At 43.3% G+C, this 104906-nt stretch overlaps 3 protein-coding genes across 3 annotated transcripts; all 3 read right to left on the bottom strand.

The window, feature by feature from the left end:
• Window positions 1–9273: 9273 nt before the first annotated feature.
• Window positions 9274–37929, bottom strand: LOC139387570 (Wnt ligand secretion mediator). The gene is made up of 12 exons (XM_071133900.1): window positions 37389–37929; window positions 34122–34394; window positions 28125–28249; window positions 27679–27840; window positions 27313–27449; window positions 22441–22609; window positions 16055–16152; window positions 15867–15930; window positions 14605–14748; window positions 12241–12324; window positions 11872–12025; window positions 9274–10487 (listed from the first exon to the last, which is right to left on the bottom strand). The coding sequence occupies exons 1-12, from the start codon at window positions 37492–37494 to the stop codon at window positions 10390–10392; spliced, it is 1614 nt and encodes a 537-aa protein (XP_070990001.1). The 5' UTR covers window positions 37495–37929; the 3' UTR covers window positions 9274–10389.
• Window positions 37930–39508: 1579 nt separating this feature from the next.
• LOC139387568 (scinderin like b) lies at window positions 39509–59278 on the bottom strand. The gene is made up of 17 exons (XM_071133894.1): window positions 58946–59278; window positions 56603–56790; window positions 54696–54850; window positions 50833–50994; window positions 48655–48804; window positions 48010–48099; window positions 47571–47703; window positions 47178–47266; window positions 46702–46917; window positions 46228–46361; window positions 45792–45882; window positions 44267–44437; window positions 41739–41913; window positions 41265–41380; window positions 40980–41057; window positions 40798–40858; window positions 39509–40296 (listed from the first exon to the last, which is right to left on the bottom strand). Exons 2-17 carry the CDS (start codon window positions 56781–56783, stop codon window positions 40136–40138), a joined length of 2163 nt encoding a protein of 720 aa, XP_070989995.1. The 5' UTR covers window positions 56784–56790; window positions 58946–59278; the 3' UTR covers window positions 39509–40135.
• Window positions 59279–70984: 11706 nt separating this feature from the next.
• On the bottom strand, window positions 70985–100736 carry LOC139387567 (coiled-coil domain containing 18). The gene is made up of 27 exons (XM_071133893.1): window positions 100403–100736; window positions 100002–100203; window positions 99636–99791; window positions 99437–99546; window positions 99165–99293; window positions 98811–98907; window positions 98600–98721; window positions 86117–86405; window positions 85871–85958; window positions 85364–85581; window positions 84929–85039; window positions 84689–84820; window positions 84241–84375; window positions 83949–84026; window positions 83511–83627; window positions 83104–83271; window positions 79566–79708; window positions 77825–77988; window positions 77402–77615; window positions 75574–75673; window positions 75297–75413; window positions 75050–75118; window positions 74521–74661; window positions 74240–74377; window positions 73559–73771; window positions 72594–73322; window positions 70985–71368 (listed from the first exon to the last, which is right to left on the bottom strand). The coding sequence occupies exons 1-26, from the start codon at window positions 100504–100506 to the stop codon at window positions 72621–72623; spliced, it is 4257 nt and encodes a 1418-aa protein (XP_070989994.1). The 5' UTR covers window positions 100507–100736; the 3' UTR covers window positions 70985–71368; window positions 72594–72620.
• Window positions 100737–104906: the final 4170 nt, after the last annotated feature.

Here is a 104906-nt window from a genome sequence, read left to right as displayed (position 1 = left end):
AGTTCATTTGAAATATTAACTGCTATTTAGGTGTGTAAAAAAGTGAGTATGGAAGCTGATCAATGTCTAAATGTGTTGACATGGTAGCTCAGCTGAACAACTTGTTTCCAAGGCTAAGCGGGGTACATAAGAGTTAGGCTACAGGATGGTCAACTTGTTCTCAAGTGCATTACCCCTCATATACACTGCTCAAAAAAATAAAGGGAACACTTAAACAACACAATGTAACTCCAAGTCAATCACACTTCTGTGAAATCAAACTGTCCACTTAGGAAGCAACACTGATTGACAATACATTTCACATGCTGTTGTGGAAATGGAATAGACAACAGGTGGACATTATAGGCAATTAGCAAGACACCCCCAATAAAGGAGTGGTTCTGCAGGTGGTGACCACAGACCACTTCTCAGTTCCTATGCTTCCTGGCTGATGTTTTGGTCACTTTTGAATGCTGGCGGTGCTTTCACTCTAGTGGTAGCATGAGACGGAGTCTACAACCCACACAAATGGCTCAGGTAGTGCAGCTCATCCAGGATGGCACATCAATGCGAGCTGTGGCAAGAAGGTTTGCTGTGTCTGTCAGCGTAGTGTCCAGAGCATGGAGGCGCTACCAGGAGACAGGCCAGTACATCAGGAGACGTGGAGGAGGGCAACAACCCAGCAGCAGGACCGCTACCTCCGCCTTTGTGCAAGGAGGAGCACTGCCATAGCCCTGCAAAATGACCTCTAGCAGGCCACAAATGTGCATGTGTCTGCTCAAACGGTCAGAAACAGACTCCATGAGGGTGGTATGAGGGCCCGGCGTCCACAGGTGGGGGTTGTGCTTACAGCCCAACACCGTGCAGGACATTTGGCATTTGCCAGAGAACACCAAGATTGGCAAATTCGTCACTGGCGCCCTGTGCTCTTCACAGATGAAAGCAGGTTCACACTGTGCACGTGACAGAGTCTGGAGATGCCGTGGAGAACGTTCTGCTGCCTGCAACATCCTCCAGCATGACCGGTTTGGGGGTGGGTCAGTCATGGTGTGGGGTGGCATTTCTTTGGGGGGCCGCACAGCACTCCATGTGCTCGCCAGAGGTAGCCTGACTGCCATTAGGTACCGAGATGAGATCCTCAGACCCCTTGTGAGACCATATGCTGGTGCGGTTGGCCCTGGGTTCCTCCTAATGCAAGACAATGCTAGACCTCATGTGACTGGAGTGTGTCAGCAGTTCCTGCAAGAGGAAGGCATTGATGCTATGGACTGGCCCGCCCGTTCCCCAGACCTGAATCCAATTGAGCACATCTGGGACATCATGTCTCGCTCCATCTACCAACGCCACGTTGCACCACAGACTGTCCAGGAGTTGGCGGATGCTTTAGTCCAGGTCTGGGAGGAGATCCCTCAGGAGACCATCCGCCACCTCATCAGGAGCATGCCCAGGTGTTGTAGGGAGGTCATACAGGCACGTGGAGGCCACACACACTACTGAGCCTCATTTTGACTTGTTTTAAGGACATTAGATCAAAGTTGGATCAGCCTGTAGTGTGGTTTTCCACTTTAATTTTGAGTGTCACTCCAAATCCAGACCTCCGTGGGTTGATAAATTTGATTTCCATTGATAATTTTTGTGTGATTTTGTTGTCAGCACATTCAACTATGTAAATAAAAAAAGTATTTAATAAGAATATTTCATTCATTTAGATCTAGAATGTGTTATTTTAGTGTTCCCTTTATTTTTTTGAGCAGTGTACCAGGAGTCACTGTTCAGGCAGGAATCATTGGACTGTGGCTTTACATTTTATTTCAATATACCTCTATTTAGGTTGACAGCATGACGTTGAATATTCAAACACCATTTTACTATCAACATTAAAACAAGGTCAAATAACATGTCTAATCAAATATGAAATTCAACATACATTTCAACGAATTACAAAATTGCTGAATTTGGAGACGTTTATTTCCCTCACCAACTTTAAACATCAGCTATTTGAGCAGCTAACCGATCGCTGCAGCTGTACATAGTCCATCTGTAAATAGCCCACCCAATCTACCTACCTCATCCCCATACTGTTTTTATTTTATTTACTTTTCTGCTCTTTTGCACACCAGTATCTCTACTTGCACATCATCATCTGCTCATTTATCACTCCAGCGCTAATCTGCTAAATTGTAATTATTCGCTCCTATGGCCTATTTATTGCCAACCTCCTCCTGCCTTTTGCACACACTGTATATACACTTTCTTTTCTACTGTGTCATTGACTTGTTTATTGTGTTATTGGCTTGTTTATTGATTACTACATGTGTAACTCTGTCTGTGTCACACCGCTTTGCTTTATCTTGGTCAGGTCGCAGTTGTTCTCAACTAGCCTGCCTGGTTAAATGAAGGTGAAATAAATAAATAAAACACCCAACTCAACGGACAGTTTATTAGGTACACCCATTTAGAATCAGGTCAGAACCGCCTTTGCCTCCAGAACAACCTGGATTATTCGGGGCATTCCACAACGTGTTGGAAACTTTCCACTGTGATGTTGGTTTGACCGGTGTAGGTTCCCTCTGCGAACGTATTCAGACCCCTTGACTTTTTCCACATTTTGTTTTGTGGAAAAAGTCACATAACAATTCTAAAATTGATTAAATAAATGTTTTTCCCTCATCAATTTACACACAATATCCCGTAATAAAGTGAAAACAGGTTTTTCAAAATCTTTGCAAATTTATTACAAATAGAAAACAGAAATACCTTATTTACATAAGTATTCAGACCCTTTGCTATGAAACTCGAAATTGAGCTCAGGTGCATGCTGCTTCCATTGATCATCCTTGAGATGTTTGTTCAACTTAATTGGAGTCCACCTGTGGTAAATTCAATTGATTGGACATGATTTGGAAAGGCACACACCTGTCTATAAAGGTGCCACAGATGACAGTGAATATCAGAGCAAAAACCAAGCCATGAGGAATTGTCCGTAGAAATCCGAGACAGGATTGTGTTGAGGCACAGATCTGGGGAAGCGTACCAAAAAATATCTGCAGCCTTGAAGGTCCCCAAGAACACAGTGGCTTCCATCATTCTTAAATGGAAGAAGTTTGGAAACACCAAGACTCTTCCTAGAGCTGTCCGCCCGGGAGATAAGCCTTGGTCAGGGAGTGAATCAAAAACATCATCCCTACGGTGAAGCATGGTTTGGCAGCATCATGTTGTGGGGATGTTTTTCAGCGGCAGGGACTGGGAAACTAGTCAAGATCAAGGGCAAGATGAACGGAGCAAAGTCCAAGGAGATCCTTGATGAAGACCTGTTCCAGAGCTCACAGGACCTCAGACTGGGGTGAAGGTTCACCTTCCAACAGGACAATGACCCTAAGCACACAGCCAAGACAATGCAGGAGTGGCTTTGGGACAAGTCTCTGAATGTCCTTGAGTGGCCCAGCGAGAGCCCGGACTTGAACCCGATCAAACATCTATGGAAAGACCTGAAAATAGCTCTGCAGCAACGCTCCCCATCCAACCTGACAGAGCTTGAGAGGATCTGCAGAGAAGAATGGGAGAAAATCCCCAAATACAGGTGTGCCAAGCTTGTAGCTTCATACCCAAGAAGACTAGAGGCTGTAATCGCTGCTAAAGGTGCTTCAACAAGGTAACGAGTAAAGGTTCTGAGTACTTATGTAAATGTGGTATTTCCATTTTTTACTTTGTATAAATTAGCAAACATTTCTAAAAAACATCTTGTAATGGAATTTTTATGTTTGTGCTTTTCTTAAAACTAATGTCTGTGTTCTATTCATGTGCTGTTATATAAACCAATGTATGTGTTCATGCAAGTGTCTGACTGTACAAATCCTCACTATCAGTAGCTGCTATTTGGCAGTACGCCCAGACCTGGTTTTGAGAACGAACGATATCTCAGTTTCAAGGTCTCAGCTTAGAGAGAAGAAGCCTCAAGAGGTGTTGGTCTGTCACATGTTATGAAACAGGATTGGTCAGTCACATGAATGAAACAAGATGGTAATTCTGAATTATGCTAAATCATGCAAATATAACTTGTCTGTGTATAGCTGTATATAAGACAACTGCTGGGTCTGCCCAGGCAGAGCTCCAGATTGACATGTGTACAATGGTGCATTGAGTTGGTTGGAACCTCTCCAGCTCACTGATAATAAACCATGATTAATTTAAGATTGACTTTCAATGTCCCCGTGTAAGAATTTCCACACTGTTTTTGCTTTGGCATTATGGGGTATTGTGTTTAGATTGGTGAGGGGAAAAAACTATTTAAATCCATTTTAGAATAAGACAAACGTAACAAAATGTTGAAAAAGTCAAGGGGTCTGAATACTTTTCGAATGCACTGTTTGACCAAAAGATCAGGGTTGGTGTTGATCTTTTATTCTGATAAAAAAAACTAACACCCATAAATGAAATGTTGTGCTGCCCTTATGCACCAACTCCCCTCTTCCACAATAGATACAGTAGACAGGTCCGCAAATAAGAATAACAATCGTCTACCTAGATGATACAATATAGTGCAATGTACAGTATAACCTACGGGCCTTGGATAGCCAACTTTCATAAACGACAGCCAGGCATTACGTACAATTAGTACATGACGTGCACTTACAAACTAACAGTAAAAGATTGTCAAAATATAATAAACAAAAACCTGACATACCTGATAAAGAAACAAACATCCATAAATGAAATGTTGTGCTGCCCTTGTGAACCAACTCCTTTGTAAAGTACAAATGAACATCAGGGGACTTGAATAGCCATGCTAGCCCAATGACAACCTGTAGCATACAGTAGAAAGTACAGTAGCTAGCTGGCATGTACAGCGTTCACAAATCAACAGATCAAAAGTGAAGGAATACATAAATATCCCAATATACTGGTAGAAGATCATAATATTACAATGTCAGTGACAATATAAACTCAATATGTGTGTATTAACATATAGGATTGAATATGTTTTTGTAACCTACCTCTTCCACATGGATAGTGATGTTTGAGGGGGAATGCAGAAGGAAGTGTGGGTAGTATGAAAATAACTAAAACTTTTCAACACCTAAGTTGATTCCCTTATCAATAACAGGGGACTCTGTCTAATCAATGCCCTTTGGTGTTTACAATTTGTTGTACCATAGTCTTTAATCCACTTCCAGTCTACACATTTCCAAACCTAGAAGTGGGGTGACGTTTCTGTCCCACAGGCAGGGAGAAGAGGGGCTTTGCGATGGAGGAACATCCGGGGATATAGTGCTGGTAGTAAAGGACCATCCCTAGGAAGGATCTCACTCTCTTCTGTGATGGTGTGCAGGCGTCGTCTTTGATCAGATCTTCCTTCTTGAAGCCTGAGATTACCTTGATCTTCTCCTGGTCAACAGACACCAGTGCTGTCGATGGTATGGCCCAGAAACCTCACAGACTTGCACAAAAAGTGACACTTCTTCTGTGATAGCTTTCAATCGACTGAACACAACTTCAAGGCATCGCAAAGACTCTTACTCGGAAGGAGGAAAGACGAGCACATCATCCAGGTAGCGCAGAAGGCTGGAAAAGTTGAGGTCACCAAAAATGCTGAGCATCATCCTCAAGAAGGACGCCGGACTGTTGCACAAATCTTGTGGAAGCCTATTGTACTCATACAAGCCCAGGGGTGTCAGACTCATGGAGAGGGACATTGTAGAACCCTGACCTGAGGTCCATGGTGCTGAAATAGGCATTTCCACCAAGGGCAGCCAGGTGAGGTGGCAAAGGGTGAATGTCCTTGATGGTCCTTGCGTTGCGCAAGCAGAAGTCAGTGCAGATCCCTGTTCCTTTTCCAGACCATGACCAGTGGCGAGGAGTACTCACTGACTCACTTGGTGATGAGTTGTTTCTCATCCATTTTGCTCAACACTTCTCTCAACTTGTGATAGTGTGAAGGAGAGATACGGCAGTAGGAAAGCCTGAAAGGACGGTCGTCGGAGAGGTGAATGCGGTGCACAAAGTCCTTCGTCCCTCCCCACAGTCCAGCTTGTCCTTCGAGAAGACATCTTGGTACTTCACGAGGATCTCGGCCAGCTTTCCACTCAGCAGATACATATGCCTCAATATTCCCGCCGCTCAAACCACAGTGCTTCAGCAGCTGTGTGGGATCAGCCGACTCTTGTGGAGAAGTGGCAAGACCTGGGGTGTCACACTGGCGTTGCAGCCCCTGAGGGACAGGCAGATCCTCAACTGCTAGGCAAGGAGAGACCTCCGCTAGCTTGGCGTTGCGGCACAGTATGACCGGGTCCAGTGATGCGTTCAGGACTTTCATTGGGACCCAGCGACCTCCCCACATGGGTGTTATGACTCTCCATACCAGAATGTTATTTGGGGCTGAGTGGGCGGAGGTGGGCTCGACAATGACAGTGCTCCGAGGTGACACACGAGCACCGCTTGGCAACTTCCCCCATACGAGGTACTCCTGCTGTGGAAGGAGAGTAACAGCTTGCCTTACCGTACCAATCTTGCTTGTCGACTCGGGGCCTGCCCCGTCTGAGGAACTGCTCACACTCGGGGAGGAGATGCCTTCCCAGTACTTCTTATTAGACTTCATCTTCTGAAGGACAGACTTGATCACGATTTTTCCCGAAGATAAACATCTCGTTGGACAGAGAGGGCACAGTGAACTTTGATTAGTAAACTTTTATTTCCAGGTCATGCAGTATTTACATTTGGGCTTCGTTGTCAGACCACCACAACCGACAAAAACCACATTGCTGGGGGCTAGCTGAGAACAGGGAAGAACATCAGCAGCTTTCAGTCTCGACACTGCCTCTTCACTGATTGTGCATGACATAGAGACTGAGTCCAACATTCCATTCAATGTTAACTGGCCACTAACTAGTACTGGGGCATAAAAACGCTCACTATGCCCTTCTAGTCTCCGTGGTCCGACAAAAAATGGCTTTCTGGTCGTCTGACAGCAGCCTACAGCTATTTACATAGATTTTTTAAATTTGACCTTTTTATTTAACTAGGCAAGTCAGTTAAGAACAAATTCTTATTTTCAATGACGGCCAAGGAACAATGGGTTAACTGGTGCATAGACTTGCACACACAGAGGAATGCAGACAGTCCAGTAGCGGAGAGAGGAAGGGGGTCCAGTGGTGATGGAGCAATCCGGCGATCATGCGAGCAGGGATCTTGTAGATCTGAAAGGAAACGGCAACAACTGTGACCGGTGTAGATTGCCTGTGTTGTGTTTTGATCGGCGTACATATGACCAAAGGATCAGGGTTGGTGTTGATCTTTTATTCTGATAGACACAAACAACATCCATAAATTAAATGCTTTGCTGCCCTTTAGTGCCAACGACTCTATTCCACATGGATACAGCTACTTGAGTAAAAGTAAATATACCTTAAAAGAAAATCAATCAAGTAAAAGTGAAAGTCACCCAGTAAAATACTTGTTTTTGGCTGATAGGAGTGGAACCCGGTGTGGTCTTCTGCTGAAATAGCCCATGTGTGAAAAGGACCGAAGAGTGGTGTGTTCCGAGATGCCGTTCTGCACACCACTATTAACTGCACCATTATTTGTCTGTTTTTGTCCCACCTGTTAATAACTTGCAAAATTCTTGCCATTCTCATCAATGAGCTGTTTTCGCCCACAGGACTGCCGCTGACTGGATGTTTTTGCTTTGTCGGATACATTTTTGGTAAAACCCTAGACACTGTCCTGCGTGAAAAGCCCGGGAGGGTGGGCGTTTCTGAGATACTGAATCCTGGGTGTCTGGCACCGACAAACAGTAACTGAATGCCTAGATGCCAGCTTTATATAGCAAGCCACGACCACGTGACTCCGTCTGTAGGAGCAAACTATTTTCATGAACGGGGTGGTGTACCTAATAAACGGGTGTATTTTTATATTGGATCGAGGATAAAAAAATATTTGATGTTTCTACATGTTTATGCAATTTCAACATATACATAGTTCTTATGATTATGTTGAAATTACATTGTTGTAACAACCTGTTAGTCCGGTTAAGTCAATGTATTCACAAGTTGTTGAAACATTGATTCAACCAGTGTGCCCAATGGGGAAGTTCTTTCTCAAACTCTCAGTTCCTTCTACAATCACAACGAAGAAACAGCAACTTCTTTTAGAAAGACAATTGTTTGCCAAAGATTAGTTAGCTTTCAAATATGAACCTCAATTTCATGTCAGGTGAGAATTTCATTTGATCTAGCCCAAATTTATAGAACATTTTTGAGTAGAAATGGGATAACAAAAATATATTTAATCCAGGTATGTTGGCTGTGCTTGTTGTACACCAAGCAATTATACTATAGATTTGTTATCTCATGAATCAATACTTTTCATTGATGATATCTGAAAGGAAAAAGTAATGGATGAGAATATAACTTCTCTTATCCAACTTTTTGTTTGTGTTGCCATGGTTTCTTTCAGACCAGATTTCACCTGAGGTTTTTAACTTGATCTTGATAAGTGGGAATCCATGAGTATGCTTACACTGCCTTCGAAATCTCCCCGTCGGTATCACTTAATGGAAGCTTTACTTCCATAAGCAGCATAGACACTGCAGCATCTAGGACGTCACATGTCTTCTGTCTGGCAGACCAGATCTTTGGCCAGGCCCCTTTAAAGTACTCTAGAGGAGTAAGCCTGTCCAACACAGAGAAAACATCTGGGGTTCCCCCTTTCAACCAGATACCTGCCAGTGAGCTCTGTGGCCCCTCAGGATGGCATGCTTCTGGCTGAGGCCTCACTGCAGCCGCCTACAGTGATGAGGTGCTGACCACTGGTGGGAACATACACTCCTTCAAAGCAGCCATGTAGCAGGGGAGACCAAGGAAGCAGAGAAAGAACTGTCCTCCACCACCACTGCTACAGGTGAGAGGAAAAATACTGGAGGAACTGGCTGCTTCCAGGGACTATGGAGAGCACTGACTGGAGACAGAGGAAAGAAGAAGCCTGTAAGCATGACTAATCGCTCTGTTGTACTTTTACTCCATATTTCTTTTCTCTAATACTGTAGCAACACTACCTGTCAACACAGAATATTGAAATGACAAATTTGTGAAAAACGTTTATTTTTTCCTCCAGGCTCATTGAGTTGCTAAGGTAGAGGATAAACTACTTCAAGAATAATTCCCATGTTCTGTAAACTTTTTTAATTTTTTTGCAAAATCGGGTTTTCTTTCTCCAATTAAATTATAAGTACTGTCTAATACATTAAGAACATTATCAAAAAAATAAAAAAACTGACCAAGAAAATTCAATACAAAAACGTGAGTGAATATACTTTACTTAGCAAATATTAAAAGACATGGCATAAAGTTAGTTAAATTAGCATAAAAAGCACAAAACTACACTCCCATGTGTAATACAATCTTCAAATTTCAAAACTTTATATTTTGCCAACAGACAGTAAGTTATACAGCATGTCAATATTCCATACAGTTGAGAATAAGCACTTTATAAAAAATATATATATCTAGATGGTAACAATGAACTTGGTGTTTCACAAAAAAGACCTTGTGGTTTGTACATTTTCCCTACAATCCAAAAAGGCAATCCCCCACTTGTAAGTGATAGACAAGTGAATCCAGTAGTCTATAACTTTCCATGGACGTGTACAGGTGAGAGTGAGTGCAGACAGAAGTGACAATAAAGCTTGCCGTTATTACTGATATTACTGACAACTTGCGGAGATGTGCTTTCTTTTGACAGATCTTCCGAAAGTGGCCATGTTGGACGTTGTACGATGAGGCATATACACTCTTGTATATCCTACTGATTATTTTAATGTAAAACTGCTGAGGTGAACAGTCAAAAACAGCATACATACAAACATTTGTTCCCTCTAAATAACAAATTAATGTCTTCAGTGAGGCAACCAGTTACGCCTCAGAATGCCCTGGGGTTGAATGCAGTTGCCACTGGACACTGATTTAAGGTCAGATTTGTACTCCCTCCCCCTAATGGATACATTTATGATTTGGGGAGGGTAAACTGATCCTAGAACTGTGCCTGAAGGCAACATTACCTGGAGCACGATTTCCTCCACAACTCCCTCTTATGACCACCAGACGGTGTCCTTCTACTCCGTTTCCATTTCAAAGCAGCTAGTCCACAATCTGGACTTCATAAGAAAGAGCACAACAACATTACAAACACTGATAGTTAACAGACCGTGTCAAATGTCAAAGATGGATATACAATCCGGCCCCATGTCTGCAATGAAATGAATGGACCGTAGGCCTACAGAAAAGTTGCTTTTGAACTTTTGGGACAGTGACTGGAAGGGGGACATTGGGATTTGGTTAAAGAAAGCACAGTCAGGGTTTGAGGGAGGGACTTTTGTAGGGTAGGTATTAGAAGGTGGGAGGTCCAGGGGTGGGGGGGCTACTCTTGGGCCGCTTTGCCCGTCATCTTGTAGATCTCGGTGGGTCCGTCCACGTGGGTGATGGTGGTGGTCAGCTGGATGTCCTCCCCACTGGCTCCTGAACAGAGCACAGTGACCAATAGACAAATCAGTACACAGTACATCTGGGTCATCTGCGTCGGGCTCGTTAGGCACCAAACGGTAGAAAACGGAGCGATACAAGAAACGCTTGTCGTCTTCAGTTGAAAAGTGTTAAGAAAATATCTCTATCCCGAGAGCCCTAATGGTTCTGAACAAACCTTGTGCTGTTGTGCTTCCCATTTCAGTCACAATGTATAAAACTGGACTTATTTTGTCCCCCGATGCAGGCTTTAACGCCGCAATGCATTGTTGTTTTTTTTAAAGACACAGCTTTTGTTAAAACCTTTTCTTCGTCAATTTGCTCTTTATGTCAGGCCCTTTGGTTCACTGCAGACGTCATTTATTACTTTGTCTTTTGAAACAGTGACCTGATTAAATGGACAGAGAGGGAGAAAGAGAAGGCAAGATACCACTCCAGGCTAACGCATTTCAGGGAACCGTTTCCTGAACTCCAACAGGTATTTTCTTATGCCTACTGTGCCAAAGTGATTTAGAGTTGTTAAAACGGGAGTGACGGGTGTGTTGCTATGACGGTAGTATTGTCCAATGTCCGCTTTCAACAACCATGAGAATTGGTTAAAAAAAAAGAAGGTTGTGCATGTCAACATATTAGGCAATAACTAAGAGTAGGCAAAGTGATGGTGTCAGAGGAAAGTTCAACATTTTGCCATTGCAACATTTGATGTAGTCACATTCACAGTGGTTGTCTGAAGCGCGCTAGATTCCACAGCTGGCGATGCCTCGTAGAGACTGTTGCAAATGATGGGGAATAACCATGTCAATGTTGCAGTACCGCACTGTCGTGATTACCGGCAGAGTTTTTTTGAGTTGATTTTACTCCTGGCTCAGAGTTTGCCTGGGCAGTGTCTTAACGTCCTCCTATAACAATGGTAGGCAACTCTGTTCCTGGAGTGCCGCAGGATTTTGTTCCAACTAGGCACCACACCTGACCAATTGAGGTAATTGATTAGTTCAGGCCTAAATTCAACACACCTGGTCTACCAGATTGGTTGAATCAAAAAAGATTTAGTGCCTGTGGCACTCCAGGACCAGGGTTACCTACCCCTGTTTTATAAGCTACTCTGAGCTGGGAGTTTCTTTAGTCTTGAAAACAGGTTTTAACAGGATTCCCAGGATCTTCTCTGAGATTCTTTGTCCATCAGACACACCAGATTCCCTTAACCTCAGACTGAAATGTCCACAAGAAACATACATCTGAAAGTAATGTTACTACCTCAAAAAGGAGTCAATATTTGCTCACCACAGTGAAGTGTATTGGAACTCTTATGATGCCCTTTAAATAACATTTGACATCACTTTTGACCTATTGACCTTTAGAGGCGGGTGTTAGCTGGACTCACCCCTGGACTGCTCGTCTCCGTAGCGTTTGTGTGAGGGAGCATACAGGAACATGATGGCAAACACGTAGAGGTTCCACATTCCGTAGATCCCTGTGAAGAAGGCACTGTTCACCTGCACCGTGTAGTCTCCCCAGTGCCAGTGGCCCTCGTTCACCTAGACACACACACACACAATATGGGTTGTGTTCAGTAGGTACAACATTTAAGAAAACACCACAAAACTATCTGAACTTGTCCAATAAGTTGTTTTCGTTTTCCGATACAAAACATTTTGTAATGGAGTTCCCTAATTAGCATGACCCTGCTTCAATACCTAACCCTCTCCAGAGGATTCTGGGATACCCCTGGAGGCACACAGGCAGAACTCACCTGACTGATGATGAAGAAGATGACAGTCATGGCAGCGCAGGTCAGAGTGACCAACATGAGGAACTTGAACCGGAAGATGAGCCCCTTCGAGAGGAAGATTAGAGTTAATACTACTATCCATGAAAAAAATAAAACACAGACACACCAAATTCATTGAAGATACAAATGTTTAAGTCTGTGGAGGCTGCTGAAGGGAAGACGGCTCATAATTGCTGTAACGGAGCTAATTAAATAGCATCAAACGCATAGAAACCATGTGTCTGAAACCATTCCACTTATTCCACTCCAGCCATTACCACATGCCCGTCCTTCCCAATTAAGCCGTCACCATACTCCTGTGATTTAGGTACATAGGGTACACACATTTAGACAGGGACTTAAAGTGCCTTTGGGAAGTATTCATACCCCTTGACTTATTCCACATCTTGTTACAGTCTGAATTCAAAATGGATTAAATTGTTTCTCTCACCCATCTACACACAATACCCCATAATGACAGTGAAAACATGTTTTTAGAAATGTTAGCAAATGCATTGAAAAGGAGATATATACACATCTCATTTACATAAGCATTCACACCCCTAAGTCAATACTTTGTAGAAGCACCTTTTGCGGCGATTACAGCTTTGAGTCGCCTTGGGTATGTCTATATCAGCTTAGCACATTTTCTGCCATTCTTCCTTGGAGATTTTCTCAAGCTCTGTTAACTTAGATGGGGAGCACGGCCTCCCGAGTGGTGCAGTGGTCTAAGGCACTGCATCGCAGTGCTAGCTGTGCCACAAGAGACTCTGGGTTCGAGCCCAGGCTCTGTCGCAGCCGGCCGCGACCGGGAGGCCCACAATTGGCATAGCGTCATCCGGGTTAGGGAGGGCTTGTCTCATCGCACACTAGCGACTCCTGTGGCGGGCCGGGCGCAGTGCACGCTGACCAGGTCGCTAGGTGTACGGTATTTCCTCCGACACATTGGTGCGGCTGACTTCCAGGTTGGATGCGCGCTGTATTAAGAAGCAGTGCGGCTTGGTTGGGTTGTGTTTCGGAGGATGCGTGCTCTCGACCTTCACCTCTCCTGAGTCTGTACGGGAGTTGCAGCGATGAGACAAGACAGTAACTAACAATTGAATACCACGAAATTGGAGAGACAAAAGGGGGTAAAAAAATACATTCGATGGGGAGCGGTGGCGAACAGCAATCTTCAAGTCTTTCCACAGATTTTCAGATGGGATTCAAGTCTGGGCTTTGGCTGCACTTCAAGGACATTCTTGTTCTGAAGCCATTGCAGTGTTGCTTTGGCTGTACGCTAGGGGTCATTGTCCTGTTGGATCGTAAATCTTTGCCCCCAGTCTAAGGACGTTTGAACTCTGAAGCAGTTTCTCATCAAGGATTTACCTGTATTGTTCCCTTTATCCTTACCAGTCTCCTAGTCCCTGCCCTTTGAAAAGCATACCCATAGCATGATGCTGCCTCCACCATGCGGTAGGCATGGTGTTAGATGGGTGATGAGCCGTGCCTGCTTTGCATTCAGGCCAAAGTGCGGCTTTTGTCTAATCAGACCACAGAATCTTTTGCCTTATATTATTTTTTACCTTAGTCTTTCACATGCCTTTTTGCCAACTCCAGGTGTACGGTCATGTGCCTTTTTCTCAGGAATGGCTTCCGTCTGGCCACTCTCCCATAACGCCCAGAGTGGTGTAGTGCTGTAGAGACTTGGCAGGTTCTCCCATCTCAGCCATGGAACTCTGTTGTTCTGTCAGAGTGGTCATTGGGTTCTCGTTCACTTCCTTGACCAAGGCCCTTCTTGCCCAGTTTGGTCGGACGGCCAGCTCTAGGCAAAGTCTGGGTAGTTCCATATGTTTTGTTTCCCAATGACGGAGACCACTGTGCTCTTGGAAAAGTTCAACACTATAGAAATTGTTTCCTACCTTTCTCCAGATATACACCCACCGGTCAAAGGTTTTAGAACACCTACTCATTCAAGGGTTTTTCTTTATTTTTTACATTGTAGTATAATAGTGAAGACATCAAAACTATGAAATAACACATATGGAACACATGTAGTAAGCAAAAAAGTGATATATATTAAAAAGAAAAAAAATGTTTGAGATTCTTCAAATAGCCCCCCTTTGCCTTGACAGCTTTGCACACTCTTGGCATTGGATGCGCCGGAGCTCAATTTGGAGTGTCATAGCAAAGAGGTGTGAATACTTATGTAAATTATTTTCCAACAAATCTAAAAAAACATTTTCACTTGGGTATCCATACTGAATTCAGGCTGTAACAACAAAATGTGAAATAAGTCAATGGGTATGAATAACTTCTGAAGGCACTGTATGTACTGTTCACACACACATTTATGTACACACAAACCTCATAGTGCAAGCGTCTGGCCTTGGACATGGCGGGCAGGGAGGACCTCTTCCCACTGATGTTGCGGAACACTTGGAATACCATGAAGCACAGGAAGAGGAAGTAGAGACAGGCACAGATCCCCGCCACAATGATGAACGCCATCTGTAAATCAACCTCAGTCAAGGAGCTAACGTGCATGGTGACGCTAATAAAACATTGCGTAATCGAACGATTTATTAAGCTAATTGAAAGATTAGACTCTTACCATTAGACAGTACTGACCATAACTGAAGCCCCATATATAGACCCCAGCTCTAGCCTGAAGTAATCTTAATGCACAGTAGCAGTAAAAGTACATTTTTAGACATTCCGCTTAATTCTAGAAACACTAAATAGAAACCACCATGCTTGATAGAGATGGCCATCGTTTTTATTTTAGTTTGTACTTTTACCCCTTTTTCTCCCTAATTGGTAGTTAGTCTTGTCCCATCGCTGCAATTTCCCGATGGACTCGTGAGAGGCGAAGGTCGAGAGCCAATGCGTCCTACGAAACACGACCCCGCCAAGCCGCACTGCTTCTTGACACACTGCTCGCTTAACCAGGAAGCCAGCCGCATGAACCAGGAAGCCAGCCGGGGACAATGAAACCCCCGGCTGGCCAAACCCTCCCGTAACCCGGACAACGCTGGGCATCGCCTCATGGGTCTCCCTGTCACGACCAACTTCTTTAAAGGGATATTTTTCTCCCACTGGACTGGAGAGTGAGGGAGAGAGAGAGAGGTGAATCAGTGATTTAGCAAAAGCTTCTTGCTGCTACTAGTTTCTGATGGGGGTTGTTCTGGTGAATATTGCATCACCTAGGCCTGTGGGTTACCCCTAAAGTGTTAAATAAAATACACACACAGAGAGTGAGGAGGCTGGGAGAGGGTAAATAAGGAGGAGAGATGGCCCAAGGCAGGAGTAGGCACTGCCAGCACCACTGAATTATTGCTAACTTCAGGACAGAACACAGTGATGAGAGGGACCTGTGACTGTGAAACTAACAGAGGAGACGTGCTCTGATTAATGTTAGTATGTTGATGTCAAATACTGATACACAATCTGGCCCTAAATTGGATAATATAAATAATTCCAGGATACACTTGAAACTTGTACGGGGATATACAGTACAATTGCATGGACACATTCTTTTTCAGACAAGAGATAATTCATCCCTAATTTAGTCTCCTTTGGGCCATCAACTTTTAAGGCACGAAGTCATCAACGTAATCAAAGGATACAGCCAACTCAGTCCCCACGTCGGAAGCCCAAATACTGTAGAAAGGGTTCTTCAACTGGACTCCCCTGGTGGGGAAAACAAATACGTCAGAAATGGTCGCTGAAAATCTGTGGGGATAACCTTTAAATAGCTCGGGGCTTTGTTTTGACAGTGTGGTGAAGTGTGTGTGTGCGCGCTGTTCAGCCTCACCTCTCACACATGTCGAAGATGAAGAGGCAGAAGGAGCCGAAGACAATGGGTCCCACCTGCTTCCAGTAGATTGAGAAACGGTTCCTCTCCATCTGGTCCTGGGGGAGGGGAAATTATTTAAAAAAAAGTGAGACAGAACAGTAAGACAGGGGGATAAAATAATAAAATGCATTTAAAAATAAAAATGTATCCACCTACCATGGATACATTTACATTTTAGTCAACGTTATTATCTTACAAGAGCAATTAGGGTTAAGTGCCTTGCTCAAAAGACACAGACTTTTCACCTGGGTTCAGCGACCTTTTGGTTACCTGTTCAACGCGCTTATCCGCTAGGGTACCTGCTGCCCAAATTAAATGGATACTAATAGTCATACCAAGTTGATGGATACTAAAAGTCATACCAAGTCAATGGATACTCAAGGTAGTTTTAAAATCATTCAAATTCAGTCCAGACTCCCCCAAACCCAACTCATCAGAATGCCCCACTCAATGACCGAACTGGATCAGTCTGATGTGGTCCTGATGTCATGCAAAAAAGGAGCAAGGTATAGGGGACAGTCTTGTACAATATGTATATGAGCCTTGATCGGCCTGAAACGTCAAACATAATATTACCTGAACCCAATGAGCCCTAGAAAAATACATGTTGAGTCCAAGCCAGAAAAAGCAACAATTATTGTGCCGTTAACCAATACATACACTACATGGCCAAAAGTATGTGGACACGTGCTTGTCAAACATCTCATTCCAAAATCATGGGCATTAATATGGAGTTGGTTCCCTCTTTGCAGCCTCCACTCTTCTGGGAAGGCTTTCCACTAGATGTGAGAACTTGCTTCCATTCAGCCACAAGAGCATTAGTGAGGTCGGGCATTGATGTTGAGCGATTAGGACTGGCTCGCAGTCGGCGTTCCAATTCATCCCAAAGGTATTCGATGGGGTGGAGGTCAGGGCTTGTTGGGGTTCGTTCCTTGTCAATTATTGGCTCATTGGTGAAATCAGCATTCAGACAATATCTTTAATTAAATCAAAAACCTTAATTAATGCAATTGCAGACAGAAGTTGACAACAGGAACATAGCGCACATGTTTCCGAGTAAGTTCTGCACCCCAACTAAGGGCACAGCTCATTTTATACATGTGATCACTCCCTAGTGGTATGATCAGCTACGTCAATGTATGTGTGTATCAATAAGCTGAGGTTACCTTATTAGGCAACCTATTCCATTAGCTTCTCTGAATTTATTAGACTTGACCACTCTTTCACAAGTTCAAAATATCAAAACCTGACCGTGGTTACTTCTCTTTACCTAATTTCAGTCTGACTCACACCCAGCCTGCAAGCACACTCTCGCAACAGCCAGGGCTTAACCACAAAGACTAATATAGAGGGCTTGTGCAACGTATAGTGGCAGAGTTTTTAAACACATAGCAACAGTATCTTATTATAAGGCCTGCAGAAAAACATAGGTATCTTAAGCTCCCCATAATCAATAAATGGGGAGGGTCTTTGGGACCCACCCCCTACAGGCTCTGTGCAGGCCAGCCAAGTTCTTCCACACCGATCTCGACAAACCATTTCTTTATGGACCACTCTTTGTGCAAGAGGGCATTGTCATGCTGAAACAGGAAAGGGCCTTATCCAAACTGTTGCCAAAAAGTTGGAAGCACAGAATCGTCTAGAATGTCAATTGTATACTGTAGAGTTAAGATTTCCATTCACTGGAACTAAGGGGCCTGAACTATGAAAAACAGCCCCAGAAATGTATTCCTCCCCCAAACACTACAGATAGAGTTCTTCTGGCATCCACCAAACCCAGATTCATCTGTTGGACTGCCAGATGGTGAAGTGTGATTCAGCACTATAGAAAACGCCTTTCCATTGCTCCAGAGTCCAATGGTGGCAAGCTTTACACCACTCCAGTCAACACATGGCATTGTGCATGGTGATCTTAAGCTTTTGTGCGGCTGCTCGGCCAAGGAACAGTTGTTGTGTTGACGTTGCTTCCAGAGGCAGTTTGGAACTCGGTAGTGAGTGTTGCAACCGAGGACAGACAATTCTTACACGCTACCCACTTCAGCACTCGGCGGTGCCAATCTGTGAGCTTGTGGGGCCTACCATTTCGCAGCTGAGCCACTGTTGCTCCTCGACATTTCCACTTCACAATAACAGCACTTACAGTTGTCCAGGGCAGCTCTAGCAGGGCAGAAATTTTACGAATTGACTTTTTGGAAAGGTGGCATCCTATGATGGTGCCACGTTGAAAGTCACAGCTCTTCAGTAAGGCCATTCTACTGCTCATGTTGGTCTGTGGAGATTGCATGGCTGTGTGCTCGATGTTATACACCTGTCAGCAACGGGTGAGTTTGAAATAGCCGAATCCACTAATTTGAAGGGGTTGCCACATACTTTTGTATATATAGTGTTTGATAGGCTACATTATACAAGACATCAAATCTTAAAACCCCATAGATGTATGCTGTCTTGGGAACATCTAGTCATCTTATTCATTGCATGTGGACTGCATTATATGTACTGGAATTACACACCTCTTTCAAATAATGAAGCTGGGATAAAGCATGCAATGCTGATGGTTCATTGATTTGTGCAGGACATGCAGCCTACAAAGTTAAAATGATAGGTTAGTCAATTTGTTTATAATCACAGGGCCTATTTAACACGTACAGTGCAGTAGGAAAGCATTAAGACCCCTTCAGTTTGTCCAGATTGTTACGTTACAGCCTTATTCTAAAATGGATAAAATATATATTTTTTAAATCCATCTACACAACATATTTTCCCTAATTCATTATGGGTATGTTAGCACATTTATTCAAAATAAAAAACAGAAACACCTTCATTATTCAGACCCTTTGCAATGAGAGTCGAAATGGAGCTCAGGTGCATCCTGTTTCCATGGATCATCCTTGAGATGTTTCTACAACTTGGAGTCCACCTGTAGTAAATGCAATTGATTGGACATGATTTGGAAAGGCACACACACCTGTCTATACAAGGTCCCACAGTTGACAGTGCATGCCAGAGCAAAAACCAAGCCATGATGTCGAAGGAATTGTCCACAGAGGGGGGCTTGGACAGGGAGGTGACCAAGAACCCGATGGTCACTCTGACAGAGCTCCAGAGTTCCTTCATGGAGATGGGAGAACCTCCAGAAGGACGACCAAGCATCTTTGGAGCACTCCACCAAATCAGGCCTTTATGGTAGAGTGGCCAGACGGAAGCCACTCGTCAGAAAAAGGCACATGACAGCCGCTTGGAGTTTGCCAAAAGGCACATAAGACTCCCAGACCCTGAGAAACAAGATTCTCTGGTCTGATGAAACCAGATTGAACTCTTTGGTCTGAATACCAAGCATCACGTCTGGAGGAAACCTGGCACCATCCCTACAGTAAAGCATGGCAGCATCATGCTGTGGGGATGTCTTTTAGCGGCAGAGACTTGGAAACTAGTCAGGATCAAGGGCAAGATGAACGGCGCAAAGTACATCCTTGACAAAAACCTGCTCCAGAGTGCTCATTACCTCAGACTGTGGCGTAGGTTCACCTTCCAACAGGACAACCACCCTAAGCACACAGCCAAGAAAACACAGGAGTGGCTTCGGGACAAGTCTCTGAATGTCCTTGAGTGGCCCAGCCAGAGCCCGGACATGAACCCATTCAAACATCTCTGGAGAGACCTGAAAATAGCTGTACAGCAACGCTCCCCATTCAACCTGACAGAGCTTGAGAGGATCTTCAGAGAAGAATGGGAGAAACTCCCCAACTATAGGTGTACCAAGCTCGTAGTGGCACACCAAAGAAGACTCAAGGCTGTATTCACTGCCAATGGTGCTTTAACAAGTACTGAGTAAAGGGTCTGAATACTTACAGTTGAAGTTGGAAGTTTACATACACTTAGGTTGGAGTCATTAAAACTTGTTTTTCAACCACTCCGCAAATTTTTTGTTAACAAACTACAGTTATGGCAAGTCGGTTAGGACATCTACTTTGTGCATGACAAGTAATTTTTCCAACAATTGATAGACAGATTAGCTTGGAAAATTCCAGAAAATGTCATGGCTTTAGAAGCTTCTGATAGGCTAATTGACATAATTTGAATCAATTGGAGGTGTACCTGTGGATATATTTCAAGGCCTACCTTCAAACTCAGTACCTCCTTGTTTGGCATCATGGGAAAATGAAAAGAAATCAGCCAAGACCTCAGAAAAAAAATTGTAGACCTCCACAAGTCGTTCATCCTTGGGAGCAATTTCCAAAACGCCTGAAGGTACCACGTTCGTCTGTACAAACAATGTTACGCAAGTATAAACACCAGTCGTCATACCGCTCAGGAAGGAGACGCGTTCTGTCTCCTAGAGATGAACGTACTTTGGTGCGAAAAGTGCAAACCCACCATAAAAAAGCCAGACTACGGTTTGCAACTGCATATGGGGACAAAGATTGTACTTTTTGGAGAAATGTCCTCTGGTCTGATGGAAAAAACATAGAACTGTTTGGCCATAATGACCATTGTTATGTTTGGAGGAAAAAGGGGGAGTCTTGCAAGCCGAAGAACACCATCCCAACCGTGAAGCACGGTGGTGGCAGCATCATGGTGCGGGGGTGCTTTGCTGCAGGAGGGACGAATGTGTGGATATATTGAAGCAACATCTCAAGACATCAGTCAGGAAGTTAAAGCTTGGTCGCAAATTGGTCTTCCAAATGGACAATGACCCCAAGCATTCTTCCAAAGTTGTGGCAAAATGGCTTAAGGACAACAAAGTCAAGGTATTGGAGTGGCCATCACAAAGCCCTGACCTTAATCCTATAGAAAATGTGTGGGCAGAACTGAAAAAGCGTGTGCGAGCAAGGAGGCCTACAAACCTGACTCAGTTACATCAGCTCTGTCAGGAGGAATGGGCCAAAATTCACCCAACTTATTGTGGGAAGCTTGTAGAAGGCTACCCAAAACATTTGACCAAAGTTAAACAATTTAAAGGCAATGCTACCAAATACTAATTGAGTATGTAAACTTCTGACCCACTGGGAATGTGATGAAAGAAATAAAAGCTGAAATAAATAATTCTCTCTACTATTATACTGACATTTCATATTCTTAAAATAAAGTGGTGATCCTAACTGACCTAATACAGGGATTTTTTACTAGGATTAAATGTCAGGAATTGTGAAAAACTGAGTTTAAATATATTTGGCAAAGGTGTATGTAAACTTCCGACTTCTATTTTTAATACATTTGCAAAGATTTCTAAAAAATCTGTTTTCATTGCCATTATGGGGCATTGTGTATAGATTGAGCGGGAAAAAACAATTTAATCAATTTTAGAATAAGGCTGTAACATCACAAAATGTGGAAAAAGTCCAGCGGTCTGAATACTTTCCGAATGCACTGTACCTTTCAGAATGTTGCGGGTCCTCCTTCTCTTTATTATTGTAGCGACATGCTTGAATAATATAGGACTAGAATAGGATCCAGCGGCTTTTGTGTCTTCACAAAGACTGAATAGTTAATAAATAACTGCTATATCCATTCAGACTATCACACATTCTCTCCTTTCAACATTTATTTTGGCAGCTGTCTTTTACATTCAGCAAACAAGAGCAAGCTTATTTATTTTTATTTTACAAGGTAAGTTGACTGAGAACCTAATACAGTATGTCGTCAAGCTTGCATCTCTCTTCGAATAAAATGATCCTACTTAGGTTCCAAAAACAAAGAAGAATTGTATTATTGTTTGAAAGGGAGTACAAAACTCTAGTCTCAGCTGTAAACTGCAGCGAATATGTATTTTAAATAAAAACGCTCAAAAGCTCTACGTTTTGAATACACGTTTCATTCCGAATTAACTGCATCTAGCCTAGGCCAAGTTAGGCAACCACTTGGAGAAGTCTACTCTTGACAGTTTACAAGGTACAGAAATGCAATTTGAATGGACTGATTTAAAGCAATGATATTACTATAGGCTATGCTGCAGCAAATTTACCTGTCACAAGACAATACAACAAAAAAAAGTTACCAACTGGTGAGATACATCCATTGTGAACTGCACTCCATATCAAGATGCACCGTGTTCCCCCACGTGGGACCAATGACATTGCTTTGGGAACACCCCCTGTTCTGTAGTGATTGGCTCCTGATTTGCTAGTATCAAACTGACGACCTCATCAGATTTTCCGGGAGAATGTCAGCCAACGCCCTCCAACACACTCACGTCATGCTCCAAATTTGTATTCACGGTACTTAACCCTTCCGAGTTGGCTAAATTTATATTCTTCTTAAGTCACACTGAGCCATATTAACTCAAATGGATAGATACTATGACATCAGAAGAATACTTGGGAGAGGTAAAAAGACCGGCGACAAACCATGAGGTGTTCTCCACAGAAGATGATCCAGAAGGAGAGCAGCATGGCGTAGAAGATGCCCTGCCGGATATCCCCGAACAGCAGCATCCAGGTCCAGTTGAACCCCACAGAGAACCACTCCACCGGGATGTTGATGAACGTCATGCACAAGCCCAGGGCAAAGATCACCCTGGAGGACACAGCAGCATCATAAGCAGCAGCGGTACCACCGCCATTAACAGGTTAAATTAAAATACCAGTATTCACCATAACGCACTGTGTTAACATAATGATCATAATCAATATCATCATCATCATCATTATTATGTCTGTTAGTTTTATATAATGGTGAAAATTGTAAAAAAAAACAATCTCCTTTGTCATTCGAATCAAAATGTTATTTGTCACATGCTTACAGTGAAATGCTTACTTACAGGCCCTTCCCAACAACGCAGAGAAAGAAAAGAGAGACGATAGAAAAGTAATAATAAATACACAACGAGTAACGATAACTTGGCTGTATACACGGGGTAGCAGAACCGAGTCCAGGTAATGGAGGTAGATCTGTACATACAGTGCCTTGCGAAAGTATTCGGCCCCCTTGAACTTTGCGACCTTTTGCCACATTTCAGGCTTCAAACATAAAGATATAAAACTGTATTTTTTTGTGAAGAATCAACAACAAGTGGGACACAGTCATGAAGTGGAACGACATTTATTGGATATTTCAAACTTTTTTAACAAATCAAAAACTGAAAAATTGGGCGTGCAAAATTATTCAGCCCCTTTACTTTCAGTGCAGCAAACTCTCTCCAGAAGTTCAGTGAGGATCTCTGAATGATCCAATGTTGACCTAAATGACTAATGATGATAAATACAATCCACCTGTGTGTAATCAAGTCTACGTATAAATGCACCTGCACTGTGCTAGTCTCAGAGGTCCGTTAAAAGCGCAGAGAGCATCATGAAGAACAAGGAACACACCAGGCAGGTCCGAGATACTGTTGTGAAGAAGTTTAAAGCCGGATTTGGATACAAAAAGATTTCCCAAGCTTTAAACATCCCAAGGAGCACTGTGCAAGCGATAATATTGAAATGGAAGGATTATCAGACCACTGCAAATCTACCAAGACCTGGCCGTCCCTCTAAACTTTCAGCTCATACAAGGAGAAGACTGATCAGAGATGCAGCCAAGAGGCCCATGATCACTCTGGATGAACTGCAGAGATCTACAGCTGAGGTGGGAGACACTGTCCATAGGACAACAATCAGTCGTATATTGCACAAATCTGGCCTTTATGGAAGAGTGGCAAGAAGAAAGCCATTTCTTAAAGATATCCATAAAAAGTGTTGTTTAAAGTTTGCCACAAGCCACCTGGGAGACACACCAAACATGTGGAAGAAGGTGCTCTGGTCAGATGAAACCAAAATTGAAATTTTTGGCAACAATGCAAAACGTTATGTTTGGCGTAAAAGCAACACAGCTCATCACACTGAACACACCATCCCCACTGTCAAACATGGTGGTGGCAGCATCATTGTTTGGGCCTGCTTTTCTTCAGCAGGGACAGGGAAGATGGTTAAAATTGATGGGAAGATGGATGGAGCCAAATACAGGACCATTCTGGAAGAAAACCTGATGTAGTCTGCAAAAGACCTGAGACTGGGACGGAAATTTGTCTTCCAACAAGACAATGATCCAAAACATAAAGCAAAATCTACAATGGAATGGTTCAAAAATAAACATATCCAGGTGTTAGAATGGCCAAGTCAAAGTCCAGACCTGAATCCAATCGAGAATCTGTGGAAAGAACTGAAAACTGCTGTTCACAAATGCTCTCCATCCAAACTCACTGAGCTCGAGCTGTTTTGCAAGGAGGAATGGGAAAAAAATTCAGTCTCTCGATGTGCAAAACTGATAGAGACATACCCCAAGCGACTTACAGCTGTAATCGCAGCAAAAGGTGGCGCTACAAAGTATTAACTTAAGGGGGCTGAATAATTTTGCACGCCCAATTTTTCAGTTTTTGATTTGTTAAAAAAGTTTGAAATATCCAATAAATGTCATTCCACTTCATGATTGTGTCCCACTTGTTGTTGATTCTTCACAAAAAATACAGTTTTATATCTTTATGTTTGAAGCCTGAAATGTGGCAAAAGGTCGCAAAGTTCAAGGGGGCCGAATACTTTCGCAAGGCACTGTAACTAGGAATAAAGTGACTAGGCAAGAGGATAAAGAAACAGTACCAGCAGCGTATGTGATGAGTGAAAAAGGTTTGTGCAAAAAGGATCAACGCAGATAGTTAAATTGTTAACCAAATAGCTACCCGGACTAACTATTTATCTGTCTTATGGCTTGGGGGTAGAAGCTTTTCAGGGACCTGTTAGTTCCAGACTTGGTGCATCGCTACCGCTTGCCGTGTGGTAGCAGAGAGAACAGTCTATGACGGATGGCTGGAGTCTTACACCGCCTGGTATAGAGATCCTGGATGGCAGGGAGCTTGAACCCAGTGATGTACTGGGCCGTACACACTACCCTCTGTGTAGCGCTTTGCGGTCGGACAGTTTCCATACCAAGCGGTGATGCAGCAAGTCAAGATGCTCTCAATGGTGCAGCTGTAGAACTTTTGAGGATCTGAGGGACCATGCCAAATCTCCACCACAGCCCCGTCGATGTGAATGGAAGTTGGCCTGGCCCTCCATTTCCTGTAGTCCACGATCAGCTCGTTTGTTTTGCTGATGTTGGGAGGGAGAGGCTGCCGTCCTGGTACCACATTACCAGTTCTCTCACCTCCTCCCTATAGGCAGGGTCTCATCGTCGTCGGTGATCAGGCCTACCACCGTGCCGTCGTCAGCTAACTGAATAATGGTGTTGGGAGTTGTGCGCGGCCATTCATTCGGTAATAGACGACTTCCGCTGAGAAGGCATTGGCGCCATCAGAAATACTTGGGACACAGAACCCCAGTGTGTAGCAGGAGAACTTATACCTGGACGTTTCTCCGTAGACCCCTCAGGGAGCGATGGGGTAGGACCTCCGGGAGACTCCATACTCCATCTCTCCAGTCACTGGACCACGCTGCTATGATAAATCACACTGGCTAAAATAAATAAATCAAACCAACCTATTACAGACACAGAACAAGGCTTCTCTGTTCAACCGCTGCAAGTCCCCGCATGCCAGGACAAGATGAAAGGATAATCGCATAGAGGGGAGAAAAGGAGGGAGGGGTGCAGTTGAGGGATAGAAAAGGGGGGGGGGGGTATTGCAGGGAGTGGGAAGGGGGGGTGGAACACGGGCTGAGGGTGGGGGAAATGGTGGTGTGTGGATGGGGGAGGGGAGGGTGCAATTGACTCTAAAAACATTAATCACATTCCAGAAGAGCCGGCAGCGAGATACGTTCCATTGGGCTAGTATGAATGGAATGTTCTGCGCCCTGCGAATATACAGATGGGAGAGATAGAGGTGTGTGTGTGTTTGTATAAAGAGCACTTAAACTAAACAAGCTGCAGAGCTAGCTCCATAACTTGTAAGAGAGACATAAGCAGCAAGAGGACTCAACCTACAACCTGGGGAAATAAGAGCACTAACTACCGTATATTAAGGAATAGCTTTGGTGGAAACAGACTTGACATACACTTCGTGTACAAAACATTAGGAACGCCTGCTCTTTCCACGACAGACTGACCAGGTGAAAGCTATACAAGGACTGTACATGTGTGCCATTCAGAAGGTGAATGGGCAAGACAAAAGATTTAAGTGCCTTTGAACGGGGTATGGTGGTGTGTGCCAGGCGCACCGGTTTGCCGGTCACGAAGCGCAACGCTGCTGGGTTTTTCATGCTCAACAGTTTCCTGTGCGTGTCAAGAATGGTCCGCCGCCCAAAATGGGGTGCAACTCAATATTAGGAAGGTGTTCCTAATGTTTTGTACTCTGTGTAGACTCATTTATTATTTCAGTGTGGACTACTGCCATTTCTTCCAGTGCTTTAACAAGGCCAATTACTGATAAATGACCTTCATGTACTTTCCACAAACAGAGTTCGAGTGCCATTTCCTGAGAGCTGCGCGGTCACTTGGGAACGAGGGCTCTGAGCCGTAGAGACGACGGGGAAGACGGAGAGCGGGAGGAGAGGTTGGGGGTAGAAGTGTTAGTGGAGTGCTACAAGATTGTGGAGCGTGTGTCGTGCTTAGACGAACGTTCCTGTGGTGGTGAACGCAGCGACGTACTGATATACTCTCCCAGCGCCGCAAGGGACAAACTCAAACTGAACACATAGCTCTCGGCACAGGGTATCAGTCTACATTACATTGGTACATCATTTCAATCTGGTGTTAGTTATCGTTTGGAATAAAGTTGTCACCACTACAGGTCTTGAAAAAGCTACACCTGGTTCTCATTTTTATTTAACAGTGTATGTAGCTGCACAACTGCTGCTCTAGGATCAGTTTTGTCTTTTTAGATCATTATGAATAAGATTGCATGACAAACAAGTGGGACCTGATCCTAGATCAGCACTCCTGCCCTGAGACACTTTATGAATACGGGGCCCAGGACAGTGCACTGAGAACATCTGACCTAGATGCACAGTCCATCCATAGTTAATCGACCGGCAGGTCTCCTCCTGTACTTGCTAACGTTGCCATAAGCCCAAGGCCTAACTGGTATCCACTGGGGGTTACTGAGTTTTACCCTGGCTGAAGGCCTTACTTGTGTGTATGAAGCTAGGACAAGGATATCCATGCATTTTGGATTGGAGATCAATTCTCAATGCACACCTACACGGTGCACCAGCTCACGAAGCAACCAACGCCAATGGATGACTGAACGCCGAAATACACAACAAAGAACCATCCCGTTCACAGTCCAATAAAAAAATATGGCGGCCTTTTACTTTTCCAACAGCACAGGGGGTCGTGTCATGAGGGTGATGCGTCTCCAGTACCACACCAAGATGATGAGGATGCTGGGCGTGAGGAAGGTCTTCATGGCAAACCACACCTTGGTGAAACCGCCGTTCTGATGGATACCCTGATAGGATAGGAAATGAAAAAACGTCAGCCAGTCTTTCACACAGTTCACCTCAACATCTCGTTTGGCCATTTTGGTAATCAGTTAGGATGTGAAAAACTTTTTTTTAAAGTATCTCCACACGTTTCCAAGACAAAAGTAAAGGATATTCAATGATCGCAGATATTTTATGAGTAGATTTGACTTCATTGAGTCGCTCTTCCAGCACCCACACACACACACTACTAACCACCAGACGGATGTCCTTGATCTCCCCAATGCCCACGTTGATCTTATTGCGTTCGCTGACGGGCAGGCGGATGTTGAGCAGGTAGTACTTGTGGGCCACATTGCCCAGTTCCATGAAGGGCAGCAGGTCACACTCGTAGTAGCGACCCTCGTTCTCATACGTCTACAGGGCACAGCGAGAGATGACTTAGACACGTCTGACGGGACACCAACTATAAGGAATTTCTTTAAAACACAAAATTCAATTTAAATCAGCTGTAACCACAGAACTTTGGGAGACTAATTTAAAATCTGAATGATCATGTGTGGACTAACCAACCAATACTATAATAAAAAACAGAGCAATCAAGTGATTAAAACCAGTAGCACAAAAAACCCTTTAGGACTGGAAGTGTTTAACCCCAGAGGGAAGGGAACGGTTGGAACACTCCAGTGTCCTGTGTTTACCTTGGTGGTGGTGAAGTTGCAGCTAAGCTTCCTTCGCTCTATGGAGTGGGCCATCTCTGTCCATTCACCGAGCATGTCATCCCTGTAGGCCACACCTACATCAATGGTGGCCACTGCTCCATCCTCTGTAGGAGGAAGATGTCAATACATCACACTTTAGATCCTAAAAGTTTTTTTAAAGGTTTACCGACTACCAAATTGTATATAGATGCCAAATAACAGATGGGGAGACTTCATTATAATGGCATATATATCCTGTTTTTGCTCTACGCGTGTCTTAACAAGCAGGTCAGCATTGAAGTGTGGATTTGCAATGAAATCAAATTCTTCGCCTGCAATTCCCTATTGCGTAACTCAATTTATAGCTATGACAACAATACTTTGGTGTAAACCAGCGGTGACTGGGGTGAAATAAGTCTCGGATGACAGACAGACAGTCACGGCCTTTCGGGAAAAGAACAGAGGACGCAACGTCTAGAGCTATGAAAATAATGCATTCAACGCTGTAAATCCACAATCTGGACTGCTACACATAAGATCTGTGCTAAGAGCAACACTGGGTCATTTTCATGCCGTCAAATTAGCAGACACTTCATTTGCTTTCACTTAGCATGAAATGCTATTCATTTCCTAGACAATGCATCCACTATAGACGACGAGTGCAACTTTAAACTATTCCAAAGGCTACAAAATGTGGTACAGGGCTTATTAAAAGGGATAGTTCGGCCCACAAAAAGTTTGTCAGTTAGATTTCAGTTAATATCTTGAAAATGTGTCATCTGGAGTTTGAGACTGTTTGAGATATGAAAACGTTGGAGAAACTGTCAAGGGGTGATCTATCCCTTTAACTTTCAAAGTATGAAGGAAATAATGCATGTCATGAAAAATACTATCAAGACAGAACAGATTAGAGGTCGACCGATTAATCGGAATGGCCGATTAATTAGGGCTGATTTCAAGTTTTCATAACAATCTGTAATTTTGGACACCTTTTTTTTAAATTTTATTTTTACACCTTTATTTAACTAGGCAAGTCAGTTAAGAACACATACTTATTTTCAATGAAGGCCTTGGAACAGTGGGTTAACTGCCTTGTTCAGGGGCAGAACGACAGATTTTTACCTTGTCAGCTCAGGGATTAGTTTTTGCAAGCTTTCAGTTACTAGTCCAACACTAACCACCTGCCTTACATTGCACTCCACGATGAGCCTGCGTGGCAGGCTGACTACCTGTTACGCGAGGGCAGCAATGAGCCAAGTTGCTAGCTAGCATTAAACTTATCTTATAAAAAACAAATCAGTCTTAACATAAATCACTAGCTAACTACACATGGTTGATGATATTACTAGTTTATCCTGCGTGTCCTGCGTTGCATATAATCGATGCGGTGCCTGTTCATTTCTCAATGAATCACAGCCTACTTCAACAAACGGGTGATGATTTAACAAGCACATTTGCGAAAAAAGCACTGTTGCGCCAATGTACCTAACCATAAACATCAACGCTTTTCTTTAAAATCAATGCACAAGTATAGATTTTTAAACCTGAATATTTAGTTACTATTGCCTGCTAACATGAATTTCTTATAACTAGGGAAATTGTCACTTCTCTTGCGTTCCGTGCAAGCAGTCAGTATGCAGCAGTTTGGTTCGCATGGCTCATTGCGAACTGTGTGAAGTCCATTTATTCCTAACAAAGGCCGTAATTAATTTGCCAGAAATGTACATAATTATGACATAACATTCAAGTTTGTGCAATGTAACAGGAATATTAAGATTTATGGATGCCATCCATTAGATAAAATACAGAACGGTTCCGTATTTCACTGAAAGAATAAACGTTTTGATTTAGAAATTATAGTTTCCGGATTTGACCATTTTAATGACCAAAGGCTTGTATTTTTGTGTGTTATTATGTTATAATTAAGTCTATGATTTGATAGAGCAGTCTGACTGAGCGATGGTAGGCACCAGCAGGCTCTTAAGCATTCATTTCAAACAGCACTTTTGTGCGGTTTGTGCGTTTATGACTTCAAGCCTATCAACTCCCGAGATTAGGCTGGTGTAACCAATGTAAAATGGCTAGCTAGTTAGCGGGGTGCGCACTAATAGCGTTTCAAACGTCACTCCCTCTGAGACTTGGAGTAGTTGTCCCCCTTGCTCTGCATGGGTAACGCTGCTTCGAGGGAGGCTGTTGGCAATGTATTCCTGGTTTGAGCGAGGAGAGGAACGGAATCTATACACTGGCAATACTAAAGTGCCTATAAGAACATTCAATAGGCCTCCCGGGTGGCGCAGTGGTTAAGGGCGCTGTACTGCAGCGCCAGCTGTGCCATCAGAGTCCCTGGGTTCGCGCCCAGGCTCTGTCGTAACCGGCCGCGACCGGGAGGTCCGTCGTCCGGGTTAGGGAGGGCTTGGATCTCCTTGTCTCATCGCACACCAGCAACTCCTGTGGCGGGCCGGGCGCAGTGCGCGCTAGCCAAGGTTGCCAGGTGCACCCTGGAAGCCTCCTCCGGCTGGCTTCCGGGTTGGATGCGCGCTGTGTTAAGAAGCAGTACGGCTGGTTGGGTTGTGTATCGGAGGACGCATGACATTCAACCTTCGTCTCTCCCGAGCCCATACGGGAGTTGTAGCAATGAGACAAGATAGTAGCTACTACAACAATTGGATACCACGAAATTGGGGAGAAAAAGGGGTAAAAATTCAAAAAAATAAAAAAGAACATTCAATAGTATAGAGATGGTATAGAGAGAAATAGTCCTATACCTGGTGATTTTGAAGAGTCGTGTTCTCGTGTTCTGAGCAGGGAACTGCTTTCTTACATGGCACATGTAACAAATTGAACACGTTTCATTATTTATTTGAGGTTAAATAGATTTCAAATAAGTGTTCATTCAGTATTGCTGTAATTGTCATTATTACAAATAAATAATCAGTATCGGCGTTGAAAAATCATAAATCGGGCGACCTCTAAAACAGATGCACCAAAATCCCACATCGGCGTGCCATGTTGATCCCAAAATAGTCCAAGGATGATCCGAAACATTTCCCTGTTGAGGGGCTTAAAGATAGTTTACGTACATGTACGTAAGGCCTTCAATTCAGTCTCCTATACAGTTGGTAATGATACAATATTACTGACTTGAAGGTGCAAAACGTTGAGCTGAACCTGGTTTTAAGTGCCTAGAGAAACAAAATGGCCGTCAGAATGCCAACACAGGCTTTAGATCTGTGCTTCACCCTTCCAAAGAGACTCATGTGATTATGAAATAAGTTGGAGAGCCCTGAAAGAAACCCGGTGCCCTGACCGGGAGAGGGGGAAGAGAGGAAAAGGAGGGAGGGGGAGTTATTGGCAGTCCTCTCTCCTCTACTGTCTCCATATACCCCTCTTTCCCACCCCTCAAGTGAACACCGCCAAATATCCTGAATGTCAGCTTACCGCACACAAACATTCCACCCTAGTGCAGTGCCCATCGCCACTAAGCCTTCTCAACAGCTGTGTTATTGCTGGACCCCTGCCAGGGGTGGCTGTTGCCTGGGTGGAGTGGGGTGGGGGAGAAAGAAAAGGGGACAATTCATCTCAGGGACCAACCTTCGGCATGGTAAATGTCTAAAGAAAGTGGTTCTGGTTGAGTTATAGACAGGCCGACGCCATTTTGTCACACGGAGGGTTCTGGTTTTCATTTGCTTACCTCTCAGACAGAGAGATTTGGATGCCGTGAGAAAGTAAATCATGAAGAGCTCAATGTCAATAGCTTGCTGGAACTTCTCTTCTTTGAACAAACTGCAACTCCGCTCCTTGTTAATGTTACAGAGGTAGTTTGCAGAGCGAGCCACAAATGAAGAACATTCCTGCCTGAGACCATCTGACCTCTGTTGAGACCAAAATGAGACCTAAGAGCTCAGCAAGCTAATGTGGTCTTGAGTGGCAAGGACAACCTGGATTACAGCTACACGTTTCAGCACTGAAGCTGAATGCATCGTTTTATATGCAGCCGCATGCTATTTCTGTGCATGGCGACTCTTAAAAAAAATAAAATTAAAAGCACAGGCAATCTGTCCATTTCTCCTCTGTGGCTCGGTCATAGACAGCTGTTGACATCAGGGTGATCCTCAGGGCCCCAAACAGTAAAACCTCTGGCAGGTGATCAGAGGCAGTCTGCCTGGCCCCGGCGGATTAGAGTAGGGTGGACAACCGTCCCATATCTGGGTGGGTGGAATTCTTGGACGGGGTAGTGAATCGATGACTAGTCTGGCAGCACAAGCTGTAAACAAGCCCACGTCCTGCTTGGGACTGGAGGTTTTTTTGTTTTTAATGACTCGACATCTTGAGGAGTAACGTTACATACTGAAACACAGCTATAGTTCAAATTGGAGTATACAGTTTAACCTAGAGTCAAACAAGATCAAACTTTACTTTTAGCTTTTCTATTGTGGTAAAAATGCAGCGCATCACTGCTCTAAACTATACTTTGCAACGTATCTTCGGTAAGAGGAGGATGTTACAGAGTGCCTCGTGCCCTACTGTACATGCCGTGCACCCTGCGCTAGGTTAGCAAGACATCTGTAACAACAGAAGAAGTTGGTCCCCATCTCTGCCCCCGTCACTTTCCCAGGCCGGCACGCCAATCCCCCTTCGTTAGTCCTCCGTTATCCCTCTAATCCCTTCTTTCACAGCCCCAGACCTGGCGCAGCTCCGATCCCGCCCTGTCTGTGGCCTCTCCTTAACAACAACGCACACAGAGATATTCCACTTGCCGTCAAGGAAGTCAAGGAAGGGAGAAGCAAGCTCAAGCTTCCATATTACCCTTAATGCCAGATCAGAAGACGGTTGCCATGTCTGAATGTAATAACTGTGCACACTTCCAAAACAAACCCTCATCCCTACACCTGGGCTCTTCTGGGGGAAAAGGACTGGAATTGGTGTAAGAAAGATGGTGACATTTTCCTATGTCTATTGCCATATTGTAATGGGTGTACAGGAAGTACATTGGGTTCAGATTGAAATTGGGCACAGATCTGAAGGGTACCATGTTCAGATAAGGACCATGGCAAACCCTTCCTGGTCTGAACATAAAGGAATGTTAAGAGATACAGGGGGGGGTTGTAGGTTTTATCAGATCAGGTGACGGTTAATTGAGCAAACATCGGCTGCCGAAAATGACTCAATATTTCAAGGGCTTTTATTTTCTCATTTTACACTGACCTCAAGGATACACTACCCTGCAATGGAAAGTGAGAAACTCCTTCCCAACACTCCAAGTGATGTACCATATACCATGTTACAATTCATCGTAGGGATAAGCAAAGAGAAGGGGTGAAAAATGTGCCCAGAAAAGTGTTATTCCACTCCATATTAAGAAATTGCAAAGCTATCAGTGTCCAATTTGAGACAGCCCACCACAGTTCGAGCAGCCCCCAGCTACCTGTTCTATAGAGACTATAAGCCACTGACATGGAGCCCTGAGGCTTGTATCACTGTGGAGAACCAGCAGCATATCCATCATTGTTAGGCCTTTCTCTCAGTGCGAGAGAAATCCAATCTACTGAGAGGAGAGAAAAGGCACATTCCTCTGGGTGCTCATGCATTCGCCACAATAAACAGGACAAAAGCAGGCAATACCCTGAGGTGACAGAGGGACACTAATATTAACAGCATCTACAAACACACACACATCTGAATACTTTATAAATTGGATCCACAAGGAGCGTAAGGGCAAAGCACCCAAATATTTTAGCGGTAATACAGATGCTTGTACGCGTGAATCGTCATGAATCACTGACACAACAAAGACATACCAGACAGAGAGACAGTCAATTAACATCCTAAAAAAAAAACACAAAACACAGACAACATATTCCCCCCCCACCCCAGACAAAACATAACACAAAAAGAGACAACGATCAAAGATAAGAATGTCTTGACAATAAAATAACACAGTCAAAAAAAGGAAAGAAAATCAACAAAAATCACATTGAGTCTGCAGTTTCCCCTTACCTATCTGGTTGTACATTTTGAAGGCGATGTCAAACTGCAAGATGACCAGCATGAACTGGAACCAGGGGCTCATCTCCTTGTTGGGCAGGGGGATGTGGACGGCAAACACGATGTCGTTGGCCTCGATCTTCTTGGACATAGCCTCATCAAAGTCCTGGATCTTGTCGCACTGGTTAGGGCCCCAGGGCATGAACCACCTGCCACTCTGGTGACCTTTGACCGCGTCCACACATTTGGTAGCCAGGTAGTGGACTGCCGTGGTGGGGCTGGGAGCTACAGGGAGAGGGGAGTTGCTAAGTTAATGCCCGATCACTATGGTAGTTGACCTAGATCCATAAGATGTCCTAGTCATCCGTCCTGAGGTGGAGAAATAAAAATGGTAATTCTCATCTAATACTATGTTTGATGGTATAAGCTATAGAATAACGGAATAAGCGTTTTGGGGGAATTTTTCTTTGCGGCCCACACTGGCAATTTTGTTGAGGTTCTCATTTCAATGCTTGGCTCCCGAGTGGGGCAGCAGTCTAAGGCACTGTATCTCAGTGCTAGAAGCGTCACTACAGATCCTGGTTCAATTCCAGGCTGTATCACAACCGGCCGTGATTGGAAGTCCCATAGGGCAGCGCACAATTGGCCCAGCGGGTATGGCCGTCATTGTAAATAAGAATTTGTTCTTAACTGACTTGCCTAGTTAAATAAAGGTTTAAAAATATATATATGCTGTATGTGTATTGTGTAACTTTTTATTATTGTGCTGAAATATAAAGACCATGTGCAATCATCAGGGGGAAAAAAATGTAAAAGCCTATTATATTCTTCAATTACAGAATGCACTACAAATAATTCATCCACAGTTAGGCTAATGGTGAGGTTTTAAACATGAATACATTTCCAAACTCATAATCAAAGCGTTGTTTCCGGAGTTTAACTTGTGTCAGACGGCTACCAAGCTCAACAAAGTACGCACACGCGAAGAAGTTGAGTTTAAGATCAAACCGAGCCAAATCCTGGTTAAACAAAGTGACAATTCATTCTAACCATGTTGACAGAACACCCTGTAGTAAAGGCCCAATCCCTTTAAAAAAAGGTGGCTCCCGGGAAAGCCCCCAGCACTCAAGTCATAATACTGTATCCGTATAGAGATTCATGAGCCAGATGAGGTTGGCCACTCTCTCATAGGATTTCACTAGTCGTTGGGAAAGGTACTAAACATTAGCATTAGAAAGCTGAGTATATGGTGCCGTGTAGATAGAGAAAGGAGGCTTGAGGGATGAAAGACGGAATAGGTTTGAGGACTAGAAAAGGGTATCGACAGGGTAAGAAAAGGTTTTCGGAGGGGTTATGTGATTAAGCAGTGGTTAAGACTCTCTTGGTCACTAAGGGGACCGTAGGTCCATAAAAAGGACCAGGGTGTATTGATAATAGGTATCAACAAGAGCCAGACCATGCCCTCAGGGCCAGATACAGACATCAGCCATGAACAAAATAACTTCAAAACTCTAGTATGTATACATCAGTGCCACTATAATTCACTTTAAAACCTGCTCAAAGTGAAGGAATATGAGACACCTGCAATGCATCGCCTGACAGGAGTTACTTCAGTTCTAAAATCTCATACACTCTTGATAACTTATCCTGCTAAAACAAGGAAACGCATCTGATTACGATGCCATGGTCTGTGCTGATCGCCCCTACTTAACACTTTGGATAGTCCATTTTTAGTTGCTCTACAGACTGAGTGACATTTCAACTTACCATCTACCAATCCTAACCCATATTCTAAACCTAATGCTAACCCTAAGCGTAACCTTAGCAACAGATAGTTTGCCCTTGTAGAGCATCTACAGATGGACTATCCAAATCAAGTGTGACCGGTCTCGATTACTAGCCGACGTTGAGCCCATTTACTCTCAATAGCGTAACAGACAAAAACATAATACAGCATAAAATAACCCTTGAGGCTAGGCCTTTGGCACCCCCCCATCCCCCCTCAGAAGTAATCCAAGGCCATCTTGAGAAGAGTATCAACTATCTCTCTCTCTGCGAGTGTGTCTTCTTAGCTAGGTGCGCCAATGTCGCCTCACAATGGACTTGGGCCTACTCGTGAACAAGCACAGACATGCCAAATTGAATTAAACCAGCTCCACGGAACCCCCCAGAGTTCAATTATCCTGGCACCCTGAGAATCTGGGAGCACGCAGCTCCTCCAGTCTCCACCCCAGTGTGTCCGCAATAATGGCCGCCTCTCGGCCCAGTGACCTCACGCTGTGTTGGAGTTGTCCAATAACAGGGGAAGACGAACGCCTTTCTACTCAATTACCCTGGCTGGCCCCGGCCACCGGGCAAATACAAAAGGCATCCGGCTTCATTAAAACTATCTTGGGCAGGAGTAGCCCAAACAAGCTCATTTATCAGCAGCCACCCAGCTCTGGGGAAGAGAGGAGACAGACTGACTGACTGGAGTGTTTTGCCAAAACTAACCAGAGATTGGGATCTGTAACAACAGGCTTCATAGGACTCAACTACTGAGGCATTGAGTTTGTGGCAGTTTGTATGAGTATGTATGTGCGTGAGTGTGTGTGTGTCAGTGGGGAGCAGAGTCATGCAAATGGCACCAGCAGAAGTAAAAAATATGCAATGCTGAGAGGGGTTTGTGATTTAGGGAGAGAGGGAGATGCAAGGGGGAAATAAAGAGATGGTGCCTGCCTGGGGCTACGGAGCAGACATACATAATGAGAGGAAGGTGGAGAGAAGTGGGGCAGACAACGTTCTGTGCTGGATCGGAGTGAAGTTATACACACCAATTCATATGGTGTTTTACAGTAAAATATGTCATTCTTCAAGAGAAAACAAAACTATGCAATTTAAAAATGAATTCACTCAATACTTTACAATAACGGTATTATTAAATATAGGAAAGGTGCTTTGTATTAGTAAATGCAAATACAGAGGGAAATATTGAGTTGGAGGCAGACGAATACCACCAGTAAGTTATTTTTCTTGCAACTTATCAAAAGTTGATACGTTTGATACAATGTAACTTCGTTAAAGGCTAAAGGCTACATTGTTAATAGTTACATAGACAACACTTTGACATGACAAATCACAACAGTGATAGACTAAATAATTACATTGTTTTCATTATTTGATAGGCCTACATAGAATATTCAATGTACTCGACAAATAGTGGATATTCAACCGCCGATGTCGAATAACAAAGCCAAAGGTTGCAACAGAAGAGAACACAATTGGGAAAACCATGCTTACCAATCAAGCCACCGACCATAAAAGAAAACGCTTGGAACAAAAGCAGAATCACTCCCACGATCACCAACTTTTTGGTGCTCATGTTTTCAATAATTGCCCCGGCCATCTTAAAAAGTTGTTGAAAACTACGCCGGGTGAGGAAAAATAAGGTGAGTCGGGACGAAAGTCACCGCATCTAGTTAGCACTCCAGATGCCGAGATTGAGGAGGCACCAGCACTGCCTCGCTTGAAAATCAACTTCGAAGGAGGACTGTAGGAAGAAAAAAGGAGAATCACATGACGGAATAGCACGCCTGCCTATCCCTTCTCGAACACTACACTGCAGGAATATCTGTGGAGCGCCGCAGCATAGCAATAGTGGTTCGTAATTGCCAGGTTGCTTTTGTCCGAATAATAACAGCCTCTATTATGCCAGCCAAGGGCTATGCAAAGGAACGTTTTCAGTGAAGCTTGATGTGTTTTGATCTTGACGTGATTTTCCCCTCATTGCCAATGTTAAAAACTCTATCAGTCCATAAATGTCCTAAGTCTGGATATGTGTGATATTTATGGATCAGCCTATACAAAAAAAGTATCATATCACGTTTCTTTATTTAGAGAAATTAATGTGTAAAGATTTCATGCAAATTATTGAATGGAAAGTTATGAACTCCTTATGCAAATATTAAAGCTTATGCACACTTTAGCTTACTGTTTTGTTGTGTGATCACATCTCTGTCTTCGGTGCCCAAGATAGCCTATTATTGAGAGGCTAAAACCACCTTTTTTTTTAGATAGTGTTGGAGGGAGGCGAGCTGCAAGGAGTGGGCGTATTTGTCACGCGCGCAAGCGGTTACAGGACAAATGTCACTTTACTTGGTGACAAGAGAAGGAAGCCTAGTCTAAGAAACAGGTCAAATTATTATATATAGTGACCGCCATGTTCACAGTGACATGGGTGCAAGGATAATCTATGCTTTTCCCACCTCACTTTAGCATGTGGATTTTGGGAGGTCTAAACTTTAATAAGGAGTCCAAGGCCTAGCTACAGAAGCCTACATCTGTGGTAGGAGACAGTATTTTTATTTAACTAGGCAAGCCAGTTAAGAACCAATTCTGATTTTACAATGATAGCCTACTCCGGCCAAACCCTCCCCTAACCCGGACGATGCTGGGCCAATAGTGATACAGCGCAGGATCGAACCGGGGTATGTAGCGACACCTCTTGCATTGAGATGCAGTGCCGTAGACCGCTGCGGGAGCCAGACTACTTCAAATTAGCACTTTTATGCTCAATTTAGCCACTTCATCTGCACACTCGTTCTGGAATGGGAAAGTCCCAATTAATGAACTTGATGTATCCTACTGAAGATTAAAAGCCTAGCTACAATATCAAATACTTAGATGAGGCCTAACCAAAAGCTTTCAACCTATTAAAAGGCACTCAGCATATTTATTTTACCAGAATGCCTTACCTACACAGGCCTGCCTTGTGGGTCACTCACTCATATATATAGGCCTACCCTATAGGCTTATTCCTCTCTTGCAGAAAAACAGAAAGCTTTCAGCTCTTTGTTTCTCTATGAACCTTTCTCAGTTTCTCATGAAGTCCCCGTAGGCCTGTACAGCTGTGAAAGCGAATGTATAAGAAGCTTTCATGTCATTTCTTCGAGCCATGGCAAGCAGCAAACCATTTTCACTTTCCCGAAGAGTGGCGGGAAAGAGCTGTCCGCCCAGGCTCCCGCGAGACTGGCTGATGAGCAGTTCGATCAAGGTCACCCTGTCAATCATGCCAAGCGCTCTGCCACTGTAGCTCTACAAGCGGGAAGAAGGAATTCTGTCAATTCTCCTTGGCCAAATGAAGCGTAAAAGGGTAACATTCTCTTGGCGTCTTCCTTTTTTAAAGTATCCTAGACGGCTACTATGATTGTCTGTTCTCATAAGTTAGAGACGTTTTTTCCCCTACCATTTGACCAACTTCAGAAGACAGTGAAATGTTACATGGAAGAAAGAGGTTGTACTGATATTAAAAGTGTGAAACTGGTCTGCTGTCATTCCTGTCCGTGTGGCCTCCTGTCAACATAGAAAATGTAGGCTACCAACATGTTCTTATTTCTACCACAGTCTACAGAACACAATCCTTTAAAATACTAGGAATTTATTTAAAAGCCATCTGTAATAGCATTTCAGAATAATCAAAAAATAATGTAAAAAAGATATCATGTATTTTTTCAGTTAGATACACTACATATACAAAAGTATGTGGACATCGTTCAAATGAGTGGATTTCAGCCACACCTATTGCTGACGGATATATCAAATCGGATGTATCAAAATGAGCACACAATCTCCATAGACAAACATGGACCAACTCCATATTAATGTCCATGATTTTTGAATGAGATGTTCGATGAGCAGGTCCACATACTTTTGACCATGTAGTTTATCTTGTTAAAATGCAGCATGCATCACATATCAAGACGAAGTGCAAAAAATACCTTTTGGATTCAAAACACTAGGCCTACTGGAGTGAGAAGGCTCCCAAATATATGCTCTAACAGGAAATGTAAAAACATGCTAGGCAGACATTTCATACATATTTAAAAACGACAACATTATGTCATTTTTTTCAAGCTAGAGTAACAGAGCGGTGCAATGCACTGGTACAGAATAGAGGCAGAAACTCCCAAACAGCAGTGCATGGGAGTGGCAAGGGAATGGGTATGGGCAAGTGGCAGATGGGTAAGGGGGTGGGTGGAGTTATGCATTTAGAATGCTGCACGGATTCTCTCCAGAGGGTCTGTTTCCCACATTTTGGGGTCCCAAGCCTGGAACCAGCCAGTGAAGGTTGGGGGTTCTGCCCCCTGTTTGATGGTGGAGATGGGCAGCCCTCTGCGTCCAGAGGGGTCTGAGTCCACATAGTCCTTAGCTAGAGAGGGAGATAGAGAGAGGGATGGGGAGAGAGAGAGAGGGAAGGGGAGAGAGGAGAGGGGTGGGGGGGAGAGAGGGAGTGGAGAGGGAAAGGGGGATAAGGAGGGAGGGAAAGGGGGATAGGGAGGGAGGGAGGGAGCATTAACATTATTCCTGTATATTGACAGTCCAAGTCTCTAGTTAAAGAGAGAAACCAGAAATACAGTACTGTTATGTTATGTCACAAAAGGAACTCATATGCTTTGATCCAGAATTTTTTTTATGAAGGCCACAGAAAGTGAAGCTTTAACCATAGGCTGAAACCAATTTCAAGTTCAACTGTATGCAATGGTGAGGGAGAAAACAACCTTTTACAAATATAAAGGTCATCCTTTGATTATATAGGTAGATACAATGAGCGTCATAAGATAACTCATGTTCTTCTTAATCAGTTGTGACCCCCGTCTGGATCCTAAGTAGGGGCCACTGTAAAAGTTTGTTTCTCTGCGTGTTCTCGTACCTATTTTGGGTGCTCCAGACCTCTCTTCCGCATTCGCATCGTTACCGATCCAGAGGAAGATCTGTTGGGAGGCCACACATGCTGTTAGCTTGTAGACTTTCAGATTCACTCTGCATTGTTTTTTGAGAGCAGAAGATGAACAAGCTTGTGAATTATGATTATGATGGGGGAGCTTCACTCACCTGGTCCCAGGTGTCCAGCAACATGACATCATCAGTGGCCAGGTCAGACTGTTGGAAGTCTCCAGGAACCTCTTCCACCTGGTGATTGGAGGATTAAAATACAGCACTGTGAAACATGGGCACATTGGACTTTTGCATTGTAGTATTCCACATTGTGTTACCTATGCAATGTTCTCTCCTTCTGAGTGACACTGAATTTCTCATTTGGGGTTGAATTGAGTAGTCATCTATCTATCCAAGCGAGACACTACTATAGACACACTCAACAACACTCCCATCACTTACACTGAGGCATCCGGTCTTGTTGGAGCAGCCAAACAGGCGTGGAGGTTTGACCATGTTCTGCAGACCCTTGGAGGTCTGGTACTCCTTCTTTCCTCCAAGGGCAGACCAGAACCCAGCTAGGACAGGTAAGACCAGCATAGATTAATTTCATTGGTTCTTCGGAACTATCATGTTTTGTTGTGATATTAGCATGTGTGATGTTAACTCTTTCCTGTGTTGTTTTAGGGGCACATTTCAATTGTCTAAAGTTGTTTCCTCTCCTTGTAACCTTTCCTTCATCAACACTGATCTGAAAAAAAGTTAGATAGTCAAGCAAATACATGAGAGGAAGCCACCACCAAATAGCCTTTACCTATCCTGTGATTTCAGCCTAGTGTAGATGAAGGAGATAAGACAAGAAGAGGAAGACACGTTGGACTATCAAGATGCACCCCACTAATACAATAAAGATGGAAAACTACATGGAATCCTTACCTGGCTCCTTGCCCTCAGACACATCACTGGCACTGCCACCCAGGATGCCCACCACATGCTTGGCGGCGGCCATTTCCTCCTCGCTGGCGCCCACCCCCCTCCACACAAACATGGCATCGGGAGATTTGAGCACAAACACGTCATTGGCATTCAGGAAGGAAGCGGAGGGCTCTACCTGACAGGAAGAAAAATACAAGAGGTGTTCAGAAGTGGTCTGGTAAAATTAGAATCCTACTTCTTATCCTACACTGTTTCTATACTTCTACTATATTATAGTCTTAGATGTTCTTCTAAGGGCCTGTCAATCCTCCACCCACACCGATGGTCATTATCTCAACTTTTTATTTTGTTTGTAATTTATTCAGAAGGGGGTTACAGCATATTGCTGTGGCGGTCATACAATTTTTTCAGACGGTTATTGTTCTCACTGTAATTGACCGTTAATTCATATAAACACATTCAGTATCACCAGGCCTCCACGCATACAAGCCACTGATGCGAGCCTTTGGAACATCTACATTGACAAAAGTCTAATAAAGCAATTTAATATACGCCATAACAATAAATCCATTCTTTATTTCAGGCAGGTCTAAAGAAACATTATGATATGAAGAAAATGTATTTCCGAAGAACAGAATATGAGTTGGCCTCCTCTTTGTCTGGCTATGCGCCATGCCATAGGCTGTAGGCTTGTTTATTTAGCAGATAAGTTACGCTTATAAGTCCCATGTCATTATTTTATATTATATGATTTTATAGTAAGAAGAATATAATTGAACTTAGCTGAATAAAATAGAGAGGATATTTTTCCCATTCCAGAACGAGTGTGCAGATGAAGTGGCTAAATTGAGCATAAAAGTGCTCATTTGAAACAGGTCCTATAAGCTAGATTTGGAGTTATTTGGCATCTTTAGTTGTGAATGATACAAACTTTGGAACGTCGTAGAAATCAAAACATATATGGGCTGCATGATGCGACTGACTATAGGCTACTGATGATTTGAGAAAGTCGCAAAAAAAGCATGCGCTCTGCTCCTTGCCTCAGGCTGCACATGTTGTTCTCTCATCAAGTGATCATATTTTCACCCATCAGACTATTCTCAATGTAATCTTATCTTTAATAATATGTCAAATTAGTTTAGTTTCAGAATGGACCATTATCAAATGGGCAAGAACAGGGGAAAAACGATGTCATCCATATGCACTCGAATAGCGAATGGAGGCCACTTTCCCGCCTGTTCGTTTTTCAATCATGCCAGGTAGGCTACTCCGGTTATTTCACCTCACGCATCAACCACGCTGGGCTACCGGTTATATTCCGACCAAACTCCATGCAATGGGCTCTCCAACCCTGCTCCTGTAGGTACCAGGTGCTTAATTTGGGAAACCAAGTAAAATATGTTCTGAAACATCAATAGCAACTAAACATATTTCATTAAACTGTTGCCAGCCCCTCATGGAAACGCATGATGATGAGATATTCTGTAGCTAAAGGTAATGTGACAGCCTATTAATTCATTTAAAATATATTTTTTAAATCCCTATTACTAGGCTATTCCAAATCAAATACAAATTCACTATACTTGTAGGCTAACTCTATAAGCCGCACTGCACAATCAATGATCCAACAGCATCGCCTAGGCCTATTCAGTACGTTCTCTCCCAGACTCTCAATATTTTAATTTCGGTATTATTTTGGGCATGGGCTCATATATACATAGGCATATGCGTATGCATAAGCTCTAATATGCGTTTGGATGTTTTGAATTAATCATCACCTTAAGAAGCCATTTGTCCATTTGGTTGTGTGAGGATTTAAAACAACATCCACAATGACCATGTTTTCTTTCTGTTTCTTTCTTCAAATTGATCATCACAGTGAGGTGAGTTTTAAAAGAATGATACTGCGTTGATAAGTGTTTGGGACCTGATGGAGGGACAACAGAGCCCCGAGTACCAGGCCATTAGGACCTGATGAAGGTACAATATAGCCCTGAGTACCAGACCATTAGGACCTGATGGAGGAACAACAGAGCCCTGAGTACCAGGCCATTAGGACCTGATGGAGAGACAATAGAGCCCTGATGAGTACCAGACTATAAGGACCTGATGGAGGAACAACAGAGCCCTGAGTACCAGGCCATTAGGACCTGATGGAGGGGCAATAGAGCCCCGAGTACCAGACTATTGGCGACCTGATGGTCATTAGCGAGATGGGTACTACCAAGCATGTCCAGAGTGCATAAAAGGAGATTACCGTTACTCAGCGGTCCCGTGGAATTTTACTGCGGTCATGACACATGACTGCCAGTGTGGCGGTAAAATGATTAACCCAACAGCCCTAGTTACGGGTACAGGTATAACATTCAAAGTCATATTCATTCAGATATATTCATATATTCAGTTATAATATTTGCATTTCATATTTTCACATATATTTTCTTGTACCGGTAAATAATATACCCCTGTTGAACCCGACCAAACTTATCTGTTCCTCTCCCTCACACATAGACACACTGAGAACTCACCTCTACAGCTCGTGTAGCGCGGGTGGAGGACTGCCGAATGTGGAAGAGTCGTGTGCTGCCAGTGTCCGTCTGTCCTCCTTTACGGGACGTTCCTCCAATGTGGACCATCATTGGCTTGCCCTGGAACAGGCTCATCAGGTGGGGGGGTTCCTGGCCCTGGGTCACACGCACCTGTAGGGGGAAATAGACAAACATGGACACATAATGATGTAGATTAAGAAAAAACATTCTAAAGTGATGGGTCATTCTGTTGATTTAGTGAAAAATGAGGCAAAGGTTGCTTTCCTTAATATACCGAACTGTCACGATGTAACATTATGTGCCAATATGGTGGTACCCATTAAAATGTTAAACACAAAACTGCTTGAAACACCCAACTGGAAGCAAAACCAAGAGTGATTGCCCTCTGCTGGTCAGTATCAAAACCTTTCCACACAATTATTCTGTCTATAAAGACAGGACAAAGTGCATAAGAGACTCAATAATATGACCTTGTTTGCTAGAGACTGGATACCAACGCAGCAGCTGCCTTTGGCAAAAGATCATACATGCACAGGCAAACTGGATACTGTCTATCACAGTGCCATCCGTTTTGTAACCAAAGCCCCATATACCATCCACCACTGCGAACTGTATGCTCTCGTCAGCTGGCCCTCGCTACCCATTCGACGCCAGATCCACTGGCTCCAGGCCATCTATAAGTCTTTGCTAGGTAAAGCTCCGCCTTATCTCAGCTTACTGGTCACCATAACAACACCCACCTGTAGCACGCGCTCCAGCAGGTATATCTCACTGTTCATCCCCAAACACCCAAACACCTCCTTTGGCCACCTTTCCTTACAGTTCTCTGCTGTCAATGACTGGAGCGAATTGCAAAAATCGCTGAAGCTGGAGACTTATATCTCCCTCACTAACTTTAAGCATCAGCTATCTGAGCAGCTCACCGATCGCTGCAGCTGTACACAGCCCATCTGTAAATGGCCCATCCAACTACCTACCTCATCCCCATATTGTTTTTATTTACTTTTTTTGCACTTTTGCAAACCAGTATTTCTACTTCCACATCATCACCTGCACATCTATCACTCCAGTGTTAATTTCCTCAATTGTAATTACTTTGCTACTCTGGCCTATTTATTGCCTTACCTCCTTACTCAATTTGCACACACTGTATATAGATTTTTCAATTGTTATTGACTGTACTTTTGTTATCCCATGTGTAACTCGGTGTTGTTGTTTTTTGTCACACTGTTTTGCTTTATCTTGGCCAGGTCGCAGTTATAAATTAGAACTTGTTCTCAACTGGCCTACCTGGTTAATCATTTTGTATCATTTTTATTTTATCGGCGTTATGAACCACAATAAATGCAATGGCTTGACAACCTTTGAACTATTGACTGAAAGTGCTTTGTCCAGTGCCCTTACGAATAAAAATGCCACACCGTCATAGCTATTGACTGTGCTGTGCTATTGACACGGATTGCGTTGTGGACAGGAAGATGAGCTGGAGAGTAAAGAGACCCACCTGAACAGGGGCTCCTCCCATAGAGTCATCCAGCTTCACTGTCATGAAGGCAGAGGCAGCCAGCTCATCCTGGGTGCACTTCAGCCCCTGCCTGATACACACACACACACAAACCAACAAACATGTTAACCACACCGTATTCGGGCCTTCCAACAGGTATCAAATATGGGATAAAAGTATTGAGTCAGTTTGCCATGCTCATTTCAGATACATTTCAGATACAGGACACGTGGAAGTGTTTCAGAATATTCAAGAACAGGTTCGGGTTAGGTAAAATGCCCCCTTTGTGTAATTGATTTGTTCTACACAAACCTGGCGTCGATGTCATTTGCACTGTCCAGGTGCACAGTAGATGATTAGTCATTTGCACTCACTAGGTGTAAATAAATGATGTCATGTTTACAGCATAGTTGTGGATGATGTCATATGTACTGACCAGGTGTAGATTATGTGCTGCTCCCTGCCTCCCAGTCTGTAGCTGTAGAGGATGAGGTAACAGTCTCCTCCATAGAACTGGCCATAGGAGGAGGGATCCACAGCCACTTTATCACCATCCTCAACACGCCAGATCTGAAACCAAAGCAATAGTTAGGGGTGCTCAATCACAATATCATTTTCAACATTATGTTGCTGCCCTGATTTGTTCTGAAAGTGCCCAGCACCCTGACTGCTGCTTCAAAACCTTGTATTTGCCTGGACTTTCCTAAATTTAAGATAGAAACACAGTAAAGTCCAAAGACTTAGTTCAGGGGTCTGAAACGTTCGGGTGGTGGGCCAGATCCGGCCCACAAGCCGATATAATACGGCCCGTGGTTGTCTATGTAAATATAAACAGACAGACCCTGGGAAAAATTAGTTTGAGACCCTTGACTTAGTTATTTCCATTGTAGTCCAGTATTATGTGTTTTACCTGGACTTTGCCTTTACCATCATCCACCATGCCATGCTGGGCGGCCATGTTTTTGTTGGAGTGGAGGGTGGAGGCGTCGAAGGGCACTTGCTCCACCTTGGCAATGCGGCCTATGCTGTAGGCCTTACTGGGACCTGTGGTCTGGTCCTTGTCCTTCCAGTCACTGAAGAACTGCTTGAAAAGAGTGGTCTCGCCTCCTGCTGGAAGTACCTGGATCTGCAGGGCCGAAGAAGAAACGCACATTTTTTTTGTTTGCCATAAACCACCAATTCATCTCACGTTCGTTCCAATAGCTGAGTGATAAATGAGACTTGGAATTATGGTTATGTGAAACTATCAATCTTTCTTTATATTCATTATCGTTCAAACTTTTTTGTTTGTTGAAAGTGGACATGGCCAACAACATTTGGACCATTTCCTAGTAGTGCCTGACCAAGACCTAGGAATGGTCCAAATGTTTTATTCCATCAGTGTACCTGTGTCTTATCGGAGTAGCCCTTCTCTTTGATGAACTTCTGGGCTGCAGACATGGCTGCTTTACGTTCTGATGTGTTGGCCTTGGGTCCTGTGATGGGGAAACAGATAGGGATGCTGAATTATCAACCCGACTCAACGCGACTCTTGAAAAAAAAAACAGACGATCGCGAAAACAAATACGTAAAGAGAGAACTCTGAAAAGAGTGCTGTAAAATATTACACGTTGAGGTAGCCATTTATGCCCCGGAACTATTTTTTAACCAGACGGAGCCGTTTCCCCAGAAGTGACATATTTTCCGATAATCGACTTGCCTCGTCGAAGTGCGTCACATAATGATCGATATCCTGGCAAATGTTTCAAAAGCAGAGTGGAGAGGAGAAGAGTAGCCTACCTTTCCATACGAAGACGTTCTTGTCCACTCCGTTGTCCAGGATGTAGCACTCCTCAGCGGTCAGCATGGCCTGTTTGAAGGGGCTGGAGGAGGCCACCGACGACGACTTCATAGAGCCAGAGGCATCGGAGATCTACAAAACACAGGGATTAGATATCAACAGACACATACTCATCCTGTACATATGTTGACAGTACTCCCTTGAAAAGCAATGTGTTCTTCTCTACGGATTCCCATGTATAAATAAGGGATCAATATGGAATCAACAAATAGATACAACATCAGAGATCTACAATGTACGTCAATAAGCTTGAGAGATCAACAATACGTGAGAACTGAAATGGATAACACCATAATCATGAGAAGAGAACAATAAGATAAGAACAATGGCAAATCATGATGCTGATGGTAAACAGCAAAGTGCAGTAACATCAGTTACCATGTAGAGGGCACCCTTCTTCCTGTTGGAGGTGTCCACCTTCTCATCATCGGGTGTGCCAGGGGGGATACTGGGTTTGGGCCCCAGAGCCTATGAGGATCCAACATGGAAGATTAGCTTCATACAGAAACACAGAGAATCCTTGTTCCTGGCCCCATACACATGCATGGCCAGTCTCTCTTTTCTCTCTCTTATTCACGTTCTCTATCTCTCTCCCCCTTTTTATTTATCCTTTTCTCTCTCGTTAGTCTTAGAGACAATTGCCATATACTTGTTTGGGGGGGGGGGGCAGTTTAGCAAAAGGCTAAGGCATAGAAGTGGCACAGGGTACAGAAAAAGGCATTTGTACCCATCTGCATTCCCAGGGTGAAGGCGATTTCAATAACCAGGAAACGCCTAAAAAATGTATAGCGCCATTTTATGATATGTTATACAGTAATTACCACGTCCAATGATGACTATTTGAATGTTGTTTGAATGTTACTTGGATACTGTACGTGTATAAGTATGATTGATTTTCTTGTGTGTGTGTGTTGGTACATGCATGCGTGTGTGTGTGTGTGTGTGTGTGTGTGTGTCTGTCTGTCTGTGTGTGTGTCTGTGTGTGTGTGTGTGTGTGTGTGTGTGTGTGTCCCTATCCTTCACCTCAGTAAGTGCCTGTGGCTCAGCCCCATCCTCCACCATGTGGAGTTTGGCCCTGCCGTTCCTCTCGTTGTCCCTGATGTCAATGGCCACCTGGGAGGCCTTCAGACGCTCAAAACGGTTACACTCACTGCCACACCACTGGTAGATATCCTGAGGAAGAGGTAGAGTAGAGAAGATGAGGAACAAAAGGTTTAGCTAGCTTTCCAGTGTCACCTAGTTACATGTCTTTTCGAAGCCTAAGGGATCTATACGTGTATTGAAATTCAGCTATGTGATTTCTGGTTTACATCATTTTTGCTTCTGCATGTTACTTAGCTATAGCCCTTCAGGCTTGAACTCCTATTCTGAGATGCCTAACTTGAAATGTTATACAAATAATCATTGACGTCAATGCATGATTTACACAGAGATGTGAGGTGCTGTAAATATGTGTTCAGGTTAATGGTGATCATTTCACCAATTCTACCGACTACAGAGTCCCTTCAATGGTGTAGCCACATCATTTTGCTCATCATATAACTTAGCTAAAAGCTCCGACTCTAGCTTTCAAATACCAACACCTACATCATCATTCAAAAGGTTTTAGAACACCTACTCATTCAAGGGTTTTTCTTAATTTTTACTATTTTCTACATTCTATAATAATAGTGAAGACATCAAAACTATGAAATAACACATATGGAATCATGTAGTAACCAAAAAAAAGTGTTAAACAAATCAAAATATATTTTATATTTAAGATTCTTCAAATAGCCACCCCTTTGCACACTCTTGGCATTCTCTCAACTAGCTTCATCTGGAATGCTTTTCCAAAAGTCTTGAAGGAGTTCCCAAATATGCTGAGCACTTGTTGGCTGCTTTTCCTTCACTCTGCGGTCCAACTCATTCCAAACTATCTCAATTTGGTTGAGGTCGGGGGATTGAGGAGGCCATGTCATCTGATAAAGCACTCCATCACACTCCTTCTTGGTAAAATATCCCTTACACAGCCTGGAGGTGTGTTGGGTCTTTTGTCCTGATGAATAACAAATGATAGTCCCACTAAGCCCAAACCAGGTGGGATGGCATATCGCTGCAGAATGCTGTGGTAGCCATGCTAGTTAAGTGTGCCTTGAATTCTAAATCAATCACAGACAGTGTCACCAGCAAAGTACCCCCACACCATAACACCTCCTCCTCCATGCTTTATGGTAGGAAATACACATGCAGAGATCATCGTTCACCCACACCGCATCTCACAAAAACACGGCGGTTGGAACCAAAAATCTCCAATTTGGACTCCAGACCAAAGGACTCCCACTGGTCTAATGTCCATTGCTCGTGTTTCTTGGCCTAAGCAAGTCTCTTCTTCTTATTGGTGTCCTTTAGTAGTGGTTTCTTTGCAGCAATTCGACCATGAAGGCCTGATTCTCACAGTCTCCTCTGAAGAGTTGATGTTGAGATGTGTCTGTTACTTGAACTCTGTGAAGCATTTATTTGGGGCTCATTTATATGAGGCTGGTAACTATAGTGAACTTATCCTCTGCAGCAGAGGTAACTCTGGGTCTTCCATTCCTGTGGTCGTCCTCATGAGAGCCAGTTTCATCATAGCGCTTGATGATTTTTGTGACTGCACTTGAAGAAACTTTCAAAGTTCTTGACATTTTCTGTATTGACTGACCTTCATGTCTTAAAGAGATGATGGACTGTCGTTTCTCTTTGCTTATTTGAGCTGTTCTTGACATAATATGGACTTGGTCTTTTACCAAATAGGGTTATCTTCTCTATACCCCCTACCTTGTCACAACACAACTGACTGTTCAAACACATTAAGAAGGAAAGAAATTCCACAAATGAACTTTTAAGAAGGCACACCTGTTAATTGAAATTCATTCCAGGTGACTACCCCATGAAGCTGGTTGAGAGAATGCCGAGAGTGTGCAAAGCTGATATCAAGGCAAAGGGTGGCTATTTAAAGAATCTCAAATATAAAATATATTTTGATTTGTTTAACACTTTTTTGGTACTACATGATTCCATATGTGTTATTTCATATTTTTTATGTCTTTGCTATTATTCTACAATAGTACAAATAAAGAAAAAACTTTTTAATGAGTAGGTGTTCTAAAACTTTTGATCGGTAGTGTATATCCACAGGTCTACATTTCACCAAGGCTGTACTGCGTAGACGAGAGTTACCTTTCCCAGGTCCACGATAAAGCAGTCTCCCTGGTTGAAGCTAGCCCAGGACAGGGCCACCTCTGTGGCTCGGATGGCCCGCCTCCCCTTGATGTGCAACAGGCGCTTCACGCTCATGTCATTGGTCACGACGTGTTGGAAGCCTGAGGCCACACCCCCTTGCTGTGATGGGAGGGGTCAAATTAGGTGAAAGAGTGAAGAGGAGATCAGAGTCTTTTTTTCCTGGTGGGTCTCTCGATAAACTAGGGTACCAGTGAGTGTTTCTTGTAGTGGACAACTGTTTGAGCTGTTAGAAAGTCATTAGTAATCATTTGCCTTTTTTTTCTCATGTGAATACATTAAGATATAAAGAGGTGACATAGATACATTCAATATAATTCACGAGTTGAATCAAAACCTATGTTTAAACACTACCTTTCTTTCCTTACATTTATCATACTGCTGTTTGTCATTATATCATATACTAAGCATTTAACAATTGAATTACACATCGAATGACAAAATCCATGATATTGCTGTTGGACTCCTTGTATGGCGATCTCGGAAGTATATCCCTATGTCACGGTGTGAAAACAGTTTTCATGGGCACACATATCCCAAACAATGTATGCATTGCAAAATCAAATGCCACCAACAGAAAGAATATTGTAACTTTAACCAGATGAATCAAACAAAAATCAATCCTGTCATTAAAGGGGTTCTTTAATTGTTACGCATAACAGTTGTTTGATGCGCATTTGATGTCTAGCTCTTTAGTTATGTGGGGAAATTACCGTGCAACATCAGCCGATTCAGGAAAGGATTTTCTGAATGAGAATCAAGTGATATACAGCTGGTGTCAGTGGAGACCAGTCATTCAGGGCAGGTGGAGCAGAGCCTGTTTTGAGCCACACGTTTTTTTATTGGTCTTGCCTGTTTTGCATCTTCTTTTGGCATTAATACATGTCACATATCAGTTTGCAAACAATGTCACACAAAAAAAACACTACCATTCAAAAGTTTGGGGTCACTTAAAAATGTCCTTGTTTTTGAAAGAAAAGCAAAAAAATTTGTCCATTAAAATAACATCAAATTGATCAGAAATACAGCGTAGATATTGTTAATGTTGTAAATGACTATTGTAGCTGGAATATCTACGTAGGCGTACAGAGGCCCATTATCAGCAACCATCACTCCTGTGTTCAAATGGCACGTTGTGTTAGCTAATCCAAGTTAATCATTTTAAAAGGCTAATTGATCATTAGAAAACCCTCATTCACGGGGACACTATGTCACCTCCAAGTCTAAGGGTGGACTTAGAAAATTCTAGCCCCTTGGGTGATGTCATAGAGTTACATTAGAAGCGCCCATCCAAGAAGGCTCAAGGTCATTGGCCACAGATAAAATGATGTCAAATCGCGTTATATCTACAGTAGCTTTGATTGGACTGTCAACATCATACTTTCCAAATCTTAGCTAGCAGTCATCATTATCATCACGAATCAAGTTGACAATCTACTGGCAAATCCTTTTTAATCCTTGTCATATGAAGAGAAATAATGACGAGATATTATACATAAAACGTATCGGTGCTCATCGGCCATTGGACATAAACATTACACAACAAGTTGGAAATCGCAAATTCAACAATGAGTGGTTTGGAAGGAATCTGTGAGTTCAAGACAACTGGGAACTCGGGAAAACAAGCTACTAATGGGAAAATACGTTTTGAACTTTAATCCAATTCGGGAATTGTAAATGAGGAACTCAGGCCTCTTTCTGGAGCTATGATCTGAAGATCACTGACGTCATCATGATTTGACATTTTTTCCAGAGATCCCAGTTGTCTTGAAAGCACCATAAATCCAGAGAATGCCAGACTTTGATGACAAAGTTTGATGACTAAATTTGCCCACGAAGCACCGCCGCACTACACCAACCGCTACCTTCCTGTGAGCACAGCACAACAAGGTGAGTCCAAAAATGTATTGTATGCTGTTGCATGAATTATGTAATATGCCAGGGAGACATGTCTGTAGCTAAGAAAGTAATACTAAGTGTATGTTGTGTAGTAAGCTGTTAGTAGCCCATTTGCCACACCCTAATAATTTGGTCTATTTTCCCCTCTTAATTTCGCCTACTGTTCTGACTTGGTGGTGCACATGTTTTTGAGAAATGTAATCATTGAATATTGTAAGAGCTTTCATTGTTTGCTTATATGCCCCCTTTATTTATCCTATGATTCGGACTTGGTGTACAGGGAGAACACTGTAAGAACGGCCCATGTTCTGAATTCTATCGCTGTACATTTCAAAAGTGCTGAACAAATAGTTATATTGACTAGCGTCCGTCCTAGTTCGCTCATTAATGTCGATATCAAAATGACGGATTGCCTCTTATCCGCTCAGGGAAAGTTATTTTCATTAAATAAACACACACAGTGATTTATTAGACATGCAGCGATGATAAAAAAAATGTTTTACAAAGACTGCTTGGGGGCTTTAATAGTTGAATCTCAATTGCATTTTCTTCATTAGTCGCATCCGCACTCCTTCTCAAAACCCATTGGATGAGAAGGTCAGAGGTCCTTCCCTTATTTCCCCCATTCCTCACCTACCTCTCAAAGCACATTGGGAGAGAGGAGTGAAGGTTCCTCCCCTCAGGCTGCAATGCACTTTCAAGAGCATTAATTTGTCGTTTTTAGACACAGACTTTGCCAGATATGAATATAAAAACAGATTTCCGTTTGCAAATCATAGATATGACTGTCCAAACTACAATTTAACTCAAATCATTTTAGGTTTCCACCATTGATAATTCTTGTTTTTTCTTTTCCTCTTAAGGGAATTCAAAGCTTGTTGTCATGTGGCTATTAATGAAATTCCCAAAATGAGAAACAGATCCAGTCTGAGGAAGAGAGGTTCTCCTGAGAAAAACAGAGAACTTTCCATGGCATAGATGCAGCAGGAAGGAATGTTTTATGACTGCAGGGTAAGAAAGACCTCAGATATTCAGCCTTAGCTTCTCTCTCTCTCTTATGCTCTCTCTCTCCCTCAAGGACACAGTGTGCAACTCTAAAATAGAAGGAAGTTTCCAGTTTCCAATGGTAAACAAAAATGGTTAAATTACTGTGATCTTTACTGTGGCTTTTGTGGAAACATAAAACAGATGGTGAGAGGAACAACAAGGGGCAAAACTCTCAAACCCCATGGTTGTAGTATTATAACAGAGATGTTACTGTATTACAGGCCACTACGACCAACCCCTCTTGCCCTAACCCTTACCTTTCTAAAAACCACTTCCTTATCATCAACTGACTGCTCTCATTCAAAACGTCTGCTCTCATTCAAAATGTCTGCTCTCATTCAAAATGTCTGCTCTCATTCAAAATGTCTGCTCTCATTCAAAACGTCTGCTCTCATTCAAAATGTCTGCTCTCATTCAAAATGTCTGCTCTCATTCAAAATGTCTGCTCTCATTCAAAATGACTGCTCTCATGCAAAATGACTGCTCTCATGCAAAATGTCTGCTCTCATTCAAAATGTCTGCTCTCGTTCAAAATGACTGTTCTCAATCAAAATGTCTGCTCTCATTCCAAATGTCTGCTCTCATTCCAAATGTCTGCTCTCATTCAAAATGTCTGCTCTCATTCAAAATGACTGCTCTCATTCAAAATGACTGCTCTCATTCCAAATGTCTGCTCTCATTCAAAATGACTAATATCATTCAAATGTCTGCTCTCATTCAAATGACTGCTCTCATTCAAATGACTGCTCTCATTCAAATAACTGCTCTCATTCAAAATGTCATTAGTGGACCATACATTGGAAAATAGTTGCTCTCCCAACTCATATCTGTCTGATTGTTAGTTGAAAGCGACTGACCTTGTACTTGATGCCAGACTTGAAGTAGCCCATGAAGGTGATGGACTCATTGTTCTGGACCTCTCTGAACTGGACCGGCCCTCCACCCAGGAAGTCATCCAGCTGCGTGGCAAAGATGGCCGCCGCTCCGCTCTCATCCTGAGAACACTCATCACCTGGAGAAAAGAAAGAGAAGAGGAGAGAAAGTGAGACATCATTGACAAGAGAAATTGCTAAAATCATGCACAGACCAAAGACTTGCTTCCAAGCATTTATTCAAAGTGTTCTCATTTGAACCGCGGAGTATAGTCTGGTGACGGCCGGTTTTGGTTCTGGACAATTCTTTAGAGATTGCTCCAAGCTAACGGAATGAGACTTCATGCCAAAGTTTACATACAAATAATGAGTACAAGAAAATGCCTATAGTAGAACTGGTTTGATCAGATCCACCAAGGTCCAGTCAATCCTTTATTACGGGTAAATGTTGCTGTGGTTTAACTCCAACATGGGGTTAAACCGTGGTGGGTGGAGATGTTCGCCATTTTGCATTGACCCCTCTCAAATCTCGAACGGGGGGATAGAGGGGATAGAGAATGTCAGATCTGTAATGTCAGCACCACAGTAAAGAAATGAAGCCTTGTTAGTAAGGTACCACATAAACATGTCCAGACCCATCTGTCTATTGTGAGTGGGTAATGACTACCCGGAACTGGTATGCCATGTGCGGCTCGGCACGCACACTGGGTTCACTCTGGTTTGTCTTGTTGTGAAGTCAAACTGACAAACTAGAAGTTTATAGCAGAGGAGAGATGGAGGGAAGGGAAGACAGCAAGAGAGAAAGAGAGACAGAGAGAGAGAGAAGCAAGGAAATGAGAGGAGAGAGAGTTTTCTAATTTGATGTGGGCTTTCTTTGAAGATAAGTGTACTTGTATGTAGCCTACCATGCCCCGAAATATCTTTAGCCAATTGAATTAAGCTAATAGACAAGACAGGAAAGCAGGAGGGCAAATAGATTTACACAAATACATTTCACACATGAGTGTGAGTACAAGGAAGGAGAGTTTCAACATCATTGTTATCGCAACACAACATTGCCAAAGCATCATAGTGATGTGTGTTGCTGGGAATGCTTTCTCATGTGGTCACCTCACTTCAAAACAAGTGTGAGAAAACGGAACATTTTCTGCACAAGAAATACCTGCTATATATAGATTTACCAAAGTGTCTACATGTAAATTGACCACAGCTAAAGGGTGTTACTGTTTACACACATACACACTCTGAAAAAGTCACATTTTCTACGAGTGTAACTCATGATTGGGAAAGAACACGACTTCCGCTCTTATTGAAATTCATACGGGTGTACTTCAGAGGAGGCTGGTAGGAGGAGCTATAGGAGGACGGGCTCACTGTAATGTCTGGAATGGAATCAATGAAATGGTCCCAAACACATCTAGCGCATGGAAACAACGTGCTTGACTCTGTTCCATCGATTCCATTCCAACCATTCCAATGAGTCCGTCCTCCTATAGCTCCCCCCACCAGCCTCCTCTGGTGTATTTGTCTGTGGGAATATCTATAACCCATCCATATGTCCATTCTAGTCTGTCTGTGTCATGTCTGCCGTTGACCCAGATCCAATAACTCCTCTCTTTCTCAAAGTAACCATTGACCTAAGAAGATTGGACGAAAGCAAGTCCTCCACTACATAGCTTTCACTACTACATAGCCTCCACTACATAGCTTTCTCAAGTCCAGTCCATCTCTGATCAGTAGTTACTTTGAGGAATGTGAGTATTATCAAAGCATGTGAGCTGGGGGGGTCAGTGACATTTCTTCAACATCTAAAGAAATGGCTGTTAAGAGCCTAGTAGGTGTAGTGTGTGTGTGTGTGTGTGTGTGTGTGTGTGTGTGTGTGTGTGTCTTACCCATCCACATGTGTATGTAGTGGGAGGGGGCTGCGGTGGTGTAGAGGAGGATGTACGCGTCTCCTGTGAAAAAGTTTCCGTGTAGAGCCTTGGGGACTGGCCTCAGGTCCATGTTCTCAATACGCCACACCTGCAGCCCTGTCTCCTTCCCAGCGGCCACAAATTCCTTGTGGGACACCATGATGGCTCTGAGAGGAAGAGAGAACATGATCGTATCTCAATGTTCCTCAAAAATGGTGACAGTTTCTCATTTCTAACCTTTACCGTCACTGTTTTCATCGATGCATTGTCTGTTGTAATTTGACTGCATATGCCATCTTTTAAATGAAAAAGACAGGCTTTTAAAGAGAAATGGACAGAGAATGAGAGAAAAAGAGAGAGCGAGAGAGCGAGAGAGAGAGAGGAGTGAGAGAGAGGCAGACCTGTCATAAATGTTGTTTAGGGAACCAAAGTTATTGCCTAGCTCAACAGGACCTCAGGTAGGGTTTGTTAGTCTAGGGTTGTAGTAGTCAACTAACAACGGTCATTACTGAGGTTATAAATACCCATGTTATCTTGACCACCTAGTTGATCATTTTTTGAGAAGCGATTATATTTGAAGCCCTAGATACCGAAAGCATTAACACAACTCTATATGTGAAAATGTGCTACTTCCTCTGAAAGTAGTGGTGGCCTACTACAAAGAAATTAGATTGGTATCACAGGCGCACAGGACAAGATTATGGTGACATAAACCTGGCTTCAGTATGCTTTCTTTACATTTAAATGACACAAGGACGATGAGGGAGACTAATTTAAGTTTAAAATTACATGTTTTTATTTGGCTTATGTATGCTACGGGATACACTGGGTATTCACTGTCCAACAAAATGCTTACTTACAGGTTCCTTCTCGACAATGCAACGACAATAAGAATTAATACAATATAAGAATACGAACATAAAGAAAATGGCTCAGATTAAACTGAAAATAGAAGCAAAGATAATTATGAAACCACTACTTTGACTGATGCATTTCACATCAGCGATGTTATTGTATGATAACTGTAAAACCAATCATTACACATCATTACACTGTAAAACTAAGTGTTTAGGATCTGAACACATAATTAAACACTTTTCTGTAACACTGGGAAGGTATTGAAAATTTAAATGAAAGCCTGTAACAGTGTTTAGATTGTAAACACCAGAACATATTTATTTGCTGTGTGACTTTTTAATCACATGAACACAGTACAAGGCATTAGGATTTTAAACACTAAACACTGGGGGTGTTGTTTGAACACTGTATGATGTAAAAACCCTGTATATTTGCATATTTCCCAGCATGCCTTTCTAGTGAACGTGAAAGATCACTTAGGAGATATATATGTTCTCCTGGTTGGAAACTGACTCAAAAAATCTGCATATCATTTTTAATCTTGCATTCTCAACACCTGTGTTAAAGATGAGAACACGTATTGGCAAATATTAATGCGTATTGTTTCAGTTTTAAAGACTGAGATTTAGGTTATAAACATGTAAAACCATGAAACATGTGACACTGTAGAAATAGTGCGCTCCTCTACCAGTAACCTCAGCTATCTGTGCTTGCCTGTGTATGAATGAACTGGCTGTCTGGTTCTGCTCGGACGAGATAGACGAGAAACTATCGTTGCACTCAAATCAACAACACCTTGGGATAATGCAAATGTGTTAGGTGAGATATGATAACTATCTACTGAACATAAATTTGGTTGTCACTGTGCATGACCAAATATTAAAATACATTTCTCTCTCACACAGACACAGACCGAGAATCTGAGACACACGCACACACACCCACACCCACACACAACTCAATGATGACACTTTTCTCTTCCAGGGAATGTGTTGTATAACTGACGCAGCCTATGCCTGGAAATTATATCAAGCCTAGTAACAAGTTGTCCGTGCACGACTCTCTTTCACTATGACTGACCGATTTACACAACTGGTAAAATAAAGGCATTAGTTTGGCTTTTAGACAACTACAAAAAGAAATAAGCAGTTGAAGAGATCATGTTTCAGTCGATTTCGGTTCAAATTTAGTCTACAAGAGAGGAATAGAGCGAATGCACGATCAGTCTCACATATGAATTCATGTGAAACTTTGCGCAAAACTGTTGAAGAATGAAGGCCAAACTTCAACAGGCCTACAACATATATTGCGCACGACAATTTTGACAAAACTCGATATAAATCTATGCGTTATACAGTTTCCATATGGACCTTTGCAGGTTCAAACAAGAGGTCAGGCAACAACGAATAAAAGTCAACCAAATTATAATTAAAAATGCATTAATTAATATAAAAAGTAACTCACCGCTTGACAGATGTATAACGGAGGGTACGAGAATGTGTGTTGAGCGAGCAGATGTGGACGCGTATGCGACTTCTCTTCTAGAGGCAAAGAGCCTTGTTAATTGCTTGTGGGAGGGTTTATCCGTTTATGGGAGCACCCTACTGACCCCCGCCCCCCCCCACACACACACACACACACACACAGACACGCACGCACGCACACACACACACACACACACACACAAGGAAGGAGGCCAATAAATGGTCAAGGTCAGAAACAAGCATGTAATTCTCCTTCTGTAACTTTTCGACTTGAGTGACTTGCAGCTCTTTGGTCAGAGCCAACTGAAACAGTATAGACCAACTAAATCTTATTTTGAGATAAAGGAAATTGACATCATGAGCTGCTTCCTGGACTGGGGTAATATTTAGGCTGTGTTTGAGGGACTTCCCTTCCCACTAGAGGTAGCATACAGATTATGACTTTGGGTAGCCTATAACCCAATAGCCTATAACCCACTACCTATAATCCAACGCCCCCCCCCCCCACCCCCCACCCCACCCCACCCCCCACCCCACACACACACACACACACACACACACACACACAGTAACCAGTTCAGTTAGTCAAACAAACACACAGAAACCATTCCCCCAAATCAAGCCTAAAAGTATGTTACCAGCTCACACCCACTGACCCTCTCTTTCTCTCTCCCTCTGTATAAAGGGCTATACGTGGAACCCAAAAGGATTCTGCCTGGAACCAAAAAGGGTTATTCAAAGGGTTCTATTGGGGACAGCCGAAGAACCCTTAAAGGTTCTAGATAGCTCCTTTTTTTGTGTGTGTGAAGAGATGTTTACACACTAAGATTCCCAACATTCACACTAGAAGTGAGTAATAGGAGAGATATGTGCCTTGCACTGGTTGTGAAGTGCTATATAGCATGTGTTCCTGTGAATGAGGGTATACAACCCACAGGAGGAGCAAACCCACACAAAGGCATGGTAAACTAAAACAGATGCTATGGGAAAGTAGCTGGTCAACGCCAGTAAGAGATTTTCAGTTCCCTGGCTCAACCAAAAGACAATCCTCTCAGAATGGCCTCTGAAGATACCAAAAACTCAAAGAGCTGAAGGCTTCACAGTGAAAGGATGACTCACCAAACTTAGCTCCAAATTCAATTTAACTTTCTGAGAACTGGCTGTTCTTAAAGACTCCCTCATGATCTGCAGTGATTGCAGTCTGTCTGGTAGAAACTCCCTCTGAAGTTTTTTTTTTATTTGATTTTTTTTAAATTGGACCAGTTGATTTAATAATGACTGGAACATTCCGCAAAATAGTCTGCATCAGCTTTTACCATGGTCATTTCAGGACCAGTGAATTGCATTCCTATTCAAGTCTGTGTCCAATTCAACATAACCCACATGCTGGTGATAAGAGATATGCTGTACAGAGGTTTGATAGACTGATAATGGGTACATATGCAAATTCGACCCGTTTCAGTGAAACCACAGGAAGCGAATGTCCCAAAACAACCCAAAACACGTATCTACACAGCAACCAGCAATAGGGGAAACATCTGTGCTACTGTCTTTGTGTTTGATATCCGATTACAAGAGGAAGTACTTTTGTCTCTCACGATAGCCTCACTATGACAGTGATGGCTGCGAAGCTGTCACAGAGAAAGCTCACTGTCTTTGAAGCACGAGGGGAAAGTGATGTCACTGCAGGACTGGGTGGCAGTCGCCTGGCTGACCGGAATGTAGTGTGCCACACATTGATAGGACTTCCGTTCCCAAAAGGCACCCGAGTCCCTACATAGTGCCCATAAGACTCTGGTCAAAATAAGGGACCCAGACAGGGAGTTGATACAGAGTATTACAGACCCTGAGGGACAATGCAACCACCTCACCACCCTGGCTTTAGGGATTTGCCTCGCTAAGCCACCCACTGTCTGCCATAATATGGTCCGATCGAAATACGCTCACACTTAATAAACGTGTCACTACACATCACTTCACAAACAAGTACTGAAGCATGTGCTTGTTTGTAGCGCTGGTTAAGTAGCTGACGCCTCCTGAAATTGATTTCGACTCAAAATGAACGTTGGACTTTATGACGAGTCCAACGAACCCAATGAACTTGAAAACCAGGCGTAAAAATGCTGATTTGTCTGAGGTTTAAGCCTTGGAACCATGGTTAGTAAAATGACACAGTAATGAATATTCTGCATTCTCTTCAGGCCTTGACTGCTCAGACAGCAATGTGGCTTCACCACAAGCACAACCGGATAAGTATCCCCCTCAACCAAAGACCACTCCGTGGAAGTGTCCAAAACGACCATGATAAGGATATTTTAGATAGAGGGTCAACGACAATACAAAAGGAACACAGAGCAGGCGCATTCGCGACTAACACAGTTGGAAAGCCTTCAACCAAAAGTCAAAGAAAAAGCAGAACATGTCCCATCATGCTTCACCCAACACTCACCATTGGGGAAGGCATTTAAGGACGATTATCAGGAAAAATTTACTCACAATTGAAACCCATTTTTAAATGTCCCCCACATATATGGTCTTTTAAAAGACCCCCAAACGTGAGAGACATTGCGGTTTAAATCTGATTACCCTCCAGAGAAAAGGGAAACGTTCTTGGACAAGGTTCCGGAGGGGAATTACAAATGTAGCAAATGTGCTCAATACAAAAAACAATGTATGAGCTGTTTTTAAAGGAAATGTGTTAAAATAAAACTTTTCCAAAAGAAAACAAAATGTGCTCAATGCAGCTTCACGTACAAATGTAACTCATTTACTCACCCCAGCACAGGACAACGATTTAAGATCAAGGGCCTGATTACCTGCATGTCCACCAATGTTATTTACATGTTGAAATGCCGTAGAAGCCTTAAGACACGGATCAGTGAGCACCGCAGCCATATACAGACAGGTGAGACAACAATTCCGGTTGCTGCTCATTTTGTACAAGCTGGACATCCTATTAGTTCTCCTGAGATACATTGGAATATAAATGGTCAAGATGTCACACAGGGGAGGGGACAATGACAGGAAACTTGTTCAAAGGGAATCTTTCTGAATCCTCTTGGCCTTAACGAGGAGTTTGACTTAAAACCGTTTTTATAGTTTAAAAAAATTGTGCTTTTTAAAAAATCCTAAATGAATAATTGTATGTATGTTACTGTAAATATTGATCACATTCCTTGTGTATAATCATACATTTTGAAACATTTAATGTTAATATTGTGAAACTGTTATAAAAAAATGTACCTGCAGTTTCAGGAAGTGATGTCAGCGAGTACTGCCCCTATATATAGGACCTTCCACCCCCACCTGGGATATGGATGCCTGATGAAGACCTAAGGGTCAAAACGTTGTTATAAATAAATATCACCTGGGAGCATGAGAAGCAGTGTGCGGCATTTTCCTTTCTGTTTTCCCAGGGCATAGCCAGGTAGCCAAAATAACGGCCCGCCCAGCATTTTTATACATGACCCTAAGTATTATGGGATGTTCATTTCTTAATTAACTCAGGAACAACACTCGTATAGAAGCACCTGCTGTCAATATACTCTGTATCCCTCATTTACTCAAGTGTTTCCATTATTTTGGCTGTTACCTGTAGCTTGAATAGGTAGGTATTTCGTTGTGTTTTAAACAAGGAAATTGAAGCTGCCTCCTTGGCGTGTAGGTAGAGCATTCCGGAGCGAAGGGGCCACGTGAGAAGGCCCCGTCACCCATGCTGCAAAAGGTTTGTGGCTGGTGTTTCCACGTTGTTTGAGTCTGATGATCAGTGTATCTTCAGAAGTATTGTATTTAGGTGGATCACCCTTGAGGGCCTTAAAGGCAGTGCTGGAAAAAGTGCTCAATTGCGGTACTTGAGTAAAAGTAACAAATAAAACTAAATACTATACATCAAATCCCTTATATTAAGCAAACCAGACGGCACAATTTTTCATTTTTATTTTACGGCCAGGGGTACACGCCAGCACTCAGACATCATTTACAAATGCATTGTTTGTGTTTTGTGAGTCCGCCAGATCAGAGGCAGTAGGGAAGACATAGTGGTGGAAAAAGTACCCAATTGTCATAGTTGAATAAAAGTAAAGATACCTTAATAGAAAATGACTCAAGTAAAAGTCACCCAGTGAAATACAACTTGAGTAAAAGTCTAAAATGATTTAGTTTTAAATATACTTAAGTATCAAAAGTAAAAGTAATTTCAAATTCCTTATATTAAGCAAAGCATACAGGCCACATTTTCTAGTTAAAAAAAACAAGTATTTACAGATAGCCAGGGGCACACTCCAACACTGTGTTTAGTGAATCTTCCAGATGAGAGGCAAGTGGGGATGACCAGAGATGTTCTCTTGATAAGTGTGTGAATTTGAATATTTTCCTATCATGCTAAGCATTCAACATGTAACTAATTATTTTGGGTGTGTTACGGATACCATCATCCTGTGTGTGTGTGTATCCTGTGTTTCTTTTCTCTCCGTCTCCCCTCACAGGTGAAAATCATCACTCCCCAATCAGTCAACAATCCAATCAACAATCAGAAGACACACCTCCTCCTGTTTCCTACCCTATCACAGTTCCTTCCCCATGGTTTAAAAACCCCATCATTTGTTTGCTCTAGAGCTCAATCTCTTTGTAAATGCCATGTTTGTAGATCTCTGTTCTTCGCTTGCGCTCTGTGTATTAATTAACCTCTCTTTTGTTTGAGCACCTCCATAGCACTTTGTCATCACCTGTGAGTATTGTTTTGGTTATGGTGTTTGTTTGTTGCTGGTGGGAAAAGGGGAAACCAAGACAAGTCGCCCATGGGCATACACTACCCGTAGGTAAACTTTGTTAAAAACACTAGTTAGAACTGGGCGGACCACCCACTGTATTTTTGGTTAGTTAGTTAGCTGTTGTTAAAGTAGGCTAGTCTAGCTTAGGGGTGTTTTTGCATATTTGTTTCTTTCCTTGGGTCCAGCTTAGCCCCTTTTCCTGCTCCCCCCATTACCGTGTGTTTATCAAATAAACCTTGAGTTTGACGGTAGATTTCAGTTGTCCTGGTTATTACGTTCACACTTTTACTTTGTCACTATTATAATTTACATGAGTTATGTTACGGGTCTCATTACCATCCCCCCTAGACTGTCGGGCCAAAAGGGATTCGTAACAGGGTGTCAGGGACAATGTATGGAGTAAAAAATACATAATTTTCTTTAGGAATGTAGTGAAGTAATCTTACAGAATCTTACTTTTGGTCCTGTATTGAACAAAGCCAATGGAGGTTGAATAAAACATGGGCGATGTGAGGTTTTTTTGTGTGGTTCGTGAGCATCCTGTCAGCTGCATTCTGGATCCTCTGGAGTTGAGATACGTCTTACTGGGATGCCAGTCAGCAGTGCATTACAGCAGTCAAGCTGAGATGTTACCAGGGCATGCACAAGCTTCTCAGCAGCCGCAACGGACAAGAAGGGTCCGATTCAAGTTGATGTTGCGCAGGTGGGAAAACAACACATGATGTTGCAGATGTCTGCTTCAAATGAGGCTAGAGTCTAAACACCAAGGCTTCTGCAGTGGGGGAAGCTTTGATGGTGTCATCTAGAGAAAGAAAGAATGTGCTCATCTTGCTCCATGCACTCTTGGAGCCAATAAGCTCTGTTTTAGTGCAATCCATTTTTTAGGAAGTTCAACTGCATCCATCTCTTAATTGCATCTAAACAGTTTGTCAGTTTGGTTGTTACGCTCTCAGTGTCCACTTTTGTCCTCATCAAAACTCTGAAATAAAATTATATGGAATCATATAGTAACCAAAAGGTGTTAAACAAATCAAAATATATATTTTTTTAAAGTAGCCACCCTTTCCCTTGATAACAGCGTTGCACACTCTTGGCATTCTCTCAACCAGCTACACCTGGAATGCTTTTCCAACAGTCTTGAAGGAGTTCCCACATATGCGGAGCACTTGTTGGCTGCTTTTCCTTCACTCTGCGGTCCAACTCATCCCAAACCATCTCAATTGGGTTGAGGTCGGGTGATTGTGGAGGCCAGGTCATCTGATGTAGTACTCCATCACACTCCTTCTTGGTCAAATAGCCCTTACACAGTCTGGAGGTGTGTTGGGTCATTGTTCTGTTGAAAAACAAATGATAGTCCCACTAAGCCCAAACCAGATGGGATGGCGTATCGCTGCAGAATGCTGTGGTAGCCATGCTGGTTAAGTGTGCCTTGAATTCAAAATAAATCAGACAGTGATACCAGCAAAGCACACCCACACCATATCACCTCCCCCTCCATGCTTATGTTGGGAATTACACATGCGGAGATCATCCGTTCACCCACAAAGCGTCTCACAAAGATGGGAACCAAATATCTCCAATTTGGACTCCAGACCAAAGGTCAAATTTCAACCGGTCTAATGTCCATTGCTCATGTTTCTTGGCCCAAGCAAGTCTCTTCTTATTATTGGTGTCCTTTAGTAGTGGTTTCTTTGCAGCAATTCGACCACGACGGCCTGATTTACACAGTCTCCTCTGAACAGTTGATGTTGAGGTGTGTCTGTTACTTGAACTCTGAAGCATTTATTTGGGCTGCAATTTCTGAGGCTGGTAACTAATGAACTTATCCTCTGCAGCAGAGGTAACTCTGGGTCTTCCATGCCCGTGGCGGTCCTCATGAGAGCCAGTTTCATCATAGCGCTTGAAGGTTTTTGCGACTGCACTTGTTCATTGAAATGCATTCCAGATGACTACCTTATGAAGCTGGTTGAGAGAATGCCAAGAGTGTGCAAAGCTGTCATCAAGGCAAAGGTTGACTATTTGAAGAATCTCAAATATAAAATATATTTTGATTTGGTCAACACTTTTTTTGGTTGCTACATGATTCCATGTGTTATTTAATAGTTTGACTTCACTATTATCCTACAATGTAGAAAATAGTACAAATAAAGAAAAATCCTTGAATGAGTAGGTGTTCTAAACCTTTGGACCAGTAGTGTATGATTTTGGTTATAGTTGAACTGAGAAGAGAGGGTCTGGATTTTATGAGCACTGTGGGAATAGGGTGATATCAATAACTGTGCACAGTCCCTGGTTATATTGTTCAACTGCCATTTCAAGTGAGGGTGAGGATGATGAAGTAATTGCACATCAGGTAATGCTTCTGCAAATGAGTGGGAGTGACTGATATCCTCCCGGAATCTGAAATCGGTCTCTTTTTAAAAAGTGCTGGTATTGGGATGGAGACAGTCGAGAAGGGCCGTATTGTCAGATAAGCCCAACCCAGGTAGCACATTTGGTTCCTTGGAAATTGTTGGAACGTACGTTTTTAGTTTCCCCATTGGTTCTGGGATTAAAGCCATACGTTTCCTGAGCAGTAAAACGGAATGTTTTCAAACGTTCTGAGAACGGAAGTGAAAACGTTGCTTGTTCTTGGAACATACATTTTTAGGTTGTTGGGAGGTTCTAAGAACGTTTTTACTATGGTTCCATTAAAGTTTTTTTCTGGGAGGTTTTATTAACGTTCCAAGAATGGAAAACATAGCATGCCATGTTTTTTTTTTAAACTCATAAAAAAGCTGTTCATTTTAGTCTATTCAAACAGATCCCATTTCAAAGGAAACAGGCACTTAATAAGATCAGGTGTGGCCAATTAGTAAGCATGGCCAACCCACCTGAACACACTTAACAAGATAAAGGATAGGGAGAGTTTTGTTGAGGCTGAGAACGGAATGTATGTTTAATTAACATTCTTAAAACGTTCTTTGAATGTTACTAATGTTTTCTTGTGGTTTTTATGAAAAATTATCTTAATGTTCTGAGAACATTACTTTAAATAGAACCATTAGGAAACCTGTAGAAACGTTATGCTAAAGTACTGAAATTCCCACAGAAGAACATTGTTCCTAATATTCTCTGAACAATTTGACAACATGACTTTATATAGAACCATGAGGAAACGTTATGCTGAAGCACTGAAATTCCCACCTAAGAAACATGGTTCTCAGAACATTATGTGCTAGCTGGGAAGTCAACTGACTGGTTTTATATTATTTATTCATAATACTGTGAATATATAGTTTCAGACATATTGTTGCATTTTTTTTCTGGTTTGTGAAAAATTGTTAAGAATAATATAAAACCAGTCTGCACACCACCAAAGTGAATTGGGTTTGGTCTTGCCTCTTGGTTGACAGTGTTGGGGGATCCAAATCAAATTTGTTTCTATTTGTCTTTGGTACTTATTTTTTTATATTTATGAGTCTTACTTTTGTATATAGTTTTAAATGACATGTATTTGTGTTGTTCCAAATGTCTGAATAAAAATGACAGTTAGTGCAGAATGGTGCTTTTGGGGGGGGCGCCCAGGGAGCCATACAAACTAGAACCGCCACTGCATTCAACATTTCTGCATGCGCCATTTCTGAAAAGTCCGCGCACAATACAAAAATATTGAGACGTATAAAAGGCACGTCATACCACGTTCCTCGTTATAACTCAGACCGGCCATAAAACGGTGCACGCGCTGAACGAGCATTACAACTCCACCTGGAAAAAGATTCCTTTGTCTAAATTATTTTAGAATCTAAAAAGAGAAGAGATTTTCGCTCCTCTCACTAATGGTTGCATACTTGTTTATATGGTTGTCCTGTTTTGACTTATTTGTTATTAATCAGCTTTTCATCATATCCCCCATTTGCACAAAATACTTACTTGCCAGCTTGCAGTAGCCGACAACACCACCAGCAGATGTGTATATGCACGGTCTAAATTTTACAGGGAGGCGAGCACATTCTCATGTCAAATTGCATCCTGCCTAAGAACAGCCCTTAGACGTAGTATATTGGCCATATTCCACAGCTCCTCGGGGCTTATTGATTAAATATCCATGACGAGTCCTCTATCTCTATGACAATATATGGGCATTATGATCCTATTGATAATTACTTGAGTGCTGCCAGCTGTGGGCAAACCCAACCCATGGAAACTGTTACGCTACCCTTCATTCCATGACATACCATTTAAAAAAAAAACTTTATGACCAAAATGATCCTATTGACACTTTGTAGTCAGTGTTGACACCAGAATAAATGTCTGATTCATATCGATGCCACAGGCCATTTTCAAAATGAAAAGTTGCTTTCTAGGGGCAGTCGCTCTTTAAAAAAAATAAATAAAAAAAGACACATTCAAAACGAGGCAGGGTTTTCTATTGGAATAGGCTTTACTATCCCACCTCCTCTGTGGCTGAGCATTGTGCTGAAAGCCAAGGGGCACGGCCTGGTTAAGTAGCATGTAATAATTTGGCTGTTGCCAAGTCCCAAATAAATAGCTGTTTGAATTTGGGATGGCACCAACTTCTTCAGTGTAGAATTTGTCATTGTCAAAACAAAATCTGCAGAGTTCTGCTTGATCAAATGACACCCTGTCAAAACCATACAGTACCTTAAAATAGTCAACGTTACAGAGTTCGGAGTGCTCATCACTGAACGGTTCAGTACGATTTCGTTTCTTTTTCCCTCATTAGAATACCTCCATTTTAAGTAGGCCACAAAACCCTTGCCACATATAAAACAATGGTGCCAACAACGGAAGATGTTCTTTTGTAGAGCTGTAGTTTCACTGTCGTAACCGGGACAACCGGTACCAGATGTGGTGAGTGAGCGTGTGGCACAGGAACCACCCACACTTCTCTCTTTCACATCTACCTCAAATCATCCCCGGCCTGCACGAACCACTCTACCCAAGCATTTTCAACCATCTATGAGCTCACTGCAAGAGGGTCCTTTTTCACCGACATGTATTGCTACACAAGCTAATGTCAGCATCTTACAAAATGTCTCAAATTTAAAACGTTACCACACACACACACACACACACAAAGAATGACAACAGTGGGAAGTTAGAAGCGGAAGACAGGGGTTTATGTATACAATTAGGAATTTGAATAGTAAAAAAATGCGTATTAGGTTGCTTCTGCACCACAAGACATTTTCAAAATGTGACCACATCTTTCTTTACTGAGAGCTGCACACAGATCCTACACCTTGCTAATCCACGACAGTGAGAGCGGAAGAGGGGAGGAAAAGAGACAGAGAGAGAGAGAGAGAGAGACACATATCTACACTACAATCAAGTACTAAAACAGCTTGTTAGTGGTGGCTGGAAGAAACAGATCCGCACCCAAAAACTGTTCAGTACAAAAAGATTCACTGATCAAGAGCACCAATTAAAACGCGTCACAGTACTAACATTGTAGGAAAAAAAGGGCCAGCGCTGCTGCTTTTGGAGAAGAGGTTTTTGTTATCCCACAGAGAAAGACATGCAGGCTGGTTGCTAACGGTGATGTCCATGTTCCGTCTTTGTCTGAAGTGTCAACAAACATTACGCCCCCACCCACACACACAGAGAAAAAAAAGGGCATTTTTCCAGTAACCTTCAGAAACAAATGGCACAGGTTCAAACACATACAGGCAGACAAACACACAAAGGCAGACTGTCCAAATAGCAAACCCACATTTGTACACCAAGCATTGTGTTTCGTGTAGCGGTATCGGTTGTGTTTCCTTTTGGCTTGTCATGACATTGATGTTACTCTGCTGCAATTCATTAGGCTTGTAAACATCAATTATACATTTCATAGGTCCCCTATCATCAGTGGAATTTTAATTCAGTAAAATCTACTTTTTCCCTCTTTGTAAAGAAATAACTAGGAATATCATATGTATTCAATTGGTGGGCATGTGTTGAGCACAGAAAAATCACAATAACGTAGCTTACAATCTTGTTAGCGAAAATATTATTTTTCTCTAGTTTGAACTTTCCATCAACTCTAACTTGAGTATTGAACATTTGACAATTGGCTTATCCACAAGAGTTTGGGATGCTAAAAATACTAATTCTACACAACTTTTATTCTTGTTATTTAAATCCCCTCTGGGCGCCCAATCAAATGCAGCAAGTCGGGCTGTCATTTTGTTCCAACATGACCACTGCAAGTTCCCCTTGCAACATGACTCCGCAGTCCAGCACACAGATGCCAAAAGCATCAAAGTGAAGTTCAGGTTTTAAAAAAATTTGCATTTTCTTTTGCTAAAATAAAATGAGGAGCCCCATTTCACACAAGAAGTCATATTTAAATATCAAAAATGTATTCTACTAAAAATGATTTAATTGAATTCAGATTGAAAATAGATAACATACACATTTATACTTAAAAGATATACAGTGAGCTCTAAAAGTATTTGGATAGTGACATTTTTTGTTGTTGTTTTGGCTCTGTATTCCAGCACTTTGGATTGGAAATTATAGAATGACTATGACGTTAAAGGGCAGACTGTCAGCTTTAATATGAGAGTATTTTCACTCATATCGGGTGAACCGTTTAGAAATTAGAGCACTTTTTGTACATAGTCCCCCCGTGTTAGGGGACCAAAAGTATAGGGACCAATTAACTTATATGTGTATTAAAGTAGTTAAACATTTAGTATTTGGTCCCATATTCCTTGCATGCACTGACTACATCAAGCTTGTTGAGTGCATTTGCTGTTGGTTTCAGATTTGTTTCAGATTATTTTGTGCCCAATAGAAGTTAATGGTAAATAATGTATTGTCATTTTGGAGTCACTTTTATTGTAAATAGAAATCAAATGTTTCTAAACACTTGTACATTAATGTGGATGCTACCATGATTACGGATATCCCTGAATGAATTGTAAATAATGACGAGTGAGAAAGTTAGACGCACAAATATCATACCTCCCCCTGCCCAAAAAAACTACTAACCTCCTGTTATTGTAATGGTGAGAGCTTAGCATGTCTTCGGGGTATGATATTTGTGCATCTGTCTCTCACTCATCATTATTCACAAATCATTCAGGACTATCCGTAATCATAGTAGATGTAATCATTGCGTGCTAGGAATATGGGACCAAATACTAAACATTTGACTACTTCAATACACATAAGTGAATTTGTCCCAATACATTTGGTCCCCAAAAATGGTGAGACTATGTACAAAAAGTGCTGTAAATTTTTCAACGGTTCCCCCGATATGGATGAAAATAGCCTCAAATTAAAGCTGACAGTCTGCACTAACTTCACAGTCATTGTATCATTTCTAAATCCAAAGTGCTGGAGTACAGAGCCAAAACAACAACAAATGTATCAATATCCCAATACTTTTGGAGCTCACTGTATATACATAACGTGTGTCTAGGTAAAAGAGCATGAACCTTGGCAGCCATATACAGGGCAAGCCTGAGCTGGAGTGAAATGTAATGAAACCAATTCCTACCAGACAGTCGTGTGGCCTGATGCTTCATTCACAAACACACAAACAAACAAAACCACACACTAAGTCTTCAAAAGTCTAAATGGGTCCCACTATTATACGTTCCCCCGTAGATCAGCATCCACCATCTTTAAAGGTCCCCCTGAAAATGAAAGACCGATATGGATTAGTGAAATAACAGAGGTGTCCATTGTGGGAGAAAATAATTCTGTTGATTAGAGCCTAAACGTAAAACAGCATTACTATACTATTGCGAAGGGGTGAGCTCTTCACTACAAGGACATTGTTTAGTTAATGTATTTATTGCTTATTTATTGGATAAACCAAGTTGTATGCAGAATCCCTTTCATTTGAACCATTCATCATTCCATGCAATTAATACTATAGCTACAATGTCAATTGCACAGAATTGCATTGTTGGAAACGTAGGGCAGGGGTTCCCGAACATTTTTGCTTTGTGACCCACCAATTGAGGTGTCGTGAGTCGCGACCCACCATAATTTTTTATGTTTTTTTAGACACACAGATCAAAGAATAAGAAAAAAAGATAGAATTGTAGGAAATTGGTTTGGAAATTGCCATGCATTTTGACATGGCTGGCTCACGCTCAAAACATTACAACATGAAATGGGGGCTAAATTGTCTAGCTTTTATTTTGCGGATTGTAAATTCTCAAAGATTGTAGGCCATTATTGAAAAATGTATAGGTCCATTATTTTTGCTACATAGTTTTAGTCGTTTTAAGTTCAGACTCCTATTCCGAAAATGTTTTTAATTTAAAAAAAAAATATCAATGTCGTCCCGCGACTCACCTGGACCCCTGCTAGATATGTTCAAGTCGCGTCGAGGACAATTTTAGCATTTTAGCTAACCCTTTCTCTAACCTTAACCAATTTGCCGAACCTGCCACGTTAATTCTCCTAACCTGCTACGAAAAGTCACTTCTGTTAGTCAAAACCGCCAGGCCTGCACCTGAGAACCACGTGGGTTCCGAATAACTTGATCAATTGCACCTCTTCCCTAATTGGTTCTGTATCCTGTTTGGTTAGTTAATTGAGGGGATGTTTGAATACAGGCCTATGACCTAATTATTAAAGGAACTGCTTTTAACAGCAGGTGTGTCATTATTTGAGAGATCATTGTGTGTGTGTGTGAGTGTGTAAGGTGAGCCACAGTTTTCGGTCTGTTTACAACGTTTTTTTGTTAAGAGAGGCAACCGGCTCTCATCTACCTATACAAAAGCCATTAAACAAGCACTAACCATTTCATCTAATCACCACAATTACACATTGCCAATGCTAAAACTACAGCTACGTGTACCACCTCGTTTCATCCTTCGTACCCCAGAGAGAGTTGCTCATGCTAACCTGCAGTGTGAGGGTGTGCTCAGCCTCTCAGAGGCCCGCGGAGCCACAGAGGGACGGGTCCTCCTGCAGGGCCAGCGTCTGGTTGACAAACCTCAGCATGCCCGTCAGGGAGCTCATGTCCATCTCCTCCTGGGTCTCCTGCCTGAGGGGGGACTCTCTCTCCTCCCTCTCCTCCGACATTTTGTCCACCATGTAGGTGAGGGGGTTGAAGGAGAGGTCTGAGGCAGAGGTGGCCTCCAGTCGGCTGAGGCCCTGCCAGCTGTGGTCAGGCTGGTACGGTGTGGGGGACATGAAGGAGGTGTCCCAGGGGAGGTGCTGACCCAGGGCTTCCCGTAACGTGGCCTTCAGGTTCTGAGGGAGATCAAGGGAGGAGTCCACACTGCTGCCCTCCACGGGCCAGTCTGGAGTGTGGGTTTGGGGTGGGCGAGGAGGGGAGTGGTGTTGTATGTGGGGGGGTGAAGGGGAACGGGTGTGAGAGTGAGTGGGTGGTGGAGAAGGGTGGGAGAGTTTGTGAGGGGAGTGGGTGTGAGTGGGTGGGGAGGAGCAGGTGTGTTTATGAGGAGAGTGGGTGCATGAGTGAGTGTGTGGGGGAGAATGGTGGTGTGTGTGAGGGGGCGGAGGGGATGAGGGCAGGGTGATCTCTGGGTGAAGGTGGAACGTGGCGTGGTGGAGCTCTGTAGCTCTCTCCAGACTGGAAATTCTGGCCTGTAGGCGGGTGACTTCGGACTCCTGAAGGGATGAGAAGAGTCAGTCATTCAGTAGCTAGGATTTATTTTTTCCACCAGAGGTGTTTCCATCAACCTGACTTGTTGCGGATAAAAAGTTGTGTGTGACAACGTAGGTCACATTAAAAGCACTTTCACGCATAATTTCCGAATAATAAAAAAAACAAAAAACAACAGAAGTTTAACTTTTCGTCACATTTTCACTTTCACTAGCCCAGTCCCAGGCCTTCGGTACTCTACCTTGATGAGAAGGGCCTCACGGGCGCTCTGCAGGCTGGTCTGGGTGGCGTGGAGCTGGGCCTGCAGGTGGGCCGCCTGGGCCCTGGTCTGCTCTAGCTGCAGCTGGCTCTGCTGCAGTCTGGAGGCCAGGTGCTCCTGAGAGCTCCGCAGGCTGCAGCTCATCTGCTCCGACACCTTCAGGAGCTGGCCCCGTGTCTGCTGCAGGGAGTAGAGCTGGGGGAGGGGCAACAGAGAAAGGCGGAAGGAGGAGAGCGAAGTTACAAGCGCGTACTGTAGGAACTTCAGCAGTTATTGCATGTGTAAAAGGACTGGTGATTAGGGAAATTACGAGAAACAAAGAAGTGAAAGAGGGACTGGGGAAGAGATCGATGAGGTGATATATACAGTAGTGCCCTCAAAAACTCAACTCTGGACCTCGAAGCCAGTTCCACTGCGTCTCTCCCCCCCATTGTTCACATGAGACACCAGGTGGGTGATACTAATTATCAGGTGGGAACAGAAAAACAGCAGGCTTTGGACCTCGTAGAATAACCCTGCAGTAGAGGACGACAGAAACGGAAGAACAGTGGAGAAAGAGGAAGATGGGAGTGTGCGTGTGAGAGAGAAAGAGACAGCCAAATGAACAGACAGAGATGGACAGAGGCTGCATAGACATCCACAGTTCCTGGGGCCCTGTTGTACCTCCTTGCTGTGCTGTTCCCTCTCCTGCTCCAGCTCCTGCTGTAGGGAGGAGATGGTGACTTGCAGTCTGGCTTCCCCCTGGACCCAGCGGCCCTCCCTGGCAGACAGCTTCTCCTCTAGACTCCTCACCTGCGCCTCCTATATGAGACCCAACAACACAGTTAAGGTCATCATCTGGCCATAGAAGAATGAACAGAAATACCACAATTTGTTATTATGGATAAACAGCAAGAATACATGGATTTATTGGGCATTTACAGACAACCAAATTAAGGTTTCACCTTTTCCCTGGCATGTTGAGTGATGCTATCCAGCTCTTCGGTCAGGCTCTCACAGCGAGTCTGTGTGTCCCGCAGCTCTTGCGTTGTTCTCTGCAGCTCCTCCTGACACACACGCAGGTTCTGGCCCTGCCCCAGAGAGTCCTGGAGCAAAAGGTCAAAAGGTTAAATCAGACGGAGCCTAGACGGTCAGTCCATAGATTTTTTTAGAGCATTTACTTTATGGATTATTCCAAATAGACATTAAGATTGTCCAGGGTTCATTCTGTGGTTCATTCAAAAAGGTTCCCGGAAAGGGAACACTGAACAATGCATGATAGTCCATTATGAGGTTATCGATCCAGAAACATCTTGCCAATTGCTATAGCTTCTAAGTTGAATGCTGTCGGTGGTATTTATTTTACTTCTCTGTTCAACCATCTATCTGTCCCTCCATGAGAATAATGATACCGTAAGTATTACCCATCTTTCCGTACTTCAACTTAAGCTTCCATCTATCAACAGATCCATTCATCGCCTCATCCCACCATACCTTCTCGGAATCCTCCTTCCCTTGTAGTTGTGCCTTTAGCAGGTCTAACCTCTCACTCAAAAACGCCACCTGGGGAGGCAAAACATGAGGCGATAGTCAACTACAGTACTTCAGCTATAACGCTATAGCAGAACGGAGAGTACTTGTAAAGGGAATATGCTTTTCCAGGGGCAACAAATGACCCCCGAATTACACAGATGGAAGAATAGAGGTGTGTGTGTGGTGTGTGTGTAATGGGGCCTTTTACCCGCTTGTCTCGGTCTTTGACCTCTCCCTCTCTCTGGTCCAGAGTCTGCTGTAGGGCCTGAACCTTCTTGTCCATCTCCACCTTATGGTCTCTGATGGCCACGTCCAACTGGCCCAGCTGAGGAAGAGGGAGACACGCATATGGAGAGAAGCTCTGGATTTCTTCGCATTCCACTCATTAAAGACTATGACCATATTCAAGTGGAATAAACCTCATATGGCACGCCATGAAATGTTGCCTCGGTTTAGTGTGTGTGTGTGTGTGTGTGTGTACGTACCAGCTGTGCTCTCTGCTGGAGCTCCCCCTGTCTCTCCTTCAATGCTGTGTCCATGTCCAACACCTCGTGGTTCCTCTCCTCCAACTCCCTCTGGCTTTCCCTGCAGCGCACGCACACACGCACGCACACACGCACACACACACACAGTGAAATCACTGTACACCAGGGGCATGTCCTATTTCACACAGAAGATCTCAACAGCTGATCGCAGCTGTGTAGCAGGCATTTTGTTTCACACACACACACGGGACTCAAAGGAAAACTACTTGAGACTAACGCAGCGATATTGTGCATGTTTGAGATCAGTGGTTTAGACTTCAATGTAGTTGATGTGAAAATCCCCTTGCATCCCAAATAACTACTCATTGTGTGGTCAAGACTGGTGATTCTGCGCCGTGCCTTGCTCAAACTGATCCCCCCCCAAACACTTTTTTTTTTAGGCCTTTACTTTTACATACATTTCTTGAATTATATTGCATCAGTGGTTGAGGTTCAGCAATGTAGCTGCTCAATAGGGTTTACAGATCAGGTGTTACTGTGCCTGTTATATGTTTGAATGACAGTGAGAGATAATGCACTTGTAAAACTGTCAAAGCTTCACAATAATACCTAGCCATTACATTCACCTAATTAGAACGTGCCCTTAGACAGTTTGTGACACCGTCATATTGGCTGGTGGCATGTTTGGTGGGGGACAATTGTGTATTTGACAAAGACATTCACCAGAAATGAACTGGTTGGTATCAGACGGAGGGTTTGAATCCATAGCAGACAGATACATGTGATATTATAACTCCTGTTCCGTGTTCCTATTTACACAAAGAGATCATGTGTATAAAATGATTTACGACTCGTTTTATGAGTCCCGTGGGTGCTTGGTATCCGTGTGGGCCGTGTGTGTGTGCCACCAAAGTAAACTGCTGTTTGTTCACTGACTGCGACAAAACCTCAAAACAATACACAATTTATTATGAAAATAATACATTTCAACAAAATAATAGAGCATGATACATATTATGAATGCCAGAGGCTAGCTCAGCCAGAGGCTAGGTCAGCCAGAGGCTGGCTCAGCCAGAGGCTAGCTCAGCCAGAGGCTGGCTCAGCCAGAGGCTAGCTCAGCCAGAGGCTGGCTCAGCCAGAGGCTAGCTCAGCCAGAGGCTGGCTCAGCCAGAGGCTAGCTCAGCCAGAGGCTAACTACACATAGCTAGCCTATTCTCTTGAAACAGAGGCTTTCCCTCGATGATGAGCTCACATCAGGTTTTAGTGCAAAGAAAAGTTACGTTATTTAACATTGCAACTAATGCTCAACAAACACAAATGTGCACAGTACATCATATTTACTTAAATATTTATAGACATATTACATAACATATTATATTTACTAATTATATAATAAAAAGTGACAGTTAAAGACGAAAAAGGTCACCAAAAATCAATTATTCTTAAACCTGACCAAAGAACGTCTAAACATATGACTTTTGATTTCAGTCTTCCCAAATCGCCCGTCAACGAGGTCTCAGACACAAATCCACAGACCTCGACCGGTCAGTGGTTGCCATGGTTACACGGTCCATTGAAAGTGCATGTGACTTCCGGTGTGTGGGCAGGGCTTCTTCAATGATATGAATATCTTTACCTTCAAAACTGCTCTGCATTTTCCATTAAAAAAAATTTGTTGGATTTTTATTTATGTGTTCTGAGTTTATTTTGTTTAGGAAGCATTTCCTAAAGATTTGAGGGGAGATGTGTTCTGTTCAGCAGAGCAACAAATGGACAACCCCGGTCAAGGCCCCTCCCCCCGTCGGGAGGTTGGCAGAGAGAGGCTCACCTGAGCTCGGCCGACAATTTCTCCAGTGATGTCTGTCGTTCGTCTGCGCTGACCTGCGTGCGCTGTAACAGCTCTCTCAGCTCCTGTAGGTTCTCTAGGGTGTCGTGCATCTCACCGCGCACCCCCTGTAGCTGTCCCTCCAGAGTCTCCGCCCGCTGCACAGAGTTCCGCCTGTCCTCCTCGCAGCGGTGGAGCTTCTCCTCCAAGTCCACAACTGCAGGGGGAGGAGGAGGGGAGAAAGGGCTTCCACGATGACTATAGATGTGGTAGAGAGGTCAGTGGAATGCAGACCGTGGCGGATATATACAGTAATCACGAAAAATCTAAATAAAATTGGCCCCAACTTTGATTGAATGAATGAAGAATTTAAGAAAGAACAGAAACTAAAATAATATTCAACCCCCCCCCCCCAGTGTGTTTTACCCGCGTCATTCTTCTTCTCCAGTAGGCCCTGGGTCTGCTGCAGGGTCTCCTCCATGCAGCTGAGCTGGGAGGACTTCATGCTGGCGTCCTTCCGCAGCCTTTGCAGCTCCTGCTCCATGGATGACAGCTCCCCACGACACCGATTCATCTCAGACGACAGCTGACTGGAATACACACGCGCGCACAGTTAGCATACAAGTATCCTAACAAGTATCCTAACACGGACAAGATACATGTACAGATGACATGCAGAGATTCACACCCTGCACTCACACACATCCTAGACACCCTCCATCTGGCGCCTACCGAACTGTGCACAAATGTGCCCGCATTAGGAATCCTCTCAGCAACCTAGGCCACTGCACTACCCGCAAAAAAAATTACAATGGAGCCAACTCAGGTTCTATATGACTTGGACAGAACTAGAGTACTAACCGAGTAACCTGAACTAGAGTACTAACCGAATAACCTGAACTAGAGTACTAACCGAGTAACCTGAACTAGAGTACTAACCGAATAACCTGAACTAGAGTACTAACCTGAACTAGAGTACTAACCGAGTAACCAGGAACTAGAGTACTAACCTGAACTAGAGTACTAACCGAGTAACCTGAACTAGAGTACTAACTGAGTAACAATAACTAGAGTACTAACTGATTAACCTGAACAGTACTGAGTAACCTGAACTACAATACTAACTGAGTAACCTGAACTACAGTACTAACTGAGTAACCTGAACTACAGTACTAACTGATTAACCTGAACAGCAGTACTAACTGATTAACCTGAACAACAGTACTAACTGATTAACCTGAACAACAGTACTAACTGACTAACAACAAGTAGAGTACTAACAACAAGTAGAGTAGAGTATTAACTGACTAACAACTACAGTACTAAGTAACTTGAACTAGAGTACTAACTGAGTAACCTGAACTACAGTACTAACTGAGTAACCTGAACTAGAATACTAACTGCGTAACCAGAGTTAGAACTCTGAGTACAATCTCTGTATCGATCCTCCCTAAGTAGTAACTTAATAGACAAAGCAATGTGCTTTCCTCGTCAAAGTGCTCCTCTATGCTTCACTACGCTCCCTCATTAAGTGTTAAACTCCACCCTAAAATAAGCTCTCGCTCTAAGGAGAATGCTTCAGAATGGAGCGGTGTATATATACCCCCAATATATACCCCCTGACAAAGGGAGGAGCGTGTGGTGTGTGTGGGGGGGGGGGGGGGGGGGGGGAGTGGAGATGAGACACACACAATAAACCCCCTGATTGTTGAGGCACTAGAGTCATGGGACTGTCTTATTCTGTCAGCACTATGCCGATGGGAACATTTCTCTCCTCCTCGCTCTCTTTCTGCTACAGGGCAGGAGCTGCTCGGTCTGGTCTGAACTCCAACCACTCCCACTGACCAACAGAGAACAGTTGCAATATACACACAGAGAGGATTTTGTGAGGTCTTATCTTAAGGTCATACAAAGTTAGTATGATATGCATCAACGTGGCGCAAAAGCTTGAAAATTCACGGCTCAGATATCATAAAAATGTGTTTGTTTTGGGGGGTAAGCAAAACAAATAGGCGTATTTGAATGGCTTCATTAACGAATCAGACGTTAGTGCAATGTCTGAATTCAATCACATTTAGTGAATTGTGTGACTGAAGCATTCTATATCAAACTAGGCAATGACAAATGCTTAATTGGAATGAATACAACATCTTCTGTCGTGTCTTACGTGACAGAGCCAGAGAGCTGTGCAGCCTGTCGCCTCTTCTCCTGCACCTCCTTGTCAGCCTCCTGCACCACCTCCTCTCTCCTCCTCAGCTCCTCCTCCAGAGACAAGCGCGCCCGCTCCACCTCCTGCTCCAACGCAGACACCTGGCAACAAATATCATTCATATTATACAGTAGCAGACATAAGTTCGGCCACACCTACACTCATTCAAGGGTTTTCCTATCTGTTTACCATTTTCTAGATTGTAGAATAATAGTGGAGACATCACAACTATGAAATAACACATATGGAATAAGTAGTAACCAAAACAAAAACAAAAGTGTTAAAGAAATCAAAAAATATTTTTGAATCTTCAAAGTAGGCACTCTTTGCCTTGATGACAGCTTTTGCACACTCTTGGCATTCTAAATCACTAAAGTTGGAGACTTATACAGTTGATGTCGGAAGTTTACATACACCTTAGCCAAATACATTTAAACTCAGTTTCACAATTCCTGACACTTAATCCTAGTAAAAATTCCCTGTCTTCGGTCAGTTAGGAACACCACTTAATTTTAAGAATGTGAAACGTCAGAATAATAGCAGACAGAATGATTTATTTCAGCTTTTATTTCTTTCATCACATCCCCAGCGGGTCAGAAGATTACATACACTCAATTAGTATTTGGTACCATTGCCTTTCAATTGCTTAACTTGGGTCAAACGTTTTGGGTAGCCTTTCACAGGCTTCCCACAATAAATTGGGTGAATTTTGGCACATTCCTCTTGACAGAAATGGTGTAACTGAGTCAGGTTTGTCGGCCTCCTTGCTCGAACACGCTTTTTCAGTTCTGCCCACACATTTCCTATAGGATTGAGGTCAGGGCTTTGTGATGGCCACTCCAACACCTCGACTTTGTTGTCCTTAAGCCATTTTGCCACAACTTTGGAAGAATGCTTGGGGTCATTTGTCCATTTGGAAGACCCATTAGGAATCAAGCTTGAACTTCCTGACTGATGTCTTGAGATGTTACTTCAATATATCCACAATTTTCCTCCCTCAAGTTGGCATCTATTTTCACAACATGATACTGCCACCCCCATGCTTCACAGTTGGGATGGTGTTCTTCCGCTTGCAAGCCTCCCCCTTTTTCCTCCAAACATAACGATGGTCATTATGGCCAAACAGTTCCATTTTGTTTCATCAGACCAGGGAACATTTCTCCAAAAAGTACGATTTTTGTCCCCATGTGCAGTTGCAAACCGTAGTCTGGCGGTTTTGGAGCAGTGGCTTCTTCCTTGCTGAGTTTCAGGTTGTCGATATAGGACTCGTTTTACTGTGGATATAGATACTTTTGTACCTGTTTCCTCCAGCATCTTCACAAGGTCCTTTGCTGTTGTTCTGGGATTGATTTGCACTTTTCGTGTTATTGACTGTACGTTTGTTTATCCCATGTGAACTCTGTTGTTTTTGTCACACTTCTTTGCTTTATCCTGGCCAGGTCGCAGTTGTAAATGAGAACTTGTTCTCAACTGGCCTACCAGGTAAAATAAAAGGTGAAATAAAATAAATTAAAAAAATTCAACCAGCTTCACCTGGAATGCTTTTCCAACAGTCTTGAAGGAGTTCCCACATATGCTGAGCACTTCTTTTTGACTGCTTTTCCTTCACTCTGCAGTCCGACTCATCCCAAACCATCTCAATTGGGTTGAGGTTGGTTGATTGTGGAGGCCAGGTCATCTGATACAGCACTCCATCACTCTTCTTATTGATCAAATAGCTCTTACACAGCCTGGAAGTGTGTTTTGGGTCATTGTCCTGTTGAAAACGAATGACAGCCCAAACCAGATGGGATGGCGTATCGCTGCAGAATGCTGTGGTAGCCAAGCTGGTTAAGAGTGCCTTGAATTCTAAATAAATCACAGACAGTGTCACCAGCAAAGCACCCCCAAACCATCACACCTCCTCCTTCATGCTTGAAGGTGGGAACCACAATGACACAGCAGTTGGAGAAAAAAAATCTCAAATTTGTCCATGGCTCGTGTTTCTTGACCTTCTTACTGGTGTCCTTTAGTAGTGGTTTCTTTGCAGAAATTAAAATCAAGGGCAACAGTGACATCATTTAGGACCTTTAAGGTTCCAGTGACACATCCATAACCCGAGTGGAAACCAGATTGCGTACCCGAGAGAATACTATAGACGTCAATAATCAACTGACTGGCTTTCTTGACAAGTTTTTCCAACCCTTTTGATAAACAGGGCAAAATAGAAATTGGCCTAGTTAGGATCAGCTTGATCTCCCCTTTAAATAAAGGATGCACCGTGGCTGCCTTCCAAGCAATGGGAACCTCCCCAAAAAAGTCAGCGATAGGCTTGGAGATGATAGGGGCATCAACCCTAAAGAAGAAAGGGAGCTCCTTTGGCACCTTGGACTCCGTGACCGCCTGCAGGGAGACATTTTGTAGGAGATGAGGAAACATTGGACGGGCAAGGAGGCATTTAAAAAAAAAACTTTTCCTTTGATTACATTATTTGATCTGTCGTTCTCTTTCCTAGAAAGAGAGAAGAAATGAGAGAAGGGAGAGTGAGACTGTTTGGCCAAAAATAGTCAAAGATAAAAGTGACATACAGGAAGTTGATGATAAATCAGGAACTGTCCATGAGAATGAGGAAGAACGACAGGGTGCATACTTTGAAGAATCTCAAATATACTGTATTTTGATTTGTTTTTTTTCACTTTTTTGTTTACTACATGATTCCATGTGTGTTATTTCATAGTTTTGATGCCTTAACAAATACTCTACAATGTAGAAATAGAAAAACCTTTGAATGAGTAGGTGTTCTAAAACTTTTGGCCGGTAGTGTGTGTGTGTGTGTGCGCGCGTGCGTGCGTGCATATCCCATAGTCAATTAGTAATACCAAATACTATAATAGAACTGGTTTTACTTTAAGTTGCATTTCTGTGTATAATGGTTTTTCATACGGTAAAATACCCACTTAAATTATTCACCTTAAAACAAATGGAAGACTTGATGATAACCTAGTTGACAAAAGGTTTACACAGAAAGCATGTTGCCTGTGGGAAATTCAGCTCTCATGTTCCCTGTCAAGCCACGCTTTGTAGACAGAAAAGTCCTGCCCGCAAGTGAATAGATTTATATTGGCTTTGGTTAAAGGAGTCATTGTACTATGTTCTTTTTGTGAGGGGAGTTTTGAGAAAGAAAAAAAAATGAACAGTGTGGCAAGTCAAATACTAAAATGAGTTGAAGTGACTTATTAGAATATACGCATTTGCTTTTCAGGGAGTCTTTCTGGAAGTGGTTTGCACTTTAACACGGAGGTCAATATAATAGGCTGTGTCCTGCTTATTCAGCTACTTGACCATTGAGATACAACCTGGGTCAAGTCCCCATGTCCTGGTAGGGAGCTCCATGACAAATGTGTGTTTTACCTTCGCTGCCACTGCGATGTCAGCGGTCGCCCTCTCTACAAGACACATGTTCCTACCTGGCGTCTAGGTAGAGCATCCGCCAGTCTCTCCAAGCAGGCATCCGTACCTGTCCCTGTAGCTGGCTCTGGCTTTCCTCCAGTTCGGCCACACGGGTGCTGCTCTCCTGTAGCATGCTCTGCTGCCGCTGCAGGGAGTACTGAAGCTGGACACAGCGCTCACTGGAGCGGCCACACACCAGAGCGCTGCTACGCAACTCCTCCTGCAGAGACGACAGCTGTGGAGTAGAGCAAGAGAGAGACAGGGGTTTACACACACACACACACACACACACACACACACACACACACACACACACACACACACACACACACACACACACACACACACACACACACACACACACACACACACACACACACACACACACACACACACACGGTAACGGAGCGTGTCAGACAGTCACAATGGAGTATAAGCAACAGGGCGGTAGCAACACGGAACACAGACGCACACCTCTTTGCCCTTGACGTCCAGCTGTCTCTGATAGTGCTGCTTAGCGTCCTCCGTCTGCAGTAGGCGGGAGCTCAGCTCATCCCGACAGGACGACAGGGCTGTCTCCAGCTGCCTCACCTGACACGCAGACACCAGTCATAAACACAGAACATAAATACGGTCCGTGTCAAGCCACACGTGTTCCTGTCCTCTTTCCTTTGCCATACGTCCCTTGTGAAGCTCGTACACGCCCTTGTCAACGATCTACGGTAAGATGGCGGTAAGACACTCGATTTGATATTGATATGTCGTCACCAAGCACAAGACTGGTAACTGTAGTTAACTGTTCAGTCCGACGTCTTTGCAGAGCACAGTACGGTACAGTTGATATGCATTTAAACTGAGTGCTAGAAAAACCTGGGTATAGCATTCAATACAGTGTCTTCCATTTATTGTTACCTTGGTGGAAGACTCGGTGGCCTGCTCTCTGACACTCCGTAGAGCCTCCTCGCCGTGTCTCACGTTGGTCTCTTTCTCCTGGTGATAAGTACATTGAGATCTCATGACAAGGTGCACAGCACACAAGCAAGCCTTTAATTCCATTAACGCTATGGCTTCACGTACGGTCATGAAATGTCATTTAATGAGTGTTCTGGCACAAAATGGCTGCCGTGCCATGCATCCCAGTTACATAGTAGTGGTTCCTGAGAGGATGTGTAGGATGAAACTGTATAGCTGCGGTGGTTCTGACCTGTGTGAGCTGGTCCAGGGAGACCTGCAATAGGTGGGCTGTGCTCTGGGCCTCGTGTCTCTCCCTCTGGGCACAACACACAGCTTGCTCCAGCTCTGAGACCTGTGCCCGGTTCTGGTCCAGAGACAACTGCAGCTGGAGACAGGGAAGGAGCAAGAGAGGGAGAGAGGGACAGAGGCAAAGAGATAAAAAGGGAGAAAGCCACTACTACCGAGAGAGCCCACAACGACATGTTTTTATTTTTATTTTTTACTTTTGCTTGATTCCATTATTTGTACAGTTCCTAGAAAATAGAGGAAATGAGAGAAGGAAGAGGGAGACTGTCTGGCCCCCAAAAAAGTCAACGATAAAGCGGCATAGGAAGTTGACGATGAATCAGGAACTGTACATAAGAATGAGGAAGAAAGACAGTGCAATGAATCAATCCACACACAAACACGAGACTCACCAGTTCCACTCTGTCCTGCAGTTCCTTGCACTGGTCAGCACGGGCCTTTTTACTTTTGTCCAGAGCCTGTTGGAAGTCCCTCTGCTTCTTGGTCATCACAGACTGGTAGTGCTGGATAGCACTGGCCTTCTCCTGGGATGAGAGAAAGAGAGAGAGAGAAAGAGAGTACCTCATAACAATGAGCATGCTTTATGAGTCACTTAATGTGACGTGTGTGTGTGTGTGTGTGTGTGTGTGTACCAGCAGCTCCTGCTCCAGCTGAGTGTTCTTCAGAGCGGCCAGTGAGTAGGCAGAGCTCTTCTCCTGCAGCTGTTTCTCCAGAGCCGCCACACGGGCACTCTTCTTCTTCAACTATAGCAGGACAGCAAGACCACCGTGAGGTGACGGTCAGAATTCAACAAATACGACTCACACGTCAGATACACGCAGCCTAACACGCACGCACGCACACACGCACACACGCACACACACACACACACACACAAGCTCTAGTCCATCTGTGTTGGCAGATCTGAAAGAAGCTATGTCCACTGGAAGGGCAGATGAAGCCATCCCTATTACCCTTATCCCTTCACTACACATCTGCAAACCCAGAAGGGGATAAGGGAAGAAGCTAGTGGCTTGGGGTTTTTGGTACTCGGCACACCTCTCCCCTTCCCCACTCACTCTCCTCACCTCCTTCTCGGCATCGGTAGCCAGGCTGGCCCTCTGGAGCAGCTCGCTGTGGACCTGCTGGTAGTGGGAGGCCCTCTGGGCCATGGAGCTGTGCAGGGAGGAGACTTCCTCCTGGGCTTTAGACAGCCTCTCCTGGAGCCTGGAGGCCAGGGAGCTCTGTCTGCCCCGCTCCGCCTCCACCGCCTGAAGCACTGGGAGCAGCTGCTGGTATCGCTCACCTGGAGGAGTGAGGGGGGGGGTGGATAGATTGGAAAAGGGGGTAGGTAGAAGAGAACGAGATAAATACAAAATAATCACACAGCCCAACAACCATAGGCAACCAAATAAATACATCAACTCAGTAAAAAGACACACATCTGGTTCACAGGAGGCTGGTGAAGGGAGGACGGCTCATAATAATGGCGAGAATGGGATGGTATCAAACTTGTGATACCATTACATCAATTCCTTTCCTCCCCAATGAATGTGCCACCAGCCGCCTGTGATTCGGTTGTACTGCACACACACCTGGCTTGGGTCTGAGTGGGTCTGTCATTCCTGTATAATCCACTGGGAGCAGCATACAGGGCTTCACACAGAGAGGTCCCTCATCCCCCTGTAACAACACAACGCCATCAAGTGGCTAAATAAGTATCTCCCTATCACCCCAAGTTGACTGTCTGTTTTTGTGCATATAAATATATGTCTGAATGTGAGTGACTGTACGTGTCAACGTACGTGCGTGTACGTGCGCATGTCCCCAATCCTCCATACCTCTCGGAGGTGCAGCAAAGCCAATATACTCTCCAGACTAGCTAATTCAGCCAGGCTCTGCTGGGCCTCTCTCTGGCATTGGACCAGCCTGTGTTCCTGGCACTGGGTAAGGGCCCGGAGGTCCTCCGTCTCCCTGTGGAGAGAGGTCAGCTCCCTGGCCGCCAAGGCCCGCTCCCCCAGCTCCATCTCCAGCCGCGAGGCCCGCTGGGCAGCCTCCTCCAGACGTCCCTGGAGCTCAAAGGTTTTTGTGTTGAGTGTGCGCGCCTGGGTGACCTCCTCCTTCAGCTCACTAAAGAGATGGTTTCAATGACATACAGGGCATTCAGAAAGTATTCATACCCCTTGACTTATTCCACATTTTGTTGTGTTTGTCTGAAATCTGAAGTCTGAAGTCTGAAATCAAAATGGATTCAATAGATAGTGTGTAAAACAACACCACATAATTACAAAGAAAAAGCATGTTTGCAAATATATTAAATACAGCAATAACTAATTTACATAAGTATTCACACCAGAGTCAATACTTTGTAGAATCAGCTTTGGCAGAGATTAGAACTGAGTCTTTCAGGGTAAGTCTCTAAGAGCTTTCCACACCAGGATTGTGCAATATTTGCCAATATAAAAAAAGTGGTATTTGTCACATGGCCGAATACAACAACCTTACAGTGAAATGCTTACATACAAGCCCTTAACCAACAATGCAGTTTTAAAGAAAATACTCCCCAAAAAGTAAGACATAAGAATAACAAATAATTAAAGAGCAGCAGTAAATAACAACAGCGAGGCTATATACAGGGGGTACCGGTACAGAGTCAGTGTGAGGGGGCACCAGTGTCGAGGTAATATGTACATGTAGGTAAAGTTATTAAAGTGACTATGCACAGACAATAATAGAGTAGCAGCAGCGTAGAAGGGGGGACTTGGTGCTCCGGTACCGCTTGCCGTGAGGTAGGGTGGCTGGAGTCTGACAATTTTTAGGGCCTTTCTCTAACACCGCCTGGTTTTGAAGTCCTGGATGGCAGGAAGCTTGGGCCCGGTGATGGACTGGGCCATATGCACTACCCTCAGTAGTGCCTTGCAGTCGGAGGCCGAGCAGTTGCCATACCAGGCAGTGATGCAACCAGTCAGGATGCTCTCGATGGTGCAGCTGTAAAACTTTTTGAGGATCTGAGAACCTATGCAAAATCTTTTCAATCTCCTAAGGGGGGAATAGGCTTTGTCGTGCCCTCTTGACGACTGTCTTGGTGTGCTTGGACCATGTTAGTTTGTTGGTGATGTGGACGCCAAGGAACTTGAAGCTCTCCACCTGCTCCCCTACAGCCCAGTCGGTGAGAATGGGGGCATGCACGGTCCTCCTTTTTCTGTAGTCCACAATCATCTCCTTTGTCTTGATCACATTGAGGGAGAGGTTGTTGTCCTTGCACCACACAGTCAGGTCTCTGACCTCCTCCCTATAGGTTGTCTCATCGTTGTCGGTGATCAGGCCTATTACCACTGTTGTGTAATCGGAAAACTTAATGATGGTGTTGGAGTCGTGCCTGGCCGTGCAGTCATGAGTGAACAGGGAGTACCGGAGGGGGCTGAGCACGCACCCCTGTGGGGCCCCCATATTGAGGATCAGCGTGGCGGATGTGTTGTTACTTATCCTTACCACCTGGGAGCGGCCCATCAGCAAAAACAGGATCTAGTTGCAGAGGGAGGTGTTTAGTCCCCCTCTGGTTGCACATTTAACATGCTGATAGAAATGAGGTAAAACTGATTTAAATGTCCCTGCATTAAAGTCCCCGGCCACTAGGAGCGCCGCCTCTGGATGAGCGTTTTCCTGTTTGCTTATGGCGGTATACAGCTCATTGAGTGCGGTTTTAGTGCCAGCATCAGTCTGTGGTGGAATGTTGGCAGCTAGGAAAAATACACTGAAAACTCTCTAGGTAGATAGTGTGGTCTACAGCTTATCATGAGATGCTCTACCTCAGGCGAGCAACAGCTGAGACTTCCTTAGATATCGTGCACCAGCTGTTGTTTACAAATATGCATATGCATAGCCCCGTGTCTTACCAGAGGCTGCTGTTCTATCCAGACGATAGTGTGGATAACCCACCAGCTGTATGATATTAATGTCGTCGTTCAGTCACGACTTGGTGAAACATAAGATACTACAGTTATTAATGTCCCATTGGTAGGAAATTTTGTCCCAATTATTTTCCACCAAATGAATGTTAGCTAACAGTACAGATGGCAGCGGCAGATTAGCCACTTGTCGCCTGATCCTCACAAGGTACCCCGATCTCTTTCTGTGAAATCTCTGTTTCTTTCTCCTGCAAATGATGGGGATGAGGGCCTGTTCAGGTGTTTGGAGTATACCCTTCCCGCCCGTCTCATTAAAGAAAGATTCTTCGTCCAATTCGAGGTGAATAATCACTGTTGTGATGTCCAGAAGCTCTTTTCGGTCATAAGAGACAGTAGCAGCATCATTATGAACAAAATATGTTTAACAATGTAAAAAAACAAACAAAATAGCACGGTTGGTTAAGAGCCAATAAAACAGCAGCCATCCCCTCCGGCGCCATCTTCCTATATATTTTCCCATTATTCTTTAAAAAAAATGTCAAGCTCTGTCAAATTGGTTGTTGATTGGCTAGACAAACATTTGTAGGTCTTGCCATAGACTTTCAAGTAAATTTAAGTCAAAACTGTAAATCGGCCACTCAGAAACATTCACGCTCTTCTTGGTAAGCAACTTGTGTTTCAGGTTTTTGTCCTGCTGAAAGGTGAATTCAGCTCCTAGTGTCTGGTAGAAAGCAAAATGAACCAAGTTTTCCTCCAGGATTTTACCTGTGCATAGATTCATTCCATGTCTTTTTTATCCTGAAAAACTCCCCAGTCCTTAATGATTACAAGCATACCCATAACATGATGCAGCCGCCACTACGCATGACAATATGGACTATGGTACTCAGTAATGTGTTGTATTGGATTTGCCCCAAACACAACACTTTGTATACAGGACAAAAAGTGAATTGCTTTGCCACATTTTTTGCAGTATACATTAGTGCCCCGTTGCAAACAGATTTCATGTTTTGTAATATTTGTTTTCTGTACAGGCTTCCTTCTTTTCACTCTGTCAAATAGGTTAGTATTGTGGTGTAATTACAACGTTGTTGATCCATCCTCAGTTCTCCTCTCACAGACATGAACTTTTTAAAGTCACAATTGTCCTCATGGTGAAATCCCTGAGCAGTTTTCTTCCTCTCCAGCAACTGAGTTTGGAAGGACGCCTGTATCTTTGTACTGACTGGGGCAGGGTTTCCGTTAGGAAAATGTGGCGCTTGACATTTTAAATTTGCCTGACATTTGAGAAATGTACCAGACCCCTGATTAGGGCATCCACCTACATTGCTCAGAATGACAGAAATGACACTTAGAATATGGTAATTCATATTAATTAAAACCTCTACAGGATCGATGGGTCCCCTGCGGGACGGTTGTGCTAACATATGCTAATCACATTAGCCTGAAGATGTAAGTAACAAGAACATCTCCCAGGACATAGAAATATCTGATATTGACAGAAAGCTGACATTCTTGTTAATCTAACTGTACTGCCCAAATAACAGTCACTATTACAGTGAAAAGATACCATGCTATTGTTTGAGAGTGCACAGTTATGAACTTGAAAATGAATTAATAAACCAATTAGCCACATTTAGTCAGTCTTGAAACAACATTTTGAACAGAAATGCAACGATCAGTCTAAAACGTTGCATATACAGTTGAAGTCAGAAGTTTACATACACCTTAGCCAAGTACATTTAAAAAACTGTTTTTCACAATTCCTGACATTTAATCCTAATAAAAAATCCATGTCTTAGGATCACCACAATATTTTAATAATGTGAAATGTGAGAATAATAGTAGACAGAATTATTTTTTATTTCTTTCATCACATTCCCAGTGGGTCAGAAGTTTACATACACTCAATTCGTATTTGGTAGCATTGCCTTTCAATTGTTTAACTTGGGTGAAATGTTTCGGGTAGCATTCCACAAGCTTCTCACAATAAGTTGGGTGAATTTTGGCCCATTCCTCCTGACAGAAATTGTGTAACTGAGTCAGGTTTGTAGGCTTCCTTGCTCACACACGCTTTTTCAGTTCAGCCCACACATTTTCTATAGGGTTGAGGTCAGGGCTTTGTGATGGCCACTCCAATACCTTGACTTTGTTGTCCCTAAGCCATTTTGCCACAACTTTAGAAGAATGTCATTGTCAATTTGGAAGACCCATTTGAAACCAAGCTTGAACTTCCTGACTGATGTCTTGAGATATTGCTTCAATATATCCACATCATTTCCTTCCCTCATGATGCCATCTATTTTGTGAAATGCACCAGTCCCTCCTGAGGCAAAGCACCCCCACAACATGATGCTGCCACCTCCATGCTTCACTGTTGGGATGGTGTTCATCGGCTTGCAAGCCTCCCCACTTTTCCTCCAAACATAACGATGGTCATTATGGCCAAACAGTTCTATTTTTGTTTCATCAGACCAGAGGACATTTCTCCAAAAAAGTACAATCTTTGTCCCCATATGCAGTTGCAAACCGTAGTCTGGCTATTTTATGGTGGTTTTGGAGCAGTGGCTTCTTCCTTGCTGAGCGGCCTTTCACGTTATGTCGATATTAGACTCGTTTAACTGTGGATTATAGATATTTTTGTACCTGTTTCCTCCATCATCTTCAAATGGTTTATTGCGGTTGTTCTGGGATTGATTTACACTTTTCGAACAAAAGTATGTTCATCTCTAGGAGACAGAACGTGTCTCCTTCCTGAGCGGTATGACGACTGCGTGGTCCCATGATGTTTATACTTGCGTACTATTGTTTGTACAGATGAACGTGGTACCTTCAGGTGTTTGGAAATTGCTCCCAAGGATGAACCAGACACTGAGTTTGAAGGTAAGCCTTGAAATATATCTACAGGTAAACCTACAATTGACTCAAATTATGTCAATTAGCCTATCAGAAGCTTCTAAAGCCATGACATTTTCTGGAATTTTCAAAGCTGTTTAAAGGCACAGTCAACTTAGTGTATGTAAACTTCTGACCCACTGGAATTGTGATACAGTGAATTATAAGTGAAATAAACTGTCAGTAAACAATTGTTGGAAAGATTACTTGTGTCATGCACAAAGTAGATGTCCTAACCGACTTGCCAAAACTATAGTTTGTTAACAAGAAATTGGTGGAGTGGTTAATAAACTAGTTTTAATGACTCCAACCTAAGTGTATGTAAACTTCTGACTTCAACTGTACACTACAGTTCAAAAGTTTGGGGTCACTTACACGTTTCTTTGTTTTTGAAAGAAAATCACATTTTTTGTCCATTAAAATAATGATCACAAATACAGTTGATCACAATTGATCACAAATACAGTGTAGACATTGTTAATGTTGTAAATGACTATTGTAGCTGGAAAGGGCAGACAGAGGCCCATTATCAGCAACCATCACTCCTGTGTTCCATTGGCACATTGTGTTAGCTAATCCAAATGTATAATTTTAAAGGGCTACTTGATCATTATAAAACCCTTTTGCAATGATGTTAGCACAGCTGAAAACTGTTGTTCTGATTAAAGCAGCAATAAAACTGGCCTTCTTTCGACATGTTGAGTATCTGAAGCATCAGCATTTGTGAGTTCAATTACAGGCTCAAAATGGCCAGAAACAAAGACCTTTCCTCTGAAACTTGTCAGTCTACTCTTCTTCTGAGAAATTAAGGCTATTCCATGCGAGAAATTGCCAAGAAACTGAATATCTCATACAACGCTATGTACTACTCCCTTCACAGAACAGCGCAAACTGGCTCTAACCAGAATAGAAAGAGTGGGAGGCCTCGGTGCACAACTGAGCAAGAGGATAAGTACATTAGAGTGTCTTGTTTGAGAAATAGACGCCTCACAAGTCCTCAACTGGCATCTTCATTAAATAGTACCCGCAGAACACCCGTCTCAACGTCAACAGTGAAGAGGCGACTCCGGGATGCTGGCCTTCTAGGCAGAGTTGCAAAGAAAAAGCCATATCTCAGACTGGCCAATAAAACAAAAAGATTAAGATGGGAAAAGAACAGACACAGGAAGATTGGAAAAAAGTGTTATGGACAGAATAATCTAAGTTTGTGATGTTCGGATCGCAAAGAAGAACATTCGTGAGATGCAGAAAAAATGAAAAGATGCTAGAGGACTGCTTGACGCCATCTGTCAAGCATGATGGAGGCAATGTGATGGTCTGGGGGGTGCTTTGGTGGTGGTAAAGTGAGAGATTTGTACAGGGTATAGGGGATCTTGAAGAAGGAAGGCTATCACTCCATTTTGCAACACCCTGTGGACGGCGCTTAATTGGAGCCAATTTCCTTCAACAACAGGACAATGACCCAAACCACAGCTCCAAACTATGCAATAACTATTTAGGGAAGAAGCAGTCAGCTGGTATTCTGTCTATGGCCTGCACAGTCACTGGATCGCAACCCTATTGATCTGTTGTGGGAACTGCTTGACCGTAAGAAGTCCCCATCTGTAATTGCTGCAAATTGAGGATTCTTTGACAAAAGCTAAATTTGAAGGACACAATTATTATTTCAAGTAAAAATCATTATTTATAACCTTGTCAACATCTTGACAATATTTCCTATGCATGTTGCAACTCATTTCATGTATGTTTTCAAGTGACCCAAACTTTTGAATGGTAGTGTACACTGCTGCCATCTAGTGGTCAAAATCTAAATTGCTGGCATAAGTCATTATGGCCTTTAGTTTTTTTTCTTTGTATTATCTTTTAACATATATAATATGTTATATTCTCCTACATTAATTTAACATTTCCACAAACGTAAAAATGTTTCCTTTCAAATGATATCAAGAATATGCATATCCTTGCTTCAGGTCCTGAGCTACCGGCAGTTAGATTTGGGTATGTCATTTTAGGCGAAAACTGAAAAAAGGGGAGGTTCCTTTAGAGGTTTTAACAGAACATGTAAATCGAGGATACAACGATATGCAGGCTTTCTTACCGAATTCTGAGCCAACAAGACGAGTAACAAACAGCAAAATCACTCACCTATGTCAATCTACTTTAGTAGAAAAGTTTAGGCTACCTATTCTATTGGTCAGCTTGTCAAGAAAGAAATAGCCTATTCCAAACAGACTTTGGGACAGTCGTGGGACGATAGATCCCAAATTCAAACAACCAAGGCTACATTTTGAAAAAATAGAATGAAAAAAGCAATGAGTCTGATCCAACAGATCAGAAAGTTTAGCTTAAAATGTTGATAAACTATTATTTCTTCACATTGTATGCGCAGCAAAGCTCACAAGGCAGTAGGCTACACACAAATCTTCGTTCCATAATGCATTTAGAGGGAACACAGTTGTCAAAAGGGCATTGCACGCGAGCGGTATCATGTGACAAGAGTTGAAATTTAGAAAGAGAGGATATCTAATAGGCTACTTTGAAGCGAGGCAAAAAATGCCTCATTCCATGCATTAAAACGTTCAGGTTTCAAACCATTTTTTAAAATATTTCTTTAACCTTTATTTAACTAGGCAAATTCTTATTTACAACGACGGCCTAACCCTAACCTGGACGATGCTGGGCCAATTGTGCGCTGCCCTATGGGACTCCCAATCACGACCCGGTTGTGATACAGCCTGGAATCAAGCCAGGGTCTGTAGTGAAGCTTCTAGCACTGAGATGCAATGCCTTAGACCACTGCGCTACTCTTCAAAATGCATACTGCCTCCAGCTCATTGCAATGGTGTGTGACAGCCTGCCTTAACGTAACCGTTCAATGGCGTGTTCAAAGCAACTGGGAACTCGGAAATCTCAGACTTCCGACTTCAGTGCGTTCAAGGCAACTGGGAACTGGGGGGGCGTGCTCTGATTGGGAAAATATTGTCCGCCTCACTTCGCGTTCCTAGGAAACTATGCAGTATTTTAATTTTTTTTACGTGTTATTTATTACATTGGTACCCAAGGTAATCTTAGGTTTTATTACATACAGTCGGGAGCAACTACTGGATATAAGAGCAACGTCAACTCACCATCATTACGACCAGGAATACGAATTTCCCCGAAGCGGATCCTGTGTTTTGCCCACCACCCGGGACAATAGATCGGATCCCAGCCCGCGAACCAAAACAACGACGTTCTTTGCTTCACGGAAACATGGCTCACTCGAGAGACGCTATCGGAGTCGGTACAGACAGTTGGTTTCTTTACGCATCGCACCAACAGAAACAAACATCTTTCTGGTAAGAAGAGGGGTGGGGGGGGGTATGCCTTATGATTAACGAGACGTGGTGTGATGATAACAACATACAGGAAGTCCTTCTGTTCACCTGACTTAGAATTCCTCACAATCAAATGTCGACCGCAGTATCTATCAAGAGAATTCTCTTCGATTATAATCACAGCCGCATATATCCATCCCCCAAGCAGACACATCGATGGCCCTGAACAAACTTTATTTGACTCTATGTAAACTGGAAACCACATATCCTGAGGCTGCATTCATTGTAGCTGGTGATTTTAACAAGGCTAATCTGAAAACAAGACTCCCTAAATTCTATCAGCATATCGATTGTGCTACCAGGGCTGGTAAAACCCTGGATCATTGTTATTCTAACCCCCGCTCTCCTTTCGGAAAAGCTGACCACGACTCCATTTTGTTGCTTCCAGCCTACAGACAGAAACTAAAACAAGAAGCGCCCGCGCTCAGGTCTCGTCAACGCTAGTCCGACCAATCTGATTCCACGCGTCATGATTGCTTCGATCACGTGGATTGGGATATGTTCCGCATTGCGTCAAACAACAACATTGACGAATACGCTGATTCGGTGAGCGAATTCATTAGCATGTGCATAGGCGATGTCGTACCCACAGCAACTATTAAAACATTCCCAAACCAGAAACCGTGGATCGATGGCAGCATTATCGCAAAACTGAAAGCGCGAACCACTGCTTTTAACCAGGGCAAAGTGACCGGAAATATGACTGAATAAAAACAGTGAAGCTATTCCCTCCGCAATGCAATCAAACAAGCTAAGCGTCAGTATAGAGACAAAGTAGAGTCGCAATTCAATGGCTCAGACACAAGAGGTATGTGGCAGGGTCTACAGTCAATCACGGATTACAAAAAGAAAACCAGCCCCGTCGCGGACTACGATGTCTTGCTCCCAGACAGACTAAACAACTTCTTTGCTCGCTTTGATGACAATGCAGTGCCACTGACACGGTCCGTTACCAAAACCTGCGGTCTCTCCTTCACTGCAACCGACGTGAGTAAAACATTTAAACGTGTTAACCCTCGCTCGCAAGGCTGCAGGCCCAGACGGCATCCCCAGCCGAGTCCTCAGAGCATGCGCAGACCAGCTGGCTGGTGTGTTTACGGACATATTCAATCAATCCTTATTCCAGTCTGCTGTCCCCACATCAAGAGGGCAACCATTGTTCCTGTTCCCAAGAAAGCTAAGGTAACTGAGCTAAACGACTACCGCCCCGTAGCACTCACTTCCGTCATCATGAAGTGCTTTGAGAGACTAGTCAAGGACCATATCACCTCCACCCTACCTGACACCCTAGACCCACTCCAATTTGCTTACCGTCCCAATAGGTCCAAAGACGACGCAATCTCAACCACACTGCCCTAACCCATCTGGACAAGAGGAATATCTATGTGAGAATGCTGTTCATCGACTACAGCTCAGCATTTAACACCATAGTACCCTCCAAACTCGTCATCAAGCTCGAGACCCTGGGTCTCGACCCCGCTCTGTGCAACTGGGTACTGGACTTCCTGGCGGGCCGCCCCCAGGTGGTGAGGGTAGGTAACCCCATCTCCACCCCGCTGATCCTCAACACTGGGGCCCCACAAGGGTGCGTTCTGAGCCCTCTCCTGTACTCCCTGTTCACCCACAACTGCGTGGCCACGCACGCCTCCAACTCAATCATCAAGTTTGCAGATGACACTACAGTTGTAGGCTTGATTACCAACAACGACGAGGCGGCCTAGAGGGAGAAGGTGAGGGCCATCGGAGTGTGGTGTCAGGAAAATAACCTCACGCTCAACGTCAACAAAACAAAGGAGATGATCATGGATTTAAGGAAACAGCAGAGGGAGCACCCCCCTATCCACATTGACGGGACAGTAGTGGAGAGGGTAGAAAGTTTTTAGGTTCTCGGCGTACACATCACGGACAAACAATTGGTCCACCCACACAGACAGTGTGGTGAAGAAGGCGCAGCAGCACCTCTTCAACCTCAGGAGGCTGAAGAAATTTGGTTTGTCACCAAAAGCACTCACAAACGTTTACAGATGCACAATCGAGAGTATCCTGTCGGGCTGTATCACCGCCTGGTACGGCAACTGCTCCACCCACATCCGTAAGGCTCTCCAGAGGGTAGTGAGGTCTACACAACGCATCACCGGGGGCTGCTCTTAGGGACACCTACACCACCCGATGTCACGAGCCACTGCCTGTTCAACCCGCTATCATCCAGAAAGCGAGGTCAGTGCAGGTGCATCAAAGCAGGGACTGAGAGACTGAAAAACAGCTTCTATCTCAAGGCAATCAGACTGTTAGACAGCCACCACTAACAATGAGTGACTGCTGCCAACATACTGACACGACTCCAGCCACTTTAATAATGGAAAAATGTATGTAAAAAATGTATCACTAGCCACTTTAAACAATGCCACTTAATATAATGTTTACATACCCTACATTACTCATCTCCTATGTATATACTGTACTCTATACCACCTACTGCATCTTGCCATCTTTATGTAATACATGTATCACTAGCCACTTTAAACAATGCCACTTTTATATGTTTACATACCCTACATTACTCATCTCATATGTATATACTGTACTCGATACCATCTACTGCATCTTGCCCATGCCGTTCTGTACCATCACTCATTCATATATCTTTATGTACATATTATTTTTCCCTTTACACTTGTGTGTAGAAGGTAGCTGTTGTGAAAAATTGTTAGGTTAGATTACTCGTTGGTTATTACTGCATTGTCGGAACTAGAAGCACAAGCATTTCGCTACACTCGCATTAACATCTGCTAACCATGTGTTATGTGACAAATAAGATTTGATTTGAACGGTCATCCAAATCGGAATTTGTATATTTCAGAGTTCCCAGTTGTCTTGGAAGAACAACAAGATGCTCCAGCAGCTCAAATGTTCCACTCTGTATCTGTATGCTGTGCGCGTGTGATAAATAAGATGCATAACGAATACCGTACACACAACCTAATTTAATTCCACAAAGCTTATTGAAATTCCCTGAAAGACTGATAAGCATGCCCATTCAAAAAACAGAAATATTTCCATCGACTGGTATTTCCACCAATGAATAGGCTAAAAAGCATTATTTGGAAATAGGATTTTTTGGGGGGTATTATTATTATTTATGGGGTTTTCCAAAAAACAATATTGGACAAAGGTTGGCTACTACCGGCTAATGGAAATCCTGGACTGGGTGTATTGATACACCATCCAAAGTGTAATTAATAACTTCACCATGCTCAAAGGGATATTCAATGTCAGCTTTTTTTTTTTTTTACCCATCTACCAATAGGTGCCCTTCTTTGTGAGGCACTGGAAAACCTCCCTGGTCTTTGAGGTTGAATCTGTGTTTGAAATTGACTGCTTGACTGATGGATCTTACAGATAATTGTATGTGTGGGGTACAGAGATGAGGTAGTCATTCAAAAATCATGTTAAACACTATTACTGCACACAGAGTGAGTCCATGCAACTTATTATGGGTCTTGTTACGCACATTTTTACTACTGAACTTACTTAGGCTTGCCATAACAAAGGGGTTGAATACTTATTGACTCAAGACATTTCAGCTTTTCATTTTTAATTCATTGGTCAAAAAAAATCTGAAAGCATAATTCCACTTTTACATTATGGGGTATTGTGTGTAGGCCAAAATCTCAATTTAACACCACAAACCGTATAGCTAGCTACTCAACTCCGTGATGATCAGGGCTTTAAATTAACTTGTGTTCACCAGCCACTTACGTCAGGTAGATACTAACATCTATCACCCACTCAGATTTTTCACCAATCAAAAGATTTTTGTTCGGTTTAATTACACCAACAAAACAGATGCGCATGCTTTGTAATGTTTCTAAAACTAATGTATAACTAGTAAGAAGTAGTGGTAAATCGAAACAAAAAGGCAGAAATACTTTGAAAACAGCTACTGCAGAATTTATTTTGCTCTAAATATGATCATACGTAATTATTTTTATTCACAAATGTGAGTGAACTGCGTGCACTGTGGAGCCCTGGCCACCCACCAACGTGGCTGGTGAAGTAGACATATTACCCACCAATGTCCAACTCTACCCGTATTTGGCAGGTGGTCATTTTAGGCCCTGTTGATGATAATGCCCACACCCACCTGATGGTTTGGCCCTGCTCCTCTCGCGCTCTCTCCAACACGGTGCACTTGCTCTCCAGCTCCTCTCTCTCTCGGTCACACACGATGAGACTCTCCTTCAGTTTGCTCTCGCTCTCCATGACCTTGGAAACACAGTCGAGCCATAAGGTCAAAGGGTCGGTCACTACTCACTATTTCCTATGCTGAACTAAGTAAGGGTTCAATGAGTTACCTTTTTCAGCTTAATGGAAATATTTGTCTTGTAGTCTTTGAAAGCATCTGTGAGTTTCTCCGCATTGCGAAGGGCTTGGTTCCTTTGTTGCTCCGCTCTGTAAGAAACGAGACAGCTCAGTACATTGTCGTTATTTCACACTATAAGACATTGTTATGCCTGTGAATGAGCAACAAGTGTCAGTGTTTCCTTAGTTGGATTGTTGCCTATGTCCGGGGCACAAAGGACCTGAAGGAACATCCTAGAATACCAGTAACAAAATCAATTGAGAACAATAGGGGACAAATTATTTTAGATGGGGAGGATCAAAGCTAAAACAAATTAATGCAAGGGGAAACAAGTGCCAAGTGTTACCGTTTTCCTTGTCTGGTTGTGTCGGTAAGCTCTGTTCTGAGCATGCTCAGTTCGTCTCTGATTTCGACTACCTGTCTGTCACTTTGGGTTGCTGCCTGCTGGCTCTGCTCTGCCTTCAACTCTGCAGTCCTAAATCAACAACAAGTCAACAACAACATCCAATTCAGTTCTATTTTCATTCTGAAAAAGATATTGGAAAATACAAATTCAGTGAGACTTAATTATAATCTTACATTTAAAGACACAGCAATAAAAAAAATATGCCTACTGACCGGAGTTCTTTGGCCTGGGCCTCCACCTCAGCCTCCAAGCCCAGGATCTGCTCCCTCATGACGGTCACACTGGAGGTCTTAGCCCCTACTGTGGAGCCCAGGAGACGGGCCTGAAGAAAGAGCAGATACACCGACCATTTAGCATCTCTCCTAGTGAATGTCAATGATCTTTACATGCATGGTTGTTCTCACTTAGTACCTTGGTTTTAGAGCTGGCCAGTTCAATCTGGGTCGCCTCCAGGTCACTGATGAGCTGTCTGTTCTCCAGAGCCAGGGAGGCGTTCTCCTGACGCAGGCAGCCTAGCTTCTTCCTGAGGGGGGCAACCTCCATCTCCACTGCCCTAGACGAGGAGCACTGATGGATACAGAGGTATAGACAGGTTAAGACATGAACCACAAACCCAACACACACAAACATCAAAGACAAGAAACACACTCAACTCAGATTGTCAAGCAAACAGACAAAGTCTGTGACATTATAGCTACAGAGTTAGTGTACAAATGACCATACACATACAGTAACATAGACCAGTCCATCTGTAAATAAAATGGCTGTCTCTCTCACCCTGGAGTCAGTACTGGGTAGGCTTTCACAGGCCTGTCTCTCAGCTGTCCTACTTCTGTGGAGGGGTCTCTCAAGACTTGGGTTGTCAGGTGGAGGATGTGGGACATCAGGCCGCTGTAGGTCCTCTAGGGACAGAAGACCTGGCAACCCATGTACTAAACTCCTCTCAGACCGCTCACTGTGACTCTCATGTCCTGAGTGACTTGGAGGATGGCAAAAAGGCATGTCAAAGTAAGTGCTACACCTGTTGGACTTTCAGAGGACCTAACAGTCTGTTAGTCAATTGGGCTATGTGCGTGAGGAAGTTACATTGACTTGCACCTACCTGTGACTAAAGTGGGGAAATCAAGTTAGCCATGTAACGTTATATTGACACCTAGCAGCAAGTTAGCGTCGCTTACCTTAATTGTTCTCCCAAACTTTGCAAACTAATCTCCGTCAATCGCAATTGATTCCTTAAACTGGCCACATCTTCGACAAGATCCTCGTCGTTGTTGTTAAACATTGGTGGCTGTCATTTGCACACGCTAACGTTAGCTAGCTAGCTAACATCAACAACTCGCGTAGCCAGTTTATCAATCAACAGGTTGCTAGGGTTATTTGTTAGCTAGCTAGTTAGCTAACTGAAGATGTATAGCAACTATGTGCTGTGGTACTCTGGATAAAGTTACTTCGCTAGTGGATTACGCGGTAATCTTTGAAAAGGTTCATAAAGTTTAAACATCGTTTACTGCTTGGCAGTTCAATCGCTCACTGCCAAAAATGTAAACATCGCTCAGCATCGCGTCATTCGATTGGACGAGAGGGAACTGTGTGAAAAGTGATTGGTTTCACGAAGAGGTCGTGAACTGCAAAGGCCGCGAATGGTGGCGCGTTTTGGCTGACCAATTCAAAAGCATATGCACCCCGGTCTCCTAGAATTTTCCTTTCTGCCTGTGTTGGTTTCTGTTACACCTGGCAAATTCTTATTCATCTCAATTTGTGGAGCAGAAATATGCAGAATGACGAAATAAAGTGGATAATAATTTTAAAAAAATATGATGCATAGATATGTTTTCTTTTGATTCATGTAGTTGACAACAACATATCATATCATGAGTCATAGCTGAATAAATTCACTTCAAAATGTGAGACTGACCCTCAGACATCTTAATAAATAAAGAAAACGTTTCTCACAGGAACCTTTTGACACAAGTCATCATTGATAGCCCAATCATAAAAATTTAATTTACTTTGAAAGTAATTTAAGAGGAAGGAAAGAAACGCCATATATACAGTTTAATACAATATTCAATTGAATGTGCCAATATGCCACAATGTATGAGTGCCATTTCACATACATATGTTTCTATCACGTGTGGCTTCATTCGTTAGACATGCAATATACAGCTTGATTCCATGAATCGACTACCTACAGTGCCTTCAGAAAGTATTTACATACTTTGACCTTTTTCCACATTTTGTGGTGTTACAACCTGAATTTAAATGGATTATATTGAGTTTGTCACTAGCCTATACAAAATATCCCATAATATCAAAGTGGAATTATGTTTTTCGATATTTATACAAATTAATTAAAAATGAAAAGCTGAAATGTCTTGAGTCAATAAGTATTCAACTTCTTTGTTATGGCAAGCCTAAGTTCAGTAGTGAAAATGTGCTTGTACCCCACGCATACAATTATCTGTAATTGTATTGAATCAATACACCCAGTCACTACAAAGATAGGCGTCCTTCCTAACTCAGTTGCCGGAGAGGAAGGAAACTGCTCAGGGATTTCACCATGAGGACAATGGTGACTTTAAAACAGTTACAGAGTTTAATGTCTGTGATAAGAGAGCTGAGGATGGCTCAACAACATTGTAGTTTCTCTACAATAATAACCTACTTGACAGAGTGAAAAGAAGCAAGCCTGTACAGAATACAAATATTCCAAAACATGCATCCTGTTTGCGGCAAGGCACTAAAGAAACACTACAAAAAATATTGAAAAACAGATTAGTGTCCCTGCTTCCCAAAACACTTGAGCGAACTGTCTATAATAAACTGTTGTTATCTCTCTCAGAATTATATTCTTGACTTTAACCAGTCAGGCTTCAAGACGGCTCACTCAACTGAGACAGCTCTGCTTTGTGACGTAGGTTCTCCGCTCTGCCAAAGCTGATTCTCTCTCTCTGTTCTCATCCTCCTAGATCTATCCACTGCCTCGACACCGTGAACCATCAGATCCTCCTCTCCACCCTCTCAAGACCTGGCGTGTCAGGCTCTGCACACTCCTGGATTGCATTCTACCTGGCAGGTCGCTCCTACCAGGTGATGTGGAGAGGATCTATCTGCACCACATGCTCTCACTATTGAGGTCCCCCAAGACTCGGTTCTCGGCCCTCTCCTCTTTTCTCTATACACCAAGTCACTCGGCTCAGTCCTATCCTCACATGGTCGCTCCTATCATTGCTATGCAGAATACTCTTAACTATTCAGACCCTTTACTAAGTACTTTGTTGAAGCACCTTTGGCAGCGACTACAGCCTTAGGTATGACGCTACTAGCTTGGCACACCTGTATTTGGGGAGTTTCTCCCATTCCTCTCTGCAGATCCTCAAGCCTTGTCGGTTGGATGGGGAGTGTCGCTGAACAGTTATTTTCAGGTCTCTCCAGAGATGTTCAATCCTGACTAGTCTCCCAGTCCCTGCCCCTGAAAAACATCCCCACAGCATGATGCTGCCACCACCATGCTTAACCATAGAGATTGTGCAGGTTTCCTCCAGACGTGACGCTTCGCATTCAGGCAAAATAGTTCAATCTTGGTTTCATCAGACCAGAGAATTTTGTTTCTCGTGGTTTGCGTCCTTTAGGTGCCTTTTTTTTGCGGGCTGTCATGTGCCTTTTACTGAGGAGTGGCTTCCGTCTGGCCACTCTACCATAAAGTCCTGATTGGTGGAGTGCTTCAGAGATGGTTGTCCTTCTGGAAGGTTCTCCCATCTCCACAGAAGAACTTTGAAGCGCTGTCAGATTGACCATTGGGTTCTTTGTTATCTCCCTGACCAAGGCCCTTCTCTACCGATTGCTCAGTTTGGTCGGGAGGCCAGCTCTAGGAAGAGTCTTGGTGGTTCCAAACTTCTTCCATTAAAGAATGGTGGAGGCTACTGTGTTCTTGGGGACCTTCAATGCTGCAGGAATATGTTGGTACCCTTGCCCAGATCTGTGCCTCAACACAATCCTGTCTCGGAGCTCTGCAGACGATTCCTTCGACCTCATGGCTTTGTTTTTGCTCTGACATGCACTTCTTCTTCGGTGGGGTTTATCGGCGGTTGGCATCCAACATTATGGTGCATTTCCGCCACCTACTGTACTGGAGTGTGAGCCAGAGACAGGGAGAAACTAAATTCTACCTGCCAGCCCCGTTGCTCTTAAAAAAGATAACATATTTGAGACTCTATCTAATGACGTTCTACTCAATATACTATTTAAACTAATTTCCCGTATTCCCTTCTCCCTCATACTAGATCTCAGCCTCTCTCTTTCCCTCTGATACTGTCCACACTGTATCAATACATGCTCCACGGTCTCGGTTTCCTGGCAATAATCACACTTTCCCGTTGGATGCTTTCCTATCACATTTAACGTCGTATTCAACCAGCTGTGTCGCACCCTTAATCTTGTAAAATAGCCTCCTCTCTTCTGTCCCTTCCTGCCATCCTCCCCTCCCTGACTTTCCTCTGTACTTGAAATAAATGCCTGCTCTGAGTATCTCTATTCCACTGCTCCTGCCATCTCTGCACCGTCACTGTCCATATCAGGCTTTTCCCTCTGCCTTGCTCATTGAAACTATGACATCAACATTCCCACTTCTAAGTGCTTGTTAAGCCAGTACGTCAACTGCCTCGTTCCCCTTCAACCCCACATGGGCTGGGACCCAAGTAAATCTTATCTGTATACCCATCTGCCTAATCCTACCATGGGTTTGTAGCACCTCCTAAAGCAGGTCTTGTCTGCTACGTGACCTAAAGGACTGGAGACTCATTAACACTGCACATGAATTAGAGCAAATAACTACTCTGTCTGTCTTGACTTCATCCACCCACTGCAAGGCCAACAGTATGGCCATCAGCTCCACCATATATACAGTGCCTTGCAAAAGTATTCGGCCCCCTTGAACTTTGCAACCTTTTGCCACATTTCAGGCTTCAAACATAAAGATATAAAACTGTATTTTTTTGTGAAGAATCAACAACAAGTGGGACACAATCATGAAGTGGAACGACATTTATTGGATATTTCAAACTTTTTTAACAAATCAAAAACTGAAAAATTGGGCGTGCAAAATTATTCAGCCCCCTATAGTTAATACTTTGTAGCGCCACCTTTTGCTGCGATTACAGCTGTAAGTCGCTTGGGGTATGTCTCTATCAGTTTTGCACATCGAGAGACTGAAATTTTTTCCCATTCCTCCTTGCAAAACAGCTCGAGCTCAGTGAGGTTGGAACAGCAGCTTTCACAGCAGCACACTCCCCTGTGGTGTACCGTTATCCACCAGGTAGTTGCCTGATATAGCGACTTTCCCAGCCTCACCTGGATCGACCTTCCAAACATGAAATCCTTTATCCAGTTGTACCTTCTTCCTCCTACCCCCATAATATCAAGCTTGAATAACAATCCCTCCTTCTCCACATCAAAAAAGACAGCTAACCTGAGCCTTCCTGTAGTTAGCCTCTCTGTAATCATACGTTTCATAATCTTACATACATGTGATGTTAAAGCTATTGGCCAATAGCTTGTTGGCCTTGTTGGGTCCTTCCCTGGCTTCCGGATTGATACCACTACTGCCTCCTTCCAACTGCCTGGTAGTTTCCCCTCCCCCCACACTGTGTTGTGCAACACCAAAACCTTATCCAGTGCCTCATC

The sequence above is a fragment of the Oncorhynchus clarkii genome, chromosome 28, assembly GCF_045791955.1.
Source record: "Oncorhynchus clarkii lewisi isolate Uvic-CL-2024 chromosome 28, UVic_Ocla_1.0, whole genome shotgun sequence".
Lineage (NCBI taxonomy): Eukaryota > Metazoa > Chordata > Actinopteri > Salmoniformes > Salmonidae > Oncorhynchus > Oncorhynchus clarkii.
This window is presented reverse-complemented; position numbering and strand designations above follow the sequence as displayed.

Coding starts and splice junctions, on each gene's coding strand:
- LOC139387570 (XM_071133900.1), bottom strand. CDS start 37,494: ATGGCCGGGGCAATTATTGAAAACATGAGCACCAAAAAGTTGGTGATC. Junction 14,749..15,866: donor ACGTGGGGACTGAGTTGGCT/GTATCCTTTGAT, acceptor GTTGATTTACAG/ATGGCGTTCATCATTGTGGC. Junction 10,488..11,871: donor CGGAGACGAGCAGTCCAGGG/GTGAGTCCAGCT, acceptor TGCTCTGTTCAG/GAGCCAGTGGGGAGGACATC.
- LOC139387568 (XM_071133894.1), bottom strand. CDS start 56,783: ATGGTGTCCCACAAGGAATTTGTGGCCGCTGGGAAGGAGACAGGGCTG. Junction 47,704..48,009: donor AGAAGGGTGCCCTCTACATG/GTAACTGATGTT, acceptor TGTGTTTTGTAG/ATCTCCGATGCCTCTGGCTC. Junction 40,297..40,797: donor GTCTGGAGCACCCAAAATAG/GTACGAGAACAC, acceptor CTCCCTCTCTAG/CTAAGGACTATGTGGACTCA.
- LOC139387567 (XM_071133893.1), bottom strand. CDS start 100,506: ATGTTTAACAACAACGACGAGGATCTTGTCGAAGATGTGGCCAGTTTA. Junction 84,376..84,688: donor TGCAGGACAGAGTGGAACTG/GTGAGTCTCGTG, acceptor CCCTGTCTCCAG/CTGCAGTTGTCTCTGGACCA. Junction 74,662..75,049: donor GGAAGGAGGATTCCGAGAAG/GTATGGTGGGAT, acceptor CTTTTGCTCCAG/GACTCTCTGGGGCAGGGCCA.